The sequence below is a fragment of the Equus przewalskii genome, chromosome 23, assembly GCF_037783145.1.
Source record: "Equus przewalskii isolate Varuska chromosome 23, EquPr2, whole genome shotgun sequence".
NCBI lineage: Eukaryota > Metazoa > Chordata > Mammalia > Perissodactyla > Equidae > Equus > Equus przewalskii.
The window spans coordinates 15,910,024-16,052,910 of record NC_091853.1 but is presented as its reverse complement, the minus strand read 5'-3'; the positions used below and the strand labels follow the sequence as shown (position 1 = coordinate 16,052,910).

At 45.6% G+C, this 142,887-nt stretch overlaps 3 protein-coding genes and 1 long non-coding RNA gene across 13 annotated transcripts in view; all 4 read left to right on the top strand.

Annotated features, from left to right (window-relative positions):
• Positions 1–35,991: 35,991 nt before the first annotated feature.
• Positions 35,992–86,986, top strand: RGS8 (regulator of G protein signaling 8). 8 transcript variants are annotated; one of them, XM_070591594.1, is made up of 8 exons: positions 35,992–36,126; positions 58,448–58,563; positions 59,681–59,754; positions 61,658–61,786; positions 64,251–64,352; positions 65,185–65,249; positions 80,186–80,352; positions 81,630–86,986. In XM_070591594.1, the coding sequence occupies exons 4-8, from the start codon at positions 61,761–61,763 to the stop codon at positions 81,810–81,812; spliced, it is 543 nt and encodes a 180-aa protein (XP_070447695.1). In that variant the 5' UTR covers positions 35,992–36,126; positions 58,448–58,563; positions 59,681–59,754; positions 61,658–61,760; the 3' UTR covers positions 81,813–86,986. The 8 variants fall into 8 exon arrangements, with proteins under 8 accessions (XP_070447695.1, XP_070447693.1, XP_070447692.1 ...); XM_070591592.1 differs by lacking the exon at positions 35,992–36,126 and adding an exon at positions 46,126–46,690; XM_070591593.1 differs by lacking the exon at positions 35,992–36,126 and adding an exon at positions 56,354–56,634.
• Positions 86,987–87,031: 45 nt separating this feature from the next.
• On the top strand, positions 87,032–114,966 carry LOC139078988 (uncharacterized). The gene is made up of 4 exons (XR_011532230.1): positions 87,032–87,134; positions 89,508–89,565; positions 96,836–96,970; positions 114,111–114,966. It is a non-coding gene; the product is annotated as an uncharacterized lncRNA (long non-coding RNA).
• A 2,367-nt stretch (positions 114,967–117,333) lies between these two features.
• RGS16 (regulator of G protein signaling 16) lies at positions 117,334–127,123 on the top strand. 2 transcript variants are annotated; one of them, XM_008521605.2, is made up of 5 exons: positions 117,334–121,531; positions 122,436–122,546; positions 123,301–123,365; positions 123,650–123,816; positions 125,266–127,123. In XM_008521605.2, the coding sequence occupies exons 1-5, from the start codon at positions 121,488–121,490 to the stop codon at positions 125,431–125,433; spliced, it is 555 nt and encodes a 184-aa protein (XP_008519827.2). In that variant the 5' UTR covers positions 117,334–121,487; the 3' UTR covers positions 125,434–127,123. The 2 variants fall into 2 exon arrangements, with proteins under 2 accessions (XP_008519827.2, XP_008519836.2); XM_008521614.2 differs by having other exon boundaries at positions 121,360–121,531; positions 123,304–123,365.
• A 10,980-nt stretch (positions 127,124–138,103) lies between these two features.
• The window catches only part of RNASEL (ribonuclease L), a 16,856-nt gene continuing 12,072 nt past the window's right edge, over positions 138,104–142,887 (top strand). The window contains exons 1-3 of one of the 2 annotated variants that reach the window (XM_070590889.1): positions 138,127–138,218; positions 138,576–138,618; positions 140,244–141,878. In XM_070590889.1, the coding sequence (XP_070446990.1) occupies positions 140,399–141,878 (1,480 nt within the window). In that variant the 5' untranslated portion in view covers positions 138,127–138,218; positions 138,576–138,618; positions 140,244–140,398. Of the gene's footprint in view, positions 138,219–138,575; positions 138,619–140,243; positions 141,879–142,887 lie in introns of both variants that reach the window. The other variant, XM_008521579.2, reaches the window with a different exon arrangement.

Sequence of the window (142,887 nt, the reverse complement as noted above, 5' to 3'; positions counted from 1 at the left end):
TATGTGGCGTATTGTGGATGCATGCTGAGAGATAGCAATGAATTGTTTCAATGGTGGGTGACCAGAAAGGTGGCGGTGGTGAAGTGGCAGTAGCGTAGGAGTGCAGCAGAGAGAGAGTTTGCAAACCAGGTTGTCAGATGGCCTGGGGGTTGTTTAGCTTAGGGAAGAATTCCCAGGGAGGCAAATTGTCTTCAGATATTTGAGGGACCTACCTGCCCTGGGCAGGAGGAAGTAGGCTTCCCCTTTTTTACCATAGGAAGCAGAACGTGGACAAAAGAAGGTAGATGCAGGGAGACAATCATCTGGGAAAAATCTTTAAATTAGGATACTTACAGATCCTCAAGAAATGATGTATTCCCTATCATTGGGATACACGCCAGCTGGGGAAGCTATGGCAGGGATTCTGGCATTGGGCAAGAGGTTATACTCGATGACCTTAAGTTCCATCCCAATTCTAAGAACTTAGTTTATGGTTTGATTTAGCTAGTGATGTCAGTTCCTCTTATGTGAATCAAATGTGAGAAATAGTTTAACAATGTGTGTTGGAGAAGAGCATATTAATGCATTAAAAGCTCACTAATTTAAAATATTTGAAGGGAACAGCCAGTTTGGTTGGTGAAGTCAATTATGAAATGCTTATAAATAATAAAAAGTCATCTTAGGACTTTCAAGTCCATGGATGTGTGGAATTACGTCGACCAAAGTTGCCTGATCAAGGTCCTGCTTTAATGAATAGAGAATGATTATAATCAACATGTTAGAACACCAGGTTTGTTGGCCTCTGCTTAGATTAGAATTAAATCGTCTTTAATTGAGTGTTTGAAAACGGTTGGTCTCTTAAGTAAATAAACAGGCCCCTCAATTTCGTTGCAAGTATTTATTTGCTGTCAGCCCTTCCTCTGTCTGTTGATAGCGCAAAGGGAAGCTTCTGTTCAACTCCTGTCAAAACGTCACAATTAAAAAACTAACACACAAAATTGCACCATGAGTAAATATGATTTTTGCTGTATTTTTGCCAGACTAATTCTCCATTTCCTAGATTGGATATTAGATTGCTCAAAACTCATGAAAGGAAACTTTCTGAGGGGATACTAATATCAAGAAGGTATGGCAAATAATTGGATTTAACATTTTTTTCATTTGATTTTTTCCATCAAAACTTAATGTTCAAAAGACCACACATCATATGAGTTTATTTATAGGAAATGCCCAGAGTAGGCAAATCTATAGAAAAAGAAGTATATTAGTAGGGCTTGTGGGGAGGGGTACTGACTTTGTGGGGAATGGAGAATGACTGCCAGTGGGTATACGGTTTCTTTTTGAGGTTATAGAAATGTTCTAAAATTAATTGTGGTGGTGGTTGCACAACTCTCTTAATGTGCTAAAAACCATTGAATTTTACACTTTAATTAGATGAACTTCATCTCAATAGTTATGGAGCTGTGTGATGAATCAGGAACCTTTCTGGGCACCAGCACTAGAATGTCGAACAAGAGCAAGTTGCTGCCCTCCTGGAGCTTACATTCTAAATGCAGCAATCAGATGATAAAACATGTGAGCAAGCATGTAAAAACAATTTTAGGAAGAGATAGTACTCTGGAGAAAAATAAAGCATGCTAAGGAAATAGAGAGTGCTTTGTGTGTGTGCATGTGTATATGTGTGTGTGTTTATGTGTATGTAGGTATCTGAGAATATAGCATATCTGTTCATATGTGTACATGTGTATATTGTGTGCATGTGTGTGTGCGTGCATCTGTGTGTATGCACACACGTTCTCTACTTTTGGTTGTTAGTGCTGTGGTGTTGATTCTGACTCTTAGCGACCCTGTGTGTAGCAGAGTAGAACCCTGCCTGATCTTTTTGCGCCATCCTTTCATGTTCCAGCACTATATCAGACAATGTTCTGATGCTGTTCTTAGGGTTTTCATGCCAATTTCTTTGGAAGTAGGTGGCCAGGTCCTTGTTCCTAGTCTTAGTCTGGGAGTTCTGCTGAAAACTGTCCACCATGGGTGACCTTGTTGGTACTTAAACTATCAGTGGCATAGCTTTCAGCATCACAGCAACACACAGCCACCACAGTATGACAACCGACAGATGGGTGGTGTGGTTCCCTGACGGGGAAATGGACCAAGGCTGCAGTGATGAGAGCACCGAATCTTAACCACTAGACCGCTAGGGCTGGCTGTTCTCTGTTTTAGATAGAGTGAATTGGGAGACCATCTCCCGTATAACTTTTGAGCAGAGATATGAATGAAACGAAAGACTGAGCCATCCAGATAACTGGAGTAAGTACATTTCAGGCAGCGCAAAGACCTTAAGGCAGGAATATTTTTGGCTGTACAACCAAGAAGAGGGACAGGGAACTAGTGGGAAATAAAGTTGGAGAGGTTGGGAGGGGAGGTCAGGTCACGTAGGTGGTATCTGTGAATTATTTTAAGAACTCAGTCATAGCACTGGTAATCATCACTAACTTTGCATGACGTGTTATGCAGTCCATCAATAGTTTTTGCAACTATTATCTTGTTTGGTTCTCACAAGAACAGCCATTGTGATTAGTCTTCTCAGTCTACAGATAAGGAAATTGTTCATAATTGTCCCTGATCCATGAGCCTATGACCCCACTTCAGAACCTAGCTTATATCTGGTAATTCTTGTTTCCTCAGCTCCTAAATCAGCATGTAGTGCAGGACATAGGCCCAATGAACGTTTATGGAATCGACTACTTTGAGGTCACAAAATGAACGGACAGCCAAGCTGAGACTTAAGTTGTGGTCATCTCACTCCAAATCCCATTCTGTTTGTGCTGACTCCCATGGCCATATTGCTTTTCCCTTTGAATCACAGAATGATGACGATGACAGGGTCTTCAGAGGTCATCTTCCCAGAAGTTGACGTTTACATCCTCCAAGGCCTGTGAGTGTTTACGTAGTTTAATGGGATTCTGCTGAAAGGGATTGGTCAGCCTCTCTTATTATTACACAATCCCACTTTAATGGAGGAGTAAGTGTTTCTTAGAATATTCTATTAGGTGACGTTAGCATAATTAATTTTTATCCAATGACTCTTACAGTTTGGTAATTTTCATTTCTGCCTTACCATCCAGGCTCCCTCTTAGCAAATGCTGCCATCTCTCACCTTTTATCTTTGTAACAAAGTGGTTAAGAACATGAGTTCAAATCCTGGCCCTGCTCTTAATAGATATAAGACCTTTGACAGTTACTGTGAGTCTCAGTTTTTCTCATCTGTAAAATGGAGATCATAATATTATCGATCTCACAGGGCTGTTTTGAAAGTTAAATGTGTCTGTGTGGTGCTCAGTGCAGTACTGGAACACAGTAGGCATCCAGCTCGTGTCACCTATTATGGACTACTGTGCTTATGCCCCCGTCTCTGGTACCACTTAGTGTAGAATTGTGGCTAGAGAGGCAAGAAGTGAGATAATTGCTTGTCAGTGCTTCTCAGTACACAGAATTTAGGATGCTATTATGCAAGGGCAATTAGGTGGTCAAAATACATCCTTGGATTGGAACACAATATGTGCAGAGATGGAAACCAGGGTTAACTCCTGAGCATTGTATACTGGGGTACGGGGGGGGGGGTGATTACTGCATCTCCCCAAGTACACTATTCCATTTGAATCTCTGGCTGTTATTCAACTCTCCAATCAGAGGCTATTTTTACCATGTGGTGATAGAAATTGGGGGTTGGGGCTTCAGGAGAACAGTTTGGGCAGGGATGAAAAGCCATTGATAAAAAGAGCCATTTGACTCCTTCTCTTTCCCTCTTTTAGATTCTGGAAGAAGCTCCTCTCTCTGGTCTCTACTGCTGTTTTGTCTCCTGTTAGCGTGATTGTCACTGTTGCCAGGTAACTGCTCCGCCTGCAAAGGCTTCTGGGGGGGTGGCCTGTGCCAGCTGCAAGCTGCCTGGGAGGGAGGTTAAAGGAGTCAGAGGTCAAGGACAAAAGAACAGGAAGCATCAGTGCCTATACTCGTAAACCAGGGCTGCTGAGATTCCTTCTAGGCTTATGAAGCAGGCGAGGCCTAAAAATATGCAGATACCAAGGAAATCCTCAGCACCTCCTTTTCCCCTCTGGCACAAATAAAAGGCCAGTAAATGGAAAAGATCTTGAAAAAGAAATGAACAGTTTGACTTGGCCCTTTCTTTCTCCTTTAAAAAGAAACCTTAATTCCTCAGAAATTCCAGAAAATGTGTGTGTATGGACGTGACTGCTGGTGCCTTAACACCCGCGTCCAATTTACGTCAGTCCCTCCACCTTGGCGCTCAAGGTCAGTGCTTCAGCGACTCGCTGTCAGCGTTAGGGAGGAGATAAATCATCTTACTAGACTGCACAAGCCCTTGGAAGCTATCTTTCAGGTTCTTTATCTCTCATGTATTAAGCACTGATTCTCTTCCTAAACGAGGAGTAATATACTGACACTAGACAAAGAGTAGAAAGTGGAGCAAACTAGCAGCTGACTGGAGCCAGCATACTGCACTGTTCCTCTGAAGGCTGGGGATCTCCCAGCATACGTGCAGGGGAATAATCCATTTTCACACGGGCGGCAGCCATGAATGTCAGCTGGAAGGGACCCACGAGATGATCCAGTATGATTCTTTATCTTAGGGATGAGGAGAGACCAAGAGGTTAAGTGCTTATCAAGTTCAAGGCTGAGACTCAGATTAAACCTCCCATGAGAGAGAGAGAAGGCCCCCTTAATTCTCTAGCTTCCATGTCTTTCAATGTCCTTACCATTAACCTTCAGCCTCTTGCTCCACAAAATACTTCTGAAATTATCTCTCTGGCCTTCCCAGTGATGTTACAGCCTCTTCATTCTGCCCCAGCGACCTAAATGGACCTCCCAGCCATCTCTGGGCTGTTTCCGAGACTCACACTTGCTTTCAAGGTCCTTTATTAGTTTCCTCTTGTTAAGTGATTGCATTATCTCTGTCCATCAATAAATGTTTCGCTGACTTCAGCTAAAACAATTCTGTCTTGATTCTTTATCTGTTCCTTCATTTCCTGATTCCATATTGTATACTAAATATTTTCAATGTTTCAAACAGGATAGATCATAAAAAGGGTGTCCAGAGTGCAGCTGGCATGGCCCATGGGGATGGCAGAGTCCTTCAGAGGAGATGTTAGATTCTTCTCTTTTTTTTTAAAGTAATGCCAAATAATTGGCCTTGGAGAAACTATAATTTCATTAAAAAAATCTATGATAAGTCTAAAATATAATTAATTCTATCTTGTTTTAAAACGTATTTTCGTAAGGCATAGAAAATACTATAGCCTAATATTTATTGAGCATCTACTATATACCAGATCCTGAAGTAGATGCTGTACATCTGTCATTAGATACTATCAACAACCCTACGAGGAAAGTATCATTATCTCCATCTAATACAAGTGGAAGTAAAGTCTCACAGACTTTGCTCAAGGTCGTGCAGTAGGTGGGCTTTTTGCTAACTCTATAGCTTGTGGTTTTGTCACCATGCAGGTTGCCTCTATTAATAAAATAGTTTTGGTTTGATCATCATCTAAGATAGATGTGAATACAATGTAATGAGCTGGCATTTTATGAGCCTTGAGCAAAGCAACTTTTAGTTATCTGTTGCTGTGTAACAAATTAGCCCAAAACTTAGTTGCTTACAAAAGCTGAAACTGAAACTGGTAGCTAGTTCCATCAGACTGACCAAGCAAAAGCCAGAGAGAGAGCGTGAGCAAACTGAAGCCACAGTTGTAGGATCTAATCTCAGAGGCAACATCCCATCACTTTTGTTATATTCTGTAAGTTAGAAGCATCACACTCGCTTCAGCCCACAGTGCAGGGGAGGGGATTAAACAAGGGCATGAATACATGGAGGCAGGGATCATTGGGGACCATCCTAGAAGCTTCCTACACAGCAACCTACAATATCTGGCATGAGATAAGGGGAAACCAGAAATTATCTCACATTGCACACAGGCCTCTGCTGACATTTTTCTGCCTCTGGCTTGGTTCATTTGCTGAGGCAGCGTTTACTTAAGGGCTTTTGTTAGGAATAATTTTATTTCCTATAGGATCCATTCTGATTCTCTCTACTTTGCTGGAAAAAGTCCAACACACAACCTCTACCCCTTCTTTTTACACCGACCTTAAATCTCACATCTTTCACACAGACTTTCACAAGCAAGTGAAAGTTTTATTTAGATTCCCAATACCCTAAACATAATAAACACATGACCTTGATCTTCTCTAAAAGAGGAGGAAAAACACAAGACCCCCCACAGGGAGATTCCGTCCAGGGCTGGTATATATGGCTTATTTATAATTATCAGTGATTTTCTTGTTAGGTTTATGCTGAAGTGAACAGATTGTTGCATCAAGCTCTATTTGTCTGGAAAGGTACCTTCCACAAAACTGTGGAACCCATGGAGCTGTTCCTCAGACCCCTCCCCTCTGCCCAGGCGTCTCCTCTGTACTGGAGTCCTGTGCTATCCCAGGGCTGGAACCACGACAGAGCTTCTCGTCTCTCCCTGGATTGCTACCTCCCAGGGTTTCTTGGGTGCTTCGCTGACCAGCTAAATCCTAGTCACCTGAAGAGCTGGATAAAAATGCAGATATCCAGGCCCAACCCAGTTCTACGAAATCTGGTGTAGGACCCAGAAACCTATATTTTAAATAAGCTTCCCAGGTGATTCTTAGGCTCAATAAAGATGAGAATGCTAACCTAAGCCCTATTCCTCAGGGCGTTTTCACAGCCGACTATTTGTGAATGCTACACATCTGCTGTATGAGATTCACGTTTTCACAGCTGCCTTTTTAGGTATTTGGAAATATTTAACCTACTATTTCCTAATTAGTGGTAATTTTACCACTGGTAGTAGGCAAGATGATAGCAGGTGTTACATGTGTGACCATTTAAAATGTTAATAGTGGTGTTCGTTATCTTTAGGGTATTTATGATAAGCTGTACAGGTTTTACCTTTTGGTAGCGAAATAGAGTTTTTTTTTTTTTTTTTTGAGGAAGACTGGCCCTGAGCTAACATCTGTGCCCATCTTCCTCTACTTTATACGTGGGACACCTGCCACAGCATGGCTTGCCAAGTGGTGCCATGTCCGCACCCGGGATTCAAACCCGCGAACCCCGAGCCCCCGAAGCTGAACGTGCGAACTTAACTGCTGCACCACCGGGCCGACCCCTAGAGTTCCTTTTTTAATAAAATTATTTTTGTAAAAAAAAGAATGAATTAAAAAACATTAAATAAGTAATAGTACAGGTAGTGTACACATCTGACAGAAACAATGACGACATAATCAAATGGTTGAAGTTTGGGAAACCTCCTCCTAACCGGAAGGAAGACTTTCTGTGGACGTCAGGCATCAGAGCCGGAAGTGGAGGAGGCACGCTGGGGCAGAAGGGTCCTTTTTAGGTCACTGCCCGTGCTTTTTGCAGGGCGGGCCCTGGTGATCAGCATCAGTCATGAAGCTGCTCGGAATGAGTGGATGTGCATGCCTTCAGAAGTGTCTTTTGTGAATATAGAAAAGAGAGATCCAGAGCAATAAATAATTGCAAACTGGTGCCATAGGCTGTGTTGAGGCATAAACTTATTCAATATCAGTATCAATATTCACTATCAATATTCAATTCAATTCATAAAATTATATCAACATCAATAAACAATTCAACTGGTTCTTGGCAAAAATGCAAAGGAGATGAAGCCGTCTCCAACCTTTCCCCCCCAGATCCTCTCTTTGTCACTGGCATGGCACCCCGCTGCTCCCTCCTTCCTTCCTTCTCTTTCCCCCTTCATTCTCTTCCAACCTGCTCCTATCAAATTTTGCTCTTAGAGATCTTGTTGTTTTTCAGAGTGGTAAATGACCCATGTTATCCCAAAGCATTGATCTTCAAATTCTCTTGGACTGGAGCATTCTACCACAAAAATTAACTAATGGATATCTTTTCTCAATTTGGAAACAAAAAAAAATTCCCTTTTCTTTTAAAAAGAATATAGCAGTGACTTTTCTTTAGCTACAGATGATTATAATACTCTATGAACAATGTAATACGATATATGTTAAAACAATTTAACGTTTTTGAAAATTCAACTCATTATACAATATATTCAATAAGTGCTTTTTTCTCTTTGAATTTCACTGCCCATATGAGATCTGAGGACTGTCTTGCCCTGCATGGTAGCCACTAGCCACATGTGGCTATTGAACCCTTGAGATGGGGCTAGTCTGAATTGAGGTGTGTTGTCAGTGTAAAATATACACTGAATTTCAACAACTTGATATAACAAAAGAGAATGTCAAATTTACTAGTAATAACTGAAAAATATTGAGTATATGTTGAAATGATAGTATTTTGGCTATATTGTGTTAAAATATTCTATACAAATTAATTTCATCTGTTTCTTTTTACTTGTTTTAATGTGGCTACGAGAAAATTTAAAATTACATATGTGACTTGTATTAGCATATTAGTGGTTCAGATATTTCTACGGACAGCATTTCCTTAGAAAATACTAAATTCAACTTGCAGTAAATTCTGACCTTTTATTGACTTGACAAGAAGTGATCCTAGGCTCTGAACCTCCTGACGTCCTCTGAGTGCTGACAATGCAAAGTTATAACTCTTTGGTTCCTAACTTGGCTATTTAGGTCAATTCCCTTACCTCCTTGGTTAATATTAGTAGATGCTATTACAGGAAGTTCGTTGTGGTCAAGGCTAATTCTTACAAAACCATGTCTTATAATGAGACAACATAAAAATGCACAGAAAAATATTTGGATTCAACTACAAAGTCAAAGAAAGATGTAAGAGTATTGGGATATTGAAAATATGTTTGTAAGAAGCCCAAGATTCCTTCAGTTATTTTTTCCTGTGGCTTACGGATGAGAATCTTCCAATCTTTTTAACTGGTAAGTATTACCCTCCTCTCAGGTGGGACGTTTGGGCTTCATAAAGCTCCTTCTGCTGGAGATATTATACACTAGGCATTCAAGATCATAACAATCATCATTATGATTTTCTTTAGCTTCCAGTCAATCAATACCCATTTATGAACATAAAGATTCAGATTATATTGTAATTGACCTGCTTTTTGTTACCCAATTCTGAAGACAAAATAAATAATTTGGTGTCTGGGCTGCACCTTTTCTTCTGGCCAGGCCATTAAACAGAATACTGTTGGCTTCAAGGGCCTCTGTTAGTCTGTCAATGTTGTGTCTGCACATATTTCTAATTTTATCGGACAGTGGAGGTGAACACCTGGTATTGGAGGTCATTACTCTCCTCCTTACCTTGAACCCTGTCTGGTCCTTGACATCATCCTTAGCAATGTCTGCTTTACTTCCTTGATCTTCAAGCTGTGTCAGGCCTCATGGTGCTCCAGTGTGACCTCAGATTTGAGAAATGGGTGAGAATCACTCCCATGCATTGTCCCAGTCCTGTCCTGGGCCAAGCTTGCACTGGGTCCTGAATCCCAGTCCTAGCTTAGCTCCTACCTGCTGGCTATATTTATCCCACCCCGTCAAAATTCCTTAGATGTTTGGTACCTGATGCCCCATGTCAGCTAACAAGTGCTAGCAGTCAACAAAACCAACGAATATATATAGCAAATGGTTATAAAACACAGCATCATGATTCTGCAATCTTTCATCAATTCCCTCAGGTAATTAATTTCCTAGAATACTGAGCATATCATTTCTTAGCCAACACACTTGGGAATATCTGAAACACAAGACAAATAAACTTGCCACAAAATTGTGCTGAGATTTAATTAACAGAAAATTCTATCTAACACATGTATCAGACACTATGAGGAGTCACTGCTTATAATTACAGCATTTGGATATCTGAGCATCCTCTGTCGTGAAATCCATTCACCTCTCTCACACCTTTGACATTTAAATCCTTTTTCAGAGCAGACTACGGAACCATGAAATGCACTTGCTTCTGTGTTCAGGTTTCCTGTATGTCCCATACATTGGATATTTTTAAGTTCCCAGTGTGATCTTTCAACTTGGTTGTGTTAAGCTGTGATGGCTTCACTTTCTTTTTTTCTGGGAAGCTACAGTAACACTTGTCTGTTTAGTCAGGACTCTAGCTGAGGCACGTGTCACAAGAAATTATCTTCGGAGCTGCCGGGGTGAGTGACTCTTGATTCTTTTTACTGTGGCTGCCATCTTGCTTTGTCTTCAAAGAATCCTCCAGGGGCTTCTACTTAAGCAGGCTTTCTTTGTTCTACCACAGCACGTCCCTATTTGTCAGTTTCACTCCTAAGTTCTCTCCCACCTTGATAAGTCTGAGCACCTTTTTGCTGAAGCCATATCGTCTCCTGAGAGATTTTGGCCAAAGGATTTAAATTCTAGTGTTGAAATTTTAACGTTAGCTATCAGTGGAAAGAATTTGGACTGAATGGTACAAGCCCTTCTCAGGCTCTTAAAATCTCACTCTCTGGTTGTTTCCTTATTTGGTCATTGTTTACTTATTCATTCAAGAAATATTTATTTAGTGCTTCCTAATGGACAGATTCTGTTTGAGGCACTGGGAACATAGCAGCCCAGAAGAAAATCAGAGCATTAAGGACAGCCCAAGTACTGCTATAGCGCTGAGTGTGTGTGTGTGTGTGAGAGAGAGAGAGAGACAGAGAGACAGAGAGACAGAGAGAAAGGGAGAGAGAGAGGGAGAGAAAGAAAGGGAGAGAAAGAGAGAGAGTGACAGAGACAGAGAAAGAGAGAGAGAGCGAGAGAGAAATAGAATAGACTTTCACATCTAATTTCACTGGGTTTAGTGGGTGTAGATCCAGCAAATATTATTCTGCAATAAGATTTATAAGGATTGCTCTGCTTACCTTATAGCAAAATTTCCCATATTTCTTTGAAGATGAAATCATAATTTGCACAGAACACCAGTTAACATCCTGGGAGCATAGTTGGGGAAAACACCCAAGTCAGTCACTAATGTTGGTTCTTTCTAAATTAGTCCTCTGTAGCCATCCTTTTTCATTCCCACTGCTAGTAACTTAGTCTTATCCCTGTTCTGCTCATACCTGGTCTGTTGCAATAATTTTCCAACCGGTCTTCGAGCCCTCAGTCTCTCCCAATGCAGTGCATCCTCCATACTGTACTAATACTGGCAGCCTTTTACTGAGCAATCTACCTCAGTTGGAACTGAGGCTCGGAAAGATTAGGTACCACAAACAAGGTCACATAGGTAACAAATGGCAGTGATAAGAATTCTTTCTATTATACTGGTGTTTTACAAACTGTGGTCTGTAGAACCCTGGAGGGCTAAGGACATTCTCCAGTACTCTCAGAGGATTTGTAAATTTTGTGTTTTCATGTAAATCATAATCGATTAACCTGAGCATATGTTAGACCACCTGAATGACCACGTCATTGCTGAGGACGCCAACACAGTTTCAGTGCCTGTGTTTGTGCTTATTGTGATGTTGAGACCAAGGAACGTTGCTTTAATCAGGATGGCTTTGGAGGAAAAAGCAGATTGAGGATTTTTTGCAGCAGTGATTTCAAGAACCTTGACCTGAGAGAAGACTTTTCCACCTTTTCTAGCTCCAGGAAAATGTTTTAACTATAGTTGGTAGGTTTACCCTATTTCCTTGGGGGTAGGATGAGCACAAATGGGTGACTCAGGCTCGGGGAACAGGCAAAGGGGAACCATTTTATAGCATCAGGTAAACAAGAAAGAGGATGGAATCCAACTGCTAATCAGTCAAGCAATAAGCAGCAAGTTGGAAAAACTAGAAACACAAGTGTGGAGCCAGGTCTCTGCACAGCTACATTTGTGGGGACTAAAAGGGCAGGATTATTGGACTAACTCTGAGCGAGTGTTGGAAGGGGCTGCCAGGCTGCAAACCGACCAGCCCCTGTGTTTGGGAATGAAAGGACAATCAAAGGTCCCTGAGAGTTTTTAGGAGCAGGTCATGGGTGAGGACAGAAGACGGTCAGAGAAATTCTTCAGAAAGCCTGCCCTGGGGGATTTGCCTGCAGCTGAGAGAAGGCAAGTTTTCTCTAACCCTTTAGTCTTCTAGTGCAATGCACTGATTTTCAAATGTGGGTCAGGGGTTGGTTACATCAGAATTGCTTAGAGAGCTGGTTGCAAAATACAGCTTTCTGGGGCTGAATCAGGATCTCAGAATTTCAGGGAATGGGACTGGTCAGTTGTAGCATTCCAGAAAATTCTTAAGCATGTTAGAATTTGAGATCTACTCGCCTAGGGACTTTCTCTGCAAGGTAGGGGGTGAGTTGCTGGGAGTTGCTAAAATTTTCTTCTTTAAACGTAGCCAAAATGTTGGCAAGAAAAGGTGATTACCTATTGGTGTGATAGGGTATACATGTTTTAAACTTCACTATTGCATTGCATGGGCTCTTTAAAAATGTAAATCCCTCTGAGGAGGGGTAACCCATTAAGTTCCTACACATTAGAGTGAATGAGTTTCTTACAGGCAGCAAGAGGGACCTGGGCTCCATAGTGAGTCAAGGTTGAAGCTATTGGAGGACAGCTCACGTTAAGAAAAAGATTTTTAAAGAAAGGTTGGGGAGGGGCTGGCTCCGTGGCGCAGTGGTTGAATTCCTGCTTGCTCTGCTTTGGCGGCCTGGGGTTTGTGGGTTTGGATCCTGGGTGCAGACCTATACACTGCCCATCAGGCCATGCTGAGGTGATGTCCCACATACAAAATAGAGGAAGATTGGCAGAGTTAGCTCAGGGACAATCTTCCTCAAGTAAAAAGAGATGTTAGCTCAGGGCCAATCTTCCTCACTAAAAGAAAAAAAAAAAAAGAAAGGATGGGGAAATGAAATTCAAACTTCTTGGGCTCGCCCATTTGTTCCTACCTCCAAGGCCCTTTGCTTAGTATCCCCACCTGCCCCTTACACTGTTGCCTTTGCTTTCAAGGTAGGGAAACTTTTTTTCTTCATTGGCTCTTTTTGGACGTGTTTGGAATTTTGCCTAAACAAGGTCTGCTGAACCTGCTCCTATGTTATTTTTAGCATCTCCTTTGCATACGTGCCCCAGGGAAGTGAGATCCTCTGTGCATTCTTTCTTCTGATGAATATTTGATTGGCAACCTTAAAATTTTTCTTTGTGTTTAAATCATAAACTCACTGCAGGCACAAGGCACCTTTCACCATCTTTTAAACCACATGTCAATATGTGTTCTTGTGGAGCTATAATTACCTATTATTCCATAGCTGTCTGAATTAAATATTCATTAAACAAAAGCTGAAAATGGTATTAAATCTATATAAAATTTTTAACGTGCAAAAATTACTGATCAGTATGCTAATGTAGCTTTATCGGGGTTTGACTTACGTGGCAAGAAAGGGCATTACATTTTTTAATAATGCTTTGCTTTTTGAAGCCATTCACATTTACAGAATAACGCACATTTTCATAGAATAATGAATTATTATGCGACTGAGGGAATTAGGAAATGTAAATGAGAAACAATTTCCCTGTACTATCTTTGGAGAAAGGATGTAATTTTTCAATAAAAATGGAGTTTCCCGCTTCTGCCCATAATCAGAATTAACATAGCTTGTAGAAGGGAGCATGCTGGGTGGATGTGGCAGAAGCGCTGCCCTTTGATACGGAGAAAACCTCTGTCAGGACCTCACCAGCCCAGACTACTCTCGTTCATCTCAGGGTATTCTGGGGTGAGGAGAGATGAAGTGACACACAAGCCAACGTCTTTACTATCCACGTAGACAGAAACATCCTGGGGAAAGTATGTCCTAATGCAAACGTCCATTTCATTTAAAACTTTTTATGCAAGTAATAATGAATCTTAAATTTAAAAAGATCATGCAGAAAGCTTTATAAAAAAAAGTGACAGTGTCTGCCTTACCCCATTGCCACCTGCCAGAGCAACCATCTTTAAGTGACTCTGTTGTCAGTGTTTTTGGTAATTATCTTCTATTTTAATACACTTGTCCTGCTAATATTTGGTTGAGTATTTTAGATTATATCTATGGAGTACCTTCTATCAAAAAGGAGTATTATACTATTCTCTTCCTCTTCCCCTCCTAATTTTTTTTTCCTGAGGAAGGTTTGCCCTGAGCTAACATCTGCTGCCAATCTTCCTCTTTTTTTGCTTGTGGAAGATTAGCCCTGAGCTAACATTTGTCCCAGTCTTCCTCTATTTTATATGGGGGAGTGGTGTAGGTCTGTGCCTGGGATGTGAACCACCAAAGTGGAGTGCACCGAACTTAACCACTATGCCGTGGGGCTGGCCCAGCCCCTGCCCTCTAATTTTTAATGCAGTTATTTCTAGCTCTTCTGTTGTTTCCTTTGTTGAATCTTTAAAGAGTATCCTTAAATATTTTCTGGTTCAATCAACTTTAGACATTGCCTCCTGATACCCAGCCATGTTAGATGACAATTTTAGCACATTTTCCCTTCTTCTGCTTTTTCTTCCTGTTTTTCAGCTTCATTAAGTTTCAGCCCTTGGATTTCATTGACATTTTCCATATTGCTCAGTTGCTCATCCTTACACCAAACTTCTTGTACCTGTGCTAGCTACCGTAGGTCTCTATTCTTCAGCATCTAAAGAGTTCATATGGAAATGATTTGGCTCATATCTTTTATATAATTAAATATCTTGTTTTCTTGTGTACTTTGTTACTATCACGAGCATTTTCTCATATCTTTATTTATTAAACTATCATCCTTCATGGCTGCAGACTCTCCTAATATATTAGAGACATGCTGAAGTTTGCCCTTGGCTTTGGTGTTTCCCCAGAATATGCTCTTCAGCCTTGGTTCAGGCTCAGTCTTTGAAGGCCTGATAGAAGAATGCTTATTTCAGCATCACTTCTGACGTCTCTGAACTTGAGTGTGAGCAGTGATTGTGCAATCGCTTATTTTCCATCATAAAACATCAGTGTAACAACATCTGTAAAATGCACACATCGTGTTATTTGGACTTGTTAATATCAGACAATCAGGATCTTGCAATATTCAAATGTAGGTAAGTTTTATTCTAGTTGTAACTTAGAATGAAAAATCTCTTTATGTGCTTTATTCATTTAAATCTCTCAAATGAAGTATAAATTTATATTTATTTTTGTAACAGTAAAATTCCACAATAATTGATATGATTGTGAGAACTATAATTTTATGTACAAAAATAATTACTAAGAACTTTCAAATAAATAAATAGAGAAGAATGTCAACTAATATGCATAATAGAATACATTAACTAAATTATTTTAGGAAAAAAACGCTTTCTGAACCCACAAATATTTATAACATTAAATTAATTATAATACAAGGTAGAGAAATGTAGAATAGAGGATATCATAATTCTAATCTTTGTAGAATTATTTGGTGTTCTAAAATTCATAATATTAAACAAAACAGGCTATAAGAACTCTATTTACTTTTTAGTTATTAAATCCCTTTTAGGTCATGAGTATTTCAAGAAAAGGATCTGTCTGGATATTCTTCACATTTTATGATAAGGAATAAAAAGCAGAATGTCAATTTTACTCCCTTGAAATGTCATGAAAAGAAAAACTCCAAATCGTAAAAACAAAATTCACCATAAGCTGTCTTCAATCCAGACATATTATTAATAGCCAATACTTAAACTGCACTGTTCTATATGCTTTATGTGAACTCATTTTAATTCTCCCAGCGGTCCCATAAGACATGGCTATTATTAGCCCATTCTATAGATGAAGAAGCTAAGGCACAGAGAGATTAATAATTTATTCAAGGTCACACAGCTAGGCAGTGGTAGAGCAGGATTTGAACTCAGGCAATCTAACGCAAACCCATGCTCTTAACCAAGGTGTCATTTCTTAAATGAAGTATGCCTGGAAAATGCTTAGATGAGGATCCTATAATATGGCAAGCAACCGATGAGAGTTAGCTCTTATCATCAGTTGCTAGAATGGGGTGGGGAATGCTGGAACGAGAGATGGAGGAGCTGATAGGTTATTCACCGCTCACTGTCCCAACCTCTAGAGGGAGGATACATGACCCCAGGGAGCCAAGAAGCCAACTTCAGCCAGGAGGGTCCAAGATAACAAAAGCACCTATCAAAAGCTTGGCAAGGGGCCAGCCTGGTGGCATAGTGGTTAAGTTCACATGCTCCAATTCAGGGGCCCAGGATTCACGGGTTTGGATCCCTGGTGCAGACCTACACACTGCTCATCAGCCATGCTGTGGCAGCATCCCACATACAAAATAGAGGAACACTGGCACAGATGTTAGCTCAGGGCTAATCTTCGTCAAGCAAAAAGAGGAAGATTGGCAACAGATGTTAGCTCAGGGCCAATCGTCACAGGCTGCTGTGACTGGGTTCCTTCTCCCCTTGTGGGAGTGACCGTGAAGATAGTCGCAGCATTTCTGTTTCTTTAACAATGGGTACATTACATTCTAACCTTGCTGGGGAGGACTTGGTGGAATAGAAACCACAGTGGCGTGGCCCATTATCATGGCATTGGGCTTGGGGGCTGCGTAGACCTAGCTCTAACCCTACATGAAAAGAGAGTTACCTAGGTTGCTGAGAGGATACTTGTAAGCACGCTACAGAGAAAACTTAGTAAACCCAAAACCTTTTTCTTTAAAACAAAGAAAGTTTGGAAATCTAAGGATTTTCCTGGGATTGGCATTACATAGGCGCAAATGAAATTCTTTCCCAGGGGCAGTCAGTGCCAGTTTACTGCAATTAACTAAGAACTGCAAACTGCAAGGGGCTGAGAGGCCACTGAGGAGGAGAATTGGGCCCAGATGATGAAGATCCAGAGGAAATTCAAGTGGTGCAGATAGCAGTTGCGGAAGCTGAGACAGCTGTTTTGCTTGTGTGTAAGTCTTCATAATTAACTACCTTCTCCATAATGCAACCTTTGAAATGTGTGCAAACGTTACTCATGAATTGTTAAGATCACTGTTTTGTTACTTTAATAGGGTTATCCTTTATTGATTTCTAAAGCTCAATTAACGTGTCTTTCTTCTGCCTGTGACTGGGGAAAGCCTGGCTGATTGAGTCACGTTACCTTAACCTCAGGCACCCCTGTGTGTCTGAGCCCGCCTGAATTCTAGACACAGAATCAAGTAGAAAACACACTACCTCTAGAATACCAAGAATACCAGCCTTACAAACTCGACCCTATAAAATGGTGGCGCATGTCACCAAGTTTTGTCTTTAGGTCCTTGTCTCCATTCTAGGGTTTAAGGGGTCCTCAGCTACCCGGCACCTCCTCATGTGAGGTGGCTCTTGGATTCCAGTCCTGTCACTCCCCCAATTCCCATCGCTGTGTCCCCATCTTGTGTGTTCTTTCTCAGGGCTCTGCTGGATAACCAGCTCGTTTTGCTAGTTTTGAAACGTGAAAAGGTTCCTGTGCTCTTGGTCTAAGCAGCGTACAAGGAAGCATCACGACACAGCCAGTCTGGGTCCACAGGGAGTCCACAGCAGTCCTGCAGGAGAGTAAGGTGAGCATCTGCTATATTTTGGGGTCTGTTTTAATAACTAACTTCATGACACACTTCTCTAACACTTTTAAAACTTAGAATCATCAGTAATTCTGAATAAAAAGGTAATCTGAAATTAAGGCATGCAAAGGAGCAGTTTAGACCCATTTAAAAATTCTGCCCTGATGTATTGAGTTGCGTTACGGTTATGGTAGGCAACCTCCAAGATATCCCCCAAGGACCCTGGCCCCCTGATTTTCACACCCTCGTGTCGTCTCCTCCCTCATTGTACACAGTTGGTGTGTAGGACCAACAGCATACAGCACGAGTAATGGTGTGCCACTTCTGACCTTAGATTACAAAACGTTGTAGTTTCTGTCTCATGCCCTGTTTTACTCTCTGGCTCATTCTCTCTCTCTTTCTCCTGGATCACCACTCTGGGGGAAGCTGGCTTTGTGTCATGAAGAAACTTAGGCAGCCTGTGGAGCCAGGCCCATGTGGTGAGGAGCTGAGTTCCTGAGGACTGGCAGCCAGACTGCAGCTTTGTGAAAGTTGAGCCCAAACTATCCAGACAAGCCACTGCTGGATTCCTGATCCTCTGAAACCATGATGTGAAATAATACATGTTTATCATTTTAAGATGCTGAGTTTTAGGGTATGCAATTGGTTGAATAATGTCCCCCCAAAATCACACCCACCCAGAACCTTAGAAGGCGACCTTGTTTGGAAATGCGGTCTTTGCAAACGTAATTAGTTCAGATGCGGTCAAACCAGAGACGGATAAGTCCTTAATCCAGTAACTGGGGTCCTTATAAGTAGAGGAGAGGACACACAGAGACATGGGAAGAAGGCCATGTGACAATGGAGGCAGAGATTGGAGCGATGCAGCTACAAGCCAAGGACCACTGAGGATTGTCGGGAGCCACCGGAAGTTAGGAAGAGGCGAGAAGGATCCTCCTCTGGAGCCTTTAGAGGGAGCCTGGCTCTGCCGACACCTTGATTTTGGACTTCTAAACTCCAGGAGCGTGAGAGAACATATTTCTGCTGTTCTAACTGACCTAGTTTGGGGTGATTTGTTATGACAGCCCTAGGAAGGTCCTATAGGAGAATTTGTGAGGCAGCAGAGGATAACAGATACAGTTATGTAACCAAATTACTCTTATACTGTACTCATTGACGTTTCAGTGGATAAGCATGTGAAACAACACTTGTTTCTTTGGGCTGTTTTTCTGTGTTTTTGGCGATTTTGCAAAATTTTATCTGGTACTGCCTTCTTCATCAGGACAAGAGGGCTCAGATGGGCTAAGACGTGAGACACCGGGATGCATAAAGCATGCGGCTTCACACACGGACCCTAGGGTGCTGCGGTAGGTTCTGCCCTGCGATGCAGCAATTCTGATACTTTTGATTCCGAACATCTCCATCAAGGAGGAGGAAAACAGTGTTTTATAGTTCTACGCACTGTGTTAGGGAGTACGCATTTGGACTAGATGTTAATGAAGCCAAGTTCTCTGCTTAGACTTTTACACGTATGTGATTACAAGTCTTCCGTAGACCAGCTTCTCACTCTGTAAGCTTCCAACCTCGCTTCTCCTCTTCCACCTGCGTAGTTCCGGTGTTGCTCACTTTCCTGTTATGCCATGAACTCTGGCCCTGCATCTTTGTGTCGTAAAGCTGAATGAGTCAGCACAGAGGACGACAGGAGTACTCTGGAAGCCATTCCTACACCAGGATGGCTAGAAATGACTCAATAGTCCTGAAAGTCACCCAAAGACGCACAGAAAAGCTCAAACTAAACAGATCCCTGGTCCAACATCCCCTTAGCAGATCCCTAAAATGCCCTTTCCCTGGGAGAGAAGCACTGTATTTTCTTTAGTCGTTATCCCCTCTAGGATGATACGAGCAGAGCATAGTGCTGCCAGAGGCCGTTTCTATCTCTCTGTGACAAAATCCTGCCAGAGAAGGAAGCATTCCCTAGAAAAGCGGAATTAAAGATAAGTGTTTGGAGGGGGAGGGGAGACAGAGAATGAGTGAGAGATATTGATTCATTTCTGATGACATCCTTAGATCCAGTGGTGACTGAAACCAAATTTATTTTTTCAGCTACTCCTCCCGTCTTTCCTTAACTGAGCTAGAATTGTCTGTCTTTTTTGCCCTTTCATGGCTGCATCCTCAACACCTAGAACTGGGCACTTGATAGGCACTGAATAAATATTTGTTGAATGAATGAATAAACTGGGTTTCTGTCACTTTAAACCAAAGAAGGCCTTACTAAATCAGGAAGATTTAAAAAATTGATTGTAATCAAGGTAGAATTTAAGTGCTGCAGACCAAATGCTAGAGGTAGGCTACAGATCAGCATAAATAGTTAAGCAGAGAGGGCAGGCACTCTGGCTACTTTGGAAGCAAAGGCTCAGAGGGAGGAATGCACTGGGCATGCTCAGAACATGTGAGCGCTGTGGTCCTGTCGGGCATCGAGCTTCTGAAGGAGGGGAGTGGGGATGATGCTGAGAAGGCAGGGTTAGCCTGTCTCTGAGAGCTTTGAATGACCAGTTGAAGAACTTGGAATTTATTTGGTAGCTAGTGGGGAATCAATGGATGATTTTGAGCAGACAAGAGAGATATCACGAATAGTTTCATTTAACAGAAAACCTGAAGCTTCTACCTAAAGGGACACGCTCTTATATAATAGCAATTTGAGGTCATAAAGCAAGATACGGAAGATTTTTGTGAAAGAACTTTCAATAGTCTCAAATTACACCATCAAGGCCATTTGCTATTTTATGACTAGTCATATTCCTATGATAATTTGGGTTTAAATCCAGTCATTTCTCAAAAATCTATTTGCAGTTTTTGGTACTCTGAAATAGAAATATGAAGGCCCAAAGGAAGATAAAGGAAAGAAAAGCAAGGAAAATGAAGAAAGGGCTTTTTTCTCTTCAGGTCCATTTTATCTTTTGGGAAAATTTAAAAATATGAATAAAATATTTAAGATAAGTTTTCAGCGATGATAAAATGATCAGATGATTTAAAAGAGAAATATCTGAAGAAGCAGAAATTGCATGAATAGCTCTGAAACTAAGATCAATTATGCGTACTTTCATTGGAGCCTGGGGTAAGTAAAATAAATTAGACTAGAAAAAAATAAGGTGTGGTCAAATTAGACAGGGAGCTTGGAGAAAAAAATGACAATTTTGTGAGCAGTCCAATTAGCGTATGTAACATATTTTAAATTGAGATTCATAGTAGTTTACGTCTTTGTGAAATTTCAGTTGCACTTGTCTGTCACCACATAAGTGCTCCCCTTCACCCCCTGTGCCCATGCCGCACCCCCCTTCCCCTGGTAACCACTGAGCTGTTTGTCCATGTGTTTGTTTATATTCTGCATATGAGTGAAATCATATGGTGTTTGTCTTTCTCAGTCTGACTTATTTCGCTTAGCATATTACCCTCCAGGTCCGTCCATGTTGTTGCAAATGGGATGATTTTGTCTTTTTTTATGGCTGAGTAGTATTCCATTGTGTATATATACCACATCTTCTTTATCCAATCATCAGTCGATGGGCACTTGGATTGTTTCCAAGTCTTGGCTATTGTGAATAGTGCTGCAATGAACATAGGGGTGCATATGTTAGTTTGGATTGTTGATTTCAAGTTGTTTGGATAGATACCCAGAAGTGGAATAGCTGGGTGTTATGGTATTTCTGTTTTTAGTTTTTTGAGGAATCTACATACTGTTTTCTGTAGTGGCTGCACCAGTTTGCATTCCTACCAGTAGTGTATGAGCATTCCCTTTTCTCCACATCCTCTCCAACATTCGTTGTTTTTTGTCTTGTTTTTAGCCATTCTGACTGGTGTAAGGTGATATCTCATTGTAGTTTTTATTTGCATTTCCCTAATGATTAGTGATGTGAGCATCTTTTCATGTGTCTGTTGGCCATCTGTATATCTTCCTTTGAAAAATGTCTGTTCATATCCTCTGCCTATTTTTTGATTGGGTTCTTTTTGTTGTTGTTGTTGAGTTGTGTGAGTTCTTTATATACTTTGGAGATCAACCCCTTGTCTGATAAATGATTTGCAAATATTTTTCTCCCATTTGGTGGGTTGTCTTTCCATTTTGTTGATGGTTTCCTTTCCTTTGCAGAAGCTTTTTAGTCTGATGTAGTCCCATTTGTTAACTTTTTCTTTTGTTTCCCTTTCCCAAGTAGACATGGTATTCGAAAAGATGTGGCTAAGACCGATGTCAAAGAGTGTACTGCCTATATTTTCTCCTAGGATTTTTATGGTTTCACTTCTTACATTCAAATCTTTAGTCCATTTAGAGTTAATTTTTGTGTATGGTACATAACATATTTTATACTCTTAGCTAACAAAAGTGACTGTAAATTGTATAAACATATTGCATTTATTTTGACTTCTCTGCATGCAGTTTTTTCCTTCTTTCCCCAATCTATATAAACGAAAAAAACGCTTTTTCCTTTTGATTTAGAAAGTTTCCAGAGATTTTATATTTCTGGTCTCAAACTATCCTGCTATTTCTCCTCCATCTACATCAATTTTCTTCTTCTTTTTGTGCTATCTCTTGTAAAAATGCATTTATTATTTATAAATAAATCAGTAGAAAGAGTCTAATTTTTTACCCTTTTCACACTTAAAATTATTTTTTCTGGTTTTGATTTCTGTGATAGTGGAAAAAATGATCTGAAATGTTAACATTCCCTTCCCGGAGCATGCCGCTCAGCTCCTAGCCTTTGTGGTGGTGACAGCAGTAGGGATAGAGATGGAGATGACAAAGGGCTGGGGGTAATAATGGGACACCTGGGACTGATGTGGAATGAGGAGGATCTGTTTAGACAAGAAAGAAGCTGGGGGGTGGGGGGCAGGGGTGGCATGGGAAGATTTCAGCCACTGCTGGAGGGAGTTGGGGTGAGGAAGAATGATTTTTTTCTCCCCAAAGCCCCAGTGCATAGTTGTATATCCTAGTTGTAAGTCCTAGTTCTTCTACGTGGGATGCTGCCACAGCATGGCTTGATGAACAGTGTGTAGGTCCGCACCCAGGATCTGAACCAGTCAACCCTGGGCTGCTGAAGCAGAGCATGAGATTTTAATGATTACACCACCAGGCTGGCCCCCAGAGTGATTTTTAAAAGCAATTTTAAGGAAGTTTTGATTTGGGATAAAAGGTGTCAAACCCACTGCTGAATCCCTTATACCTTCTCATGAAAACATCCCGTTTCCATTTGACACTCTTACCATCAGATTTGTGAATGTGCATGTGTTTTTCTAATTTGTCAATGTCTTGAGATTGGATTCAAGGTGAGAGGAGACTTCTTTAAGATGGCCCAGTTTTATTTGGGTTACTTTCTTTTTTTTAAATACATAATACTATGGCGATTGAAACTATAAAAAGAAAACTTTCTGTAAAAGAGGGTCATGACAACAGCTGTAAAACAGTATTTTTGTTCTCTAGTCCCTCTCAAATTTCTCATATTGTTGTGGGGTTCCAGATTCTGTGTCACTTAATATGTATTCATGAACTCGTCCTCTAGGTTGTCGTGAGGGGTCCACCAATTTTCTTTTTTCTAGTCACCTTAGGTGATGTCTCTGCCCACTGAGATGTCATGGCCACTCAAGGCTCCATTGCTGATGTCTGCTGAGGTGTGGCTGATTTGGTAAATGCTGCTAATGCCAACTGAAGGCTTTGCCATCACTACCTTATGAAGATGTCTCTAATGCCTCTGAAGGGACCATGGTCCTACCTATGTTTGACATCATATCGTCCTTGGCATTTCCCATTCCAGATGCAGATGTGGATTGTCCACTGCTCCAACTGCCGAATCCAATCTGTTCTCTTTTGGGTTTCACTTTAATCCCAGCTCTCTAGGACTCAGATATGAGACGATGCTTGTAGGACACACAGGGAGGCAGAACCTGGCTAACCTCAGAAATACTCCTTCAACACTGTTTAGTCCTTGGATCTTTCTTATAGGTCTCAACTCTCCCTTTCCTTAGGACACGTTCTGTCCCAGGGGGTGCCTTGGCCCCTCATGTGAGGCTCGTCACATCCCTGTTCCTGCTTAGACTCATCTAAATCTCTGTATGGTCCTCATCCCAGCTATGTGGATAACAGTTTTTACAGTCGTTTCATTTGTATTCTCTTCTTTGATTAAATATTAATGAGTTGACCATTAGGATAATTAGTTTCTGTCTCATACCCAATAAAAATTCTGGTTTTGAAAGACAGATGATCTTGTCTCTGTTATTTAAATATCCACTCATGTGTTTATTCATTCATTCAACATATATTTAATTAGTAACTACTATACCAGGAAGTATTCTAAGGATTGAGGACATACCAGTAATCAAGACAGACAAAATTCCTCCCCTCCTGGAAATTACCTTTTCATGGGGGAGGCAGACAATAAACAAGTCAACCAACAATATAGTTTCAGATAGTGGTAAGTTCTCTGAAGAACATACAACAGCAAACGGAATCAGAAGCGACAGCAGGCGTGGGGTGGGGGCCACCCTTTGAGACAGGGTGTCCATCAGGGCAGGCCTCTCAGCCTCTGAAACACCAGGCTTTTAGTCCTGTCAATTGCAGGTAAGTCCCTTCTGGGTTGTTGTTGAGGAAACGAGCTGGAGAGCTGATTCCATCTGTGTGCTGAGGTCAGAGGTTATCACCTTATTTCAACAATTTCAGTTCAGAGTGATTGACATGTAAAGGGAAGGAAACTCTGTTGATTTTAGGAAGAAAACTGGGCCTGACTCTTTTCCATAGAACTTATCGATATTTCCAGTAGCCTCTTCTGCTCCTGCATTCTCCCTCCAACCTTGGCTTCAGCTTTCTCCTTTGGTTGAGGTTGAATTTGAGCACAATTTTCACTTTCTTATAACAGGACATAGTGTGGCTCTCATTTAACTATTTACAACTATAACGCAGCAGGTTATTCAAATGAAAAAATGTCCCAGGCATTTTCTCAGAGCTTATATAGTCTTCCCGACTATTCTGTACTGATGAGTGTCCTAGGTCACAGAGCTAGTAATAGTAATGAGAGCTACTCAGAGTGACTGCCTTCTGTGTGCCAGGGACAGGTGAAGAATGTTACCACATAGTCACTCCAACTTCCGTTGTATATCAGAGGAAGTTGAATTTGGAGAGATTTCCAAATCTTGGCTAAAGACTTAGCCAGGTCACACATGTACTAAGCATAATTTTCTGCCTGACCCCAAAGTGCATTCACTTTCCAATAAACCATGATCGTTTCTGAGGTGAAACGGGTGGTGGCACTTGTACTTGACCCTGGAACCTCTACGATGTGAGGTGTGGAAGAGCAGCAGGGCCAGAATTCAAACTCAGGTCCCCAAGTTGCATCATATCTAAGAGCATGCGCCATGGGTGTCACACAGATCTAGGTTTACACCCAGGCTTCAGGACTTACTAGGCAATTCCCTATGGGCAATTTACATAGTCTTTCTGATTCTCAATTTTCTAATCTGTAAATGGGTGTAATAAATATCTACCTCACAGGATTATTTGGGAGAGTTAAATAATGTATATTCCATTTTTAGAGAAACTTTTGGTGTATATGAAGTTCTCAGCACATTCTAGCTATTACTATTCTATTTCACTGTGGCATACCCTAATCCTGCCAGCCTATAGCCACCCCCTTCTTCCTTGCAAAGAAAACCATGATTCTGTATAGCTCTCAGGCAACCAAGATACCTGGCAAGTTTGTCCTCCTCCCTATCCCTGGTAGGTAGATCATGGTTAGTTTCAGCCAGAGGGTCTCAAAATGTGATCCCAGGATGATCAGCATCAACATCACCTGGGAACTAGTTCGAAACACACATTTTCAGGCCCCACCCTAGATCTACTGAATCAAAACTCAGGGTAGAGCCCAGCAATTTGTGCTTTAACAAACCCTCTGGGTGACTGTGATACTGGCTAAAGTTTGAAAACCACTAATCTAAAGCAAACATGATACTCTTATTCCCCTTTCCGATAATTGGGTTAAGCATGGACATTTGACCCAATCTTGATCTATAGGACTTGAGAAGTGAGATGGGGCGGAAGAAGGTGCTAAAATTTTCTTTGCTAATTTAAAGAGGTACATGGGAACAATTGCTTTCTTTGCAGGATGCTATTTGTTGTGTATATGACACCTGGAGCTCTTCCTGCTACTTTGAAACTATGAGGAAGATGTTTTCTAAGAAAGGCAGAGCAGAAAGGTAAAAAGTACTAGGGTCTTTGCTGATGCTACTCAGCTGCTGAGTTAGCCAACCTCCAGACTTCCTCTGATGTGCTATACTGAAACTGTTGGTATTTAAGCCACTTTCAGTTGGGTTTTCTTATTTGCAGCTGAAAGCAAACTCATTGAGATTCCCACATAACAGTTTCCTCTTATGCAAACCAGAGCTCTTTGGAATGTAGAAAGATTATGATGTACTGAAAATGTGGACTTTAATCACAGTGATTATTTATTTGAGTTTTCTCTAAAATTATTTATACTTATTTAGTTTTATTGGTGGTGGAGGGGCAAAGCATTCATTTCTTTTTTCCTTTAGACTCTGAATGAGCCAAGAAGACGCCATCAGCTCGATGAAGAGGCACTCAGTTGTTCAAATGCGTCCAATGATCTGGATGTTTGGCTTCTGAAAATGAAACATCTGGAGCATGAAGTAATGTTTTCACTTTTCAGCTATATTTTGGTATTATATGGAAGCCACTATTAAGCAAAACTAGGAATAAAGGATTTATGTAAGAAGTGGGATCACCCAACAGCGTCACTGGCAAGCTGTCCTGCCCATATAGCAATTAGTTCATTTACTTTTTTGATTGTTTGATAGAATTAAATAGCTGCCATGTGCAGGTCATTGTGTTATGGGGGTGTAATTAGGACTCCATATGACTTCAAATCTTACTTCACAGACTTCATAGACAGTCTCTGTCTCCCAGGAGCAAACAGTTTAGTGGTGAGCAATTGGTACAATAAAGTAAGTTGACATGGTAGAGATTGATAAGGTGTTAGTAGGGGCGTGGAGAAGGGAGCTGCCATTCATTTAGCTACTCAACACATATTCAATGTGTGTTTAATGATACCAAATGCTGTTTCAGGTTTTGGGGGAAAGCGATAAGCATGACCAGCTATGGTCTGTACTCTCATGGAACTTATAGTCTAATGGGAAAGACATGAATGTATAAACACGCAAATAAACATACAATTACAAATTTAGATAATGTGATGAAAGGAAAATAATGTGTTATCAGAGAGAGAGTCACTGGGGTGATGTCATTTACTTTGGGGGGAGTTCAGGAAAGGACTGTCTGAGGATGTGACATTTAAAGTGAGACCTGAAGGGTGAGTGGGAGTGAGCGTGATTAAGTCTGGGGGGATGAGGGGGAGGAAAGGTTAGAAAAATCATCCTACAGGAAGTGGCACTGGAGTGGAGTCTCAGGAATCAAATCGATGTGGTAGAAAATGTCTCTGTATGCGCACATAAAGAAGGCTGTGAGGAATACACCAAAATGCTAACAGGATGTTATCTCTGGGTAACAGGATTGCGTATACTTTTAATTTTCTTGTTTCTGTTTTTCTTTATTTACTATATTTTCTGTGTGCTTCTTTTGTAATGAAAAAAGTTACCTAAAAAAGTCGTCGTAAAAGGAAGGAGGGATAAATGGGTGTTTTCTTTTTTTTTTTTTAAAGATTTTATTTTTTCCTTTTTCTCCCCAACGCCCCCTGGTACATAGTTGTGTATTCTTCGTTGTGGATTCTTCTAGTTGTGGCATGTGGGACGCTGCCTCAGCGTGGTCTGATGAGCAGTGCTGTGTCCGCGCCCAGGATTCGAACCAACGAAACACTGGGCCGCCTGCAGCGGAGCGCGCGAACTTAACCACTCGGCCACGGGGCCAGCCCCATAAATGGGTGTTTTCACCTAGGCCACAATGGAGTTGAGGTTGAGTGTGTGCATGTGTTGGGGAGAAGTACTATTGCCAGGCAAAGGAACCAGCTCGGGCAACATCCTAGAATATTTAAATAACTGCTAGTTGTGAATAGCTTCTTCCAACTACAGGGAGGCAGTGGGGTGGGGTGAGAGATGAGATGGGAAAGCAGGCAAGAGGTCAGATCAGGAAGGACCGTGTGTCATCAGGAAGAGTTTCAAGTCCGTCCCGTGGTCAATGGGAGTAAGGTGATCAGATCTGTATTTTAGAGACAGTGTGACAGTGTGGAGCTGTGTGGGACAGCTGCAGTCATCAAGGCGGGGCAGGGAAATGTTGTTTTTTTAAAGTGTCACATTCAATGGTATATTCTCAGCCACTCTCCATGGCTTGATGGAGAATTTGGCAATTCTTGTTTGTACAGACCAAAGCGGCTAAGTTGACGGATTGAAATATTAACTTCAAATGATTAATTTCACCAGCCTGATGTCAAATAACAGGGTGGGTGAAATTCTTTATGTTTCAGCGGTATATTGCAGGGTACTAGACACACCGTCTCCCTTGATCATGGTCTTCGCCATGGGTCCTGTGTGGATCTCAAGAGGACGAGACCATTTGTCCTTTTCCTACCTTAGTGAGAGTTCAGAATGAGGTAACGTCTGTAGAATGATTGATTTCCTCAGACACAAATATCACTGCAATATAAGCTGTCATTATTATTTGCTCTGATACCAACTTTTTGTGCAGGTTTTAATTTTGTCTGTTCATTTCACCCAAATTTGAGGTCTCCATGACTACAATAGAAGAACAGAAGGAAAAGAATGCTTCTGTGTTGGAACATCCTAAATGGTATTGTTTATTGTAAAATCTGGATATTTTAAAGGATGCCCACATTTTAAAAAGGTGTAAATGCTGTTCCTATGGTGTTCCAAGCCAGGGACATTTTTATGTTCTAGCCGTGGGTGATTTGTGAACACATTGAAAAGATATATCAATAAGGACTCTAGAAAGACTAAAAAGATAGCTGGATTTCGTGGTAGAATTTAGATTCAACGAGATACATTTATTTACTTAGCTTCTAGTGTAGGATTTGAGCTCTCTGCAACCAGAGTAACAAAGTTGAGTGTGGCTGTGGATTGACGTCTAAGTAGTCGTATGTGTTTACATTCTGAACACCTGAGTAAAAACTTCAGGAAAAACTGCCACGTTTTCATGAGTCCTTTGTGGGTATGCAGCTAGCCTTCCTGCGTGATTAGGACATGATGATGTCAGACCCCTGTCCAAGAGGGGATGAGTGTGTTTGAGGCTTTGCAGTTAGATTTGAGTTCCAGCCCTGCCACTTTCTGTCTGTGCGACAAGTTCCTTAACGTCCTAGACTTCAATTTCCTTACCTGTTAAATGGAAGTAACAAAGCCCACCTGCAGGGTTATTGTAGGGGAAGAAATAAGATAATATTAAGTTCCTGGCATTTAATAAGCTCTTTAGTTGTTGCCTTTGCTGTTGTTATTATGCTCACCTTCAACTACAGAGAGCTATGTGTGCATCTCCTCGAGAATTTTGCTTTCTAAACATAACACCAACAAGAAGGGCTAGAACGGTGGAAAGAAAAGGAGGAAAATAGGGATTGACATGGTGGTGTGCAGTGTCTGGAGACTTCCGGAACTTAGCCAACGTCTGGGGCCAGCATAATCCTGGCTCTGAATGCAGATGTCAAGAGCTTGGCAGACAGAGAGTAGGGTGATGTCACATCACTTAGCTGAATGGTCCCACAGCTCAATGTGGGGCCAATGCTGGCTGACCCTGGTCCACTGAGTAGCTGTCTCAATATTTGTCACTAGTGTGTGTCCCCAGTCACTTCTCAGTCCTCCTTTCCTCCCTTCTGGGTCTTGTCCTAGTCGGGTGTTCTGCTTCCAGTCAGGTACCCAGCCTGTGTCCTATTTTGGTTCTCAGCTCAAGGAGAGCAAATGTTTGCAAAGGTAAAGTATTTGCTGACCAGGTGGGACCTCTGTCATTTTGTAAAGGAATCTCAGAAAGTGGAAAAACGACATTTTAATGGCAGAATGATAGGCACCAGGCTGATGTTTAGGGTCGAGGGGCTCTGTCTGGCTTTTGTGATTGGAATATATCATGATGTAGCAGCCACACCTCCTGCTTAGAAGGCCAATCCTTGCTGGAAATAGTGTCTTAAACTCCTACCTGGAGAAGGTAAGTCATGAGGGGAGTGGCTCCGTGCAGGGGGTACTGGCTCATCGCCTGTTCATGTCCAGCCTGAAGCCTTTTGGGCTGATAGTGACTTAATTTGCTGAGTAAGGTGCTTGTGTGAATCCAGTTCTGTGCCCTCCACTGGTAAGGAGGCTGCGTGTGTGACCTACGCTAGACCAATCAGCCTCTCTCTCTTGGAAAGATGAAGCTTGAGCTGAGTAACACAAGGTGGGAAAAATGAATGGAGTTGATTAATTTTGACAGGGCTGCCCTGAGGAAACTTCACTTCTGTAACCTGGAATCTTGGCGTTTCCCTGGTCCTTGCCTTTTCTGGAGCCTGAGCTTCCATTTTTTTCTCTTGAGTCTGGGAGCTATCTCATCGGTGAAGTTGTCCAGAGTTGGATTCTGCTGCTTGCAAGTGTTTCACATTTATTTGACACAACGACCCTAAGGGATAGGTGATTTTTAGCATCCTTATTTTAAAGACGAGGAAACTGAGGGAGAGAGATTGTTAACACTGCCTGAGTTCACAAAGCAAGTAAAGGGCAGTGGTGATATTTGAAAAAATGAGAATTAACTTGACAATAGTTTGCAACTTGGTGTCTATTTCTTAAAAACAGGGTATAGATAGCTTGTCAGCACTTTAAATTCCAGCTTGGCAGGGGAGTGCCAAGGAGATATAGCGTCACCAGTGGCACTTCCTGGTACATCCCATGGTAGGTGCTCTCCAGTCTTTGGCCCTGTGGAGTAACTTACAGCTCACCAAGAGCTAAGGAAGCTTAGTCCCTGGGTTCTAAAGGTGTTCGGTGTGAGGTGCCACATTGATGTGGAGACCCTAACTAGAGAGAGAGAGGTCATTGTCTTCAACTGGTTCTGATGAGTTTGAGCCAAGCATATTCTGACCTGAGTGGGAAGAGCGTGTGTGTGTGTGTGTGTGCGTGTGTGTACTTCATAGCTCAGATTCTTGAGTCTTTTTCCTCAGTAAGCACTTATGCCTGGCGTTGGTGAACAAAGAGAGAAGGGCTGAGGAGAGCGAAAGTGGTTAGAGTGGAAATGATGAGATCCTGGGTTTTTCCACTAAGGAATAAGACCCATAAAATTGGGAAAGTGAAATGCCCTATAAAGGACAAAAAATCTTGCACATACGTGAAAGCACATCCACAGAAGTAAGAGGGAAACCAGGTAAAAGAGGAGCCACTAAAACCAAAGAAAGAAAGGAAGAGGTGTGTGGAAAGGGAGAAAAGCGCTTGGGCTAGGTCACTCTTTCTAGGTCAAAGGATGTTGGCCGTCCCAGCCCTCCACACAGGGGGTTCTTTCCTGCCCCGTCCTCTGCCTGCAGAGCTGCTCAGCGGAGCTGGGCTCAGTGAGATGTTGGGAGCAGCAGTGTCTCCTCGGATGTTCAGAGATCACCACTTCAGGCCCCTGGCCAGAGAGGAAGTGGTTTCCTGCTGACATGCAGCTCTGGAGCCGGGTAGCCCTGTGCCCCACCGGAGCCCAAACGTATTCCCTAGACTTTGCAATTTGTGGTTCTTACCAGGATCGGAGGGCCTCGCTGCCGAAGGACCCAACTGGCCTCTGTCTGGAGCCAGCTTGGTGGCAGGAGAGATGGACCCCTGCTAAGACACGCAGAGCTAAAATTATCCTGCCCTTATTTCTGCAGCTGAGAGACACACACTGTGAAAGTCATGGGTATTATGCTGTCAGTCCATTGATGGCTTCAAACCCCTTGTCTGAGCCATTATTTCATCTCAGGGGTAGGGGAGCCGAGGCATGCCTCCCTGGAGAGGGCTGCTTTTCAGCGCAGGGCTGACAGCTGCTGTGAGCCAGGTCTGTCTCTCCTTCATGCATCTTCCTGAAGGACACGATAGGACCCGGGCCAGGGTTTCCTTTCCACTACCTGGAAGGTAGTATGGGCAAAAATTCTTTTGTCAGTTCCCATTGTGCAGGGATGAGGCCGGAGGCGAAGGCACGCAAAAGGAAGCAGACCTTTCACAGTTGATTACTCCACTGGCTAGCACTTCTTCCCAAGGGTTGCTGCTGCTTAACCTATTGGTTAAGAGTTTGGAGTTAGACTGCCTTGGTTGGATTCCAGCTGCACTACTTCCAAACCATGTGACCTTGGCTTAACTTCTCTAAACCTTAGTTTATAAACTTACCTCATTGTTGTTGTAACTATCCAAAGAAATAATTCACATAAAAAGCTTAGCAGCATCCTGGCATATAGAAAGTCTCCAAGACACTCTATTTATCGATGATGATGATGACCCGATAGTTGTCTTAGGTGCTTCTGCCCTTGGACTTTCCCTGGCCATGGCATGGAGATCATCTGGTCCCAAGTTAGGGGGTTATTGGAATGACTTTCCTGGTAGTTGGGGTGCGGGAGGGGAGGGCAGGAAAAGAAATGAGGGTGGTTTGAGAAATATTAAAATCAAATTCTTGACACTTCTGGGCGTACCTCACCCTGCTTCATACTTGGATTTGGACTTCTAGGTTCAAAGCCAAACTCAAATGGCCAATGTTCTTAGAAAGCTGGCTCAAACCACAGTTGCTCCAGTGTTCTTAGCAGGCGCAAGGCCGTGTTCCTCAGCTGGACCAGCTCTGAGCTAAGCAAAGTAAGAAAGGTTGTCTTTGCCTCTCCAGCCTCCTTCCTTGGGGGCCCCTTTTACAATAGCGGTCCCCCACTAAGGCTTGTGAGGTTTTCACAATCTTTTCTTGTTCCTATCAATACTTGGTTTTAGAAAAGGATCTGAAAAAAATTCACACTGAGGTGTAAATGACTGACAATCTATAGTGTTACCTCTTCAGGGGAATTCGGATTTTGATATAGAATAATACACTTACACATTAATTTTCAGAGTGGGGAAGGCATTCTGGGGCATTAGGTCTTCCTACTTAGGTGGCTAATTACTTACTCTATCCTGATCTTCAAGTCTCTCCTCTGTGGCTCAGCCTTATGGGGGCATGATTAGCGCCAGTTGAAGAGGGGAGCCCAATTATTGTCCTGATTTACAAGACACATTTTTGAAAAGTTTCTCAGGGACTGAATCTCATGCCCTCTCTCCCCAACTTGCTCCTAAAACACTTCATTTATGGGAGAAGCTATTAAAGTAGGTGGCTGCTTTTTTTCTTGCTGAGTCAGGGGACGAGAGGCATTTCTGGGCACCTGAAACCCATTCAAGAATTGGAAAGGACCCCCAAGTCCCCAAAACACAGGCTTGTTTTAAAAGGATCTTCACCTTCGATATCCCTTGTCCTTTTATTTATGTTGTCATTTGCTTGTCCAGGATGCAAATATGTACTCTTACCTTAGTATTGCCTCAACAAGTATTATGGTATCATTTTGAAGGCTTTCTGCTTCATGGTCACCCACATCAATGCTGTATGTTCTAGAAAGAGTAGCTTTTTTTAAAAGTGTGATACATAGCAAGAAGGTATGTAATGTACGTGTCATTTCATACAACAATACTTACTGTATGAAAGTAAAATCACACTGTATGAAAGTGTGAAAATCACTGTTGGATCTCTGAAACTGATTTCATTGATTTCATAGGTCACTTCAGTTAGGAGGCCAGGAGTCATGTTTGAATCTGGCTTGCACAAGCACAAATGGGCATGTGTGGTGTGAGTACTTCCAATGACGGTGCTGACAATGACAATGTTGGCCCTTGGTAAGCCTGGCTGGAGGTGCCTTCGTGAGTTCTTCACTCATCTCTCACATGAGGCCACTCTTTGTCCCAGCGATACACCAATGATGTCTTGAGTCCTAGTGGGTCTCCCAGGAGTGGGGGCAGTGAGGGTGGGTCTGGGATTCACAGCCAGCGAGCGACACACACATGATCCACATCACCAGTTCTTCTTGCCATAGTGGAAATGGCAGAAGGGAGGGGAAAGGAATCAGTGTTAGTGGGGAGAACCAGGCAAAGGCTAATGCTGTGGAGCTACACTTTTGTCCCAGTTTATATGGGTCCAAGACAGCCCCTGCCCCCTTACCTGCTTTTCCCAAGTTGGCACATTTTTCTTCTGTGGATGACTGGACTGGGGAAGGCCCCTGCCCCTTTACGGTCAGTGTGAGACAGATTCGAGGTGTAGGGACATAAACCAAAAGGAAGGCTGTGACAGTGCTGGCCTGGAAATGGTTTAACTGAGGACAAAGTGAGACACTGAGTATTTGCTTCCTCGGTGATTAACTCATCAGTAAATCCAGACATGCGGTCTCAGGGGGCAACCTCTGCAGCCCATTATCATGAAGGCTCATGTACCCTGGGAAGTGATTCCCCTGCTATTTTATACAAGCTGAGAAACTGGTATTTTACACAAGCAGAGAAACACACAAAATTGGAGTGTGTTTGCTAGAGGAATTGGTATTTATCTGAGTCCCATTAGATCAAAAGCCACCTGGGCCTTGTGATATTTGGGTTAAAAACAGTGCTGTTTAGGCTCATATTTACAGCTATGTGAAATCTCAATTGTATAGACGTGAAGTCTTTATATATTCTTCCTAAGAAGATGGCAAACTTCTCCAGGGCAGAGACTGTACCTCTTTCTATTGCATATCTCCTGCAAAACCTAGAGCTGTGCTGTACCATTTGTTGCTGTTCAATACATATTTGTTAAATGAATGATGTAATTTGTGGTTTAACTTCTACAAATTTTTATCTCAGACCAGCTTTTCTCAACACTCAGCCCGCTCCATGGGCCCCTCCTTGCCTTCCCAGTCAGTGTGTGCTGAGGGTATGCGCACAAAACATAATTAGGAAGGCAAATCTACTTTGAAGTGCACACATATAAACAAATGTAGGCCAAAGGCAAATTTAGACGATTTTTCAGAATTGTCTGCTGTTGTTATCCATGACTCTAGGCTGGCCCAATTTTTACAGATAATCAGGTTATGGTTGATATTGGTTCTGAATTTCCACTTTAGAACAGAGGAAAAAGGTGGGAGGATGCTGTGAGCACGGATTAGGAGAAAATAAAGTAATAAAAACCCTGGAGTTCTGGTGAATTGAAGACACAAAAACAAAAGGGATAGTACTTTCTTAGCTGAAGTCTATGTGAATTTCCCTTTAGGCCAACTCGCCATGGTCTCTAATTCTATTTGTTCTCTCATCAGGTTCCTTCCGGGTTGGGGTGAGGTGTGGGTGGTAGGTAGGATTTCCAAGACCAGAGCAGTTTGTTATTCCCAGCCCCCAGGGAAGAGTTCTGCTTTACAGCTTTTGCTAGGGCCTTAGCATCTCTCCTAGAACTCTGGGTTGCTGGAGAAAGTGCTCCTTCCTCTTCCGAGGCCAGGAGCAGGGAGTTTGTAGAGGTTGAAGGGTAGAGGGTAACAGGATCTTTGCAAAGTTTAGGTCAGGGTTCTGACTTGGAATCGTATGCTCAGTCTGGACCATTCAGAACCCCTCTATCTCGTCCAGCTTGCAGAGTTCATAGCACATAATGAGGACTCCAAACAAATGAATGAGTGGGTGAGTGCATGAACGAACTTGCTGGAAACAACCGAGTGCTCTTGCCCCTTTGTCATTTACCTACACTTTCCAGTGACCCTATGCACTCCCATTCAGAGGAGGTGACTTACTGGGCCACGTACTTGGAGTCAGTGGACGGTGATGTAACTGTGTTAGGCGGGCATCTATTTGGTGTAAATCAAGGGACAAAAGTTTTTATTTCCCTCAAATATTGGGTCATCTCCTGGTGACCATGCCATTGAACTGGTCTGAAATTCCCATCATTATGGTTACTAAGAGGTTAGATGACAAAGCTAAAGAACTGAATTTCTTTAGGAGGTCACAGAAAAATGTAATATTTATTTATTTGAGAAATATTTTACTTAGGATTCCACCTTTAACCCTCTCCCAGGATAGCTGGTTGATCCCTTTGTTAACAAATGTAGGAGATATAAAGCACGTGTTTTAAAAGCAGAGAACCTGGCAGTGATGGAGGAAGGATCTAAGGTGAGATGACAGCTCAAGGCTTTCAGCTCAAAGATTGACTGGATCCCCAAGGGGAGACCTTTGCCTCTGCTATTTAGAGAGTCCTGCTTCCCAATTTCATCCAGGCTTTGCCCCATCCCCAGCTGGAAGTAGCATTCAGTTTTCCAGGCTCTTGGATATGATGAATGCATCTAAAGAGCAATCTTGAGGGCAACCCTGTAATCTTAGCTCCTCCCTGGGGCAGCAGCCACCTCTGATGTAAGCGTGGCAGGAACCTCCTTTACCGTCCACTTTGAGGGGCAAAAAGTTGCGTTTGTCCTAAAGGAAGATTGGACATAAATATGGCCTAAGAGTAGTGAGAACTCTGATCTGCTTTTTCTTCTGAGTCTCACACCTTGCTGCCTGATGAAGTATCCTAAAATGCTGCTGTTATGATGTCACAATTCTGCTCAAAGACATCTGGAGGCTGTCCGTCAGCTCAAACTCCCACTATTCCACTGTGTGCCACCAATTTCACTTATTTGTCTCCTTTGGGACAGAGCTACAGGTAGGAGAAGAAAAGGCCTAAATGTCACGTTGGACTCATTTAACAAATTTGCAAGAAAGCATGACAAGCACATTGGGTAAATGTATATGACAAATTTTTTATAATGGTCTACAATATGTAATTTATTTATTAAAATTGGGAAGCTTAGAAAGAACATTCAACTGGGATTGGGAAAACTTGAATATGAATCCCACTTCTGCTGTATTACTCATGATAACTCCTTGGATCATTTAGTTTTCTTTTGGTGTCGCCATCTCCTCAAAGGTACTTAGCCCATCAGATGGATGTGGTGATCAGATTAGACAATTGCAAGAGAGTCCTTTCAAATACCAAATTTTAAATTCAAAGCACTTTCAAATACAAAATTTCATCAGTTAACAAAAATTAGAGATTGCATTAATTTTTAAGTGAAGTGCTATTTCAGTTTTTTGTACTTAATTAAATGAGAAATCTAATGAAAAGTATTCCGTCTTGCTGAGACATCTATGACTTTCAGCAACTCTGCTACTTCCTGAAGGCGCTGGGAAGTAGATGGTGGGAGATCCATCCCGCATCTTCCGCATCCAGTCAGCCCAAGGAGGAACCTAGGTCTCATCCAGAGGACCACCCTGGACTGGCACTTCCTTTCTCTTGAAAGAGAAGCTAAGAGGAGTGATGCTCTGGTTACGTTTTAGGAGAGGCCAGCCAAGGGGTCTGAGATTGGTGCGCTCATTAAAATACACAGGGATGAAGCAACCCAATCAGTTGTAGAGTCTGTGTGGGGGAGTGCTTCCGGGGTCAGGTTGGGGTGAGTGGTTACACCTGCTTCCTTCTATTTTCCAGGGCAAATGGCTTCAGCTGCTGCCCAGCAACAGCCGGTTCATCAAAGCCTTTGAGAGTAGCTTTGAAAATGTGTCAGCCAATAGGCAGGCAGGACTGGCCCAGCAGCTGAGGGACCCCTCCCCCTCGCTGGAGCCAAGGATGGGGAAGGAGCAGATGGAGGCTTCGCTCCCCTTGGCTGGCTCTCAGGGCACATTGTCCCACACTCAGGACTCAGAAACTGAGACCAAGGCAGACCGTTCACAGGCTTTTGCTCTTGGCCCAAAGCTCCGGAAGGAAGGAATCTTATAAGCCCCTGTGCAGCGTCCTTCGTGGGGCTGAGACGCTGGATCTTATCCAGGGCAGGCACCCTGTAAGGGTTTGTCTCCTATTAAATTTGCCTCGAGTCTTCTCACGTGTCATTAATCAAGCAGCTGAACCGTCACTGCGGAAGCATGGCATCTATTATGGTCTCTGAGGGATCCCTTTCTCTAGATTCCAGACCTTTTGGCTCCTGGAAGAGAGACATCCATCCTGCCAGGAAGGCCCAAGCCTGCAGCACGTTGCAGGCTGCTCAAGAGACTTTCCCTGCAGCCCCATTGCAATCCCCAGAGTTCTGTGAATCCCCCCGCATTCCTAAGGTCCCTGCAGCAACGAAGCCGACTTTGGGGAGCCACTGCACAGGGAGAGGAGCCTCCAACAGGGATCTATATGGGAGTTCCTGAGAACACAGCCATATGGTGTGTGTCTAGCCTGTTTTGTAAAATATGTTCCACTTTCTCTGTGGCAAGCACCAATCCCCAGAGGCTGAGTTAGGAAAGTTCTCAGGCCTGCTTCCCTTGTCCCCCCTGCCACTGAGGCCCGTGTCTCCAAGCTAATCTTTGCTCCCTGGGAGATGGGAGGAGCCATCTGTCTGCAGAAGTCCACCTCCTGCTTCCATGGCATCCCCAGCCGCACACGCTGTGAAATCTCCTCCTTTGATTTCTAAATAGCGAGACTTGCCGAGAAACACCCATTCAGCCGGAGTTCCCCTTTCAATATCTTTAATCCCAGATGGAATACATAAAGTGAATAAGGCTGTCTCTATACTGATATGAAAAACTCTCTGGCCCAGCGATGGAGGATCGCAGGGTGATGAAAATACAGCAGGAGGAGAGGCTGCTTTTAATATGAAAAGATGAATCAAAATGCACAAATCATAACTGCCTCTCTGCAATAACCTAGCTTCTGCCTTAACCTTTTCAGGATCATAAAAAATAGTCTACTCTCATTTAAATAAATAGTTTATGTCTCTCTGGGCTCTCTTTTTTGCAGACATACAGTAAGTCTCTGAGCACTACATAGACGATCTGAATATATGTAACCACACAGTCGTTACAGAGACGTGTGCACACAGCCACACACACGTTGTTCTAATTCCTTTTGTTCTAATTTCTGCAGTAAATTCTGTGCTTATGAAGCAAGAATTATTTCAGAATTAAACAAAATAAAGAGAAGCATCTGACTCCAGCTGGACGGCTCTGCCCTTTTCTTGTTCCAGACTGGTGGAATTTTGAACACTGAAAAGGGAATTTGCTCGGTAGCAAATTCACCCTCACCTAAATTATGTTGCTGATTTTTTTTTCACCTACAAAAAGGAAAAGTCTTGGGGAGAGGTGCATGTGGCTTTAATCTTCGGGGGAGAATACTTAAGCTTCAGGAAAGGATTTAGGTCTCTTCTAGGACTTTCTGGGATTATTCTTTGGCTTTCTCGAGAGAAGGGATTATTTTTCTTCAAGGGAATTTCAAGCAGAAGATAATAATAAATAAATAGCTTTATTGAGCTTTTCTATGTGACAGTTATTACTGTAAGTCTACACGTATCAACTCACTGGTGATCCTTGTTTTATGGATGTGAAAACTGAGGCACAGCAGGGTTAAGTCACTTGCCTAAAGTCACACAGCTTTTAAGTGGTGGACTTGGGATTCAAACCAGCGATCTGGCTCAGAGCCTGGCCTCTTAACTCCTATGATGGACAGAATGAAACAAACAAACCGAAGAAACAACCCATGCAATGACCAGACGATGCCAGCTCCTTATTCAAAGGCTACCTACTAGTTTGTAGATTCTGTATGGTTTCGGCTTCTTCCTTCTCCCTGATTTTATAGTTTTCTCCGTTCTATTGTCCAGCAGCCCCTGCGCCAGAGGGTAGCAGGGGAAGGGAGAGACGGGGGAACTCAAATCCATTCACTTTCAATGCTCATCAGCCATTCCAGTAAATGTCAAGTGAGGAAAATGATCAGTTATTTGTGTCATCCTTCCCATATTACGTCTAATTCCATAAATTAGAGACTTTAACACGTTAAAGATTTTGGAAATGCTACCGGTTCTCATGGTCTTACTTTCCTCCTACTTAAGTTGAAATCATTTTAATAAGCACTCAGTTGGCGTCTGGCAATGAGGAGTGGTGGCCCACCACAATGTTTTCTCAGATACAAGGTTCCATCAGTTGAAAGATGGATCATGTTTTCAATACAGCTTTATGTTTTGTGGGGCATTGATGTGGGTAGAGGGGGTCACCAACCTTATACCTTACAGGTACATGCTGATTGTAAGACGTCTTGGCTACAGAAATGTTAAAATGTGAGAAAAAAAAATGTTTTAGAATTGAGAAAATATAGTATTTTGTCTCTCTCTTTCAACCAGGAACAAGCCTTGTTAAGGTAGCATTTTGTGAGGGTTCTTCGTATGTGGTCTGCCCTCTCTGGGTATCAGAATTTTGATTACAGTTGTCAGCTGGAGTTCAGCCTGGTTCAGAAATCTATTTTTAACAATAGCTAAAGGGTTGCTTTTTTTTTTTTTTTTTTTTTTAAGGTGAGAAGGATTACTTAAGAATAAGAGAACTGACTCATGGAAGGGATCTGAGATTCTTTCTTGTCTGGAGGGGCCTGGCTTTAGAGGTTGCCCCCTAACAGGCTGGGAATTGAGTGGAGATGCTCATCTCAGGCAGAAGGGTTGGAAAAGTCAGAGAGGAGAGCCAGGTTTGAGATGACCAGGGCAAGCACAGAGATTCAAACTCTAGAAATAAATTCAGAACAAAGGGTTTAGAATGAGACAAAGACTAGGTTTGAAGCAACAGCAGTTGAAAAACTAAAGATGGGCTCAGAGGGTCATTGCTGAGAAAGGCCTTGGGATGTCTATGAGTCACCTTCATGAGTAGCTGGTGGATTCTTAAATTGCATGGATTTTGACAAAGGGACAGAGGAAGAGTAGGGGGAATGAAAACTAGACAAGAAACCAAGATTGTTTTGTTCATGGGAGTGTCCCTAGCAAGGGTGTCCTTTGCATAGCACCTGGCCCATAGGAGGAGCTAAATAAATACAATTTGATTAAATTAATAAATAAACTGTCTCTCTAGTAGAAGATTCACTTGTTCATTCATTCATTCTTTCAACAAATTTTATATTGAGTGCTATATATGGGTGTAGATGCTCATAAGCGGGTGGACGTAGGTGCATGATTCCATGGAAGGTTTGAAATTCCACATCTACTGGACACAGACTGCATATAAACAGTTTACTAAACCTTTATGTTAAGCGTGTCCATACGTACATCACACTGTAGTGTGTACTGCTGTTTGTCTCCAATCTCTCCCATTTGAGGACTGGGTGTGGCCTAGGAAACGTCTCTTCTGTTCGGGCAGGAACTGTCTTATTCTTTTGTTTTCTTCTTCATTGTCTATTTTCTGCTGTCTGCGTCCCAGGTCATTCATGTCAGATGTTAGTCCGCGTTGGAGGGAATGCTTTCTTAAACGGCTATTTAAGAGTGATTGTAGTTAGTTTTGCAGTCACTCAAAATATAGACTTGGTCTGCAGAATCCCCGTAATAGCATTCTTGAGCAACGACAGCTGTGTGGTTCTGGGAGTGCTGAAATGGGGGAAGGTTTGTTTTCCTTCAAAGTGTTCAGTAAAAGGTGAGTTGCAGCTATTTATTGCAACATGTCTACTTTTGTGGTGCTGCAAATTTATCTTGCTTGGCTCTGTGGCAGTGGCGGGAGGGGTCAGAACCTGCTCTAGTGTAGATTTCCAGGTCAATCTGAAAAAAGACTAACCCCTTTAGCAGAAGTTATGAATGCTAAGATATGCCCTCCGTGTTCTTATCAAGTGTCTTCTCTGATTGTGGTCGTTGATATTCTACCAAGTAATTGTTTCATATATGCAATGATCTAGGCCAGTGGTTACCAAATCCAATCCATCAATAGGTACCAGCTGAAGATAAAGTTATCACTGGCCACAGAAAAATGGAAGAAAAAAGAACACAGTGCAGTGTGTGCATGTGAGGGCGTGCATACATGTGCATATGCTTGTGTATGTGTGTATATATTTCTTTATATCAGTATTTATGTACCTCAGCGTGGGTGCAAGGTTACCAGCTGTGCTTTTGTGGGAAGAATTATCCTTCCTTCTGAGATCGTGTCCTTCACACTTTTTGGCATTAAAATTATCTTTACTTTACAAATTGATTGCAATAGTGGACAACCATTTTTAATGTTCTTGTTTGGAAAAATAAAAGATTGATGACCCAGTGTTTGCCACTTGGGAATTTCATAAATTTAACAAGGCCATGATTTACATCTGGAAATCACTGAAATGCTGCAGTAGGCACTGTGAAGGGCAAAGAAGGATGACTCTTTGCCCTCCAAGATGAAGCAATTCCTGTGGGAAATTACACATTTGGGCAAAACAGTTGGCACAATGTTAACTTCCAAAGCTGTGTTTGATAAGTGGATTATGTCATCATAGTTGAGTAAGTTAATATTTATTCTATTCTATACCTATTATATTCAAGAAAAAAAATTAACCACCCTGAGGCAAAGAAGGAATGTCCAAGGTTTCAGAAGAAACAAACACAAATTGACTTTCTCCTAAAGCCTGGATTTCACTTGGTTGCCTATGTCAGATTTGCTCTTGAATATTAGAAATGAAGTTGGGGTGGATACATTAAAAATGACTGGTGTGCAGGGAACTGATCTGGAAGTACCAATAAGGGGCTTTGAATCTGGGCTACTCCTTGAGGTATCAGTGAGCTTTTGCTGTGTAACAAAACGTCCTAAAACTTGATGGCTTAAAAGAGCAACCATTTGTTAGGTCGTAAATATGTGAGCCAGTTGGGCAATCCTTCTGGTTTGGGCTGGCTTAGCTAATCTTGGCTGGACTTGCTTGTGTGTCAACAGTCAGCTGGTAGCTAGATTATCTGGTATGACCTCACTCACATGTCTGGCAGTTGACTGGCTGTTGGCTGGTACGATAGCGGTGACTGGATGACATGTTTCTATTCATCCAGTTAGCTAGTGCAGGCTTCTTCACACGGAGGCTGCAGGAGTCCAAGAGCAGCAAGAGAGAGCAAGCCCCAACTCACAAGTGCTTTCCAAGCCTCTACTTGCATCCTATTTGCTATGGTCCCATTGGTTAAAGCAAGTTACCTGGCCAAATCTAGAGTCAGTGTGGGAGAGAGTATCCAAGGTTATGGATACAGAGGTCTGTGAACAGATTAGGGGCCATCACTATCATCAGGCCACCACGTCTGGTGATAGATGATACTCAAGTAATGGTCTTAACAAATTACTAAGTGTCGTTCATCCAAACTGCTCTAACAATTTATTTCAGATGAGGCCAGGAAGAGAAATATAGTGCAGAATTGTAGAATTATAGAATTAGAAGCAAATTTACAAATAACCTAGCCTAGCCCTGTCATTCAACAGAAGAGGAAATGGAGACCCAAAGAAGTGAAATGACTTGCCCAAAGATGAGAGCTAGGTACTGATAAATCTTTTAAGCATCTATGCCTTTACTCCAGGAATTTAACTTTGAATGAAAGAGAAAACTCCATTTCATCCTTGATTTTGTGAGCACGTGAGATAAGTTGAGAAAAGTAAAGTGAAACCAGATAGATGTTGTCCCTGCCTTCATGGAGCTTATGGTCTAGTGGGAATGTATACACAAAAAACCAGATAATTAAAAAATAGTGTATATACCAGGATACATGTAGGACGTGTGAGGAATCAAGGTGGGCATGAATCCTGAGGGGACAGAGGAGATGTCTATTAGTAGTCTAATCGGCAGCGTTGGTGGTTCACTGGTAGAATTCTCGCCGGTCATTAGTAGTCTAGGCTGTTTAAATGTGAACTCATTAATTCTCATAACAACCTGGTGAGGGAGGTGCTATGAGTATCCCCATTTTACAGGAAAAGAAAGTGAAGCATAGAGAGGTTCAGTGACACGCTCAAGGTCACAAAACTGGTAAGTGGCAGAACTGGGATTTGTAAACAGAGTGCCTGTCTGACTCCAGAGTCCATGTTCTTCATCACTCCCCCGCTGCTGTCTATGGAAATGGGGTTTGGGAGAAGTGGATGGAGTTGAAGGATCATTCAGACATCCTACAGAATGATCTGGTTGAGAACAGAATTCCTGGATAGACATTTTAAATTCTACTCTCTATAAACAACATTCAGGTACTTGCAAATTTTAAACTCCATGAGTGATGCTCGTGAGTGTGTGCATTTGCACATACACACATGCAGTCCTGTGCCCAATTGCACAAGCAGGGGTGAACTCTCACAGATCTATATATAAATTGTCCATATGGTGAGGTTCAGGAACTTTCTTTGTTCCTTCAGTTCTATCTATCTGTCTATCTGTCTGTCTGTCTATCTATCTATCTATCCATCCATCCATCCATCCATCCATTTTTCCATCCATCTACTCACTCATCCATCTATTCTATTTTCATCCATCCATTTCTATTTCTTTCTACTCGGAATCTTCTGACTCCTTCCTATCCTGGGACTGGATTTGTTTTGATTTTGTTTCTATTGTTTATTTACTTTGTTTGCTCAAGTTGGTAGGTTCTGCTTTCTTACCGCCAGAGGCTCTCTTCTCCTGCTAAGGGAGGTGGCTCTCTCTCTATGTTTCTTCTCTTAAACATAAAGCATTAATTGTGTTTCCCATGACAGATGTGTATGTGAGAGCAAAGAAAGCCTTCCTTAACAATGGCTAATCAATCAGAGGGATAAAGCCGCTTTTGCTGGAGGTAGCATATGCCTGGGGAGGAGAAGGAGGCTAACAAATCATTTAAGACTGAGCTCAGACATTCGCTTGTGGGGCGTTTGTGCAACATACTCTTGGAAAGATCTTTAGAGCTTACATTTCCCTGAGAGGCAGAGTTCATCTAACTTCTGATCTGGGTTCTTCAACAGTTTCTATATCTCTACACTGTTTGTTAGTATCCATTAACTTTTTGTCCTCTGATCCTGTCTAAATATGAGAAATGCCCTAACTACAACCAAGGACAGCCCCCTTATATTACTTTTCTATTGCTGACATGAAAAGTGACCACAAACATAGTGATTTAAACAGCGCAACTATTATCTCACAGTTCTGAAGGTTGGAAGTCTGACACGGGTCTCACTGGGCTAAAATCAAGGTGTTGACAGGGTTGTGCTCCTTTCTGGAGGCTCAGAGGAGAGTCTGTTTGCTTGCTCCTTTGGGTTCTTGGGCTGCATTTAGTTCCTTGCAATTGCAGGACTGAGGTGCCCTAGGCTTCAAAGTCAGTTCTCAAATGAGAAATTGTAGAGTCATTCTCAACTCTTTCCCAGCCTCCCTCGTTCCGAACTCCCCTCATCTGTCACATCAGATCAAGTCCTGCTGATTCAGCCTTCCCAAATCATGGCATTTTGTTCTTTCCTCTCAAGTCTGTTGTCTTAGTTTGGCTCTCATCCTGTCTCACCTGAGGATTTATAATAACCTTGACTGGCTTCACTTCCTTCCAATCCCTCTCCACTCAGTATCTTCTCAAAACACAAATCTGATAATGGAAGCGATCAGACCAACACTCCTTTAAAGTGTTTTACTAGCTGGTCACAATGGGTTCTTTAAATTACATCCTCCACTGTGACCTCCTATCACACTTTACTTTCTGCTCCTGCCTCCTTAGAAAGAGCACTCATTGTTGGCCAAACCCACCAGGGACCTCTAGACTCTGTGCCTTTGCCCAGGCTGTTCCTCTGCCTGAATTCTCTTCTCCACTCAACTCCGCTTGTCAAAATCCACTGGTAATCTTTGATGTGCACATCAGATGAGGCCTGCTCTAAGAGGACGTCTTTGATTTCCCAGGTGGACTTGGTCTCCCCTACCCCCAGCATCCCCCCTGTGGCACTCCGAGTCTTTAGCTCACCTATCCAGCTGTTCGAGTCACTTATTTAAATCTCTCATTCTCTTGGTTCATGCTCAACATGACAAGGATGTCTTAGTCATCTCTACATCCCCCACAGCACACAGTAGGCTCCAACGACTGTTTGCTGAATTGACCTGATTTTGCTGAATTGGTGCAATGTTTTATGCAACAGCTAAATGGTGATCATGAATGTCTATGGAGGCAGAGTCCTACCTGGAGCAGCCACCTTCTGAGGGGTCATCTGGGTCAGTGCTTGTCAGGACCTCTGGAGACAGGCCTGAAGGAGAAGTAGCTTGTAGCAGGGATGCACAATTCCCTAGAAATCTGTCACGGTCCATTCTTCACCCCTCTGCATCCTGCCCCTCCCTCCAGAGAAGGCGCTTATTTGAGATCTCTTTCCCTTCGTTAGCTGCGCTTGCGGAGCGTCCCCAGCTGCATCTTCCTTTGGTCTTCTCTGGCTTCCACTGTTTGTTTACTTCTTTCCCTGTCAGCCTCTTCCTCTGGCTGTGGTTGTAAATAGAGCTGATGACTGTCAGCTCTGGGGCCTGTGTGGTGAACCTGCCGCACGTGGGCGGCAGGTCGAAGAGACTCTGGAATCAGAAGCAAAGGGTTTTCCCTCATGCTTGGAAGCCGCTCCAGGCACTGGCCCAAGCTGTCCAGAAGGTTTTGCTCCTGACCATCCAAATGGAACTTTACAGACAACAGCATCACATGACACACTGTCTCCGTACCCTCCTGGTCCTTCTCGCTCCCATTCTTGCCACCACGGCCCCCTGATCACAGGTTGGCCAGATGGCAGAGGGGGCATTTGGGCTTGCTTGCAGGGTAGAGTGACAAATGACACTACACAGTCCATGCATTACCCTGTTTCATGCCTAATTTTTTTTCTCCTCTTTGAGAAAGTTGGAGCTGTGCTTGATCCAAAACGCCTAGCCGTTCCAAATTCCTAAGTCAGAGTGGCCTTGCTTGTTGGTTATGGAAGGAGAGAGAGACAACCTTGAAGGCAGGCCAGGAATGTGGGGCTTTGTCTGTCCCTTAACACTACCTCGTAGAGCAGATTCCTTCAGCCTGGTCTGCTTTTGAGCCAAAGCAGGTCATCCTCTCTCCCCATGCCAGTCACCTGCTTCACCTCCTCTGGGCTGTGCAACCCAGGGGATCTCCTCCCTCCCCCCTCCATCCTCTTCCACCCCCTCTGTACTCTGCCTCTCCCTGAATTCTCTAGAGCCAGAGGCCCCTCGGAGGCAGCTGCCAGGGAGCGAGCTGTCAGCGGGAGAGCCACACAGGCAGTGCCATCCTGCTGGAGTCTGCGGTCCTCCCCCGACTCTGCGTGGCAGTGCGCATCATCTGTTAGAGTGCCCCCTCCCCTCCCTCCGCTTCCCCACCCCTTCCCCCTGTGCTAGCTCTTTCCCTGTTCATGAGATGCAAAGCCGGGAGAGAAGCGGAGCCAGCGGGAGCGGCTCATTGCAGCAGCTCTGCTAGGGGCACTGAGGTGAGCTGGGCTGCCCCTCTGGCACCCTCTCCCATGTCCCAGGAGGTGGCTGATTCTGTCACTCAGAGCCTTGCCGAGCCATGCCCACCTGGGGCCCACACCAGCCACGCCTTCCCAGCTGCACTGTCTACCACCAGACAGGTAAGAGAGACCAGCTCCTTCCAGCAGGGCCTGAGTGGGTCCTTGAACTGGCCATCCTGAGCCACAAGTCTTGCTGGGAGGTACAGGACAACTCAGGCACGAAAGGTACTGTCCTTGTGTCATAGTCCTTGCTCATTCTCTAACAGAGCTCCTCAGAGTGGATTAAGCCCGTTACCCTTGCCAGGAGCAAGGGTGCAGGAATATGCCCGTTCTTCCCAGTTAGTGAGCGCTAAGCTGCAAACGTTTTTTTTTGTTCTCCTTTCTTCTCCATTGCAACTCCTCAGGTCCCCTGAAACCTGCTTTCTGGTCCAAAAGGATGCTGTTTCTTCCCCCAGAGATCCTGTGAGGGGCTCTGAAAACATTGTAGGTCAATATGGACTATGACACTATCCCTTTTAGTTTTATTCATGTGTTTTTTGGCTGTTGTTTTAAGCGGGTCGCCTGCACAGCAGTCTTGCTGCACACAGCATCTGTTTTGTTTCCAGTGAGCATGCAGGTCTCTGGTGTTGCTGGTGACTAACACTGGTGACACATTCCGATGCAGACGGACTGACAATCACAATGAGTTGGAGCAAGATTAAAATACGTTGGAGGTCACTAATTTCTTTTTTTTTTTCCAGCTTTATTGAGGTATAATTGACAAATAAAATTGTAATATGTTTAAAGTGTACAACATGGTGATTTGATGTATGTATACATTGCAAAAGGATTCCCACCATGGAGTTAATTAACACATCCATTGACAGGTCACCAATTTCTTTTTAAAAAAATTTTTTCCAGATTTTTATTATTACATGCAATGCTGAAATAATAGTTAAAACTTTGCTCACATTCTGGATTATTTTCTTAGACACAGTCTTAAAACTAGACTTGCTGGGATGAGAGTTTTTTTTTAAGTAAGATATAATTGACATATAACATTATATTAGTTTCAGGTACACAACGCAATGATTTAACATATTTGCATATTGTGAAATAATCACCACAATAAATGTAGTCACATCCATCATCACACATAGCTACAAATTTTCTTTTTGGCTGGTCACCAATTTCTAAGCAGTGAGTTGAGGGCACAGCTGCTACCTGCAGGGGGTGACGGGTCCCTGGAACAGCTAAGTGGGTCCTTCTCAGAGCTGTCTAGGTAGTGACTTTTTGGGGGGTGGGGAAAAGGAGGGTGGCTTTTCTCTTTCTGTCTTAGAGTCACTCAATATCAATCCATTGTTTTACTACATACTGAAAACCAGGCCTTCAGATTCCTTCAATCTAACAAAATAAGAAGGATAGTCTACACTCTCCTGCAACTTGGGTTCTTTTTGGATTATTTGTTCCTACAGATTTGGAAAACTTCAGGGTTTTCTTGGAAGATGGAAGAGGTGCTAGAAAGTGGGGGAGTGAGCTAACTGTTACCATGAGATCATACAAGTGTTTGGGAAAAGTGCAAAGCCCTAAACATGCAAAGTGGTCTTATGTAGATGATGGCTGTTATTACTTTGGGAATAATAGCCCCAGGAGCGCTCAGTCAGTCTGGCCAACTAGTCTTTATTAACCGTCTGCTCTCTGCTCAATCCTTAGAGTAGGTTTCCTGGAAGAAGGTCGATGGGAGTGGGGTGAGTGGGGATTGAGTGTGTAGTGTGGCCTGGAGCCCACCATGGCCAGGCAAAGGTAAGCCACCCCTGGGGATTGGGTCCTTTTGGTGCTTTTTTTCAAAAGTAAATTTCACACAGTCCCTAACACACAAACGAGTCTGAAAACTTACTCGTAGTCTTTGTCCAGTTGAGTTAAACCTGCTAATGAAGCCAAGGTCTTTCTCCCGTGAATCAGTGAACTCCAACCTGAAGAACATGGTTCCTTGGCCCCAGTAGCTGTGTCACAAATGCCAGGTGCTCCCAGGGGATTGAGTAAGAGTGTGGATGGACGGCTGAGCAAAACCCAACGTATTTCCACTAAAAAAATCTCCCAGATGTGGATCTCAGTGGCAGGCCAGCAGCAGCAGCAACTGAAAAAAAAAAAGAGACATTGCTTAGAGTGGAAAAAAACCCTGGCCGTCCTGGATTCCAGCCTGCCGAGGGCCATTAGTTGAATTACCCTGGGCCCTTCACTCAGGGCTACTGAACAGCTTTGCGTTTGTAATCTGTAAAATGGGCACAATTACAAGTGCCCTGCTTACCTCCAAAGGTTTTCATGAGGATCAACCAAAAGGACTAATGACAGCTCCCAGTCATTAAGATGCGCCAGGCAACTTGGCTAAGTACTTTCCCTACATTAGGTGATTTGTTTTTTTTTTGAGGAAGATCAGCTAACATCTGCTGCCAATCCTCCTCTTTTTGCTGAGGAAGACTGGCCCTGAGCCAACATCCATGCCCATCTTCCTCTACTTTTTTATACGTGGGACGCCTACCACAGCATGGCTTTTGCCAAGCGGTGCCGTGTCTGCACAAGGGATCCGAACCGGTGAACCTGGGGCTGCTGGGAAGCGGAACGTGCGAACTTAACTGCTGCGCCACCGGGCCGGCCCCACTTTACGTGGTTTAATCCTCCCAATTTCCCAGAGCAAACTGAGGCTCGAGGAGGTTAAGAAACTTGATCAAGTTCAGCTAAAGAAGTGAAAGCACTTTGTAGGTTGTGACTGTGCTGTACAATTGTAAGTTTTGTTGTGTATAACGACTTTATGGATTAGAATTTTTGTCCTGTCAATCCTATCCCACACTCACTGTTTGGTGCTTTCTCATTTTCTCTTTGTCCAAATGCCTACATCTTCAGACACACTAGAAATGCTCCTTTCTTCCCCTCTGTGCCTTGGGGATTAGAATAGTTTTCACTGTCCAAGAAGCATCAGCATTCTCCTCAGGACCTTTATCAGTGTGCTCTGGATGGAATTTTCACAAGGCTTTTGAATTCTTCAATATAAGGTCCTAGAAAGAAGAGGGTCTCAGAAAAGCTGAATGGCTTAAGGTAAATCCCTACCAGGGCCTTGTCTCTCAAGGAAAAGTGTCAGAATTTGCTCAGCATCCCTGTGCATCAGAGTGTACCCACACAGCTCTGTTCCCCACCCCCCGACCCTTCCCAGTGCAGACATTAATGTGCACCAGGAACAGCCCCAAAGCAAGTTGTCTCATTTCCCAAGGGCTCTGTGAAGGGAGGAAGGGGAGCAGTGGATCCCAACAGGAGAGCTGTGCCCTCAGGAGGCCTGGCCTCCACTCAACTATTTCCTGACGCTGTGGCTGCACCAGACCTCATCCCTGGCCCACTGGCTGTGGAGTTTCCCTTTTCACATGACTCTGAGTGGCTGGCTAGAGTGGAGCTGGAAGGAAGGACATAAAAGCCATTGGCCAAAGTTACTAAAAATGGAGGGTTAGAAAGAGCTTCTTTTATATTCAAAACATGGGGAGAGTGCTGAAGCCGCTTTCTGCCCACTGCTGTAGACCCTGGTGGCAAATGGTAAAGCTTTTGTTACTGTCTTGAAGGGGAAGAGATTGATAAGCAGCACCCTGGTGCAGTGTGATAGGAGAGCGCCACGTTTCAACTGGGGCAGTGCCTCGGGTTACATCTCAGCCCCAGGGCTTTGAAAACTAGGTCCCGCTGCTTCTCCATCTCTGGCCCTGCTGCCCCTTCCCCTGCAGCCTCCAACCCCACCCCATTTGGTGTTGGGGCCCTGCCTTCTATGACTCTGATGCTCTCAATGTGACTCCATGTTTTCATAAGGCTGAACAATTTATAATTTATATTTTCTTAAATATCTCATTGAATTCTTCCAATAACACAGTAAGCTGGCATCACCTTAGTAATTCGGATTTCAGAGATAAGGAGGCAAGGTTTTAAGCCAAGATGACCCAGCCATGAAGGGGTGGAGCTGGAGCTTGAACCCTTTTTACCTGATGCTGGAGCCTGTGCCATTTCTACGACTCCACACTACCTCTTCTGGCCAGCATCCTGCTTCAAACGTTGTCTCACTCACCTACCTGAACCTGGCTGGCTCAGTGAAATTCAACAAATATTTATTGAGCATCTTCTTGGTGCTAGGCACTGTGCTAGGTGTTGGAGGTGTAGAGATGAAAAATACAGCTTTTACTTATGTAATGTACATAGGTAATGGAATGTACCTATGCCTGGTACATTGCTGTGACATAGGAGATACCTAAACGTTAGCTGAATAAATGAATGAATGGATCCACTTTCCTGTCCTTGATGAACTTAAGTCTGGTTAGGAGAAGAGAGTTGCAGGCACATAATTGTGCCAGGTGCTGATGTAAAGAAGTGTGCCTGGGAGCACAGTGTAGGGCACTTTTGGAACCTGCGTGTGTGAGGGCAGCTGCTTGGAGGAAGTGGTCCTGAGTGCAGCTTGAAGGATGAAAAGGCATAAAGGAGCCCCAGAAATGTGGAGCCCATGATATGTGCTCAAGATTGTGAACAATGTGAAGTTGTCAGAGCATGAAGCCCAAACCAAGGGAGTGGTGGGTGACTCTCAAGGTAAGCAGGACCCAGCTTTTGGGGAGTTTATGTGTCAGGATCCTTATTAAACCTTGAACTTGATCCTTAAGCTAGAGGGGCTTATAGGTTGTGAGGAGAAGGGAGCATAGCCATGTTTGTGACTTAAACAGGTGACTATGAATAATGAAATTGAATTTAAGGAGGTAGGCTGGATCAGAGACCCAAGACCACAACATGAACAGGGACCGTGAACCAGAACATGAACTAGAACAGTGGGAGTAAGGATGGAGAGCAGGAGAGAGATGTGAGGGAGATTTAATCAGTATGATTTGGCAATTGGTTGACTATAAGAGATGAGAGACAAGGAGTTGTCTGTAATTACTTTCCTGTTTCTGGCTTGAGTTACTCAGTGGATGGTGGCGCCAGAAACTGAGATCAGGAATTCCAGAGGAAGCCAAGATTTGTATGTGTGTTTGAGGTAGGATGGAGGATAAAACGGGTCAGCAAAAGAAGGGGATAAAATGTGCTCAATTTTTAGATGTATTTTCATTTGTTGTGCCTGTGGGACATCTGAGGGGTATGTTCAGCAACCCCTGGGCTATGAGAAGCTATACGATTGGGAGAGGGGCCAGAATTAGAAGGAAAATATTTAGAAATGGTCAGTATACCCAAAGTAGTTAGGACTATGGGTGAGGATGAGATTGCCCAAGGAGTGTTTAAAGAGAGAAGAGCAGGAAGCCAAGCTTAGAAGGTAGGAGAATACTAGCCTCTATCAGGTGGGCAGAGGAGGAGAAGGCAGCACAGGAGACCCAGTGGAAGGGCAGTTAGGAGGGTCTATGGCCATGGAGGTCAAGGGAGTAGAGATGCCAGAAGTGAATGGTCACCCTGGCAAATGCAGCTAAGAGGTCCATAATGACAAGGACCACTGGACCCCACAAGATGGAGGTCGCTTTTTCAGGGAGAGGTGGGGACAGAAGCCAAATTATGAAGGATTTAGGAGAGGATAGGAAGTGGGCAAACATGAGATTCTTTCAGGCAACTTTGCTGAGAAAGGGAGGAATGCCCAAGGGAGGACTTTTTTTTTAAATGAAAGAATATTTTTATTTGTAAGTGTAGAATAACACGGGAGAAGGAGAGAATAAAGACAGAACAGAGAGTTCATAAAGCAGAGTAAGAGGGGAAGGAGGAGCCCAAAGCCATAGGAGGAAGAATTTACTTTGAACAGATAGATCTCAGAGTGGCGGGAAGGAAGAAAGGGTGTGTGTCAGTGTGGCTAGATTTGTAGGGGAGGCGAGGGGGAGAGAGGTGGAGGCATTTCCTACCTGAGGCCTCCATTATCTTGATGAAACAAGAGATGAGGCTGTGGGTGTGTGAAGGATTGCGTGTGTTATGTGAGTCCTCTCTTTCTCTACACTCCGGCTTCCTGCCCTTCAGCTGCCTTCACAGAAGCCAGCTGGCCACTAGGAATCTAATACATAAAAACTGAGTTCACTGTTTAAGATTGAGGGCACAATAGGAATGGAGAAGGGTTGGGGAGGCAAGTGAACAGGTCATCATTTGTATCCTCATCCAAAGTTGAGTTATTACCCTGGGTTCTGGATGTGTATTTGGGTAGCTCAGCAGTAGGAAGAAAGGATGTGGCTGGATTTCACCCCAGGAGCTCCCGGCTTGAGTTCCAGCTATGCCTTAAGAAACGTGACCTTGGGCAAAGTCTTTAAAGCGTAATTTCTGTAGGTGCTATCTAAGAGTCACGCCCACTCTAAACCTCTATGAATTTTGGCACCCACTCCCTAGGAGTCAAATGATAGGTTTTTCTGAAAATGGATTTATTCATGGGGAAGAAAACTCACAATAGAAAATTGACAGGAAATCAATTCCCATTCAAATTCCTTCCTTCTCCTCTGCTTCAATTTCCCTTCACTAATAGTTTACACTTGACATACTCATTTGACTGAAGCACGCACTGTCGTTGGTCACACTACTTAAAAAAAAAATTTATGCACAATTTCAAATTTACATAAGTCAAGAGAACAGAACAATGAGCCCTTACGTACTACCATCAGCTTCCACAACCCGCGTTCCCCACCCTTTGTAATTTTGAAGAAATTTGCAGAGAGCATATCATTTCAGCTCTAAATATTTCAGAGTGTATCTCTAAATAATAAGATTGCTTAAGAAAAAAACCCCTCAATATTGATATTACACTAATATCAATATCTAATCAGGGCTCAAATTTCCCCAATTGTCTCATAGTATTTTCTTATGGTTTTAAATTCGAATTAGGATCCAAATTTCATATATTGCATTTGGTTGATGTGTTTCTTAAGATATATATATTTTAAACACTGACAACCATTGTCTGAGAGACAGTCTTGTAACCCTACGACACCTCCCGATTTCGTGGTGTTTCTCCAGGGTGAGTAAGCCATTCAATTTTAGGAGACCTAAGGAACGATTGCAGTTCAGACTCCAACTTTTAATTTTAAAATTCCTTCTAGACACACTTAGAAGGAGCAGTATAAAGGTAGTGAGTAAAGAAAGGAGCATAGAAAGAAGCAAGGCCTGAAGGGAGTGGTACGGAGAGGGATGGAGGCTCAAGAGGAACAAAAGGAAATGACAAAGGTCACAGAGACTTATATAACCCTCCCATCCACCAAGAAGCTTGAAAGTTCTTACAAATGTACTCTGTACATTTTTGTATCACCAAAGTTAGTGTGGGGAACACGAATCTTTAAATGATATTCTATTTAGTGTGTTTTACCAAACAGCTTGTGAAATAGCTGAGCAGATATCATCCAAGGGATCCTCCGTGCAGAGTAGGGAAGTAGTAGGAGTCAGCAGTCCCATTTTACAGCTGATGCCACAGTTGATGAGGCTAAAAAAAGCGGCTCGCACTAAACAAACACTCCTTTGCCATTTGTCCAGCATTGTGCTAAACCCTAGACTGCATTATCTAATTTAATCCTTATAACAAGCCTATGACATTGGCACTGTGATCTTCATTTTCCCCACGATGAAAATGACGCTCAGAGTGGGAGAGTAACATGCCCGCGGTTACAAATCTGGAAAATGATGGAGCTGATCGAAACTCAAGGCTGTCAAACCCACTGTCCTATTTTTCCAGGTCAGTCTACTCTCCACTAAATCAGCACTCTTTTTTTGCTAATACTTGCTCACTGGCAAAATTCCATTTACAGGGAAGCTCAAAGCATCACCAAATATAATAACAGGGTGCGGTGTACTAGAATTTGCAAAGCATTTTCCTTCCCACATACTTTCTCATTTCTTTCTCATAAGCACCCTGAAAAATAGGCAGGGCAGGTGTGTTAATTTATGTTTTACAGATGAGGAAATTGAAAGGCAAAGCTCTTGGTTATGTTAGTTAGCGATCACATAGCTAGTGAGGGCAGTTCGTGTCACGGAGCTAGTTAATGGTAGAGTTAGGACCAAGGCATTTTCTTCTGATTCCAGCTCCTGTGCTTCTGGGGTTCTCTCTGGAAAGCTCGTGGGCCCGCACCTTTAGCTGCTGACTTCTTTCTGTGTCTTCTCTGCTGTTCATTGTGAGAAGTCAAACAGGCTTACTACAAATTAAATATCTGAATGCTTGAACTGATGAACAGGAAATGAGGCTGTAATGCTCAGAGGAATGAAATGGAGATGCATTTTTTCTTTTTTTTAGTAGAATTTTGGGCCAAGTGGCCTCTTTCTGTCCTTCTCTTCCCTATGTCCTTCCAGTCTCCATGGAAACCCCCAATCAATGCAGCATATGTTGATTCATGTTTCTACTGTTACTAGGAAGCTACAAAGTGGAAATTGCTTTTAAAAGATTTGCAGAAGAGCTTTAGCATGCTGACCAGAATTCAAATCTAATATCCGAATGGCTGTTTTATTAAAAGCTTTTAATATGGTACTATCCTAGGTGGTATGTTGATTAAATAAGCGCACAGGGGGCATTTGGAAATATACATCCTCCTCCACTATCACGGCTTTTAAAAATATTATGTTGCAGACTTTAATTCCCTTTATCTCCAATTTAATTACATTTTTGTGGCTTGTGTGACAATGCCAGGTGCCCCTTTTGCTCTTGATTAATTCCACTCTGGCCTGACCGGGCTGTTGGGAGCAATAGTTTGCAAATGTCTCAGGTACCTGTGCTGCTGACCCAGAAATGTCAGAGTGTCTTTTGCATTAGGTTGACTTTGGTCTTGACCTGGAGACTTACGGAAGTCTAACACGTTGCTGCCATAAGGAATCTTCAGTGATTTTTTCATATTTTTCCATGAACTCAAGATCAAATTTAGCCAACATTTATTAAAGACCTGCTCCGTACGAGGCAATGGGAATTGATAGGAAGGGGAGTCTGTTTTTGTGGGGCATGTAGTCGTTTGGGAGGATCAGAAAATGTCGATCACGAGGATAAACCACAGACTGTGATGCGGGCTGTCAGAGAATCACACACTAATGGGGTGGTGTTGGGATGGAGGGGTTCCTTTTTTTCGAGAGAGTTCTGAAAAAGCTTTGGACAGGAGAATTTTTAGCTTGGTGGGATTGTGTTTCGAGAGGGAGCTGGGAGTTAACGGGCAGATTCAGGGTGGGGACAATCCGGGTAGAAGGAGCAGTAGAGGAATCAGTTGTGTGTGTTCGTGCCTGTATGCGTGTGAGTATGTATGTGTGTGTGTGGGTGCACAGTGGGAGATAAGACTGGATAGGGAAATGGGACCAAATTATTGGAATGTCAGGCAGGACAAGAAGCTGCAAGGGAGCCCATCAAAGAGTATTATGCAGAGGATCTGGTTTATGGTATCGGTTGAGTGGGTAACTCTCGTGGTGGTATAGTGGTTTCTGGGAGGTTGGGGGTGTTGATGGGGGGCAGGAAGATTAGTTATTTAGGAGAGGTGGAAGGGCACACACTGTGCTGTGTACTGAAAAACCTCTGACATGGCAGCGTCAATGGATGGGAGGGGATGAAGTTGAGAAATATTTCAGAACTATAACGACAAGGTTTAAAAACCAATTCAGCAAGGGGAATAGAGAAAAAGAAGCCCCAAGTACCTGTACCTGTGACCCTGAAGGTCTAGGACAGAGTGGTGTCAGAAACACTCACAGGGAGCCCAGCAGGGCTGGAGGATTTGGAGGGAAAGTCAGCTGTTTTGGAGGCAGTCGAGTCTGCGGGGTCTGAGGGGGTGGAGCTGTCTAGCAGCCCTCTGGAAAAGCAGTCTGGAGCTCAGGGGAGGCAGGACTGAAGCATCGATTCTGGAGAGAAGCAGTGGCCCGCACCTGGGAGGGCTGGGTTTTCCAGGAGGAGCAGGCGTAGAATGGGAAGAGCAGAGAGGCGCAGGGCATCTGAGAAGCCAGAGCAGAGCTCGTAACGACTATTTGCCTGGGAAAATCCATGTGTTGGGAACAGTGGAGACATCCTGTGCCCAGTTTTCAGCCAGCAACTCAGGAGCAGTAACCAGAAAAGAATCCAGCGCTCTGGGTCCCGGCTCCAAGCCGGGGATGCAAAGTCCAAGTAGGTGAGTGTCTTTCTCATTAGCACTCCAACCTGCCTGCTTTTTCCTCTCTCTCTCCTACAGGAAAGAAGACCATGCTAGAATGCCTACCTCCTCGGTTCAGCTTAATTTTCCCCCTGGAATTCTTTATGCCCCTGCCTTATAGGACGGAAGACTAAGTTAGAGTCCACCCCTGAAAGGGGCCTGTACTAATCTGTGCTTCTCAAACCAGGGCGCTGCGGGGTTATTCCTGGGTGTTTAGGCATGCTTTGGTAAAAAGAAAAGTTCGGACTGGTTTTAATTTTCTTTTTACTCATGCTAGGTGCATATCCACATATTCTTGTCTTTATATTCCTATTCTTTCCTTTAAACTTCATTAATTCTTATATCTTTCTTTAAACATTTGGGTTGGCTTATTGACTTCCTGGGACTATATTACTTCTCTAAAGGCTAACTGAAGATTCTGAAGGCTGGTTAATATTGGTCAGCTTCCACTATGTGGGCCCATTTGCAGCCCTGCCCTAGCTCCTCGGCGCCTTTAAATCCTGGAGGCCAGACGGGGCAGCACGAGACATGGAGGAGGCCTCTACCCCGCTATTTTAACACCCGCAGAGGAGTCCCCTGATCATACTACCTTTATGTTAAAGCGAGGGGCAAAGCAGAGGCTGGAAGCACAAAGTTTGGTATCAGACACCAGCTCTGCCACTTACAAATGACTTGTCGTGTTTTTCCATCTGTAAAATGAGGATGGTAAAGATGTCGACATTGTGAGTTTATTGTGAGAGTTAAGAAAGATAAGGCAAGTGCACTGTTTAGCACAGGGTCTGGCACATTCTAAAAGCTCATTAAGTGTTAGCTATGTGCTTGGGATCCAGGGGCGGATCCACCTTATGGTACAAACTTATCTTGCATTAGGGAAGTGCTTATCGATGGGCTTTTTTTCACCCGTTTATCTGTCCACTTGTTTCTTACAGTACAGGAAAGTGTCCAGACGTGAGGGAATCTCTTTATGCTTAGCTTCTAAACCCCAGTGAGCAACAGGGTTTGGGACAGGGGTTCTGAGGGATAGAGTATGTTTCCTTTACATCTCATTTTACGACACTAAGTTCCCTTTACCCAACAGAGGGGAACCGCGGACATTTTCAGAGAGAGAGAATGAGTCACTGTGGAGGCAGCCTCAGAATTTTTATTTCATCCTTGTCGTCAGGCAGCGTGCGGTTGCGGCAGAATCATTTCTCTGCGAGAATAGGGGTCATGCACCAATAGATCTGCCAGGAAGACCGAGTCCCGGCGTGACGTAGGAGAAAAAGCTCTGCTGTGAGCGTCGTAAGAAAACAAGTTCTGGTCCTTGAGCTGCCTTATATGTGTTGTGTCACTTTGAAACAGACATGTCACCTTTTCTAGTCTCCGTTTTCTCATCAACTCGGGGACGGTAATACTCTCTCTGACTGTGGCGTGGGGTTTTTGAGTGACGATGCACGAAAATGCTTTTTACATTGTAAAAGATTAACCAAATGGAACCTAATATGTTTATTATAAAGCCATCACTTTCCATAGAGATTTCTGCTGCCTCTAGCAAATGCTGCCTTTTGGGTTTTAGAAATGACTGGCAGCAAAGGCCAGGTGCATTTGGAGCTAGTTCCTGAGCGGGAGCAGGAGACTCGGCCTTAGGGACCTAGAGCGGATAGAGGAGAAGGTAAGCTTTATCCCAGGGCGTGAGGTGCAAACTTTAGCATACATCAGAATCACCTGGAAGGCTGGGCCCCATCCCTGGAGTTTCTGATTCTGTAGGTCTGGGGGTGGGGCCTGAGAATTTGCATTTCTAACACATCTCCAGATGATGCTGACGCTGCTGGTCCAAGGATGACACTCTGAGAACTACTGCACTAGGGCAAACAGGAAGAGAAAGTCCTCCTCCTTGAACTGAAACAGGCCGTGTGAAGATCCATGTGGGTAAGGCGGCTTGGAAGAAAAAACGTAGAAGACAGAAAAATAGGGATAATGTGCAGGTTGGGCAGAACAAAGGGAAAAGTCTCATTCCGTACCAAATGCGAGTAGGGGGAAGTTGCTAGGTGATGGATGAGGAAGAGAGGTGAATTTCCACTGTAGGAAAAACCGGGAGCACAGAGTTAGAAATATACATGTTTGGGGAGGCAGAGGAGGTGGAAATTTCTCATTAAGAAGTGAGGAGTGGTGTGATTGGTGCTGGGGGGTGGCAGTGGAGATGGGCTGGGGGAGAAATGCCTTGGTGGAGTATGGGGCCAGCTGAGGTGTGGCAGAAGGGGGTCATTTCAGCGCTGTGTGGTTCGGCTTGGCAGTGCAGCACAATAGAAATTCGGAGAAAGGGGGTGGAATTTAGATGTGTGACCTGCCCCGTAGTGTTCTTGCTCTCTGCATTTATCACATCACATCACACCCAGCAAGACAGCCCCCCTCCTCCTGGCTCATTAGGAGATTTGATTCGGCTTGGCTCCTGCTGTCAGCAGCTGTCTGGGGCAAGATCTTTATGCTCTCTGCTCCCTGAGCAGCAACCATCCTTCGGCCAGCGGCAGAGCTCATTAGAAGAGGCCCCCTGGACATTTGATTTTCAGGTCATTGGTGGCTGGAAAGAGTTAATACCTACAGCTTCGCTGCCCCCTGCACAGCCTCTGGGTGCAGAGGGAGGCAGCTTTGGGCTGTGGGGACTTCTCCCTGAGCTGCAGCCAAAGGAGCTGGGAAGCAGGTTAGTGAGGCTGAGGAGGAAGGTGAGGGAGGAGTGCCAGGCAAGCTTTGCTCAGGGGCACCTCCTGCATCCTGCCAATGAGGATGGGTGTGCAGACCGTGTCCCGGAGCTGAGCCGCCGCCCGCGGGGTGTAGGCTGCTTCAGTATTTACTGGATGTGACAAGCAGAGAGAAGAGCTTTCAGCGGGGCCGCTTGCTGCCCGGCTCAAGTGGTGGGAGGTGTGTTGTGCATGCATGCATGTGTATATGTGTGCGTGTGTGTGCGCGTGTGTGCCTGTGTGTCCAGGCACACATGCCCTTCACCCGCCAAGGATTTGACTGCTAAGAGAAAGATCTACTCTTTCCCCAGAGCTCCTTAACCCGCAGCTTCTCTGACCATCCGGTTGGCAAAGACGCGCAGGCCATGAGGACTGGTCAAAGACAGTGAGTATTGCGCTTTCCTCTCCGGGGTGCCCATGTGGGCTGATTGCATTATCCATATTTAATTAACCTGCCTCTTCATGCATATTGATTGCTTTCTCCCTGCTGAGGCTCTTAGTTTCTCTTCCCCTCTTTGTAAATCCTTGCTCTTTGCTTTTAACCTTTGCTTTTTACTTGAGTATCCTCTCTTTCCATTGTGTCCCATCCTGGCTGCCCCAGAGTCACCTATAACTTGATGTCCATCTATGAGGGCACATGTACTGTGGGTGCAATCACACCCTCGGCCTTCCTGGGCTCAGGGTAACCCCAAACTCTGTCCCCCAGAAGCCAAGGATCCTGGGGTGCTGGGATGAATCAGGAAGCTTGGGTCGGAGAACCTGGCAGGTTCTTATTTCATTGACGCTGAGGCTGAGCTCATTGAAGGGGTGGTGGAGAGTCCGAGAGGCGATGGTGGGCAGTGCTGGATTTGGAAGAGAGAGATGCAGGTATTGAAGCAGCTCCAGCAAGCCAGGGTGGGTACCAGTGGAGTGGGAAGAGCGACAACACAGTGACAGGAGGCCGGGTGATAACTGCCCCAAATGACCTTGCCTGCTGTGTATGCGGGGAGCGGTCCCCGGTTCTGCTCAGCTCCAGGGTAATGGAGGTCCCTGGCATGGGCTTCCCCCTCCTCTGGGGTATATCCCACAAGCAAGAGAAACTGAGGCTTAGATGCCCCAAATAATGATTTCTAGAGACCCTTACAGCTGTGAAGAGCTTCGATTTCTTGACTTCTGGGCAAGCAGGTGTACACACGGTTAGGACAAAGATTACGGAAGTGTCCTAGCTGTCAGAGATCACGATCCAGGCTCAGTCTCCCGGGGATGAGCCTTTACGCAAAGTCTAACTAATTTTTTTTAGTTTTAACAAAGCCATCGTTTTATTTTATTAATTGTGGTATTATTAGAGAAGGTATTTTTAAAAGTATTTGTGAAATGTTCCAGGTAATATCAAAATAATTTAACCGGTGTAGATTGCGTCAGGGCCTTATCCATCTAAATTAGGTTTCTTTTAAAATGGGTTCTATGTTCCGTGTCAGAGTTTCCCAGGGGAACCCTTTATGTATAGGCTGCTCTCTTCACGTGTTTCTTCTTATCAGGTTTCTTCTGCGGCAAGAAAGCATTCAAAGCACTGAGAATAGGACCCTCAGGAGAGAGAGATGGTCAGTCAATCAGGCCTCAGCCTCAGCATCCCTCTCCTGGTGTCCTCCCTGCGTCGGGTCAGGAATAGGCAGGTCCCCAGGCTGAGGAAGGCCAGGCAGCCTCCCTAGGGGCAAGAAAGAGTGACTCGCATATTCATTTCTTCAGCCTGTGCCTGTGATCCCTGCAAAGGAGCAGGCCTGTTCAGTGACAGTGCCTGACAAGCCTCCCTTGGAGTTGCTCCAACCTTCCTCCCGCTCACGCCTTCCTGAGGCTCCTCGCACTCCTGCCTCCAGGACAGGTTCCCTTGAGGGAGGCGAGAATCAGAACAGCAGCCAATCAAATGATTCTGGAGCAAGTGCTGTCCCTACCTCCCCCACCCCTGGCTGGCTGGTCACTTGAGTCCCACTAGAGTAAGACAAAGAGAACAGTAATTTGTGGCCTGCTAAGCCCATGCCTTCCTCCCCTGGGGCATGTGTCCCACTTTACTGTGGATGGCCAGTGGTTGGGAAAGAGAAACTCCTGACCATTAGGCAGCAGAGTGAAGCCACCCAACGATTCGTTCTTATCTATCCTTGGCTGGTCACCCTTGCTCAGGACAAGCAGACATCTATGGGGAAGGGGGTGTGTGTGGGGAGGTATTCAGTTGGCAGAAAGCCATCTGAGAAGATTTGCAGCCAGGCCAGATAAGAGAGGATGGCCCCCTCTTACAGCAGATTCTTTGATTTTAGGTGAGAGGACGTGAAAGGGTATATCCCTGTGCCCCGCAGTCTTATCTCCCGCCCTGACGTCCCTGCAAACCAGCCAGAGGGTTAACCGTAAGCGGGTGCCTGTATGGCCGCTTTACTGATGCCACGCAGGTAACTGATGCTCACCTGTCTTCTTGCCCCTGCCCCTTTCCTCTTTCTCTACCCTCCCACCTCCCCTGCTGTTTGAGCCTGCCCCAGGCCTTCTAATCTCATGGGTGGTGCACTTGCCTCCGTCCCCCAGGCCTTCCATGTGGGCTGCACTGTCCTTCCCTGGGTGCTTCTTGCAAAGTTGTGGCCTTGCAAGCAGGACTTGCCTTAGTGCCAAGCCCTCCCATTGACCAGGAGGACTTATGGGGTGGGACTGTGCATGAGCTTGTGTGGAACCATTTAGAGACCTCTGCGGGTCACCAGGACAGGGAAGAAAGATGAGGGCAAGCCTAGTTGGGATTTTTTTGGTAACCTTAACCTTTGCCTCTTACTTCTGCTCTCATTTCAGACTTAACTAAAATGTTATAACTCAGGTCTCAGCTAGACAAGATGGAAAATCAAAGCCATTTTGTCCCAAAGAATATTCTATGGAAGAATTTAGTAAACGATTTGGGAGAATCACTGTTGTCTTGGTAAAAAGTATCACCCTTTACACCGGCCCCTGCTAAACCCTGTTAGATGGCTTGGGTGGATTTGCCATTTTTTGAAATCCTCTTAATTGCTCTTTGGGGGTATCAATCTGACTGTGATTGATAATCCTGAGGCACTGAGGAATGAACTGACACACTGAAAGTTAAGTTTCGGCCTGTGGTGCAGCCTGAGCAAGACCTTTACTCAGATTCACGGAAAGTGATGACTCAAGGGCCTTTAATCAGTTGTTTGTGTGGCCTGGTGTCAGAGCAGCCTGTGACTTGTAAGAGTGAGTGGACACACGATGCTCACTAGTGCAGGAGAGAGACCAGCCGAAGCCAATGTTTTGAAATGCCACAAAATCGATTCACAATGGGCCTGCCTGAGATGAGAGGTGGGAGCGAAGGCCACGCAGGCCCACTCTTCTGCGGGAGAGGTACCATTTCTGGGAACTTGGATGTTTTGGCTTTAGCAGGCTCCTCGGAGGCGGACTGGGAAATACAAACGCTGTCCATTCACGCCAAATAAGATACCATCCTAGTGGACATTCGTTGGATAGGATTTCTGTGAACAAATACCAGAGCCAGGGATGAAAACCCATTTGAAATAAGAGAAAGAGATTGAATTGGATGGTTTCTAACATCTCTGCCCAGTCCCAGGATTTGTGAAAAAAAGGAAAGAAAAGCCAGGCTGGAAGGACTTCCTTTCAGCAGGGAGAATGAAATCTTCTGGGCCTATTTCTGTGGCAAATTGTTACCAATGTGCACGTGGCAGCCCCCTTTTATAAGTCACTCTTAAGTCCTGATCTGATTATACCAAACACCTCCCACTTACCTTTGCCCTCCATGTGAGGAGTTGTCAGGGTTAAAGGTCAGGGGTCAGTAAACTTAATTCTGTCAAAGGCCAGAGAGTAAATATTTTCAGTTTTGTGGGCCATACAGTCTGTGTTGCAACCACCCAACTCTGCCCCTGTGCTCGAAAGCAGCTTTGAACAATATGTAAACAAAGGGGGAGTGTTGTGTTCCAATAAAACTTTATTTACACAAATGGGCATCTTGCGGGGCTGTAGTTTGCCAATCTCTGATTAAAGGTAAAAAGGGGCTAATGTTGGGAGTCTGAAAGAGACATGAGCACAATTTCTCATTTCGTCCTCCGCAGCAGGTAACTGTTTAAGTATCTGATCCTTAGGAAAATAAGAAATATGAGAAATTTAAATATGCATGTCAAAATTTTACACGTGCTGATTGAGATAAGCCAAAATATAAATAGGAATATGAGGGCTTCGTTAAGTAAACAGAAGAACTCGGCGCACTGGTTCTTAATTGCTAATTGTACCTTGCTCTTGTCCTCGCCTGCAGGCATCGGTCCTTGCTGGTCTGTAAAAATTTATGTGTATCCCCAGGTGTGTGGGATGAGTGGGGAGAACTCCAGGCAGCATTGACCCGCCTTGAAGCCCATACTTCGCGCTCTGAGCCTCTGTGATATGCATCCGTATCTTAGGCAGGAAACCCCCTCCTCTCTGCGTGGGTACTACTTCTGGGGCTTTGCAATCAGGAGCTGCTGCTGCTACTTTGCCCTCCTAGTGGGAGAGCAAAATGTAGATTGTTATTTTGTCATCACTGTATTTCCTTTCCCTACAGAGAATCCTAATTTAGAAATTCTTCCAAGCTAACGACCTTCATTGACTTACCATCAACTTGCCGTGCCAGCTTTAAAAAGCATTAAGCCTCTAGGGGTAGGGTACCTATTACTATTCTGGGAATCAAGATAGGGAGTGAGTGTATCCCTTCATCTTCTAGGTGTTTCTCCTCTTGTTCATGAAATCTTCAGGGGCCACCTGGGGAAGGGTGGGAGGGGGCAGTGCTGGCCCTGACAGCAGCAGCTCCAGGGGCCCCTTCTAGAGCTGACAGCTATGATCATGACATCCCCCATCCTTCTGCCCCTGTGCTTGTTGCAGGAACAAAGGGATGAGGACTCGACTGGGATGCCTGTCGCACAAGTCAGACTCGTGTAGTGATTTCACAGCTATTCTTCCTGACAAACCCAACCGCGCTCTAAAGTGAGTAGTATGGCCACCCGGCTTTCCCGGGGTGCCCACCATGGGGTGCTACTGTGGGGCTATAGAACCCGTTCTTCTCTAGGAGGTTGGTGACCAGATGAGCCAGGTGACACTGAATTTCTGCTTCGTGGCACCTCCTTTTAATATCCCTGAACGTGAGTGAAAGAATGTTTATTTTCCTTTTCAAAAGGTATGACGAGTCAGAATAGGGATGCTCCTTTTACTTTTAAGAAAACCATATTACCCACCATTCTTACAAAGCTGCAGTGAAGGATACTTCTTGGTTCTACTTAGTTGTCAGTCTCAGCTCTCAATTTGGAAACAAACACTCAAATCTACCCTAAAAATCTGCTTAGGGTCAGATAATCTGGATTCAGTGCCTATACTGTGCAGGCACTGCGTTAAATGATGTCATAGATGTTACCTCATTTAACCCTCACAGAGCTCTGTAATGGCCATTGTTATCCCCTCTACAGAGGTGAAGAAAGTCAGGTGACAGTAAGTGATGGAGTCAGGAGCTCAACCTAACTTTTCTGATGCCGAGACCAGTTTCTTTCCATTGTTATCCTGACATCTCTAAATCATGCACTTACTTAGCTTTGCTTTTAAGACTGAAAACCAATATACTAAATCCACTGAATTCCAGTCCTGAGGGTTTTCCATCAGTTACTTAAGAATGTACACATTCACAGCGGCCGAATTGCAGGAATCTAGGTATGGTCTTCATTTGCCCCCATTGTTCCAATTTTTCCTCCTGAGCAAATCTCGGTGATGGCTGAAGGAGAGGTGGTTATTCCAGAAATATTCAGGGGAGATGTTTCTTTTTTCGTAGGAGATTATCCACGGAAGAGGCTACGAGGTGGGCAGATTCCTTTGATGTGCTTCTGTCTCATAAGTGTGAGTAGAATTCAGGTTTCAACATGTCGCAGTGAATCGTTTGGTGCATCAGTAAAACATGCATCAAAAGCCTACCATGATCCAGGTGTTGTGCTAGGGGTCTCAGACGGCGCCAGTGCCCACCGTCACAGAGCCTTCTGCTTAGAGAGGTGTAGAGATAAGAAAACATACTTTAAATGCAGTGGGAAGAGGCCCTTCTTTGCTGTTTTCTGGGTTGACAGTATGGTCCCAAGAAGCCTTCGTGTTCTCAGCATTTTAGTAAGAAAGAATTTAGCTTGGGGAGTGGGAGTGGTGGGCTCAATGGGAATGAGAGAGTCGAGGTTCCATCCCAGATCTTCTTTACAAAATTAAATGACCTCGCCCCAGCTCACTAGAGAGCCTTGGGTTGCTCATCAGTCAAATGAATGTCCTGGGCATTTTGTTATTCACTTGAGTTGGCAAAGTTTTGAGTTTTCTTCTTGCTCTTTATTTGGGGGGTTTACTACCCTAGCCGTGTTACATTCCTCAATTTCTGACGGGCAGAGCACACTTCTGCTACCCCTCCTCTTCCGTTTTGCCCTTCCTCATCTTTTCTGCCATTAGTTTCCCACAGAGGCAGAAATAGTCGTGCATATTTTGGTGTGGGAAGGGCACTTTGACAATGGCCAAAGTTTTCAAAAAAAAGCACAAGGCTTTTTTCTCATCATAATCAAGTCCAAATTCACTGGGCTTTGAAATCCTAGTGGCATTAAGCACATGGGAGAGGGAGAGCTGGGGTGAGGAAGAGAGAAGGGTCTTTTGCAGAGAACAGAAGGGGTCGCACAGACGTTCGGTGTTCCTCTTCAGTTTGTCTTGTCAATATTAGAAGTCCTGATTGATCTGGGAGCAGAAGGGCAGCTTTTAGTTTAGCATATTATTTCCACTTAATTGGAGGACACGATTTTGTACAACAAAGTGAAGGGCATTGGCTGGTAGTCAGACTTGTGTTCTCAATTTTGACCCAGCTCGGCTACAAGATAATTGAGTGGCCGTGATGGAGTCCCTAGGTCTTCAGAAGATGTCTTTAGAAGTGATTTTGCTTTCCACGGGACGAGCAGTGCCTTCTGCCTTTGCCCTGATCCTAATAAACTAATTAACAAACGCATTTGAATAGATTTTAAAATGAAATGCAAGATCCAAGAATAAGCCCATATTGTAGAAAGTAATTTGTGAGACAAATAGTCATTTGAGCGTTCTATGGATTACACTTAGGAAGGAAAATAACGCAGCGAAGATACAGCCTATATAACATATGGCTATACCCCAAACAGAAGCTTATGTGGTGAATTTGCCGAGGTATTGGCATATGTACAGTAATGCTTAGGATTTGACAGCAATGCTTGTTTCTTATGAGGCTATTCTGACTTATTTTCTGGAGTCACATTAGGCTAAATAAGTGTCACTATCAATTTACACCTTCTTTTCTGGCTGAATTCGATTCAAGGTCACCTTAAAGTTTGGTTTCTATTTCAGCCTCATGACTGACTCACTTAGTTCAAGTCCCTGGGGCTGTTTCCTCATTCTAAAATGCTGATAGAAATACCTGTGTGCTACCTGTCACCCGGCTATGAGAATCTTCATAAAAGGACACCTTTACATGATTTTGGGTTCTCTACTCAACGGTGTTTTGTAAGAATATGATGGTATTTTTTAAAATGATGCTTTTACTTATCAAATGTAAAACAAATGTGTCTTGAGAATAAGCTTGCAAATTTTGCTGCCCATTATTAATATTAAGCCATTGTAGACAAAGTTTATGGTGGTAAAATTAGTGGATGGAAGCTTAGGGTGTATTTGGGTTGCTGCAGTGGCAAGACCCGGAGGTTTAAGAGGTTTAATTTTATTTGCTTGAGTCAATGACTTTTAGACCTGAAGGCACTTGGTTCTGCTTCTGTCGCGGTTGCTTTTGGTTTCCAGGAAGGCAATGACACTTATCTGAGATGGGGCTTCCACTAAGGGGTTACAAGAGACACCAGATTGGTTTCTTTGTAAAACCACTACAGAAATAGGCTTTTTGAACTTTGAAGTTCTGTGATCCTTTTTGGAGTCTGATGTTCTATTTTTACGACTGTTTAGTACAGAAGTAAAAAGCCAATGGAGTGAATGTCTGCGAGAAGAAAGGTGTCTTTATTCAGGGGTCACTGGCAGAATTTCAAGGTTTTAGAACTTGAACACTTACTCCCCAGGAAGGCTGTGGAGGAGCCAGAGCCCAGGTTACTTTGTAGGGTGTTGACAACTTTCTAAAAGTCTAATTAGTTTAGGTTAGTATTGTAACTCAATTAGGGCTGATTAAGCTTTTCCCAAGGGATTGCGTGTGTGCTGGTCCCTTAGGAGGCACAGCAGTTGATCAGAGGTGTTCGGGGCTTTCAATTAAGACAACAAAATGTCCTAAAAAGTAAAGAAAGGAGAACCACTGAATGACTGGGCTCCAGAAAAAGGTGCATTAGTCTAGAGTCTACTCCCTGGTAATTCTCTACACCTAGGCAGCTATCCTCCTGGAGTTTTGTATTTCAGAAAATTCAGATAATTATTTTTGTGCCTTTTCTCAATCAACAGAACATCTTTGCCATCCCTGCTCTGCATGGGTGTTTTGGACACTCGTTTATTTTAAAGAAAGGTGTATCGAGCGTTCATTATATACAAAATCTATACTAAGCAGCTGGTTGGCTGATGAGTAGGATGGTCCCTCCCTGGTGGAGAATGCACCCTTCTGAGAAAACAAACAAGCGTACACCTAACACAAGAAATAAGACAGTCTGCTGACTACAGACTAGGGGCCTGAAGATTCCAAATAGAATCCTGGTATTCAGTGTCCCCCTTAAATTCCATCTCGTCAATATTGGAAGTCCTCACTGATGCGGGAGCAGAAGGGCTGCTTTTGGTTTACGGCGTTGTTTCTATTTAATCAAGGAACATAATTCTGCACAATTAAGTTAAGAACAATGGCTGGTGGTCAGTCCAGTGCTCTCCATTTTGACCCAGCTCTGCTACTACATAGCAAGGTGGCCTTGATGGAATCCCTCAGTCTCTTGGAAAATTTATTCATCTCTGCAATGAAGGATCTGGAGTAGGATATGTCAGAGGCTGGATCCAGTTTTGCTCCCTTGTTCTAGAATGCCGTCTGTAGCAACCACCGAGGCTCGGCAGTAACTCGTCACCTGCGGCAGGTGGTCTGAGTCAGCGCCGCCTGCAGGGTTATGTAAAACTGCTTCAAAGCTGACATGGCTCCAGCCACCAGCTGAGGGGCTAAGGCACCTGCATTATGAACCCTTCCGCTCTCCCTGGCAGGGTCCTGCTGTGCAGGGAGCACCGCACGGGTTCAAATCTCAGGAAAAAAAGAAAGCAACTTTGCTATTTTTTAAACCTTAGTACAAGAAAAATTTGGAAGGCAAATATTTGGAGCAGTTTGATTTCCCATCACACTTGCTGACAAGTGTAGTACAAAGCTAAAGAAGCACCCACAGAGGGCTGGGAGATACCCACTTGCTAAGTGCTTTTTTTTTAACTAGCAAATGAAAAATGAAGTTGAAATTGCTGATGGCTTTATTTGCTAGGGAGAGATTGCTAATGTGCATTAATTTGGCATCTTTTTCCTATTCATTCAGTGGCAATTAGACTTGGCGTCTATGAGTTGTGCATGTAGTCTGCCCCCAAGGGTTGTGTGGGGGTGTGTGTGTGAGTGTGGACACCCAGAAGCCTTTCTGCCTCTGCAGCTCAGACCTGGGAGAGTGGAGGCTCTTAACTTGTGGGAGGTCTTGTCTGACAGGTTGCTGGAGAGCAGGCACAAAATTGTGTGTCTTCTGCTTTTATATTCCTCATGAGGTGCAGGTGTTATATGCCTGTTATATGTCCAGCGTTTTGTAGGACATTCTGTCCTTAACTCTGGATCAATTCTTCCTCCCTTTTTCTCTCTCTCCCTCCTTCCTTTCTTTGTTATTTTGGATGTAAAAGTTGGATTCATTCCTGTTTTAAGGTGAAGATGTGGACAGGGTCCCTCCCTTTTGCCCTCACTTCTTTTAGCCTGACCCCACACCCAGAAGACAGAGCAGTGCACCCTGGGCATCCATGTGGTCCTTGGCTTTGTTTCCTTGTTTGCATGGAGCATGGAGGTTCTATGCTGACCTGTCCCCACCAGGCCCAGGGAAGGTTAGGTCAGTGGAATAGTACAGTTGAAAGCTCTCCTGCATTTGTAAAGTTTTATCCATTGCTGAGCAAAGGAGACCAAAAAGGAGGCTTTTGGCTTTTAAAAATTAGCCTCCTTTGGGATAATGGTTGAGATATAGAAAAATATAATGACTTGACCTGGTCACACAGCAACCATGCAGAAAACCCTAAACAAACAAACACTAAAATTACCAGCTCATGAAATTCCTTAATTATTCATCTGAATGCTCTTTAGTTTTAGAATATACAGTTGAACAATCAGGTTTCCATTTACTGCACAGCCCTCCCCACATCTCTCATTAAGCCAAAAGTTTCTAGAACAGTGTTACTCAAAGTGTGAACCAAGGAAGGCAGTACCAGCAGATGCTGGGAGCTTGTGAGGAATGAAAATTCTTGGGTTCTATCTCAGACCTACTGTATCAAAATCTCTGGGGGTGGGGCTGGCAATCTGTTCTTCTTCAAGCCCTCCAGTAATGTTTGTGCTCATTTAGTGTGAGAAGCACGGCTCCAAAGCACAAGTAAGTGAAACCATGAATCTGGAGCATCCTAGTGAGGCAGGTGGTCTGTGGTTTCCAAGAAACACACTAAAGACCGTATCGCAGCTTTCCGAAGTTCTCAGGCAGTGCATGGATGAGGTACCGTGTATCACAGATTCCGCATATGTAGCAGGTATGGTGGAGGGTGTTCACAATAAATAAACAAATATGGCAAGTGTGCTTTCTGCATAAATGGAGGACATGGGTTAAAAGAGATATGTGAAATAGAGATGGGTGGAAAAGAAGCTTCTCTTCCCCTTGCCATCCTCTCTAAATTGCTGTAATTTTTACTTGCACCCAGGAATGTGGGTGCATTTAGCCTTACAGGAGTGTATGGAATAAATAAGGCAACTATTAACAGCTTATTGAAAAAGGTTTGAATGAAAGCAACTGGACAGCCATTCTGTCGCTGACCAGCTATGTGACCTTTGGCGAATTGCGTAACCTCTCCAAACCTCCCTTTCTTCATCTGTGAAAGATAAGACTTACCTGTAGAGTTGTTGTAAGAATTAAATATGGCTGTGGTTATGAAGTGCGAAGCATGATGACTGGCACACAGAGGGGGTCCATAGAGGATAACTATTTTTATTATTTTTGTTATAACACATTAAATTCATTGAGAAAACATGCATTTCATGCCTCCTCTACGCTAGAGGTGGCCTCAACTCCTTGTTCCCACAGGCAGCTTGAGCTTGAACACTGTGGGTAGGGTGGGGGATGTATTAGAATTACAGGTGGGCTTATTCAGGCTCCATCGTACCTCATCCTCTGTCTCCCGAGGTTTTAGCATCCCTTCCTCATACCGTCCCAATCTCCCCTCAGTGTACGTGAGGGAATCCCTCTGGGGATGCAGTTTAAAAGCCCAGTAGTGAATCTGATATGTTTCCTCTTTAGGAGTCCCTGTAGTATTGCTCTATCAAACCAACTAGGCAAATATTCCTGGACACTTAATTTTGAAATCTTTTAGGCTATGGACTGGTATACATGGGGTTTTGCAATACTTCTCCTGTATAAAAGGAGTCATTTGTGAATGCCAAACTTTCACCCTATTAGGGATACTTCCTGGTCTCCCCTTCAATAGAAAAGTCCTTGCCAATTTCTTATAATAATTGCAGATACAGGCTCTACCTTGTTTTTTCTGTTACCTGACTCAGCTTCTGCTTGATCAAACAGGAAAGAACATTGGAATAGGAGGTGTAAGACCCAGGTTCTCCTTACTCTTCTGTGACTACGTCCTAGGAATAAGAAACCATACAACCTCAGAACCTCCCGTTTCCTTGGCTCCAGTGTAGAGCTTGACCATAGGATCTCTCATGTCCTCTCTAGCCCGAACACTCTAACAACTGTCAAGTCCTACTACTATTATAATACATCATCTTGCTATATGTACACTAACAAAGTGGAGATCATTGAAGAAAATTATGTTAATCACAAGATTGAAGTATAATTAGCATACCAATTGCTTGCCAATAAATGTCAGGAACTGGAAATACTTTGTTCTCTAAATAACCTCCTACCTAAATCTTGCTTAGCGCCAGTTATTTGTTTAAAAACCTTTATTTTGTAGACAACATGAAAGAAAGCCTTTGATCCTGTTGTCATTCTCATCACCAGTTTCAAATTAGTGAACTTGGTTCTGAATCAAAGAGGTTTTGACTTCACCATTAGTGTACATATCCTGGATTTTATAAATGTGTTTTCGTCTCCTATCCTCTGTCTGACCTTGGAACACATTCACCACTTTATTTTTTCCAATTGATCAGGTATGCAAGAGGACTCTGGTCTTTGGGACAGCACTTTGGTAAACAGAGAGCTTAAAAAAAATATTCATCTTTGTGATCATGTATTTTTCCAAGTCCGAGAGCTGAGCTAGGCTCAAGCCCACCCCCGATGCCAGCTAAATCAGGGCTCCTGGACCTTGAACTGTTACCTAAGCCACCCTCCCCGCTGTACCAGCTGCACTGCTCATTCATAGTGACCCAGTTTCTCTTCTTATGTAAGCACCCTGCATCAAAGAACCGGAGGAGAATGCAGGCAGCAGGCAGCATGTGCGGCCACGGGTGTGTTCTTGGAGATTCTGTGCATGCTCGGGAGGATGCCAATATTCTGCCCAGTGTTCCAGGAATTCTGGACACAGGCCTTTCCCTTTCTGCGATTAGATAGACACTACTGTCAAAAAAATGTGTAATATTCTCAGAGCCTTGACTTGTTAGAGGGTCATACAAAGAAAACCAAAGTGAAATGAAAAACAAGGCAGATCCTCTTGTTTCTCTCCCGTTTTCCTGAACTCTTCAGCACCCACCACCTTGAAGTTGCCAGGATTGATTTTTTTGTATTAGACATGCTACGTTCTGTATGATGATTCCTTAAGCCACCGAAGTGCAGGAATGATGGTGACAAACGTGAATGGTGCAATCCCTGTCTGAGTGTCAGGCCCTGCATGCTGTCTACATGGATTGTGTAAACACAGTCATGCCAACGGCCCCATGGAGCAGGCACACTTAGGACCTGCACTGCACAGATGAGAGATCCGATGCACAGAGAGGTTTAGCATCTTGCCCAAGGTCACACTTAGCTAGTGTGTGTCAGAATCAGGACACAATCCCAGGCAGAATAGCTTTGGGGATCAGAGAGAAGTCACTCTTTCCAGCTGCCTGGAATCTGTGGAGATGGTGGAGGGGGGACTCCAGTTCCCTGAGTATAGAGGAGGGAGCAGGGCCGGGGGTGCACGGAGCAGCTTGTGCCTGGGGCGCAGGCAGAGGAAGCACAGCTAATGCAAAGCAGGTCACTGAGAGATGCCAGTGGGTGCTGATGAACTTTCGGAGATAAACCAGCATCTTGCATCTTAACCAACTGCAGTTTACGGACAAGCAGAAGGGGAGGAGAGAGTCCTGGCGGAGACAAAGAGAAAGATGGAAGGAGGAGTGAGAAGGGACAGATGACAGGAAAAGGGAGAGCGTCAAGGAAAGATGCTGAGGAGTCAGGGAGTGGACCAGAGGAAAGGTTTGCTGGGAAGGGGTGGGAGGTGATAGAAGGAGGACAGGCTGTAGATGGAAAGAAGACCTCCCGCTGGCTCTGGCTCCATACAATTCCTTTGCTTGGTCGCATAAGCAGAAAACGTGGGCCAGGTGGGGGACAAGTGGTCTGTACACAGAAGCCCGCTGTGGCCATCTGCTCTGGGGAAGGGGAGGGGCTCCTGCAGCCGTAGGGAGCCTCCCCCCACTGCTCACTTCCATTGTTCCCCGGTGAAGTTTCTCTTTGCACAGTGACCCTCCACCCCTGCTTTGCTCAGAGCCGGCCCTGGGAAAACGAAAGAGCGGGGGAGATGAGGTTGGGGCTGAGAGGGGCTGGTGAGCAGAGGAGGAGGGCTGCGGCCAGTGCAGTCTGTGCAGGGCTCTGTGAGCTTCTCCAGCATCTTTGCCGCAATCTGTTCTCTAGACGCTACTGCTTCTCTAGATGCTACTGCTTCTCAGTTCCAGATCCTCCCAGGTCTTTCTCCCCTCCTTCCCCATCTCTCCTCAAGCTCTTCCTATGAAATCCCCGGCAAATTTCAAATGCCATATTTTGCTTTGGTTCCCTTCTGACTCTCTCAGAAGCCCGCCCTAGGAATGCAGGCATCCACACTTTGGATTGAGGCTGCCTGAAGGAGCACGGCATGTTTACATGGTCACCCAGCCATGCCTTGTTACAGTGTCCCGGCCTGGTTGGGGAATGTGCCTGCCTGGTCTTTGAGGGGACGCTTAGGGTGGGTATCGTGCTGCAAGAAAGAAGAGAGTTTATGCAGATTCCAGGTTATTCGTGGTATTTAGTGGTCAGTTGTCACCACAAAGATGGTGATGGCAGGTGTCTGTGGGAGAATATCCAGTTCTGTGAGCCAAATGGCGCTTTTGCTCTGCTTTGGCACACTTTCAGCATGATTTCAGTCTAATTTGGGGTTATTGTCCATCCCTCCTTTGGAGGAAGTGAAAATGTGGAGCGCATCAATGATCACCAGAGGAGAGACAGGCAGAGGGGCTCTGAAGTCACGCAGATGTGTGTATAAATCCACTCCACCTGTTACCAGGCAACTGATTACAGACATTTAACTTAAACTCTCCAAGATGCGAAGACTTGAGCTTTGAGATGTTAAGGCACTTTTCCAAGGTTGCGCAAGAGTCAAACCCAGGGCATCTAACTTCAGAACCTCTGCCTGGATAATAGGGTGGATGTAAGGATTAAGTGAGTTGACATATGTAGATTGGACAACACAGAACTTGGCCTGTTTTATGATGATGGTGATGATGTTGAGGAGGAGGAGGATGGAAAACAATCGACTAAGAGTTGTGTCAGGCATGTCTAAGCTGCAATAGGGGTGCAGAGCAGAGTGCTAATTCTACCTGGGAGAGTTCATCGGATCCAACCCCCTCACTTTCCAGATGAGGATGCTGAGTTTGAATGTGTTGTCCAGGGTCACAGAGCTAATTCTGGGCCTGACTCTGATCAGAACCAGTGCTTCTGACTGAGACAGTGGTGCAGCCCCTCCAGGGGGATAGGCAGGGTTTGGCAGGCTGCTGCAGTGAAGCTGCCAGATAATCTCGAGCTGAGTATGAGTTCACTACACGTTTTTCTCCAAATTTCCATCAGTGTCTGCTGCTTTCAGTGTCAGTGAGTTGAATCCTGCTGCCCATGCCCATCCTGGTCTCTCTGCTGTTCTTCTACTCTCAGATACTCCTCTGCTTTCCTCTGTGACTTTTTAATTTTCTCCCCACTTCATCTGTTGCCATCAGTCCTGGAAATGCTGTCAGTAGTGTTACTAGTGACCTCCTTGTCGTGTGCTGCAGTGGCACTCCCCTCCCCTCCAGCCGTCACTGGAGCAGGCATCCCTTGGGCCTCACCGTTGTACAGAGCTGGAGACTGGACCACTGATCACATAAGAATGCTGGATTGCAGTCTGTCATCCTTGCCATTTGCTAACCATGTGACCTTTGGCAAGTTACTTAACTTCTCTAAGTTTCATTTTTCTCCACTTTAAAATGGTGAAAATATCAGGACCTATGCTATAGATTTGCTATGAGGAGGAAATGTCATAAGATTCATGAAGCATTTGGCCCAAAGCGAGTGCTTGATAAGCACTTGCGGTGGTTATTTTGAAAATTTCATCTCTAACTTCAATTTTTTTTTACTTCCTGCTTGCCTTTTCTTTCTTCTATGTCCCAACTGCTGGTTTGTAAATCCTTACTGTCCTCCAGGGTCAAGGTTCATTTGCCAGCCTGGATAGTTCTCTCTTTAAATGATGGACATACCCCAAACGAAAAGTTCTTGCTTCCTTCGTGGAGCATCGTAACCCTCTCCGGGAACTGAAATCTAGGTCTTCACAATTGTTTGCCTGTTTTCTACCAGGTTCCTATTCATTTTTCCAAAGTAGCTGCTCCAAACCGTTTCCATTCTCTTAGGTGTCCACACTGCACTGGCAATTATTCAATTAATTATTTTTAATATTGCTTCATGTCTGTTACACTGCACTAGTTTACGAGCTCTATGAGGTGGCGACTATCGGACTTGTTCGTACCATTTCCCCCAAACCTAGCACATGGAGACAGACCCCCTGCGTAGGGACTTCACCCCAAATTAATAATGAAGACCCAGGCTGTTCAACTTGATGCATCTCAAATATGTCGCTTCCCCGACCATTTCTCTCTATCTCCATCCATCTCCCTCTCTTTCCCTACTTTTGACTTTAAGGAAGTCAAGTTCTTCAATTTCTTCTTGATCCTTCTCCTTCTGCAGAATTTCCCTTTACCAGAAACTATTCTTTCGCCCATTTAATCTCTTTCTTGCCTTTCCCTTCTGCCTGCAAACACACCTGGAAAGATCCTGCTGTGGAGTCATATGGACCTGGTAGGGAAACTTGGCTCTTCTTGCCAGCTGTGGAGCTGGGAAATTTAGTCCACTTCTGTAAGTTTTAGTTTCTTCCTGTGGAAAACGAGAGTGATGCTGTCTATGGATCAGTGTTGTTGTGAAAAAAATTTAGGCTAGTGTTTGTAAAATCTCCAGCAAAAAGCATGGTATATAGTGAATAAATAAAACTCCCTTCCCCAAATCCTAAATAAACAAATAAAAATAAAACCCTAGGTTCTACTACCTTCTCCAGCTAATACCAGATAGGAACTCTATCAGTTTCCTGTACCCAAGCTAGAAACTTCCCTGCATCCACACGCAACCTCTCCCCTTCCTCTCCATCATGATGCTGTTCTCAAGCTTACTACTTCTACTTTCCTAGAGGCAACATTTTATCAATTAAACTCCTTCTTTCCTTTAACTTCAACTCCTCCTGCTCCACAAGTCTTTTCTGACCAGATCAGTATTTAAATATACCCAAGGCTTTCTTACAAAAAACCCATCACACACACACACACACACACACACACACACCATCTCTTTCCTGACCTCCTGTTTCCTTCCAGCTATGCTGTCTGATTTCCCTACTCCCTTTCTTGCAGGAGACGTCTGAATTAACTGTTTCTACTTCCTCCCCTCTCGTTCACCGCTCTATTTACCACTTGTGGCTCGGGCACCCATCACATCACTAAAACTGTTCTTGCCAATGGTTGCTGAATCCTGTCACTGAATCTAATGACCACTTCTCAGACCGTATCTAGCTTGACCTGTGGGTAGCACTGGACACAGTGACCACCTCCTCCTCCCTGAAATGTTCGCTTCCCTGGTCTTTTGGAGCGCTGTGCTATCCTTCCATCTCCCTGGCTCTTTCACAGGCCTCTTGGTGTATGCCTATCCTATAAGTAGTCTCAATGATTTTTAGCATTATGTGGTGATTATTAAACACTGGTCTACTACGCTATTTCTAGTTACTCAAATAAACTTTAATTCTGCTCATGCGCTTCCCCTGTCCTGTGATTCTCTTCTCTGTTCCCCTTTCTCCTCTCACTTAGCTGCCTTCTCCTCAACTTCACATCTTGGCTTAGAATCTACTTCCTCTTGCAGGTCATCCCTTTCCTCCTCAGGTCTGGCTCAGGCATCCCTCTGGGTACTTCCACAGCAACCTATGCTTTCCCTATCTTATCATGTATCATATATACCGCAATTACCATAATTATGTTTTCTTGGCTCAAATCACTCTTTCACTGCAAGTTCTGTGACAGCTTAACTGTGCCTGTTTTTTGTGCCCACACACCTAGCAAAATGCCTGGGTTACATGATGGGTGAATGAATGAATGAATGAATGGAGATGGCATTATTGCTGTGTTGGTTGGGAGTTAGCACACCTTGTATTTTTTTAATGCTACGTATTCTTACTTGTGTGACTCAGTCAAGCCACTTCTCTAAGCATCAGTTTCCTCATCCATAAAATGGGGGTAAGTAAAGCACTTTGCAGGCGTTCTTTCTTTTATTCCACACAAAGCCCCAACAAAGCTGAGACTGAGATGAAATGAGATAATGTCTGTACCTTGTCAGCACGTCTCCTGAGCAGGGTTACCTCCACCAGTACCATCGAGGAAGGCAGGAAGGTAATTTTCTCTATCTGTAACAAGATTCAGCCAGCTCACAAGCACTTGGTTTTGCTTGATGAAAAGGAAAACAAAATGTAAACCAAACAATGAACTTAACCTTTCCCATTCAAGGAATCTAGTCTCTTCTGGTTTAAAAACAACTGGCTCTTCTAGTCAGTTTGCATTTGTTCTTTTAGATAAATGCGCAGTGTTTTAGTGGCCTCCCCTGACCCTTTTCTTCCCACACGCTGACTACAGTGGAAAGGCAGCAGGGGAGGGCTTCTGGCCTGTGGTCCTCAGGTTTTTCCTGTGTCCCCTGAGAGTGTCCATGGCTCTTGTCACATGTGGACCCATCATTGCTCAGAGGCCACCTATCTGAACCAGCTCCCCTTGGCTCTCACAGGCACTGAGTCTCCTCAGAGGCTTCCACAGCTCCAGATGGTTTTCCATGCGGCCTCTGCCTGCAACCTCTGCTGCAGTGGTGCATGCTAGCTCTCAAATCTGAGTTGCCTTGGAGCCTGTGGAAACTTCTGGATCTCCTCTGTGAGAACTGGGAGGAGACAAAGTGTGGCAAAAAGAGCATTCACAAGGGATTTTATGATCTGTTCTCGGATGTGTCCCAAGACTTGGAACAGTACTTTGTATGTTAGTAGTTTAAAAAAATTGTTGGGGGGCTGGCCTGGTGGCGCAGTGGTTGAGTTCACACGTTCTGCTTCAGCGGCCCAGGGTTTGCTGGTTCAGATCCCGGGTGAGGACCTACACACTGCTTATCAAGCCATGCTGTGGCAGGCGTCTCACATATAGAGGAAGATGGGCATGGATGTTGGCTCAGGGCCAGTCTTCCTCAGCAAAAAGAGGAGGATTGGTGGCAGATGTGAGCTCAGGGCTAATCTTATTCTTCAAAAAAATTGTTGAATTGAATGAATGGTTCTCAGGCCATCTCTTTGCCTGATCAGTGCCATGTCACTGTTTTGTGCTCACTTTGATTCTCAATTTATCTTGAGTTTCTACTCCCTCCTTTTGGGGTTTTGAACCCAATGTAGGAATAAGGGTGAGTGGGGCCCTGAGCAGACCTCTCATATGAGTCTAAACTAAACTCCACCTCCTTCCTTGCCTGGCACAGGCACAATTTTATTTCCATCCTGCTGATGGAAAACAACCTTATGTTATATTCTGCTTTCTCCATACTCCTTGTCTTAGAATTGGTGACCATATGTCCTGCTTTTTGCCTGTGGTGGTCATAGTTTATGCCCATCGTCCCCATGTAGAGAACAGAAATGCCCCCTTCACTCTCAAAAATGTCCTGCCTTGGGTGATAAATTTCATAGCCACCCCTGTTTTTGTTAAATACTTTAAGCTCAGGCCTCCAAACTTAGATTTCTTCATGATTTCAAGTTTAGCTTTGGGAGTTCCATCAAAATTCTTTTCTCTCTCAAGTTCCTGGCTCTTGCAATGACAAGTCTTGGCTTTTATGACTATTGGTGTAGGGTAGGGATTAAAACGCCTACTTTCAGAAACAAAGATTTCCACAATGACTTTGTAATTAGGAGAAATAAAAATATTTCAGGAAAGTAAAAATAAACATTTAAATATGTCAACAGCATGGCCACCAATCCATGGAACGATCCTGGACAGGGCCTGTCCTGCTGCATATTGGTGGACCTCAGAAGCTCAGGTGATCCCATGACCCAGAATTAAGAACTGTTAACACATTGCCCTTCTAATGAATTCTAGAAAAGAAATAAAACATTATAGCCAGAGTCATTTTTAACCAATGCAGTCACTTCTTTATTCTAGACTTCATCTGCCCTTCCTCTGAGGACAGTCTTTAGAAAGCTACAGCTCTTATTTGATTAGAGGAGAGTGCGTTAAGGGTTAAGATAATTTATAAAAAATATTTTCAAATAAAAACATTAACCGAATGCATAGGCTATCAAGGAATGTTGTTTTCCTTTCCAAATCTGTGTGGTAACCCTGCTTATCTTATTCCCACTGGAAGCTCTGTTTGGCAATGTGCATGACATTGATTAATAAAAATTAAAGGGTATGTGCATCGTTAAATCATTTGGTAGAAAAATTATAATTAATCTTAATTAAAACATATAATTCGATAGGCAAACTCTTTTAAAATAAAGGATCCATGGAATAAACCATTAAAATAGGGGGTTTCAAAGGTTTTTCAAAAGAGGCTGGGAGTCCCATCCATGTAGAGAACGGCGTCACTGACTGAATTTCACTAGCGTGTTTCCTTTCAGACATTTTTCTGGTAGTAGTGAAGGATTTGCCTGGAGGCATTCACACCCCTACTAGTTTGTTGTGTAACAGATTGTTTTTCCAGGGTGGTTGACTTGGATTAGGGTAGGGAATGGATTACATGTATTGCTTTGGCCTAACTAGAAACAAAGGCTCACCAGTAGATTCAGGGGGCAGCCAACTCTGCATTAGCGGACAGGCAGTGACAACTGAGGGCTGATTAACAGTGACCAGGCCTTCCCATAGTCATTATTACTGTGGCTTCCTAAACTTTTCTCCCTCCTATCACAATGATCCTTGAACAAGGAGCATGGCTTGACTCTGAGGGTACCTGTGCGTTTAGGAGGACAGAATCTTCACGAGGATGGGGAGGAGCAGTGAAGGTTCGACCATCAGGGCCACCTTTCTTTCTTCTCTAGTTCTTGAGCTTAAGCCTCTTCCTATCTTTCTTCCTCTCCACCTCCCTCCACATCCACAGATGGGGTGGCTGCATTTCGCGCCTTCTTGAAGACGGAGTTCAGCGAGGAGAACCTGGAGTTCTGGTTGGCCTGCGAGGAGTTCAAGAAGACCAGGTCAACAGCAAAACTGGTCTCCAAGGCCCATAGGATCTTCGAGGAGTTTGTGGACGTGCAGGCTCCGAGGGAGGTGTGTTGGTGGTGGCGAGCGTTTTGTCAGACCTCTATCTGTGGCTCCTGGCTCACATCTCTCTTCTCATGGGGGTTCAAGTCACGCTTGGTGGGGACTTTCTTCTGAACTGAGCCTCACTACGCTGATGGCTCTTGATGAAAAAGGGATCATTTTTAAGGTGCAGAGCCCAGGGCTTCTATAAAAGGAGCTCTATTAGGGGTGTTTTAGCTGTCTGTCAGTGAAATGTGCCAGCAGGAACTATGTTTTTACAGGGATTCTGCAAGGATAGATGCCATTGAATCCAAGTTAGTTTTCCTAGTGGAAGGCACCACAGCTTAGTGGAATGAGCACCCAGTTTGGAATCTTGTTCCAATCTCAGCTCCACCGCTTACTAGTTGCATGATCTTAGTCAAGTTACCTAGCCTCTCTGAATCACATTTTCCCCAGTGTAAAAGGGTATAATATCACCTATCTTTCAAGACTACTCTAGCATTAGGGGCAAAGCACCTATTTGATATTTGTCACTGCTTATTAATGAGTAATTGCAGCCATTTATATTATTTTAAGATAACTTATTACAATTATTTATAATAATGAAATGAATTTCTATGTACTGCTGTTCTGAGTTATAAAACAGAATTTTACTTGGAGGGTTTTATAGCAGAAAAATATTTGCTGTCTATGAGTTTAGGTGCATTACATACCTACAACTCTTCAATTGCACTTTGACTCGAGATGCAAGAGGTCTTTAGCCAGTGGCCGGATGCTGTAGGCTCCTTATAATGCTGGTTGGAACAAAGATGTACATTCTAACCATCGTCTCTCTCCCTGGGGTATTTATTTTCTTAGCAGTTAAGAAATGGCAAGAGGACAAGCTTACCTTAGGGAACCCACATTAATACTTGTCTCCACTCTAACTCTTCGCCTGACATTGTGAAGACCCCTGGGTTAGGAGTTAAGTGATTCGGGGTTTTGCCTTGGCTCTGTTATTGACATTCCATACTACTTTAGACCAGCTTTTTAGTATCTCTTTTCTTTGGTGTCCTTATCTATATAATCACGGCTGATAAAGAATAGTCCCATTCTTTATCATGGGATAAAGAATATCTGGTCTTCAGGCCTCATGGGATTCTTGCTGGGATGAAAAGGGATGACCTCCATGAAGCAGTTTGAAAAGCATGAATACCTTACATATATAAGATGCTGTCATTAATAATTCTTACATAGCTAGGACCAGCTGCCAGGCATCTTGGCTCTTGTGTGCCTGTGACCATGCTCTCTGTTTGTGTCTCCAGGTAAACATAGACTTCCAGACCCGAGAAGCCACAAGGAAGAACATGCAAGAGCCATCTCTGACTTGCTTTGACCAAGCCCAGGGAAAAGTACACAGCCTCATGGAGAAAGACTCTTACCCCAGGTTCCTGAGGTCCAAAATGTACTTAGATTTACTGTCCCAAAACCAGAGGAGGCTCAGTTAGACCTCAGATGGGGACTTCTGGAGATCACCGGCCTTCCCCTCCCCTTTGCTGCCAAGACCATATTCTAACATGAAGTGTCATAGGTGTTCAAAAACAGTGGTGTTTAGGTTGGGAGGCTGGGGGCGAGGAAGGGATGAAAGGCCAGTTCAAAGTATGATCCAGCCACAGAGCTTGGCCTCTACTCCATTTACCATGTTTGTGTTTTGGTTAGTGATAGCACCTTGTGGCTGTCACCCCTCTCTGGGGCAGCAGCTTGCCTTCCATAATGCCTTGGGTCATCTCCACTGAGAAGGCAGATTCGCTATGCTGGGCTAATCTGTAAATAATGCAAATGCAATTTCCACCTCTTCCACTCCTTCCTCAGTTAGGATTCCTGACTAGCTTGTCCTATACCCCTGTGAGGAATAGCTAGAGGACTCTGGCTCGTATTTATGACTGCTGTCACAATGTAATGGCCAGTCCCAGGTGCTGGGACCTCACAATTTAGGAAAGAGGTCTCTGGAATCCCAGGTTTCTGGCACTGTCATTGACAGGTGGCTTCTGGGCAAGGGGGCAAACTCCATGGAGTTGGCTGTTTCTTCCATTTCCCTAGGACCAGTGTGAAAAGCTGTAACCACTGCCCATCTTAGCCTAGGAAATTCACAAGACTCCCATACGCTTGCAGTTCCAGAAAGGATCTTGGGAGATGTCCTTCATGATTTCTGATGGAGCTGCTGTTAAGAAAGATACAGCTTGTAAATCTTCCTCAATTCTACCAAGAAGTTTTCCAGAAGTCAAATGACCAGGGAATGTAGTACCAGTAGACTTTTGTGCAAAGGGGCACCTTATAACCTTTCTGTTGCTTAATACATTCTCTGCCCTCGCCTCCCTGTGGCATCACACATCCCTGATCTCCTAAAATGGCAAACACCTTGGCAAAGGGAGATGAATTCCCATAGCATGGACAGCTCTCATGGTGCCTAACACTTTCCCTGTCTCTCCCCCTCCCCCCAGCCATGCAGGTCATGTAATTATGATGGGGGAGAATGGGAACTTAGGTTGTAACTCTCTTTCCAGCTTGCTTCCTGGGAGCATGCTCTCTTAGAAACGTCCCTTTCATGAGGGCCATTTTGGCTACTCAGCAACTTCCTTCTTGATCTCTGACCTTTTGGGATTGAACATGGAACAGAAGTGGGGCTAAGAAGATCACTGTGAACACCTCGTTGTGGAGAACCTTCCTAAAACGCTTTCATGGTATCCTGGGTCTGCTCTCTGAGAGGCGTCAGGAAACTCCTCTTTGGAAGATGAGTGAGATGCACAGAACCTACTCTAGCTGCCCAGGAAAAAGCTGACTTTGGCACAGGCTGCAGTGCCAAGGAGATGACTCTTCAGCAGAGAGACCAGAAAGTGGAAGAGGAGCCTGGAAGAGGCTGGCCTCCAGGTGGACTGAATCACAGAGAACATGGTGGAGGTATTGTTGGATAATTCTCAGCTGATAGATCTGGATTCACTGGAGATCTGGAAAACTTTCAGCTTGACTAAGTGAACAGCCCATGATTAGGCATAAGCTCTGGAGTGCAGGTGATTGAGAAGTGGGCTGCAGCATTCTCCTCTGGGGGCGATGGGCCTTTTATATATGTAGGGGTTCCAGTATTAGCATTCCCGTCCAGTAACTGCGTGAATCTCTTCTTTCCTTGGTTACAGCTAGACAAGGCCAAGAAGGCTCTTGAGTCCCACTAGTGTTGGGGTCCACTTTCCTGCCATGGCACACTGTATCTATGACTGAGGGTCCGTGTGTGTGTATGAACCGTCAAGGAGAGAGAGATCACGGGCCTCCTTAGCCCTCACACTGAAGAGACCAGTGCAATTTCATGTTCAAGAACTCTGAAGCCTCAGATGGGTGTTCCTAGTTAGATTGGGTAGTAGTCCCCTGCCCCGACTGGTAAAAAACCATCCTTAGCTAAAGCTGCCAGAATTAATTTAATGATCAAATTCTCGAACAGGGTATTTTAAACATTGTTTACACACGAAATGTGCATCTGCTGCCAACTCTACTGTCGAATATGAGGTGCATATAAATTGGAACAGCACAGAGTGATGGAAATATGAAATGTTCTAAGAGGGGCCTTTTTACCACTTCCACTGTCCCCAGGAGAAAAGTCTGAACAAGAGTGTTGTGCAGTGGCCTCATTTGGGGCCTAGAGTTCTTGCCAACCATTGGTGGACTGAAGGCTGCAGATGGTGGTGTCATGGTGCCTGGTGACTTCCTCCCACGATGGGGAGGTGTGAAGGACCAAGCCTGGGTATCCTGAATTTTGCCGTTAAGTGAGGGTATGTGGGCGAATGTCCGTGTGTAGAGGAATGTGATAGCTATATTTATGGTACTCCTGTGAAGTGTCTGTGTGTGCGTATATGTGTGTGTGAGAGTTGTGAGCATTAGACTAGCACACCACAGAGATAATCTTCCCCGGGGTGGAGCTTTCCTCACATCCGTTGTGTCCTGCTTCCCACAAAAGGCACCGAGTTCCCCACTCTGGTGCCTACCTTCAGGCACTTTGGTCATGCCAACCAGATTTTGGTCTGTGATGAATCAAAGAGAAATGTTTACAACATCTAGAGCAATATCCAAGCATACCTCATCCCTCATCTTCCACATCTCTCAGTCCTGCCCTCTCTCCCATTTCCTCTTCCACAAGCTCTCATCCGCCTTGTTAGGTGGGCACCCGCAGGGGCCACTTCTTCCATTTAACGTCTTCCTTTGCTCCTCGTGCCTGGCTTGCCTGTGGACTGCTTTCTGGGCTCCAGGCTTGCTTTGGGCGCGGGAACTTTGAAGGCCCAAGGCAAGCCAGGGCAGTGGGCAGGCAAAGCTGTGACTTATAGGACTGCTTTCCACCCCGCAAGAGGCCTTTCAGCCCTACTTGAGCGTTAGCCTGTTTGGGGGCTGGTGCGAGATTTCCTGTTGCCCTTGGCAAACCAAACAGAACACAATCAATGACAGCTATTCACAGCCCCGGCATCTCTGGGGTGAGGAAGGATCCTCTGAGCAGGATTTATTATTAAACTTGAGCATGCCCAGGGATCACATGGAAAGCCTGTTACACATGCTAATTCCCAAGTTCCACACCCAGAGATGCTGATCCAGCGGGACCCAGAAATCTGCATTTTTAATAAGCTCCTGGGTGCATAGTGCCCCATGGAATCGTACTTTGAAAAAAGATGGCCTAAAACAGTGGCTCTCACCCATGGCCGCTCATTGGAATCACCTGCGGGAGTTTTAAACGCGCCCCCCTCCCCCCCCCCCAAATGTCCAGGTCCCAGAACAACCTGGAGTTGAGACCCAAGGCATCAGTTTTTAAAGCTCCCCAGGGGATTCCAATGTACAGATGAGGGTGAGAAGCACAGGTGAGGCCTGAGGAGAGAGGAGGAACAGAGCTAAGCTGAAAACACAGATGTGTGGGCCAAGATGGCTGGAGCTGCCCAGATGCAAACAGGCACAAGGACCAGGAACCTGCCAGCCCTGAGTTTGACTCTTGGGGTGGCTGCCCCTTGTCCTCCCAGTCTGACTTGCTCCTCTGAGATACAAATGTTTCTGCCCCATGCATTGTTAGACAGCAGGTATGCCAGTAGTGGGGGCTGAAAGTGTACTTAGTTTAGAGAGGTCTGGCCATCCCTCCTGGGTCTCGTTCACAGTGCTTCCTCCAAGTTGGACTCCTGGGCTGTTTCACCTGTGTGTTTGTTCTCATATACTCTTGTGTTTGGCCATTTCATGTTAGGCTGTGCCTCTGTGCCCAAGGCCATGCAACATGGTAGTTGGAACTCAGGTAGTGGATGAAGGGTGTGTGGTCTTAATAACAGTGGTAGCACAACTTCCAAATTTCTTTTCTTTTCTTTTCCCTTTTTTAGTGAGGAAGATTGGCCCTGAGCTAACATCTGTGCCAATCTTCCTCTATTTTTTGTATGTAGGATACTAGGACACTGCCACAGCATAGTTTGATGAGTGGTGTGTAGGTCTGTTCCTGGGATCTGAACCTGTGAATCCCCGGCTGCCAAAGCGGAGTGTGTGAACTTAACTACTACACCACCGGGCTAGACCCCATTCCAAATTTGTTAATGGAGGGTGTCCCATCCTGGAACTATCAAGCTCTCTGAGGCTTTCTTTTCCAAGGCCACAGCGGGGTTTCGGTTCCTGCTCTAGGTTCTCATCATTCCCTCTTTGGTCTCAGCTGGACGGACAGCTGGAAAGTTTCTAGTTGATTTTACTCTCTGGTGCTCTCTCCAGAACTTGCTGCTCTGAATCAACCAAAACTGTGAAACGGTGTTCTGCCCGGGCTGCAGGCCCAGCGTCTGGGGGCGCGCCCTGGGCGCTTCTCCTCGGCAGGGCTGGGGTGGCTGGGTACTCCTGGCCCTGGACTGTGAGGGAAAGGCATGAACCCACTGTGCTGAGAAACAGGGGAGGGTGGGAATGGGAAAGACCGAAGAGAAAGGAGCAGGGCAGGAAGACAAGTAGCTAAGGTGGTGTCGGGTTCTCCATGAGCCAGAAAGGAGAGGTGGTAAGCGGCACGTTCACAGACAGGATGGTCTCCCGTCAACAAGAGTGCCCAGAACTCTCCCTACCCTGTCTATGCCCACTTCCAAGCAAGGCAGAGGAATTATGATTTTCCATCCAAGGCTGTCCTTCAACCGGCCAAGTGTCAGCCCCCTTTAAATCTGCATCCCTCCGGGTTAGAAGCAAGAGAGTGGCATTGAGAGCCTGTGCCACTTGGCACGAGATTGTGGAGGAAGAACCCAAGAGCAGAGATGTCTTCCTGTCCCTGTGGCCTCTCAAGACTCCACAAGATGCTGTGGACCAAGATGGGAGACTGCAGCCTGGAGCCATTGGCCTTCCCACGTTTGGGGCCCGGGTCCTCTCAATAAACTGTTCCCTTTCTGATTTTTACTCCCTTTGACCCTTCTGCTCCCTCCCTCTGCCAGGTATGGAAAAGGTGGCTGGCTCAGCGTGCACTCAAACCACGGCGGCGTTAGCTGAGTCCTGCGGCGTGCACAACAGATTTGTAGCAGCTCATCTGCCATATAAACTGCTTGGCTGATGGAGTCCTCATTGAGTTGTTTCATTACTGTGCAAAGTGGAATCATGTCATTCACCTTTACTCCAAACAAGGCTGTGAGAACATAATAAACAGAACCTGGACACGCTGCCCTTTGCTTTCTGCCCACGTTTCTGGCCGGCTGACTCTTTATGAGGAAACGTTTCACACGACACACACGGACTCACCGGGGTGGGGGGCACGTGGCCTCACCTCGGCAGAGGCCGGCACGGGGCTGGACAGCAGGAAAGGCAGCAAGGTGGGTGGAAATGGAATGAGAATGGTTGGGATGAGTGTGGGGGTGGAGAGTGACTTTGGGTTATGAGAGTGGCTTTGAAACTGCCAAGTGCTATACAAACACGAGGCGGTGTTTTTATTAGTACCACCTACTGCTTGAAAATGCAGGGAGAGAAAAGGCTGAGGGACGGTTTGTATATTTGTTCAGCTGGAGCAATCTGAAAACGGAGTGGGTTGATCTTGCTTATGACTGCGCCTCACTTTATACAATCGGTGTGTCCATGAAAAGTGTGTGTTAGTCATTGAATCTTTGTCTCTGGTGATCGGGTCCCGGGGAGGGGACCGAAGGAGAGTGAGGGGGAGTAACTGTTCGCAAAAGCTCATTTTTTCAGGTGTGGTGATAAGATAGAGATATACAAAATATTAATAATCCAAATGATTAAAATGCACCAGTGAAGGTCTGTCTTCAAGGAAAGCTGAGGTTTCTTCAAAGGTGAATGCTTTGGGTTAAATGAAAAAGCCTTTTGTGATGCAAAGGATCCCCCCTCCCCCAGTTCGAGTTTTGTCAGGTGGGCAGTGGGGGTGCCTGCAGACAGGAGGCTCCCCAAAGGGAGGAGGATGGGATTGGTCCCTCTTTCCAGCTTTGCTCTTTCTACTGCTTCTGCTCCTCTTGCCACCTGGGGTTTCTGACTCCTCCAGGACCAAGAAGAGCAGGGAAGAAGGAGTGGGAAGGGAGCAAGGGGGTTACCCCTGAGGCACACGCCTTCTGGGATAGGCTTGGGCTCCCGGGGCCTGGGAGGACTCCGGTGGGTCCTCCTGGGTTCACTGGATACCCTGTCTCTGGGGAGTCCTCACCCCACCCCCTAGCTCTCCCAACCAGCTTTCCTCCTGGGAGCTTGCTCCCTCTGGGCACTGCCCCAGCTTCTCTCTGCAGTGGTCTGTTTGCTCCTCGAGGACAGTCTCTTGGACAGCTCCTCTGATGACCCCATGCCGGTCTCTTTCTCTCACATGCCCACAGCTGGCCTCCGGGGAGCACTTGGGCCTGATCTGCCTCTTGAATTACAAGACAGCGGCTGCTCTGCCCTCACTCTGCAGCCAGAGCCCCTGGCCAGCCCACTGCTCACGTTTTTGATTTCCAGGCTGGAGGCAGGTCCCCAAGCATCAGGGGACACATGTCAGGCTCTCCAAGGGACACCCCCACATCCCCTCTCCCTGAGGGTGAGGTGAGAGGCAGGCATTCAGCCCCGTGTGAGTGGGCTGGGACTCACAGTACACTAACAGCTCTCTCCAAAATCTTTCATAAATTCTCCCCAGCCAACGAGCTTTTTCTCTGTGGGACCAGTTTTGAGTGGCCCTTGCTGGTTCTTCACTCCTTCCCTGCAGCGTGTGCTTGGTCCGGAACCCTTTGGATCTGAGATCCATCTTCTAGACCTTGACAGAAGCCTCTTACAGATGGAAAACACTCAACACTATGCCGGGAATCTCATTAATACACAGTAAATATGGAAAAAAAGTCCCTTCTGGGCCTACTGTCTACATCCACAAAGTGAGAGCCATGGCCAGAGAAGTCATTGAGATGACTCCCTCCTGTGGATACACTTCTTAGTTGGGGTCTGTCCTTGGCCCTATCCAGGGTGTGTGGGACAATGCCCCTGAAGGCTGGAGGGAAAGGGTGGGGATCTGTCATGGATGCTGCCTCCCCTGTCCATGTCCCCTTCCACAGCACAGAGAGAAGGCCACCACCCCGTGTCACAGTGGCTGCATGCCCAGCCATGGACACAGAAAGGCACAAGCCTGAGAGAACTGTCTTGGACCAGGGTTTCATCAGCACACTCTTCCTTACAATTTGGGCTCTTATGCTAGATTGCCTGAGTCTGAATTCCAGTTTTAACTCTTAAGTCGTGCGATCCTAGGAAAGTTATTTCCCTGTGCCTCAGTTTTTTCTTCTGTGAAGTTAACATAATAACAGATCCAATCGCTTGGGGCTGTTGTGGACATTATGTAAGTTCACATGGAAGACTGCTTAGCAGGATACGTGGCACAGAGGAAGCACACCGTGTGTGCCAGCTGGTGTCTTCTTTCACACTGGGATCACCAGGACTCATCTGGACAGCAGCTCCATTCAGAGCTCACTTGCTTTTTGATCGAAAGCAAAAGGAAACCACTCGAAGCAAATGACATTACGGGATCTATGTCTCTTCCCAACCCATAAACTCCCTGAGGGCAGACTGTGCCTGCCTTATTCCCTGCTCTAGTCCCTAAATTTTGTCCAAAGAGTATTGTATCTACAGGTGTTTCTTGAGCATCTCTTACAGACTAGCTACTTGGGTTGCTTGGAGGTGGAGGCAAGAGATCAACAACCTGGGCCCTCAAAGATCTTCCTTAACTCTTACAGGAATTCAACCCTTCACAAGGCCTAGGAGAGAGAGCTCAGACATCAAAGGACTCACCAGGTGAGGGGGAAAGAAAGTAAGCGACTGCATGTTCAGAAGCAGCCGTACTAACGGAAAACACCCAGAAGCAGGAACTTCACACAGCAATTTAGATGCTTCATCCAACTGAATGTCCACAACAATTCTAGGAGGTGGTGTGCTGGTTTCCCAGGGCTTCCACGACAAAATACCACAGACTGGGTGGTTTAAACAACAGAAACGTATTTTCTCACAGTTCTGAAGGCTGGAGGTGTAAGATGTCTAAGACCAAGGTACAGGCAGGGTTAACTTCTTCTGAGGCCTCTCTCCTTGGCTTGGAGATGGCCACCTTCGCGCTGTGTCTTCACAGGGTCTTTCCTCTGAGCCCATGCCCTTGGCGTCTCTTCCTCTTCTTAGAAGGACATCAGTCAGGTTGGATCAGGGCCCACCCTAACAGCCTCATTTTAACTGAATCACCTGTCTAAAGGTCTGTCTCCTAACAGACACATTCTGAGGTACCAGAGGTTAGGGCTTCAACATATGAACTTGGGGGTGGGGAACACAATTCAACCCAAAACAGGTAGATGCTGTTATCTGTTATCATCCCTATTAACAGAAGAGGAAACTGAAGCACAGGGAGCTTAAGTAACACACCCAAGGTCGTACAACCTGTGGATGACAGAATCCATCGAGAACCTCGCGCTGCAACTCCAGAACTGGCGCTCTTAGCCCCTGCTGTGCCAGCGGAGTAGAAGGGAAGGGCGGGAGGGGCTGGGGGTGGGGTGGGGTGGGGAAGTGCGCAGGCGCAGGGGAAGGGAGGGAGTGCTGGAGCTAAACTGCTTCCGGGGTAGGAAAGATGCGTATTTATATATATACATATAACACACACACCAATGTAGGTGAGGTAGGGGTGGAAATGGGGGTCAATTCTCTGTCTCTTGCTTGCTCAGAAATCTGGGCTCCTGGGGAAGCTGGAGGCCTGTTGGAAAACCATGGGGGCTGAAAGACGCGCTGCAAAGCCCGCTAGAAATTGGATTAGCCGAGTATCTGCCCGAGCTGCTCCCTGGAGGAGCGTTCAGGCGCAGTTACACGGGATTATTTTGTTTCTGCCCAGCACTTTGTACCCTCTCTCCATTAGGACCATCAGTCCACTGCCTTCTCTCACAGCACAGCCATCATCCTCCAGCAGGTCATTCTTCCCCGGGAGGCTGAGTCATGGCCCCTCCCACAATCCCGAGACAAGTTTTGGCTCCATTTTCTGCATCTGCCGTGGGGGAGCACACCCATGCAGTGCAGGCTCCAGGCTTGCCCTTCCCAAGGAGGGAGAAATAGCCCCTCTCTTCAGGTACTAAGACCAGCCTTACAGATACCAAAAGGGGTAGAGGGCTCTCCTCTCAGCCGCGTGGTGGGAAAGAACAAGGCATTGGGATGAGCAGGCCTGAGATTGAATCCTGACTATTGGTTACTGCCATGTGTGACCCTGAGGAAGGAACTTAGCTTCTCCTAGCCTCTGTTTTCTTATTAGCCAAAGGGGGATAATAATGCCTACGCTTCCAGGCAGGGGGCCTGTGAGGACGAGAGATGATATGTGCAAAGACCTGGGGCAGGAACTGGTTTGTGTAGATGCTCAAGAAACTGAGGCTGTAAGTATTAGAGATCCAGGCCCTGGTGTGCAGGCGCCCCAGTGCTCAGTCTTTAAACCTTTTCTGGCGGTCACAACCTGTCACGGGGCTGTTGGCAGCAGAAAGTCTATCTGCATAGGCTGAATGTAAGCTACACTTGCAGACAAACAGGACCTCTGTCAGCTAGAAACAAAATGAGGTGCCTTTCATTCAGGAGTGTGCTCTGCCCTGGCCAGGGTATTAGGACCACTCCGTGGGTGCATAATGAGCTAAATGTAACAGGGATCGCTCACTTGTCACACAGGCTTTTCAATGTGGTGTTCAAAATGCAAACAAATTAACTAGACTTGGAATTGGCAGAGTCAATAAAAAAAAGTCCCTGTTTTGCAAAGCCAAATCGACAGATCGGGCACCTTCATCGTGCCCTTTTCTAATCTGTCCTCGGGACCAGAATTATAGTTTTGACTTGTTGCCTTTGGAGAAACATGAGAAACCTAACTGATGTGGGCATTCTCATTCAAGGTGGCCCTGGAATAGATTAAAATGGAGCCTGCCTAGACTATAGAATAGCTGTGTGCAGGTTTGCTGGCATATTAAGGGAAATGATTTTAATCATGTGTTTTAAAAATGAAGTTGTTAGAGTTTTCCAGTAAGTGCTTTATCAGGTCAGCTGTAACCAACAAGCAAGGATGATTTAAATCTTCAACTCCACAGGGTCTCCATTGACAGCATCTCCCAGGAAATGGCAAGGAAGGGGTGAGGAGCTGGGAAGGGGACTTCTAGGACCTTATGTGTCATAATCACATTCAAATTACAGCAGCCCTGGAGGCAGTGGCATGCTGGGTAGGGACAAGCTTCCTTTGCCTACATGTCAGGGAGAAGGGGAGTTGACTCCTGGGGAGAGGAATATGGGGGCAATTACCCAGAAGTAATCTCAGCCCTCACTTTGGCCTGGGGGCCAGCCCAGTGAAGACTGAACCAGGGCATGAGGGCAAACAGGTTGTTTTTCTGACTCAGGGGCAGCAGTTGCTAAGATAAAGACACTTTCGAGAGAAGAGAGGAGATAGTGCCTGCGGGCAGCTAGCAGAGCTGTGGGACCGTCGCCCCTCCCACTTGGCAGGCAGCTCTGCAGAGGGACACGTCTGAGCCAGGAGGTATCTTTCTCACGCAGAGGGGCGGCATCTGGGCCTGCTCTGCGCCACGGAGACAATCTTTCTCTGTCAAGGGAGCAGCTGTCGGCCACCTGCTCATCAGCCTGGGTTAAGCCCTCTTTTGAGCAGGAGCGAGGGAGCCTCGCCTCTAGAATAAAGGGTGTGTTCAGGGCCGCCTGCCCCGGCCATTAGTTTCTGGAGGTGAGCTGGGAGCGGGGGCGTGGGGGCCCAGGGGCCTGTCACAAGCCCCACTCCACCCCACCTAAGGTCCCATGCACAGGGGCCCCTCAGCACACTGGCAGCTGTCCTGTCTGCCGGCCTTTTTGTCTCAGTAGCACCTGCCTCTGCTCCCACTTCCCTGTCCCAGAGGAAGTGTCTGTCCCAGAGCCAGCCAGGGTAGCAGCAGGCTGGGCAGGGGCTCCGTGCCAGGCGGCTGTGGAGAGACTCAGCACTTCAGCCCACAGCCCTCGCCCTTCCCCAGGACACGTGCAGTCTACACCACAGGCTCCAGAGCAGAGCCAGCTGCCTCTGGGGTGTCTGTGCTTGTGTATGGGGTGTCAGTGGGGGTAGAAGAGCAGGGAAGTACTCTCTAAAGCTGCAGGAGAAAATGCCACGTGTACCATCCACCACCAACCAAGAGAGGGAGGAAAGAAACAGACTAGAGGTGAGAGAGTAACACATCCTGTAATTTGAAAAGAGAACTTGATGGGAGCACTCAGTTCCAGATGTAGGGATCGCTGCTATTTATGAAGCACTTACTATGTGGCCATTATTTACATTTTCTTGTTTAACCCTTGCGGAAGGCCTGTGAGGCAGGCGGCATCATTCCATTTTACAGAGAGGTACATGAGGCTCTTCGGGTGACGTGCCACTGCCCCAGGTGAATGGTAGGCTGGGCCGTGGACTCCAGCTCTCAGCCCTGGCCTTCCACCATCTCCTGTGTCTGCACTTTGCCTTCCTACAGAAAGGACTTCTCTAGACCACCCCTTCCATGAGAGAGTGAAGCCATTTGTTTAACTTTTCATCTGTCGTTCATTTTCTTTCTCTTTTTACCCAGCATATAAGTTCTCGATAGGCAAGAGCCAAGGCTGATACTTCTTGGCAGGCAAGTCCTGCCGCCCAGGGCTGCATATATGATACACGGTGAACACCTGAGTGCTCCCCAGTGAAGCGAGGTCACACCGGGCTGTCCTTCCTGCGGGAAATGATATCCCTGACCCTCTGTCTGGAGAGCTTCCATGTTAGACAGTTTTTCCAGTTGGGATCGACACTTTTCCCCCCAATCTCCCTTAAAACCTTCAGCAAATTCCTTTAGAAGTAGAAGGCCCGGGGGTGGTGGCGGGGGCGGGGCGGTGGGCAGGTCTGTGGCCTTGGGAAAGAGTGGCCTCTGTCTGAAGGAACAGGATCTGCGCCTGGGGGCCCTCTGGGGAGGGATTTTATAGGCCCTGCCATTACTTAAATATACACAGATCTGTGAATCCTGTAAGCCTGAGGCCAGTGAACAGCTGGTCTGCCCAGGGCACATTTGCCTGGTAATTCTAATTTTTATTTGAATGCCCATCTGCCCCGTCACTGACATCACAGCGCAGCTGCAGGACTTGTTTTCTGTTCCTGTTGCCTGTGCCTGTGGCGTGGCCTTGCACTGTGATGATTAAATGGCTCTGTGGGTGGCCTCACCCTGTAGTATGTGTGCATGATGTGGGGGCAGGCAGGGCCGAGGGTGGGTGGGGATGGAAACCGCAGAGCAGGAACAACAGGGCTGTTCTGGCATTGTGTGTGTCCCGTGGGGAAAGGTGGGGCTGGGCAGGGGCTGGAGCATCTCATCTCCTGGGAGGCCGGGGGTGCCCTGAGAACAGGCTGCTCCTGAAGCCAGAAAGAAAGTTTGCCACTTCTGTAACAAAGCGGTCAACCCTAGGGATTAAAGGGCCAAGTGACTCTTCGTCCAGAACGAGGGCCAGACTTTTCCCCAACCTCTGCAGCTCCCCAGGCCCAGCACAGGCCAAGGCACGTGAGAACAAGTGTATAAATCGCTCAGCACATTCAGTAGATAGAAGTTCCTGTCTTAAAATTATAAAATATAAACTTTCCTCATTACTTTGATTACTCCTCATTACCCCTATCCTCCACTTTTTGCTCACCTGGATTCAAATCTGGGATCTGGTTATTTACTAGTTATGTCATCTTGAACAGTGTTTTCAACCTCTCTGAGCCTCAGTTTCCTCATTTGCAAAATGGGCCCAGCAGTTCCACTCCTAGATATATAAATCTTGGAAACATTCTTATACATGGACACCAGAAGACATGACAAGAGTGCTCTTAGCAGCACTGTTAGCAATAGCAAGAGACTGGACACCACACGAACGAAGAAAGGGTAAATGATGGCATTCGCACATGGGATATCATATACCTGTGAAAATGAATGGACAACAGTGACACTGTAGTAACCGTATGGATGAATCTTAGCAAAATGATGAGCTAAGAAAGCAAGTCCTTTTATAAGATTTAAATATAACCAAAATAAATGATGTATTTTGAGATTTCCATATATAGGCAATAAAACTAAAAAACAGCAAGGAAATGAATGGAGATGGGGTTGGCTTGGGCCCGGGGAGGTAGAGGCAGACAGGGAAGGAGCATGTGAGTGGATGTAAGTTACCATCCGTTTCTAACTCTTGAGCTGGATGTAGGTTCAAAGGTGTTCATTGTATCACTAAAAGAAATGATTGAAAGAAATAATAAATAGATAAGTAAGACCCAAGTATGGACTATTACAGATAGTATGAATGGAAGCAAGGATTATACAGATTAATTCAATTTTGTGCACTGAGGTCCATTAAAAAATAAGATTGCAGGATCGCATTAAATGAAATCATGTTTGTAACAACCTACTAACGCGCTATCTGGCCTCCAGTAGGTATTCATGAAATAAAGTTAATCTCTCCACTCTCCCAGCCAACCAGGGACCTTATGTTGCTCTCCATAAAGCAGGATTCTTAGCACTTTGATCCTTCAGGGCTGAGTCCTCACTCACTCACTAATTTCTTTCTGCTTCCTTCCTCCTTCCCTCTCTTCTCCTCTCCCTGCCCAGAGCAAATAAAGCTTATCTGTCCTATGTCCCAGAGTTGTGAGGACAGTATGTACGAGAAGGCTTTGAGACTGTTAAGTGCCCCTGTAAACTGTTGCTTTCCACCTGCCCTGCATTCTATCAGTGGATGAAAAGAATAACACACAACTGCCAAGCCTGGGCAGCTTCTGCAGGTGAAGTGGACATGTGGCCATGGTGTTCTGGGAGGATAGAGTGATGTGATCTGTAATATTCTGGGAGGATGCTGGAGGAAGTGGCCTGGGGTTGCACCTGGAATGGCATCTGTGGTCTAAGGACGGAACCCTGGACTTGGACTTGAAGCTGTAAAACCTAGCTTAGAATCTTGACCTCCCTGCTCTCTGGCTGTAGGTGGGCAAGTTACTCAGCCTCGCTGAGCCATGCTTTGCTCTTCTGTACCACGCAACCTGAAATGTAAATTAAACACGCACACGCAGCCAACATAAGCCCTGCCTGACACACAGTGGACGTTCAAAGGCTGCTGAATCTGAATCGCATATCTTCTCTGGAGCCCGAGTTTCCCATGAGGGATCCGAACACTCACTCCAGCTAGAGTGAAAACGGCTTAATCCAGATTTGACCAGCAAGCGTCATTTGGAGTTTGAGTGTTGAGAAATTGGTGGCACAGGTGGGTGACATTTGTCATGTAGTTGGAAGCCGGCTCCTGATTCCCATCCTTGCTTCCTGAGCCCCATATCGATTGGAGCAGGTGCCTGGAAAAGACACAACAAATCACACGTACTGGTGCCTCTTTTCTCAGCTTTTGTGTCAGATGTACAGGAGACAATCAGAGCAGTGCTGGAAGGGAAAAGAAGTCACTGGAAACCATTCTGGAGAACCCTAATGGGGATGGAAGTTGGGAGAAAGTTTGGGGGTTCTGGAGATTTTATAACCTACGGGCCTTTAAAAAAATCATTAGGCTTGGCCTGAGAAACTTCCATTTTCCTCCAAAAAGTAGCTTAGCCCAGTCCAGTGTGATGAAGTCTAGGTCTGTGAGACGGACCAGAAGCCTGGGGACAGCCCAGAACTTGGCTACGTCTTTTCAAAACAGAGACATACTGAACACCCACGACGCACCAGGCACGGCGCTAAGTTTTTTATGTACTTAACAGTATCTAACTATTGGGATGTCTCCAAGTATTCATGTTCTAGACTAGGTGTGAAACAGCCTTGGGACAGTTTCTTAGATCAGATGGGGTTACCCAGAGATGAATAGTGAAAATGTGGGGGCAGAAAGCAGGCGTCGGGGTGGAGGTGGGGGCCACGGGCAGGAAGTGAGGGCATCCTGTATCTTAGGTCACAGTTGCCTGTGTAACTCAGAGGCGGGGGTGGTGTCTACAGATTTTGACCAGAGCACAGTTATGAGACTTGGGGGGGGGGGGGGGGGCCCTGGAGGCCCCCAGCTTCCTAATAAGAAATATTTCTCACCATTACAGACCTCCTCACGCAGCCAATCCTGCCTCACCACGTGGAAAATGGGGTGACTACTGCTTGCTTGTCATCCCAGAAGCATCCCAGAAGCATTTGCATGTAACTGGGAGAAAAGCCTTAGCCCAAAGGGAGAAAGCTTGGTGAGATTCTGAACATCAGTTGGAGTTTTCTGGGGAGGGAGAGTTTAAAAAGGACCCTTTGGGTGCCCTTGTCATCACTCCAAAGGGGCAGAATTTTGTCCTATTTGAAAATGTGACCAGCGTCCCCATTCCTCCCACATTCCCATATATTTGAAGCTCTGGGGTATTTGCTTGTCCTTGTGAGTAGGGAAAGGCCTTTTTACATTTCGGAGCATTTATTTTGGAGATAAAGTATGTGAAAGAGTTTTATAAATAGTAAAGGTTACATAAGTGTAAGGCGATGCTTTTCTTGCTGCTTCCTATGGAGCCTGCTGAGGCAGAGGTCTCTGATCTTGCTCCCGCTGGGAGCGTTTCTCCCTTCATAGGAGCCTGACCCAGATTTTAAGCCCAGGAATACAGCTTATGTAATATTTGGCTAAATTGAATAGAGCCCCTCTTCCCAGCCCACATTTGGTTAGATTTATTTCAATTAAAAATTTTTATTGCGTGTTCCCAACGTGCCCAGGCACTGTGCATAGCTGAGGACATAAAGGAGAATCTTACGCACACAGTTCCTGTCTTCAAGGAATTTGCATTTCAGTGGAGTGGCTAAAAAAAGGGGGAATTTTTTGTTAAATGAAATTTTAGTTGAAACTCCAATACATAAAACGAAGGAGGGCTGCTTTGATTGAGGTGGGGGTAGAGGGAGGAGGAGGGGAGGGAGGTGGGAGGTCAGGAGTCGTCTTGGCCGGACCTCACCATTTCCCCTCGAGGCCTTTCTAGAATTTCTCAGAGGTCAGTTCAAAAGGCAATAATTTCCATAAGGCCTTTAGAAGAAAACAGGAGAATACTTTCATGGCTTGGCGCCAGGCAAAGAATTCTTAGGATACAAAAAGCGCTAAGCATAAAAGGGAAAAAAATGATAAATTAGACTACATAAAATTTTAAACTTCTGTTCATCAAATGACTGTTAAAATAAATAGGAAGGCCAGACTGGGAGAAGATATTTGCAATACATATGACTGACAATAAACTTGTATCCAGAATATGTCAGGAACTCCTACAACTCAATAAAAAACAAACAAAAAACAATTTTGAAAATTGGTCAAAAGACTTATTTTTGCACAGTCACTTCACAAAAGAATGTTCATAAATGGCCAATAAACCAAATAAAAAAACTAGTCAACATCATCAATCTCTAGGGAAATGCCAATTGAATAGTTTGCCAACAGCTTGTTTTGTAAATAGTGGTGCCATCATTTGAGCAGCTTTGTGTCCTTAACAGTTCCAAGGATGCCCAAATGCTTTTTCTTATTTTAGTTATAAAACTTTTTCTCATATCCCTTCTCTGCCTCCAAATTATTTTTACCCACAGCACTAAAGCCACGAAGATACAGCTAGATTAGCCATAGATGTCAATGCTTATGTAATCCTCCACTAGTGGTCTCAGAGGCCTCTTTTGTAAGTTCACAAATGACATGTTAATGTTTCTCTTTGCCAGGGAGTGATCGCCCAACGGGCTGCACTTACCACCCTGGGTAAACACGTAAACCCGTGTTCCTGGTAGCATCGCACCATAATGATCCCCTCCTGCCCATAAACGATCTCACTTGTGAGTACAAATGACAACCCCAAAGAGTGCCAGGAGACTCCTGTTCAGAGCTCCAAGAGGCTCCTCTCAGAACTCGGGGACAGTTGGAAAAATTATGCCAAAAGCCACAGTGAGGTTCCACTGTACACCCACTAGAACATGTGAAATGAAAATCCTGATCACAACAAGGGTTGACAAGGCTGTGGACTAACTGAAATTCTTATTCAGTGCTGCTGTGAGTGCAAAATGGTACAAAGCACTTTGCAGAGCAGTTTGACAGTTTCTTAAAAAGCTAAATATATATCTACCCTATGGTCCAGCTACTCCATTCACGGGGTCTGAAAACATATGTCCGTGAAAAGACACGTACACAAATGTTCATGACAGCTGTACTTGCAATAGGCAAAAACTTGAAACAACCCCCAAAAAGCAGGAGAATGGATAAGCAAATTGTGGTGTGTTCATACCATGGAAAATACTGCTTGGCAATGAAAAGGAATGTGTTACTGATAAAGGTAACCACGTGGATGAATCTCAAAGACACACTGAACGAAACAAGCCAGACACGAAGCGCTACATTCCATACAACTTCACTTCTGTAAAGTTCTACAACAGGCAAAATAGTATATGGTAAAAAAAAAAAAAAAAAAAAGATCAGAAAAGTAAGTGCCTGGTTGTGGGGAGGGTGGAGTGGCATGGTAGCAGGAAACCAGGAAAGGAAGAGTGGGGACTATCTGGAGTGGTGAGAATGTTCTAGATCTTAAAAGTGATGTGGGTTATATGGGTGAGTGCATTTGTCAAAGCTCCTTGAACTAAAACAGTTAAGACCTGTGTATTTTGCTTTATATAAATCATATCACAATAAAAAATGTTAGGCAAAGAAATCACTAGTTTCCAATTTCAAGAAGGCAAGGTAAAGATCTTTCGGTACCCTTCTTGAGAACAACTCCCAAAGAACTAGGAAAGCAAGAAATAGAAAATAAACTTTAACTCAATGAAACTAGGTAACATCTGTAACCTAGAATTACACACGGAGATAAAGACCAGATGGAGGAATGACAAGTGACTTAGAGAGGACAGAAGCCAAACCTGACCCCAGAGGGGTAGGGGTGAAGGAGGCGGGGAGGGGTTGGTTGACTGACAAAAGACAAGTTCATTTGCCTGCAGAATCCCAGAAAGGCTCAGGAGCTAGAGGAATCACCAGGGGTGGGGGGATGCTGAGGCCCAAGGACTGTTCGGGAGCCTGGTGAGAAGTGTTCAGGACACCCTCCCTGCTACTTCCCTAAGTCACCAGCATCAGGAACCCACAGTCCCCTTCTCCTTTTACTTCTCTGCGAACTGAACCCTTCTCGAGTCTTAGGGTCTGAGAAATCCAAAGCCAGGAACATCTGCAGGCTACTTCCGTTGTCCCACTCTGAACAACACTTCCCTGACAAAAGAAGCTGCAGAGTCTCTTACCTGCTTGAAGGGAGGAAGGGAAAGAGGACATTTCAGGTAGAGGAAAAACCCCCTCAGATTAATATTGCCCAATATCATCCAGCTACCTGCACATGCAGTGTGTGATGTCTTCTAGAGTTGAACCTCATGCAGTGTTCCCACCATTTATGAATCTATGAGGTGGTGCGGACGTGATTATTCTCCGTCTAACTGATAAGGGAAATTGAGGCACACAAGGTTTATATGGCCTGTCTGAGGTCACATAACATGTTACTGTCTAGTCAGAACCAGGGTCCTCGTCCCTTGGCTCCAAGGTCAGTATCCTCCACTATTCAATGATGACTCCTTACCGCTCTTCAAAAATACAGGCAGACAGACAAAAAGAGAATATATTGTGATTCCAGTTGTAGACACCTCTAGAAAATGTAAACTAAACCACAGGGACAGAAAGCAAATCAGTGGCTGCCTGGGGATGGGAAGGCAGGGAGAAGAGGGAAGCTGAGATTCCACAGAGGCATGAGAGGGTTGGGGGTAATGCATGTGCTCACTGTTCTGATTGTGATGATTTCACTGGTGTTTACATATGTCAAAATATCAGATTTTACACTTTAAAATATATACACTTAACTGTGTGTTGATTATCCCTTAATAAAGCTGTTTAAAAAAATATGGGCAGAAATGAATCAGTTGCTGGGAGACCCTACAATTATCATCTCCACTTTTTAAACCTCTACAAAACATCTTTAAACGCTAGACATACAGAATAACATAGACTCTGCTTGCATGGGGATATGCTCAATGAAGAGGATGTCAAAAAAGGGAAATAAAGAGAACAAACATTTACTGAGCATCTGTTTTGGATGGCAAGTTTGTGTCCCCCCCAAATTTGTATATTGAAACTCTAAGCCTCAATAGGATGGTATTAGGAGGTGGGGGTTTTGGGAGGTGATTAGTAAGGATGAGGTCCTGAGGGTGGAGCCCCCTTGATGGGATTAGTGTCCTTGTGAGAAGAGAGTCTAGAGACTACACATTCTCTTGGCCACGTAAGGACACAGTGAGATGGTGGCTGCCTACGAATTAGAAAGCCAGGCCTCACCAGACACTGCCTTAATCTTGGACTTCCCAGCTTCTAGAACTGTGAGAAATAAATATTTGTCATTTAAGCCACTACGGTATTTTTGTTAGCGCAGCCTGAACTGACTAAGATAATATCTAACATATTTTAAATTTTCACTAAACTCTATCTGACGGCCGTTACCATCATGTCCATCTTACTAGTAAGAAATTCTCAAGTCAGTAACAGTTGGAGTTTGAGAGAGCCAATAACTAAAACCCATTTTCCCCACTCACTTCCTGAGTTCTGAACCCTTTGTCTGACTCAAGGAGTCAGACGTATGATGATGAAAATGTCAGCTTTATTACCAATAAAAGCTGATTTGCAAGGCTTGGCTGAGAGATGCTGCCAAATGAGTCTGCTAATAGGTTCTCCTGAACTGAACTGAGCTCTCAGATTGCAGGCTTCCCCTCAGGCCCCACTAAATTTAGCACAGAGGAGGGATTGTGGCTAACTGGGGACAGGCTGCTGTGGAAGAGAACTGGGCATGCCAGCTCCTTTTACCAAACTCACTAACCAGTGAGTGGCTACTTCGATGGTGAGGACTGAGTAAAGCTGGGGAGCCAGTTGGGGAGAGAGGCCACAAGTCTAACTTTAGGGCAGTTCCTTCACATGAAAACACAAGGAATCCAAAATAAGTATTCCCTGCAATGGTCTAGCGGGATTCAGACACATATCCATGTGCCAAAGCATTAACTACATCAACGGATGTGTTCTAACAGTTGTGTGCAAAAATAGTTTCTGTGCACTGAGTCCTAAATTAAATGGACTAAGTCACGTTTGATTTAAAGGAACCCAGCGGTGACTTTTTGGTTAATGGGATAACTTTCTATATTCTCTCATTCATTTAAATACTTTCTGTGCACCTATTCTGCAGAGGCCTTGAGCCCATGACTAGGCAGGTGAGGATAGGTGTCACGGTCCCTGTCTGCAGGGATCTCAAGGACTGATCAGCCACTCCTAAGTCACAACTCTGACCTCAACTTTCTTTTTCAGCATATCTTCCACTGATGGGTTTTGTGCCTCCTATCACCAACAAATAGGGCGACCACTGTACTTGTGACACCACACGTGCACGTGATTTCTGATCTTTGCCTCTTTGGAGGATTTGAATGGTAGCTTGGAATGGTATGTCTATCTGCTGATGGGTGATTCTTCAGCCACACTTTCCTAGAGGAGCACACCCCATAATTCCATGACATCTCCATAGCGGAGCCCCTGAAAAGCTGGTCTTTCATTCCCTCACCCCCAGATTTTGCTGCCTAGCATACAATGGGCAGGAAAGGACCTAGTCAATGGATGGCAAAGGCTACTACTTACTGGCCTGCCCCCGCATCTCATGTGGCCAGCTCCTCCTCCAGCTCGCCTTTGCCTTGGTGCCCACTGCCACTCCTTCACCTTCCTGTCGCCACGGCGATTAGTTCTCTTCATCTTCCCCTTCACATCCTCCCACTGCAGCCTCTGCGCTTCAAGCTTGAATGAGCCCAGCCGCAGATGCCTTCACCTTCCCCCATAGCCCAGAACCTCAGCCTTTCACCCCTTCCCACAGTCTAAGTCCGTCGCAGGATGTCAGAGCTGCTCTGTCCTGGGCGCAGAGCCAGGCTGCATCTCAGTGCAACCCTAGGGACTCCTTTGGGTTTTTCCAGGTTTAGACTTACCAAATGCCTCACCAGACCAGGGAATGTGAGCAGATCTTTTTTCCTGCTTCCTGTACAGGAGTGAGCAGTGGGGGTGGCCCCCTCTATTACTAAAGAAATTTTGGTTTACGACGTAAATTCCACTGAAACCAGCATTAATAAAAGGGGGGTTTGGCCAGAGTACTGGGGAATCCCATGGCGTCTGGACAGGGATGCAGCCTGGTGGAGGTCAGAAAAAGTGAGCGAAGCCCTAAGAAACACAGAAGCCTTGTCTTCCCTCCCCTCTCAGTTTCTCCCTGTGCACCTGCTGCAACCTTTTCTCTTCTTGCAGACTGTTTTACTCTGCTTCCCAGTTCACATGGCAAAAAAGGGTCAATAGCTCCCATGTTGACATATGAGTCCTAACACAACGATGTCTACAGAAAGACCATGCTACCTCTCAGTACTGGGTCCAAAATTCCCAGGTAAGAGAGAACTGGCCCAGCTTGAATTGGATGTGCTCCCTAGGGGCAAGGAGGTGAGGAGGCAGAACACAGCAGCTTCTGCTGCAACTGTGTGGAGTCAGGACGGGAAGGGGAAATTCCTAGAGAAAGAGGTACTGGGGCCAATGATCTGAAAGGTGTCTCCCACACCCTCCCATGGAGCATACATGGACAACCACTCTTTCTAGGAAATTAGTCCCCCCATTCAGCATCCAGCTAGCTACCTGGACACTATTGCTGGTGATATGCTTATTTGTGAGGTGTCTTCTCCCTTACTTGCTTCCCCCTCCTTAAGCTCCTAGAGGGCAGGGACAGGCTTAGAGTTCTTTGTACCCGCCACTGCTTATCCAGTGCTTGAATTCAGCAGATTTGTCTGATGGCTGCTGAGAGAATATAATACTTACTGTGCCAAGAATTGTTCTGAGCCCTTTACTCATTAACTCAGTTAATCCTTGAAATAACCCTATGAGGAAGGAACATTCATGGAGACCGAGGAGGGTAAGTAACTTGTCCAAAGTGATGCAGCTAGCAGGTGGCACAGCCAAGGTTCAAACCCAGGCAGTGTGAGCTCAGGTTTGGGTTCCTAACCGGCAGACCCCATCACCTCTCTAGGATTGTGTGCTGAGTTTCTACCTCTCTTCTCAGGTTTTTTCAAGTGAGCCCTGTCTGTATATGCCCACTGGCAGCAGAAAGTGGAAAAGAAAGAGGAGTCAAAATCAAGAATTTCTTGGCCCTCCTTACTTAGGTGGAACTGGCTACTCTCTCTTTCACGCCCACACCTTACCTGTGTACAGGTAGCACCTGTAAGTCTTTCCTGTTCTGATCTGTTTATGTGTCTATTTCACATCCGTGACCAGTGAGCTTTGTTTTTAATATTGACTTAATACACTTTTATTTTAAATAAAAGTATTTCTGGGCAATTAGTTTTAAGTTATACGTGTAGAAAAAAATAATAAAAATTATCTCTCTCTTATTCCACTCCCCTTCGCCCTATCTCCTTTACCACAGAGAAAACCACTTTCAACTCTGAGTTGTTCATCTGGTATTTCCCCTGTATTTCTAAGTCAGAGTGTGTTGCTTGCTCTCGATTCATCAGTTTTAGACATTACTTACATACTTCCTATTATGGTAATGAGGATCTTAAACCCATGTACATTCCCCTCTTCTCTTAGCTCTCCCCAATTTCTGGTTAACAATGCTTCTGTTGTCAAGACTGTATAAATATTGTCCACTATTAAGCCAATTAATGTATTTTAATTACATATCCATTCTTGCACAATTTTTTTTTGTTTTTCCTGGGGTTAATAACTGCCTCTAATTTTCACTTGTTTAATTTTCCGTCAACACCTGACTGAGTCCTCCCACAGCTCAGTAAAACACTGCTCAATAACATTTCCACATTGTCAGCTTTGTCACGTATCCCCCCACCCCTCCCAGACATCTCCCCTGAGTCAGGTGACCCCCTTCTTAGGGATCAGTTGCTCTCTCAGTCTGCTGTCTAGATGTTGTGGCATTTTCCTTTGCTGACTTCCCGAGAATTCCTTTCTCCTCTCTCTTGTCTCAGGAGGCAAGATGATTATCTCCCACCCCATTCTCTTTCTTGTTTTTATTTCAACACAGCATATTTTCCAGTAGTAGCTTTCTAAGAAAGGATGCCTGGGAGATAATTCTTTTTTGAGGCTTTTCTGACTGAAAATCTCATTCTGTGCTCACTCTCGATTTAGGTGGTATAGAATTCCAGATCGACAATAATTTTCACTTAGAACTTTGGAGTTGCAACAATTGTCTTCTGTTTTCCATGTTGCTATTGAGAAGACTGATGTCCTTCTGATTCCTGTTCATTGTTTGTGGTCTGTTCCCCATTCTCCTTCACTCTGGCTGCTAAATTTGTAGGATCTCCTTTTTGTTCCAGGGTTTTGAGTGTACAGTGATGTGGGCCTTGATGTGGGTCTTCTTACCTTCAGTGTGAGCACTTGACAGGTCTTCGCAATTTGGAGACTGACCGCTTCCCTTTGGTGATGGTTATTTTATTTCTTTAACAGTCTCTTCTCCAGTGTTTTCTCTGATTTTTTTCCTGGTATTCCTGTTAGTTAGAAATCAGACTCCTTGGCTTTGTCCTCTAATTTTCTTATTCACTTTTTTCCTATTGTCCTTTTCTTTATCTTTTTCTTTTCTACTTTCTGGGAAATTTCCTCAGCATTATCTTTGAACCCTTCTGGTTTGTCTGTGTTTTTTTTTTTTTAGTGATCATATTTTTAATTTCCAAGAACTTGTACCTTTTCTCTCATTATCCCTTGCAAAACAAAATTCTGTTTTTGTTTCAGGGATGCAATATATTCTCCTACTTCTCTGAGGATATTAATGATGGGTTTGGTTTTAGTTTGTTTATTTTTTATTCTGTTTCCTGCATTGTTTCTGTTTCTCCTGGGTTGCTTTTTATTCTTTGTTTTAGTCTCTTTCTTTTGTGTTTGAGGCTTTGCTCCAAGGTCTGGTGATCCTTGGTCGTTCACTCACATTTAAGAGTGAGGCACTAAGAAGGTGACTAGAAGCTCTGTGTGCATGAGGGGGCTTTTAGAGCAACTGACTGTTTTTTTCTGTGGGGAACCGCAAATGTCAGCATCTGTTGGTCTCTCTATTGGAAAGAGATTTCCTGGAGGCTGAGGCAGGGAGAAATAAACAGCTTCTGGGTTATCAAAGCAGAGGGGGCCTGGGAACTGTTTTCCAGGAGTGTCCCAGGGAGGCAGCAAGACCCTAGACAGGAATGGCTGGGAGGGCAAGGGGTCCATAGACAATACTGCAAAAGGTTCCTGTTCAGCAAGAGCAGTAACAAAGCAGCCAAGAGCTGCCGGACCTGATTGTAGGTAGGGATTGTGGCTGTCTCGGGAGAAACCTGAGAGGACAGAGAACCAAAGAGCAGAGGGCCACTCACTCCCACAACTTGATGCCTTGGCATTGCATGAAGCCTCATAACCCTAGGTGCCATTTCATGGAGAGGTAGCCTGGGAAGGTCAGATTTCTCCTTTTGCTTTTCGCCTCTCTAGCAGCCTGCAGGATGGGTGCTTGAATTGAGAAATTAGGTTAAGCTATAGGAAATAAAGAAAATAGTGTTTTGAGATTCATACTTTTTATACGTACATCTGTCTATTAACTAATGCCAAGTGTACCAAATAATAATGACATAAAATAAATCCCTAGGCCCCAAACGCAGGTGTTCTGGAAAGGCTTCTGAAAGCTCCTTGGCTGCCCTCAGCCTCTACATTTGTAAGTCTAGCCTGCATCCATCAATGGAGGGGTCTGAAGGATGACTTACCCCACAACATCCCGCTCAGCCATCATCAGGGATCCAGCCCTCCAACGGGAAAGTCAAAGAGATGCAGCTGAAACTGCTGACATTTCTGGAGAGAATTTCAGTCCTTCTGCTTAGGTATCACACATGTGTGTGCACGCATGTACTCATACATGCACACACAGACTGCTTCCCAACTTGAGGAATCAGTGGAGAGATGGGAGAATCAAGCTCATTTCCAGCCTGATTCCTGCCCAGGGGTCTCCAGGCAGAGCCCCAGTACCTCTGGAAATGTAATCACAGTGCCACACAGGTGTCTCTGGCAGCTGGGGGCCTGCCCTGCTTCCGATAGTCTAGTAGTTCCAGAAAGGCAGAGTGGAGAAGAGAGACAGTGTCAGGGCACGGAGGCACACAGGCGGATGGCAGCAGGGCCTGGACTCCCTCCAGAGCACTACTGAGTAGCAGTCCTCTCTCCCCTCCCCCCTCTCCCTGACAGCCCCGGTGCTGAGGCAATGTGTCACCATACTTTCAGCAGTTCTGCTAAGCTGTGTCTCAGAGAAGCGAAAGACAAATCTCCAGAGATTTGTGTGTTTGATTCACACCTAACACGGCAGCTGTCTGCTGCCAGGGGAAACACTGCTGGGTGGATTCTGGCAGCAGCCAGAGACTGAGTCTCCAACCTTATAGCCATTTCGCTTGTCTTATTGTTTGGGCCTTGGGGAAAAGTATAAATGATGCAATGCCAACCTTCCTTGCTAGGCATGACTCAGGCACCAGCACTTTGGGAAAGTAGAAACCTGGCCCTGGAGAGGACACTGAGCAAGCAGTGGCAGCAATGTCTTCATCATGCCCATAGATGAAATGCTGCTCTCTTAATAGGTGCGTGTAGATTGCATTCTAATAATACTTTGTGCTTATCTCAAAGGGCCATGACTAGAGAGCTTCCTTAAAATCTCATGGCAGCCTCATGAAATATACAAGAGAGTCTATGCTCTGTATTTCAAAGAGAGAAACTGAGTCCTGAATGACTGGCTGGGTGGCCCATGATTAACCAGTAACAGAAAGGCCCAGAATCCATATTCATTCTCACTGAATGTCTCTTTTTCTCTTTCCATTCTCTTTGACCAAATTACCCATTTTAAAATACTGATTTATTACTAGACTATACCAGATCAAGTATCGACATGCAATCCGATGAATAAAAACCAAGAAGAAAAAAATCCAGTTCACAATACGAATGTCTTTGGGGATGATCTTTCTTATCAAAGATGATTCCTCTTGGGTGTCTATTAATGGTGCGTTTTCCTGCTACATTTAAATATTGGCGTATGGATCTCTGCTTGCTTGCGGAGAGAAGTAGAGAAAGAGGAGGGTAGGTGAAACTTTCAGCTAAAGTACCCTGTTGTCAGCGAGCACAGAAGAGCACCTGGAGATTAGCAATGGTTTCTGAAATGATGGTGTGAGCCAATGAGTATACAGAACTGATTCACAAAAATGCAACTCACACGCAGCTTCAGGAGCCATATGCGTTTTGTGAAAAATGAGCCCTGCCAGTAGTAGTGCAAACCCAGCAGTATAGAGCCCCAGAGGGGCTTTATGGTGGCTGGTGGGCTAAGTCTCAGTGGGGTGGAGGGGTCTGCCTTGATGAAGAAGGAACCAGAGAACCCTGCCAAATGGCCTCATAGAGCTGGGCTACCCGGGAGGCTGGGACTATTGCAGTCCTGGGCTATCAACAGGGGCCGTAGGTGCCTGGCAGGTAAAGGGCTGTAGAGCCTCTGGTCCTAAATTCAAATGGCATCTACTGTCCCTCCGACCCCCACCATGTTTGTACCATGGCCAGGATTCGGGAGCAGGGGTCACTTCTGTGCGGAAAATTTGCCTGAATTTCAGGCATCTTGGGAGACAGTGTGTGCTCCTGAGAACAGAATAGACCTGTGTTCAAATTTGAGCTCAGCCACTTCCAAGTTCAGAGAGTCTGGACGAGATCTGTCATCCCTAAAAGCGTTAGATTCTGCATCTGAAAATGGAGAGAGTAATTAACTACCTTGCAAGAAGGTAGTAAGCCTTAGAGATGAGGTCTGTGAAGGATTTGCATATAATAGGTACTCAAAATTAGTAGCTATTATTTTTATTGGAAGAAAGGCTGAAACCCCATCAGGGGAAAAGAGGCTGCATCAGCTAAATTGGGTTGTGGGGGACTTCAATAAAGAGTGAAGGGACAAGTCAGTCCCCCCTCACCTGCCCTGGCCTGCCCCAAGCTCGGGTCTGCATATTCAGCAGCACCAGGACCAATGCCAGAAGCTGCCCGTCACAGCTTGGAACTTTGCATCAGAAGCAGCAGGGTGCCAATTAGGTACACCCATCTAGGACTTTGAGTCAGGAGCTGGTGATGCAAAGAAGTGGGGCGGTGGAGAATTCACTTTGTGGTTCGTGGTGGCGGCAGCATCCGGTTTCCAGGGCAGCAGAGCCAGCCAGGGTGTCTGGGGAGTTCCAGCAAACTGGGGCGTCTAGCCGTCAGCCCCGACACCTGTCGGGTTCTTATCAGGGTGGTTTTGTGAAGGGATTTTTGGCTGCCCAGCCTCCCTTTGGTCTTGTCTGTGTTCTGAGACTTCCTGAAACTTCTGCGGGCTACCCCAAACACCCTGCAATAATTTCTTTTTCTCTTTAAGTCAGAGAAAGTCCATTTCTGTCCTTAGCAACAGGAACTTGACTAGTACACGTTCCCACACCATCTTACTTAAAGTATTTCCCCCTTGTGCTATTTCCTTTATTGCGTTAATCACTGTTGGCAATTATTTTACCGATTTGATACTTGTTCATTATCTTCCTTCCCTGAATGTCAGCTGCCTGAGGGACCTTATGTGCCTTCCTCCTGGAGGCCCCCGTGTCTCGGCTTCCTCATGGGTAACGCAGAGATAATAATAGTTCCTCTATACAGTTATTGTGAGAATTGAATGGGTGCATATATGTGAAGAGCACCTAGCACATACTATCTATGAATGAAGGAACTTAGGAGAACTTCAAATGAGAGTAACAGTTGCTTTTCAGGATTTTATCATCTTTGTCCCATCACCTCAACCTTCATGCTCCGGGAGGACCCTTTCTCTAGAGTCAGGCTGAAAGCTGACCAGAATGGAATTTGGGGTCTGCTCGGTCTCAGAACTAAGGGTCCGGTCTTCAAGGTGACTCTTCACTTCAGAGCACTTTATGCTGCCCACGTTTAGTTAGACGAGCATCCCAAACCTAGGCACTCAGAGCCTGGGAAGTCAAGCTTTGAAACCGCTGAGTCATGGAGACCCCCGTCCCCCAGGACTTTCGCTGTCCCTGTTGGGGCCCGCGGGACAGCCACTGCTCCCGGGAAGAGCTGCTCCTTCGGGGAGCGCCAGACCTTGGAGATAGCAAGGCACTGCATCTCACCCGGATGGGCCCGGGGCCAGGCAGCCAACCCAAACACGCATTCCTGGATGACCGCGTTTCCCTGGAATCAGTGTTCCTTTTTCCACGGCCTCGGCTCTTCGGGCACTGGGGCTGGGTGCCATGCGAGCCAGTCGTTTCCATGTGTGCGCTGCATAGGTGCACCTGAGCCTGGAGCTGGGAGTCAGGCAGACATTGGCTGCTCTATTTTAAGATTCTCAGTTCTGTCTATTTCCCAGCAGTTGTCACTTGGTCAGAGGAAAGGGAAATCGGGGGTGGGAGAAAATGAGGCCCAAGCCACAGGCGCTCATTGCTTCCAGCTGAGTGGAAATTCCCATCCTTCATCGAAGCGAAGCACCGCCCCCAGGCCCAAACCGAGTGACTCAGACTTCATCACTTGTCTTGGTCAGGGCAAACTCTTGCTCATTTTAATGACAAAAATGAGGATAGTACCATATTATTTGTATAAATCTTAGACTTCTCAGAGGACATTCACATACTTTCCCCCAATTTGTTGTGTATGACAGACATTATTACTCTCTATTTGCAAATGAGAAAACTGAGGCACAGAGAGGTTGGTGAGTCATAGAACACATCACAGAGGCTAGATCTCCTGAGTTTTAAACTATGTCTGTCATTCAGTAAATAGCCATTTCTCATCTTTCCTTATCCCATGGTGCCCTTCCTGTGCTCATGAGCATCTGTGTCATGGAGAATGAAGCCTTGGGGCTGGTGTATGGTAACTCTCGTGACTGCTGTTCCCACGGCTTATTCCTCCTCAAGTCCAGCCTCACAGGAGAAGACATTCATTCATGCAAATAAACAGTTATCAAGGGCCTACTGTGTGCAGCTTCTGTGCTTTTGCAGGTTCATGATTTACAGAAGAGAAAGTTGTTAAACACAAAATTACGCTAATTACACTAGTAAAGCACTGCGTTCTTGGCAAATACAGAATGTTATAGGAACACAGAGAACGGGCTAATTAACTTTGTCAGGGCAATGAGGAAACTCTCACAGACGAGGTGATTTCCATCCCCCCCCCTCAAGTTTTAATCATGAAAATTTTCAAGTATGTAGAAGAGTTGAAAGATGATTACAACCACCACCTAGATTCAACCATTGTTAGCATTTGCCGTATTATTTTTCTCTCTCTTGATATATAGATAGGTGGATATAGACACACAGATAGATACACATTTATGTAGGCATATAACCGAATCACTTGAAAGTAAGAAGAGCTGTCATGACATTCATTCCTAAACATTTCAGCATGCATCTTCTAAGAATAAGGACATTCGAAGAGGTGAATTTTAAGTTGGGTCTTGTCAGATGAATAGGAATTTGTCAGACAAAAGAGGGATGCCATCCCAGGTAATGGCAATGACAATGCATGCAAAAGCAAATGGGTGAACAACATGGACTATTTGGGGGAAAGGTTGTCGAGCGTGACCAGAGCTGACGGGGTTGGGGAGCAGGTAGAAGAGGAGGTTGGAGCAACCGACTGGAAGCAGACTGTGGAGGAACCGTAATGTCCTCATGAGGAGGTTCAGTGTGACCCTGGGAGAGCTCGGAGTCACTGGAGGCTCTGAAAGAGGGAGACGCTCCGATGTATCTTTATCTGGCAGCAGAGTAGGTGGGATGCGTAGATGGAGAAGGTGGGTTAGGAAGGGAGAGAGTGAGGACAATGGTTGTGAGGATGGAGGGGAAGAGTCCAGAGATCAGATTAGAGTAGACAGGACTTGGAGGCTGATTGGAAATGGGAGAGATGGAAGCGAGGGGTCCTTGATGGTGAGGGAGATTTCTTTCCAAATCAACTGAATGGATGCTTTACTGCCATTAATTAATGCCATTAATCTAGTCACATGTGGTGGTGTGTACACGATACTGGATCTGTTTTGGACAAGTATGAAGACACCAAATAAACATGCAGGTGAAATATGGGTCTTGAACTCTACTAGGGGCCAGGGAGATAGGTTGGGGGGGTCATCAGCATACAGACAGCGGTTGAAGCAATAACATCTTACTCCGGAAGAGGCTAGAGCATGAGAAGAGAGGGGGGCAGTCAGGGCCACAACCCTGGGCAGCACCTATACTGAAGGCACAGTTAGAAGAAAAGAGGAGTAGCCATGGAGGTGGGAGAGGAGCCCACCTGGCAGGTTTGCAGTGAGCATTAAATGAGCTCATACGTGTGAAATTCCAAACTCCATGCTATGACTTGGTAGCTGCTGGATAAGTGAAAGTACCTGCGTTAGAGTGGAGGGACGTTCTAGATGAAGAGTGTGGCCCCAGGGTCAAAAGCTGCTGGGAGTGACAGGGCTGGCCCTCTATAAACTGTGCCTTGGCAGCTGAAAGTCCTTTTTCTGTGCTCCCTCTGCCCCGTCCCAAGAAGTGAAGATCAGATTGAACTATAAGAGAAGGTAAACCTTCATCTCTGGAATCCTTGTGGAGCTGGGGATGTGAGCATTTGTGGAACCCAGGGCAGGACTGAGCTTTCTGCAGCTCTGGAGGGGGCGGGGGGCAGTCTGCAGAGTGGGTGGCTAACTGCATGGATGCTGGAGTCAGACGACCCGGTATGGAATCATGGCTCCCCTCCATCCCTTCCTCAGTTAACCTCTCCATGCCTGCTTCCCCATCCATAAAACAACAGTAAGAATACCTTCTCCAGAGGTTCATGTGAGGATTAAAGGAGATGAGACCTGTAACAACCATAAATTTAGAGTGCAGAAAATGCTCACTAAATGCTAGCGATTATCATTGCTATTACTGCAGCCGAGGGTACAGGAAGCCTGGGGATTTGGATCCAGAAGTTTCCCCTGTGGCCATACTTGGAGCAGCACAGCCAGACTGCTGGTGGAGAGGGAGTGGCTCGCCCGGGCTCAGTCACACAGCTCATGGCGTGTGTCCCCGTGCTCAGATGTGTGGGGCCCATTAGGGAGAGCTCATTTCTTTCTCTGCAAAACACCACACCCCCTGCTGTGCTTGTCCCTCTGTCCACCTGGGCCTGTTTCTAGGACAGCTGCTGTGTCAGGGGCTGATGGCTGGGGAGCTTGTGAAAGGACCACCTGTTTCTGTCGCTCCCCCTGGCCTCCTCCCTCCCCCCAACTCTGCCAGCCCCAGCCCCCGGCTGCTCACACGTTGGTCCACGTTTCTCCCTCTGCTCAGGTGTTGCGGGCACATTGTGAGAGGCACGTTTCCTCACAACCTGTTACTGTCACACTAACAGCTAGTGTGGTGCCTTGTTGAGCCTCCTGTTTTCCTACAAAACTGCTTTTCCCCCATGCTCCTGCATCAGCCCTACTCAGCCCCACACCCCATCCTCCCCATTAAAATGGGGGTTACTGAAGATGACGCAAAGGAGGGAGACAGGGCTGTGTAGAGGGCAGGTCCCCAACTCCCAGGACATGGCAAAAGCCCCTCCTGTAGCTCTGACCTAATGTCTCTGCACGTGTGCGTGATGGTCACATGTTGGGGCTTGCTGTCCATGCAGCCCTTGTGTCTCATGTGCGGCCTATGGAAGCAGCTAGAAACCTCTAACTAGGGCAGAGTGGAGAAATGGCCTGAAGAGGCAGTCAGGGTCCAGAGTGAGAGCTGCTCAGAGGCAAGAGGACCGGCAATGAGTAGCCCTGGGTTTGGATCTGCTAGACAACTGGGTTCCAACCTGGCCCCTCTGTTTACTGGGTGTGTCACTGTGGGTAGATTATGTATCCCTGCTGTCCGGTTTCTCATCTGTAAGGCACTGAGCTCAGTGTGGGATCATGGTGGGCCCTGCAAATGGCAGCTTCCCTTCCCCCAAGACAGGGTCTCAAGCAGGGTCAGGTGTCAGGGGGCTGCAGTCGGCTGAACTCTGTTTTTCCTGCCAAACACAGGGCTTGGTGTGGTCACAGCCTCTCCCGAGCACATGTCTCTGGAATACGGAGGGGATGGGTAGGGAGAAGGTGAGGTGTGCTGGAGGCCTTCGTTACTGAAGACCTTCAGAGAGATAGGATGAGGTGACACAGGTTCCCTGTGTGTGGGGTGCCCTGTTTCCAACTGGAGCCGGGCTCTGGAACCACTGATGTCTGCCAAAGCCTTTCCTGACTGCGCCCAGCTTGCCTGCACCAGGGGACTCCACGAGCCACAGAGGGAGGGGTATGTCTGGCGGTAGGGCGCGTGATAGTAAGTTTCACTGAATAATCCAGTGTGTCTGTGACCCATTTCCAGGAAGTCATCTGTTGAAGTTCAGCCAAGAATGTCTGCAATCTCAAGGATCCTGGGAAGGCTGGGCTGACAATGACTCTCCAGAGATATTCACCATGTCTGGAGTGGGATGCATTCCTTCATTCCTCATTTAGTATTTCATGAGTACCTGGACTGTGCCAGCCTCTGTGCCAGGCACCAAGATTTGGGGTTCCAGGCCTCCCTGAGGTTATTTTAGACCTGCCCAAGTAAGCGGCCGTGTCTCCAAGGCAGCTTTCCAACCGAGGAGAGCCCACTGAGTGTCTGTGGAAGCAGGGGTTGTCTGATGTGCTGGGGTTTCCCAAGAAATGAGAGTGGGTGGGCTGGACGCAAACTGCAGCTCGTAGAGGTTCCCCTCTGTGAGTGTCTTTCAGTCCCCTTCACACACACGCAGACACACACACACACTTTGAGAGTAAAACAATGCCTCCTCTCCACCTATTCTCTATCCCGGCTCCCCGATTGACACAACAATTAGACTGTTTGCAGAGACTTCCCAGAGAGTAGCCTTCTCCTTGCCCACAACATCACATACCAGGAGAATACCCTGCAGAGGGAGCGAGTTGCTCAGAATCCCCCTTCTGCTCCCCATCCAGGGGCAGCATCTGTTAGATTCCCCTCCGCCCTTGTTTCCTGCCTGGAAAGGGGCCAGCGCCTCCTGACTTTCCAGTTCTGGAATCCAAAAGGGCTCATTCCTCTGCCCGGAAAGGAACAGGGGGCGGGAATTGTCAATGTCACCTTTCAGTCACTTGTAAATCCCAGGCCTCACTTTTTCCCACTAATCTTTCATTCTAAGTGGCTTCTCAGGGCCTTGGAAAATTATTAAAATGAGAAAAATCCAGATTTTGAATAACTTTGTGTCTAAGTCACAGTGAGTGGAAGTGAGAGGCTCTCAGAAAAATGACATATGTGACAAAGGTGAAGAAGGGGACGGGGAGGGAGGGTGAGAAAGAGGAAGACATTTAGAAACCCAGGGTTCTGAGGTGATTCTCCTATTTGGGGATTGGCAGTACTAGAGTGAGATGGGGTGCATTTATTGCCATTGATTTCATTGGTACTTCGGGGGAGGCATCAATTCAAGGGCAGGAGCATTTGCAGATGGGAGCTGGGGCAGCATGTGGCAAGTGTGGGGAGAGGCCCAGGACAGGCACACTGTGGGGTGACCTGGGCACTGGCAGTCAGGGAGAATTCAAGAGTCTGAGGCAGGCCGACAGTTAGGGTATGGGGTAAAGCAGACCATTGCAGCCAGGCAGGCAAGCTCCTGTGCACGTGCAGACCACAAATCACCAAGCGTAGGGCCTGCAAAGGGCTACAGCCAGCATGCAACAACCAAGAAAGCATCAACACCACAGGCGCCATCTACCCGCTGTCAGGCTCCCAGGAGGCGGAGGAGGAGCAAAGGTCCCCCAGGGCCCAGCACACCCGAAAGACTTTGGGAGCTGGAGACCTGCCTCCCTTGGATGCTGCCCCTGGGTTCCCTGCAGGTGGGAATCAGGGTCCTCCACGAGCAGAGGGATGGGGAAGCACAGCTGGAAAGGGTGGCAGGACAAAGCAGCTCAACTCTGAGTTTTCCTGCCAAGATAAATAAAAGGCCAGATGTTAACTGAGGGACTTTAACAGAGAAAGGGACTCTCCCCGCCACACTTGGGAACTGTATTCACAAGGGACTGAAGAAGCAGAAAAGTCCAGAGCCAGTGACGACACACAGCTAAGGGAAAACACAGAAAGTGGAAAATGTGAATGGCGAGAGAGGAATGGGGTGAGCAAAGAAGAAAGGATTCAAGAAAGAAGAATTACAGGAGACAGAGGATGGGTTGTGGCATCCTGCCATTATTTCCCAAGCTTGTGCTTCATTCTTTTCATAGGGAGCAAATTCTGAGTCCTAGAAAAGACCACAGAGTAAACCACACACACGGTGTTTGCTTAGGAACACAGGCTCTAGAGTTGGACCATCTGAGATCAAAACCTAGCTCCACCACTGATGAGCTGTGTGCCCCAGGCAAGTTACTTAACCAATCTCTGCCACGGTTTACTCAAATGTAAACTGAGGACAAGAGAGTACGTATCTTATGGGGTGATTGTGAGAACTGAAAGAGAATTCCGGGGAAAGCACACAGAACAGAGCCCGGCACATTGTAAGTGTTCAATAAATGTTAGCTTTTATGATTTGTGTTGAAACAGAAGCCATCCAGCCAGCCATCACGTATAGAAATACACTGAGCCGGGCATGGTGCTAGGCACTGAAGATAAAGAAATGACCAAGGCAATGGTCTTTGCCCTCCAGGAGCTCATGGAGGAAACAGATTAGAAATCACCAATTCTATGAGCACAGGGCAACAGAGGGAAGAACAAGGCACAGAAATGAGAAAGCACTTGAGCTAGGCATCAAAAATAAGTAAACAAGTCAAGAGTCAACACTAGCCCTATGGTTCTAGGAGTCAGACTAGTGGTTGCCTCTGATGGAGGTGGCATGGGTGATTGGCTAGAAGGAACGTGAAGGAGGTTTCTGGAATGATGGCAGTATTCTGCAGCTAGATGGGTATTGGCTACATGGGTGCATACATTTGTCAAAACTCATTGAACTGTACACATAAGATCTGTGCATTTTAGGGGCCAGCCAGGTGGCGCAGTGGTTAAGTTCGTGTGCTCTGCTTTGGCAGCCCGGGATTCGCCGGTTTGCATCCCGGGCGTACACCTATGCCCTGCTCATCAAGTCATGCTGTGGCAGCATCCCACATACAAAACAGAGGAAGGTGGGTGTTAGCTCAGGGCAATCTTCCTCACCCACACACACACAAGATCTGTGGATTTTATTGTATGTAAATTGTATCTCAATATTTACAAATAAAATTAGTTTATTGAACAATATCTCTCTCAAAATGAGTAGTACAGGGAGGGGAGGGCCTTCAGGCTGAGAGAACCTCATGCACAGGGGTTTGTAGGTGCAGGCAGCCTGGCGCCTGTGCTAACCTGCTGACTGCTGAGTTTGGCTGGGTCTTAGGGTGTGAGGTGAAGGATGTGAGATCAGGTGGTTAGAGCCTTGTATGCCATACAGAGGAGTCTCGACATGATCCTGCTGGCCATGGGTACCACTGAAGAGTTTCAGCCTCCTCCCCAAGTGGCCGAGATGGCAGCCTTGGAGGCTAGGCGTCCATTCCCAGTTGGATAGCGAGAAGCAGGCCTCCCACACTCCCATCTCCTCAGAACTCTGACCAGAGGGGAGGGAGGGAGGAAAGAGGAGAAGAAACCAGAGGAATAGCACAGCCATCACAGTGCACTGTACCCAGTGCCCTGAAGGATAATCAGGGAAGAACAGGGTTTCCTACATCCAGGCTGAACTTGCTCAACTCTTCTGCCCGGGGAGGGAGGGTACCTATAGTTTTTGTCCGGACCCAGGAAGGAAATGGGCCCCAGGGATTATTTCACAACTTCAGGGGTGATCTCTCCCTCCTCATCCAGCCCCCATGGGATATGTACTGTCCCTGCTGTTTGTATGCTTCTAAACCTAAAAGTGGCATCCAATTGTGCATCCCATAGGCCTAAGCGCCTCTGCCAGGCGGTAAGGCATTCCTAAATCTTTCTGTGCCTTTGCTGGACCCCCAAACTACAACTGGCTTTTCCTGTTTCTCCCACTTGAAGCACAATCCCTCTTCCACGTCCCACACGTTCCAGCCATTGTCCCTGTCACCAGCCTCCTCTCACGCCCCCTTTAACACTGCCGACCCTCTCTGACCTCTCCCTTCCCTGGACATCTGTTGCGACACCAGGCAATAATTTCCTTTCACCTCTCCCTATGCTAGTTCTGTTTCCTCAGCCAGGAGGAAAAATAAGGTTATTAGAGTCAGGGAAGAGCCACAAAAGCCGTTATTTCCCCCACCGACTTGGGGACACAGTAAATTCTTAATAAATATTTGTTGGTCGATTGATGATTGAATTTGGAACGCCCAGACCACTGTGGGGATTGTCTGTGCCCAATCAGAAGCTGAGAAAGTGTTTTCAGCAAAGATCCCGTCTAGAATTCTACCTCGGTGGAAAGGGCGGTGCTGGGGGTCGGAGGGACTGAAGGAGATGGAACGCAGGGTGGCTGGGATGTTGTGGGATGTTAAATCCTGACTCCAGCTTTGCCTGGATTGCTGACCCCAGATGACCCAGGCAGCAGAGCTGTGTCCCCACACCCTCCATTAAAGAGAGCACTGGGCAAAAAAACCCGAGATCAGGGTCTGTCAAAGCCAAGGCAATTCACAGGTGAGCTCAACTTGCCGATTTACGGCAACTGTTGAGTCATTACCGAAATTGCAGTTATGAACCGACCTACCTGCTGGGAAGAGAATTTGGGATAAATTGTGAACTTCAGAAAGTTTCTGCCTGGAAACCGAAGAGGTAACCATGGCAACCGGGAGGCAGTGAGAACTCAGAGAGGGCTCTTCATCCTGAGCAGGGAGCTCTGTGCTCACGGATTGGATTTGCCGGTCCGCGTGCGCCCCGCGCATCAATCCCTTTGTCTCTTTGCTTTCTTTGTTGAATGGGAGAAAGCGCAAGCTCAGGGATCTGGAGATGGGGCCCCGGTTTCAGCTGTTTCCAGTTCCAGAGCACTTAATTAAGGGCGCCTTAGGCACTGCTGTTTTGTTGTCTGCGAAATGTGAATTAAAAAGCTCCTCTGGCCTATTCACAGGGTTGCAGAAGGGACAGGAAGGTTTGAAGAGGTTCTCTGCGTGATCACTATTATCGTTGTCATGTGGCCATGTCTGGGCCGATTCCAACGTGGCGAGACTGGTGGTTCAGTCCATCCGTAAACTCATTTTTGTCTCTTGAAGAAAAGCTGTCCCAGACACCACCCACATCCCCACCTGGCAGCTGCATAATAAATGTAGAACGACAACCCTCACCTCAGCTGACAGACTCCTCCAGCAGAACGTCCTGCTGATGGGGCTGGGTGGGCTGCGGTATCCTGTGGATGAAGGACTGGGGTGAGAAACACAGACGTTCAAAAGGGCATCCTTCCTTTGCCTGGTTGCACACCATCGTCCCCCTCCCAACCCTTGCCCATCTCCTGTCCCCACCAATCCAACCCTGGACTCGTGAGAGAGGAAGAACAAGAGCCTAGGTCAGCGAGACGGGGGTGAGGGTGGGATGCTGGTGTCTGAGATGGCGCTGCCGGCGTGTGAGCTGCTGCTGGACCTGCCCCTGTGCTCCACTGACCAACCCACTAAGCAACTGGGAGATTGGCAAAGGGTGGACTCTGGCTCTTCAGAGCACATTATGTTTTGACCAACTGGGTCATCTTCTGCAGGCCCTGGCTTAACAATGGAATCTGCTTTGGCAAAGACCCCACACATTATTCCCATTTGGACCTCTCTTGCTCTAGCAATGCCTCAACGACTGTCTCACAGGCTTTCTTCTTCTCTTCCCTTCTGTGGCTTTTCTCTTTTCTTCCCTGACCAGCTTTTCTGAGCCTTCTCACTGAGTTCTCTCAGGTGGGGAACCTCTTCTCCTCTTGTTTCTCTCCTTTCTAACCCTTTACGTCTAGGCCTTGCTGAGGAAGAGCAACTCTTAGATGCCCCTCATGAAATAAAAACTTAAATTCCAAGAGACGAAAAAAAACTCACCACTTTTCCTTATTGTCTAGCAATCCCTGTATTAAGTAAATCCTAGAGCTAACATTTAGTGGCTGCCGATAACATGTTGAGTGCTAGTCTAAGTGCCTTATGTGCATGTGCTGTGGCACAAAGCCCAGATCCCTGTTTTGGATGGAGGCTCTCATCCCCCATCTTCCAGCATGTTGTCTGCTGTAGGCTCCCAGTGCACTCGCTCCAGGAGCTACTCTTGACAGACGTTGCCTAAGATTAGGCTGTCTTCTTGGGGCAACTGCATCCGATGAAAAGCCTGCCCCTTTGCCTCAGTGGGGGACAGCTCCGAAGGGCTGTGCCACTCCAGAGCATCCCCTGGGAACAGCTTCCATCTCTGTTGCAACAGCAAGGCATTCAGCTCCTCCCTCTGCCCAACCCTGCTTCCCTCACTCTCTCTCTCTTCCAAGAACTCTCCCTAGCAAGTCTCTGCCTCAGAGGAACAGAGTTTCCCATTTCCCGGGGGAACTCGAATTAAGAATTAGCTTATTTAGACCTCACAACAACCTTATGAAATAAGTGCATCATGTTCTCATCTTAGAGGTGTGGAAACTGAGGCGTGGAAAGGTGAAGAAGCTTGCCCAAGGTCTCCCATCAGTAAATGCTGGAGCCATGATTTGAAACCCAGAAATCGAGCCCTAGACCCTACACTCTTAACCTCACATGCAGCCCCTTAGTAGCAATCTCAAAGGGAACTGAGGGGCAATGGGGGAGGCTGTAACGCCTTTATGGGAAGATGAGGAGAGGGGCAGGGTATGTATTACCTTTATCTCAGAGATGAGAGGAGGACACTGAACTAGCAACTGCTTAAACCCAGGATCACTCATTAGTTACAGAGGTGGCAGGGTTCTAATTTTGCGGGGGGAGTGGAAAAAGCATGGTAAATTCACATTTGAATTCTGGTGCGACACTTACTTACTGGGCAACTTTGAGTAAGTCGTTTAACCTGAGTCTTAGCAAACGTGTCTGGTACATAGCAGATGCTCGATAAAGCTCCCCCCGCCATGCGTCTCCTGATCTGGGCAAGTCTCTAACTTTCTGACTCAGTTTTTTAATCTATAAAATGGAAGTAATGATGAGATGATAATAAAGGGCTTACTTAATCCCATGGCCATCCTGGTAGGAGCACAGTAAATGGTAGCTATCAGTATAGTCACGATGCTGTGTTGCCCGGCTTGCACCCTGTGCTTCTGTCCTTCAGGACCGAACAGGCTCAGGATCAGGCTGTGGTCGACACCTGATGTGCCTCTCAGACACGCCACCCCCTACGCAAATCCTCCTGTTACCGCTGAGTTGGTTTCCTGCTTTTACTGGAGGCCGGAGGGTTTTTTCCTACTAAACTGAGTGTGCGCATCTCATCTCTGTGTGACTTCTCTGTCGCTTCTCCGTCCCCACGCCCGCGTCTGCGCGGAGGAGGAGGGGGCAGCCCGGTGTGCACCCAGGTGTGAAGGCTGCGCGCGGGCAGCGGAAGCGCAGCCCCGGGCCTGGCGCCCTGCCCAGTCGGGCTCCCGGGCCCCGCCTCCGCCCTCGACGCGCTCAGCCCCACTCTCCGATTGGTCGGCGGCGCCCGCCGTTCCTCTCCGAGGGAATAAAAGCCGCGGTAGCGCCAACTCTGCGAGTGCCGCTCATAAACACGTCCTCCGCTGCTGGGTACCGCTCCTCTGCCTCCTTGCGCTTTTGGTGCCCACTGAAGCCCGCCACCATCCTCCCCACGACGTGCTGCCCTGCACCCTCAGCCATGTGCCGGACCCTGGCCGCCTTCCCCACCACCTGCCTGGAGAGGTAAGAGGAGCTTGTCCTGCTGCCCCGAGGAAGTTGTTCAAGTCCCACCAACCGTTAGGGAGTGGAGCGGCAGGCTTGGGGGCCTGGGTGGGCGGAAGAATGGGACGCTAGTGGCTTGAGTGGAGAGGCAGAGGTCAGCTTGGATCCACGATCTCAGATGGTTCCCTTAGAGTCTTAGAGAAGTCATGGGCCAAGACAAGGGAGAAGGAAAGGCAAAGGGAAGCAGAGGGACCACTGCTTACTGTCATTCCCCATCCTCTGACAAATGGCAGTCCTTCTCAGGTGACCTGCTGAAGACTTGGCTGCAAGAAGACCATGTTGGCATCACCAGGCAGAACTGAGTCTTCCTTAGTTTCTTAAGCACTTGATTTTCATTCTACAGCCCAGATCTAGGGACATGGCCTCCTCTGGCCCTGGGAAACGGGGAGGTGTTTTTGGGTCCACGGGTGAGGGATGTACCCACTTCCCACGGAGCTACTCAACTGCCTCCAGTCCTTACTGCAGCTGGTGGCTGGGAGGGAAAACGTAAAAAGGAAGGCAGGAGTCACTTTCCACATAGTTTCCGAAATATTCGTGAGAAGCCTAGAGAGTGCTGAACTGCCTTCTGCTAATTAACAGGCTCAAAGTTAGATTGGTGTGACTTAGGTAGGAAAAAGCCCATGTATGCACTGCTGGAAACCCAGAAAGCATAAGACCTACCGAGGCGCAGCTCAAAAATTCCTTTCCTTGTTGCTGGGTTCATGACACTAATGAAAGAAGCAAAGTTTAGGCCCTGGGAACAGCCAAGGGTTCCCAGGACCCCTTGAGGCTGGAATTTGGGTGGCACCAGCCTGAGACACCATAAACCTCTCTGCCCTGGCTGAGCAAATAGACAAGCCCTACACGCTCGTGCTTTGTCTTCCAGAGCCAAAGAGTTCAAGACCCGGCTGGGGATCTTTCTTCACAAATCAGAGCTGGGCTCCGATACTGGGAGTGTTGGCAAGTTTGAATGGGGCAGTAAACACAGCAAAGAGAGGTAAGTCCTGCTGACCAGCTGAGGGCCCCTAGAGGGAGGGAGCCAGATTTAGGAAAGGAGTCATGAGAAAATACAAGGAGAAGTGAGGACACGCTAGGGTGGACCTTGGTGCCCCACCCCTGGAGATTTTAGTAGGGCTTCTTGCTGGTCTGCTATGGCTGCTTGGCTCATGGGTGGGTGGCTCCAGGGTTCCAGGTCCACAACAGCAGTGTACACGGGGTCTGGATGTCTAGTTACCAGACTCTCCCACCTGGAGCTGTCGTTGTACATACAACCAAGGCTAGGACAGGTTCCAAGACCTCCTGAGCTTTTTAAATCAATGTCCCCACTTCCATTAGCATGCACCTTGCCTAGAAGCCCCTTCAATTTGAGCACTGACTGTGCCAGGTGCTGTGCTAAGCTCTGGGGTTATGGTTGACATAATCCCTATTCACGAGGCCCTGATTTCCTTGAAGATGTGTGCAAAACAAAGCTGTGAGAGTCACGGGAATAGAAACAGCTTTGGACAGCAAAGAGACAGTCTTAGAGATATTTACTGAGGGCCTAAAGGTCCCTGGCTTTGGTTTCTGGTTACCGAGTAGTCTTCTAGAAAACACTGCTGTTTCCCCCAGCCCCAACCAAGAATTTGAGGAGTCAGCTCTAATAATCATCAAGCAAAGCTTTGTGTGAATTATGCAACTCCCATTGGAGTTCTGATAGGATTTGTGCTATGCATTTGTTTGTTTGAAATTAAAATCTTGCCTTTTTTTTTTAGCAGAAACTTCTCAGAAGATGTGCTGGGGTGGAAAGAGTCATTTGACTTGCTGCTGAGCAGTAAACGTGAGTCTGCCCCATTATGTCTGTCTGTAGAAGGCACATGTGGACTCATGTGCTTGGGAGCCAGCCCTGAGGGATGCTGAAAGCGTGGGCAAAATAATCATAGTAGGAATAATAATAATGATCCCCTGGTGTGCCAGCCTCTATTCAGAATACAAAGGCAGGTCCTTGATCAAGAAAATTGCACCCTAAAAATAGAGCCATTAACTACAATAGCTGTCTTTCTTCTTTTATTCCTGGCTGTCCCACGGTCTGACCTGTCTCTTCCTCTCTCATCCCAACCCCAGATGGAGTGGCTGCCTTCCACGCTTTCCTGAAGACAGAGTTCAGTGAGGAGAACCTGGAGTTCTGGCTGGCCTGTGAGGAGTACAAGAAGATCCACTCGGCTACCAAGCTGGCCTCCCAGGCTCACCGGATCTTTGAGGAGTTCATCTGCAGCGAAGCCCCTAAAGAGGTCAGAGCCCTGACATGTTCCGTGGACCCTCCAGACCCTGCCTGCTCCTTCCCCACTGAGCACTGGGGATGATGGGGGCCAGCGGGTGGAGGGTTGAGTTTAGAAGTAGAGTGGCCTTATTTGGCACAGGGGTGAGTGGGTGTCTGTAGCTGGAGACTAGGAAAATCAGGTTCCATGCCACTTCTGGGTGCTGTTACCCTCAGACTCACTAATGGGGTCAGAGGGGTTGGCAGGTGTTTTGGCTTCTGTCCATACCCACTTTTGTAGACTAAACCCTTTTTAGAGGCTCAAAACTCTTGCACACCTGGGGAGACAGGTCACCCTAGGGACCTTGTGTAACCTGGCTCAGTCACCTGGCTGACCTGCCTCAGGCTGGCAGGTCTGTGGTCAGTGAGCCTTCCCTTCCGGCCTTTCCTGCATGGTGTCCGCACTCGATAAAGAACATGGGGCCACCTTGTGGAGAGAGAATGGTAATGCCTTGCTTTTGTGTCCTATTTTGTATTTTATTTTCCGAGCACTTTTATTTATTCCACGTTATTCCATAAAGATTTATTGAACACCCATTACGTGCGAGGCACTGTTATAGTCATTGGGTTGTAGCAGTGACTGAAATAAAGTCTCCACCCTCTTGGGAGAGGATGACTATAACCAATAAATGAACAATGTGTGCCAGGTGACACTATGTCCTCTGATCAAAACAAAGCAGGACCTGAGAGAGAGGGAGTGCCGGAGCATGGGGTGGGAGGGGAGGCCTTTCCGATTTATAAAGGGAAGTTAGGGATGGGCTGTGACGTGAACAGACGTGATAGAATTAAGGCAGAACATTCTAAGACAGGAAATGGCAAGTGCCAAGGCCAGAGAGTGCCTGTCGTAGTCACGGGTCAGCAAGTGGGCCTGTGGAGCAGGGAGAGTGAGGGAGAGAGTAGGGGATGAGGTCAGACAGGCGGCACATGGTCAGATGTGGGCCCAGCACGCCCTCTGGCTTTCCCTCTGAGTGACATGGGAAGACAACAGAGCTGCTAGCAAAGTGACTTCGGTTTTGAAAAGCTCACTCTGGCTGCTGGGTGGAGAACAGACCACGGGGTGAGGGTAGCAGAGAGAGACCCGGTCGCAGGCTCTGGTGCTAATATAGGAGAGGCGATGGTGACCTGAACCAGGCTTGTTACAGAGGAAGGGGTGACAAGGGGTTGGGTTTGGATGTACTCTTAATATATCCTCGATAATTTTGAGAGATTGGAGGGCAGACTCTGGATCAATATGGGGACAGGTCCAGCTTGGAAAAGCCAATTAATGGTTGATTCAGGAGAGCCCAGGTTCCTGGTTCAGAATCCAGTGTGCCTCCCCCAGCCCCACCTGCCAGTCAGTCCTCCCTTGGCCTGTTGGACCCCCCGCCTTTCCCACCCTCCTCCCCAGCCCCCCTCACCCATGTGCTTGCCTTCCTTCCTATAGGTGAACATAGACCACGAGACCAGGGAGCTGACCAGGACGAATCTGCAGGCTGCCACGGCCACGTGCTTTGACGTGGCTCAGGGGAAGACACGCACCCTGATGGAGAAGGACTCCTATCCACGCTTCCTGAAGTCACCTGCTTACCGGGACCTGGCTGCCCAAACCTAGCCACCTCTGCCTCTCCGTCCAACTGCAGCCCGGCTGAACCTTTACACACCTGAGCCTCATGGCAGTGAGGAAGCCAGCCGGGAGGAGGTGGAGTCACCCATCCCTGAGGCGGCCGCCCCTGTGTGGGGGACAGGTTCTGGAAAGCGAGCATGAGTGGACAGTGAAGGATACGGCCATTCTGGCAGCCTGTCTTCAAAGCAAAACCCTTTCCTCCAGATACTGTGGGACTGGACGCCATGCATGAGAGGGCTCCCCCACTTCTAGGACCTGTGGATAAGGGCTGAAGATGAGGGTCGTGTGGGGCTCTCCGGGGAAAAGAATGGTGGTGTAAGTTCTATCTTTGGCCCTCGTCATTCTCAACGGGGCAGGATATATTCCAGGGTAGTTAGGGAAACATGTGCATAAAGGGAAACTGGAAAATGAGAAAAGGGAAGACAACCAGATCATCTGTTTTTGCCTGTGGAACAGTTGACTGATCGCATCCTGTTTTCCTAATTCCCAGACTGTCCTGGGCACAGAAGGGAGCTGTGGATGTGGAGCCTTCTCATTCCATCCTCCTCACCTGCCTCTGGGCTGCCCCAGGGGCCCTCAACCTGCACTTCTCAACACCCCCATGTCCAGCCCCACTGTCTTGTCAATGCCGGGGTACCAATGTGATGCTTGCCCAAAATGAGATTTTTATACCTCAAAAACTGGCCTTTGAACCCCCTTCCAAGTCAGTAGCCCTGAAAGAGGCCTTCTTGCTCCTGTGAAATTAATCTTGGTGCTCCTGGTGACCTCTTGCAGGTGGCCCCTGACCCTTGCTGGGATGTGCCCTCTCTGAGCTCTGTGCTGCCCTTGCATGTGGGGCCCGGGGCGAGAAAGGTGTGAGGCTCTCGGTGAAGGGCTAGTCCAGCTCTTACGCCGGGCAGTGTGGAAGAAGGGAGATAAGGATCATAAGAGACGAATCTCTTGGCAGTTCCCCAAAGCCCTGTTTAAATCAAGCCAATATTTTTTGTAGGTTTGAGAACAGGGAGAAAGAGACACCCTAGGATGGAAGAGGAGCCTCGTGTTTCTTTCCTGTAGATGGGAGGTGCACTTATTGGAGTGTTAGGAGAAATGGGGCAGGGGCCACGATGACCCTTGGACAGACCATAGAAGCTGGGGAGAGAGGCTGCTTAGAAGAGCTGGAGTGGGGGAAAAATCAGAACCTGCTTGTCGCCTCAGGGCATCACCGAACAAACATTCCGTAGTGGGACTTCTGCACGAGCCCAGGCTGGGGAGGTGAATTAACCAGGCAGCCCCCTTTGCCCCAGGAAAATCAACACCGTTCTCTCTGCACTAGGAGCTCCTCCAGGAGAAAATTATTTAAGTATAACATATTGTTGGTTTTGTGACGATTGTCATAGCGTGTTGTTCTTGTTGCTGTTGCGTTGTTGCTATTGTTATTTATTATTGTAACTTCAGTTTGCCTCTGCTGGAGAATCTCCACAGGAGCTGGCAGCCTGACGTCTCCCTCCCTCCACCAGACTCTACCTCCGAATGTGCTGGGAATCTTTTTAGCGCCTGTCAGGACCTCCTCACGGTTTAAATATTTATTTATTGTTGACAACTGGAGCTGGTTTCCTAGATATGAATGATGTACTCAATCCCTGTTTTCCTGTTTCAGTATGTTATATTCTTGTAAAATAAAAATAAAACCCAAATACGAGATGCTGTCTCCAAGGGCTTTGTGGTCAGGGGAAGAGGGGAAGGGAAGTGCTGTGAGAGCCTCGTGGAGGAGATGGCCTCGGGAAATTCCACAGGACAGATGGCTGAGCTTTCGCGTCATAGGCAGAGGCACAGGTGAATGACCTGTGTTTGCCTGCTTCTAATGCTGGCCACCATGGCTGGTGACTTCCTTTAGCTGATGACAGCCCCAGCTTGTGTGGGGCTGTTCTGTTGTGTTGATTGGACTCAGCTCTGCTGTCATTTCAGAGCCTGTGTCCTTTGTCCACCCGACCTGGCACCAGCCATTCCCAATACTGCTTGTGACAGTGCAAGGGGTACTTCCTCCTGGTCAAGTAGCCATGCATTATCAGTTAGGTGGTGACTACTGTGGCATTTTCACTTTGGCTCATTTTCAATTTGCATTAGTATTCTTTTATAATTTCATAGAAGTCTCTGTGGTGAGCTATAGGAAACCCCTCTGTCCGTGAGGCTGCTCTATTCCAGAGGCTGAGGGAATAAGAGGGTTGAGCTGGGCGTGACAGCATTTGGGGGGAGGTTTGCAAGGATCAAATCTGCTCTTCCTCTGCCCTTCACCTACTTGTCCCCCTCTCTCATCCTACTAATCCTCATCTCATTTTCTGATCACCACTATTAAAAAATTCTTCTCTATGTTGAATTATCTGTTTATATACAGATCAGAACCTATTATTGACTTTTAGTTCTCTCTGGTTGTTAGTCTGAGTAAAGTGATCAGATGTTGGGTATGTTGAGTAGAAAACCCCATGGGATCACACTCTAAGACCAGATCAAAGAGGTGGTTCTGTGGGTGACGCTGGGAGGGATTCTGAGTTTACGGGCCTGGGAAGGAAGATGGGAAGAAATACAGGGGCAGGCCCTGATCTCATGTAGTCCTGATGAATGAGGTAGGTATGATTACCCTATAATACAGATGAGGAACGGAAGCTCCTAGGGGCAGGAGCTTGCCCAGGACAGCTGGCTCAAGAGAATGGCAGAGATGAGATCTGAACCCAGTTTTACTGGGGGGGGTTAGGGGGGGGTCCGGTCTGTGAGAGATGGGTGGAGGGATATGATTGATGAAGGAAGAGAAAAGATGGGTACCCAGGGAGGTGAGCAGGTAGGGAGGAAATTAACATTGTCTTCCTTACTTTCCTTGCATCTTTTTCCTTCTCACATGCATTTATGGAGTGCATCCTGGAAGGAAACCAGAAGCAGTAACTATACTATCAACCGCAAGCAGCCTCATTTAATGGTAGATGGGGATTCCAAATAAGTTTAGGCAGGACACAAATGTGCACTTTCTGAATCAATGTGGGGGCCAGTAGGAAGAGGTGAGTGTAATCCATAAGCGATAGAGCTGTGAGCGGGGATGATGGACAGCCAGTGACTGGGGTGGGTGCCGGCAGGCTCGGTGATTCAGTGAGACCATTCTCAAGGTTTTCCCATTCCCCTAGCTGCCCCTGGCACACACAGGGTGGTCTTGGAGCCTGTGATGTGGCCTGAAGGCGGTAGGTGCACATTAGAGATAAAGAACAGCTCTTTGCTGACCTAGACATCTCCCAGGAGTCAGGCTCAAAACAGTCCCATACCATATTGGTTCTCAGAGAGTTTAAGTGACTTCCTGAAGATCACACAGCTAGCAAGGGTCTCCAGTATCTTTAGACTCACTATGTCTGTGCCTTCCCCAGAGCACTTCAGGCTTTGGATCTGCAGGCACAGTGCTTCCTGAGTAGGCTGCTGACGGCCTCTCTGGTCTGTTCTCTAGCAACTCCCTCATCTGCCCCTTTAAAACAAATCTCTCATGGTTCCCAGATCCACCTGTCTCAAGTTTCCTTGCTTTTGCATATTGGACCTCCCTGCTATGTCCTCTACCCCCACCATTGCTACCCACTGCCTCCTTAATCAGCCTAGGCATGCATCTTTCTACAGTTGGCTCAAGGGTCTTTCTGGGGAGGCTTCCCTGAGCCTGTGGGTCTGATGATAGATGCCTCTCCTTCACATTCCGCTGCTGCTGATGCTCTCCCAAGTAAGAGCACTTAGCTCCTTGCTCTCTGCCTCTCTTTACCAGATGGCAAACTCCTGGGGTGAGGCACATCCTTTTCTCCAATTTTCTACTCCCAGGGCCTAGCATATAAGGGTTTAGCAAACGGCTCTTGAGTTCACAATTAATTTCAAATCCTGCAGGAGAAAAGTTGAGATTATCATTTCCATCTTCCTACCAGACTTCTCTCCCTGGATGCCCCACAGGCTTTTCATACATAACACATTCAGAACTAAGGTCATCACCTTCCCCCTCAGATACCCACACCACCCCTCTGAGATACCCACTGTCTTCTGTTTCCCCAACCCTGATATGCAGAGACACTGCTTTCCCTCCCCAGGCTCACCAAGATATCCTTAAAGGAGCCTGTCATCCTCTCCAGTCTGGGCTATAAAACCACTTCCCACCTGGTCTCCCTTCCCCCCGCCCCTCCCCCTCCAACTCATTGTCTGCACTGTAGTAGTCTTCATCCATAAAGCACAGAGCAGAGTGCATCGTGGCTACTTTAAGGCCCTTCAGTGGCTCACCTTTGACTACAAGGGAAAGTCCAGATCTTACCACGGCCTACAAGGCTCGCTCTGACCTGACCCAAGTCCCTCTCCTGACTTATCTCCTGCCCAGATGGCCTTTTCACACATGCTATTCTCTCTGCTTGGAATGTCTTCTTCCTCTTTTTTTTTCTTTAATAGGGGGTGGGAGGTGAGGAGGGAAATGCCTTCCTCAAAATCCAGCAAAACATCACCTCCTCAGTGAAGCCTTCCCAGATGTCCACCACACAGAGTTAATCGCTGCCACTTCTGTGATTCTAGGACACACTGTTCCTGCCTTGATTGCTATGGCATGGCACTGGAACAGCTCTTCACAGTTCTTTTTCTTCCACTAAACTGATCTCTTCAAGGTCAGGAGCCATTATTTTTACCTTGATAAGATGGCGCGGAACGAGTCACAGCAAAGCAGTTCACAGCCCTGGCTGTGGAGTTGGAATGTTGGGGTTGGAATCCTGGCTCATTTGCTGTTTGACCTTGGGAAGTTATTAAGCCTCTCCAAGGCTTAGTCCCCTCATCAGTAAAATGAAGACAATAAGAGTGCACCCCTCATAGGGAACACTGAATGAAATAAAAGTGTTTGACACAATGTTGATGTCCCATGAATATTAACTATTATTATTATCTGATTCAAGTACTTTGCACAGTACCTTGTACCCAGTAGGCATCAGTCAATAACCACTTGTTGACTTTTTGAATAGAACAGAAGAATCAGGATTCAAAGCCAGGATTCTAAGTCTATACTATTCTTTCAAGTATAGTATGGCTGTTTGAATACTGTGTTTCATCTGATGCTCAGAACATTCCAGAATTTCAGAGGAGAAAATCGAGGATTGAGCCATTAAACAAGACAGTACTCACTCAAACCCAGGTTGACTAGTGCTGTCTCCAAATCAGTGCTGTCACTTCCCTGTGACGGTGGCAGGCCCCCAGGCCCATCCCTCACCCTCTGCTGCCTCCCTGTGGTCATGTCAGGCTATGCAAACCTTTTCTTTGGCATTGCTTGACTTTCACCATATTTTAAATTTGGTCCTTCCTTTGGCGTTATATCCAAGAGATATAATTTGTAGTTTTGTTTATTAACACATTTTAATAAAGATGTAGAATTTTAATAGAACTGAGAATTATCAGCATAACTGCTAAGATGGCCCAGTGGGTTAAAATAAGATTTCTTTAGTCAACAGGGCTGAAGTTAACTTTAAAAATTGAAGCTCTTGGCGTGGATGTGGAGAAAACTTTTGTTCACTGTTGGTGGGATTGTAAATTGGTACAGCCATTATAGAAAACAGTATAGAGGTTCCTCAAAAAATTAAAAATAGAACTACCATATGATTCAGCAATTGCACTTCTGGGAATATATCCAAAGGAAATGAAAACACTTACTTGAAAAGATGCCTGCACCCGCATGTTCACAGTAGCATTATTTACAACAGCTAAGACATGGAAACAACCGAAGTGTCCATGGATAGATGAATGGATACAGAAGTTACAGTGGGAGTGAAGTCAGCATCATGGTGGAGTGAGTTATCCCCTTTGTCTCTCCCCTCTAAGTTATAACCATTGACCAGCACAGGACTCCTTACACAGCACAACAGGACCCCTAAGAGATCCATGTGTCTATACACCTGAAGCTGGGTGGACTGGACCTCCAAGGGGAAATGGAACTGGGGGAGCAGCCCCTCCCAATCCCCCCTGCCTCCCCGGCAGTGGTGACCCAAGGTACAGATCTTCACACTGGCATGTGCCTGCAAACAAAGGCTGGCACTCACGGCTTAGCCTCCCCGCCAACCCCAACCCCGCCCCCCCAGCAGTGGTGGGTGGCGCACATGCCCTGAGGGTTTAGGACACAGAGTGGAGCTGACATCTACTCCCTTCCCCCATCCCCTCCCCCAGCAGTGGCCCTGTCTTTCCAACAGTGGAGACAGTATACAAAACTCAGATTTTCTCAGCGGGGGTGGGGTTCCCTGAACTGAGTTTTCAAAGCACACCAGCTCGCACCAGAGACCAGGGGCTGCACAAGCAAACAGCAATGACAATCACTGTCTGCTTAGCTCCTGTCCTCCTCAAGTGGTGGCAGGTGGAACCTGTGACCAGAGGCTTCAGGAAGCACAGCAGCACTGGTGACCCAGCCCCCAGTGGTGGCACTCCCAACGCTGGCTCTACCAGCAGTGGGGGCTGCATACCAGTCCTGGGGTCCTGGGAACCCCGGCAGTGACAGCAACACCTGTGAACTCAGTGCCCCGGCAGCGAGCACCCCCAAACAACCTGGGGGCAGCAGCACAGGTGGTGCACGGGGCGGCAGCATCCGAGCCTTTGGAGAGCCCGCAGAGAGCCAGTGGGGGAACACAGGACCCACGTGACCCTGGAAGCAGCAGAAATGCTCTCAGTCTGGTGACCCTGGTGGTGACACCAGAGACTTCAGCGACATCATAAGCAACAAGAAAAATCTCAAACAAGCAATCTAGCACTACACCTAAAAGAACTAGGAAAAGAAAAACAAACAAAGCCCTAGGTCAGTAGAAGGAAGGAAATAATTATAATCAGCATGGAAATAAATGAAACAGCGACTAAAAGAAAACCAAACAATAGAAAGGATTGATGAAACTAAGAGCTGGTTCTTCTAAAAGATAAAATGTACAAACCTTTAGCCAGACACACTAAGAAAAAAAGAGAGAAGGGATCAAGTAAATAAAATCAGAAATGAAAGAGGAGAAATTACAATAGATACCACAGACATACAAAGGATTATAAGAGAATATAATAAGTTATATGCCAACAAATTGGATAACCTAGAAGAAATAGATAAATTCTTAGAATCATACAATCTCCCAAAACTGAATCAAGAGAAAGAATCTGAGTAGACCAATCACCAGTATAGATATTCAAACAGTAATCAAAAACCTCCCCCAAAACAAAAGTCCAGGATCAGACATTTTCTCTGGTGATTCTCCCAAATATTTAGAGAAGATTTAATACCTATCTTTTCAAAATCTTTTAAAAAAATTGAAGAGGATGGGACACTTCCTAATTCACTTTACAAGGCCAACATTACCCTGATATAAAAATCAGACATCGACGACAAAAAACAGGAAAATTACAGGCCAATATTGCTGATGAACAAAGTTGCAAAAATCCTCAAAGAGACACTGATAAATCAAATACAACAATACATTAAGAGGATCAAATACCGTGATCAAGTGAGATTTATTCCAGGGATGCAGGGATGGTTCAACATCCACAAATCAATCAATGTGATACATTACATTAACAAAATGAAGAATAAAAATCACATGATCATCTGAATAGACACAGAGAAAGCATTTGACAAGATCCAACATCCATTTATGATAAAAACTCTCAATAAAATGGGTATAGAAGGAACGTACTTCAACATAATAAAGGCCATATGTGACAAACCCACAGCGAACATCATATTCAACAGTGAAAAACTGAAAGCTATTCCTCTGAGAACAGGAACCAGACAAGGATGCCCACTCTTGCCACACTTATTCAACACAGTATTGGAAATGTTAGCTAGAGAAATTAGGCAAGAAAAAGAAATTAAAAGGATCCAAATTGGAAAGGAAGAAGTAAAACTGTTGCTATTTGAAGATGACATAATTCTATATACAGAAAACCCTGAAGAATCCATCGAAAAACTACTAGAAATAATTAATGAACACAATAAAGTTGCAGGGTACAAAATCAACATACAAAAATCAGTGATGTTTTTGGCGCTGGCCTGGTGGCATAGTAGTTGAGTTTGCACACTCCTCTTTGGCACCCTGGGGTTCACAAGGTCGGATCCCGGGCACAGACCTAGCACCACTTCTCAAGCCATGCTGTGGCAGCATCCCACATAAAATAAAGGAAGTCTGGCACAGATGTTAGCTCAGGGCCAATTTTCCTCACATACACACAAATCAGTGACATTTCTATACACTAACAACAAACTAAGAGAAAGAGAAATCAAGAATACAATCCCGTTTACAATTACAGCAAAAAAATAAAATACCTAGGAATAAATGTAACCAAGGAAGCGAAAGATCCATACACTGAAAACTATAAGACATTATTGAAAGCAATTGAAGAAGACACAAAGAAACGGAAAGATATTCAGATATTCTGTGCTCAAGGATTGGAAGAATTAACATACTGAAAATGTCCATATTACCTAAAGCAATCTACAGATTCAATTCAATCTCAATCAGAATCCCAACATTCTTCACAGAAATAGAACATAGAATCCTAAAATTTTTATGGAAGAACAAAAGACCCCAAATAACCAAAGGAATCCTGAGAAAAAAAGAACAAAGCTGGAGATATCACCCTCCCAGATTTCAAAATATACTACAAAGCTATAGTAATCAAAACAGCATGGTACTGGCACAAAAACAGACACAGATCAATGGAACAGAATTGAGAGCCCAGAAATAAACCCACACATCTACGTACAGCTAATTTTTGACAGAGGAGCCAAGAATATATAATGGAGAAAGGAAACTCTCTTCAATAATGGTGTTGGGCAAACTGGACAGTCACATACAAAAGAATGAAAGTAGACCATTATCTTATACCATACACAAAAATCAGGTCAAAATGGATTAAAGACTTGACTGTAAGACCTGAAACCATAAAACTCCTAGAAGAAAACATGGTCAGTATGCTCTTTGACATAGGTCTTAGCAATACCTTTTAGAATACCATGTCTCCTCAGGCAAGGGAAACAAAAGAAAAAATAAACAAATGGGCTACATGAAACTAAAACCTTCTTCACCGCAAAGGAAACCATCAACAAAATGAAAAGACAACTCACCAACTGGAAGAAAATATTTGCAAATCATATATCTGACAAGGGGCTAATTTCAAAAATACATTAAGAACTCATACAACTCAACAGCAAAAAAACCAAAGTCTCAATCAAAAAATGGACAGAGGATATGAACATTTTTCCGAAGAAGATATACAGATGGCCAACAGGCATACGAAAAGATGTTCAACATCACTAATTATTAGGGAAATGCAAATCGAAACTACAATGAGCTATCATCTCACAGCCATTAGAATGGCTATTACTAAAAAGACAAGAAGTGTGGGAGAGGATGTGGAGAAAAGGGAACACTCATAATACTGCTGGTGGGAATATAAACTGGTGCAGCCACCGTGAAAAACAGTATGGAGATTTCTCAAAAAATTAAAAATAGAAATACCATATGATCCAGCTATCCCACTGAGTATTTATCTCTAGACCATGAAAACATCAATTCAAAAAGATATATGTACCCCCATGTTCATCACAGCATTATCAACAATAGCTAAGATTTGGAAGCAACCCAAGTGCCCATCAACAGATAAATGAATAAAGAAGATGTGGTATATATACACAATGGAATACTACTCAGCCATAAAAAAGACAAAATCCTGTCATTTGTGACAACATGGATGGACCTTGACGGTATTAGGACAAGAAAAATAAGTCAGACAGAACAAAGCAAACACTGTATGATTTCACTCATAGGTGGAAGATAAACAAATAAACAAACGCATAGATAAGGAGAACAGATTGGTGGTTACCAGAGCAGAAGGGGGTAGGGGGAGTGTAAAAGAGGTGAAAATGTACATAAGTATGGTGACGGACAAAAACCAGACTACTGGTGGTGAACATGATGCAGTCTATACAGAAACTGAAATATAATAATGTAAACCTGAAATTTACACAACGTTATAAACCAATGTGACCTCAATAAAATAATTTTTTAAAAAGTTGTGATATATATATCTCCACTCTATCTACATAATGGGATATGATTTAGCCATTATAGACGATGAAATACTACCATTTGTGACAACATGGGTGGAACCTTGAAGGCATTATGCTAAGTGAAATAAGGCAGACAGAAAATGAAACACTGGACTATCTCACTTCTATGTGGTACCTAATAAAAAACAAAAAAATACCAAAAAACCTACAAAACTCATAGAAAAAGAGATCAGATTTGTGGTGACCAGAGGCAGGAGGTTGGGAGGAGGGGGAACTGGAGGAAGGTGGCCGAAAGTTACACACTTCCAGTTATAAGACACATAAGTACTAGGGATGTAATGTATGTACGACATGATGACTATAGCTAGCACTGCTGTATGGTATACAGGAAAGCTGTTGAGAGAGAAGATTCCAAGAGTTATCACAAGAAGAAATGTCTTTTCTTTTCATTGTATCTCTATGAGATGACGGATGTTAACTGAACCTACTGTGCCAATTATTTCTCATTATATGTAAATCAAACCATCATGTCGTACACCTTAAACTTATACAGTGAGAGATGCCAATTATTTCTCAATAAAACTGGAAAAAATGAAAAAATATTGAAGCTCTTAGATAAAGAGAAAAAGGTGTTCAGGGCATATTAAGTGCTGATCTCAAGGTAATTTGCTGTCACTAAGTCTTTTAAATTGGTCCAGCTATTCAAATTGCTTTGTGAAGAGAAGAAAGATTAGAAATTTAAATAACTGAGGAATGATCCCAAGGGTAAGGGATATAATGGAGATAGGTGCTAGATAATGGGGTTTGAGTCTCCATTATTTAGAAATATGTCTCTTGATTTGTAATCCCCATCCTGGTAATTTCAACCCTCCTGATTCTACTTTATTATTCTCTGTAGGATTTTTCACCATAAAACATGATATGTACAATTTACTCTCTTCTCCAAGAAGAATGAGGGCAGGTGTCTTTCTCTGTCTTTTTCAGTGATGTAGCCCAAATCCCCAGAACAAGGCATGTTACTTAATCACTTTGTGCCTCAGTTTCCCCATCTGTACGATGCGGTCAAAAATAGTACCTATCTCATAAGGATTAGATCACATGATTTTATATATATATAAAGGGCTCAGAGCAGTTCTTGGAGCTACAGAGCTACAGAAATGTTTGCTATTATCATCATCATTCTTATTACTATTATTATTAGTTCAGGTAGCAAAAGCAGAGTGTGCACAGACATGGAGGTGGGCAGCAGTGTGGTGTGACGGGGAACTGGATGGTAGTAGTGATGACATGCCTGACGAATAGGGAGAGTCAGGGACCACATCCTAAACTGAAGTCGTGTTATATGTTGCATTTCTCAATTGTTTGTGATCTATTTCTGCCTACTAAGCTGCAAACTCCACGAAAAACTCCATGAGGAACTTGTGCGGTAAATCACTGTATCCCAAGCATTTAGAATAGTCACTGGCAATATAGTCAGCGCTCAATAAATGTTAATTGAATGAACAATGGATTCAGAATTTTGAACTTTGTCCTGAAAACCATGGTGAGCCAGTGAAGCAGGGAGAACACTAGATTAGAGGCTAGGAAGCAAGTCATCAGTTTCGTACAATAAGCAATGACAAGGGCTAACGAAAGCAAGTGACTGGGTATTGGAATGAGGATGAGGAGTGGCATCGAGGTGGTGGTGCCATTCATGGAGACAGAGAGAGAGCAGGAGGAGCAGATTTAGGGGGAGATGAGGGTCTCTGTTTGGGACACGTTCAAGATTTGTGGGTCTGAAGCTCAAAAAAGAGGCTGGGGCTAGAGAAAGGCTTGGGAGTCATTGGAGTATAAGGGGCGACAGAGGCCCAGGGTCTGCATGGCCTGACACTGGGGAATGTCACGTGACCACGTTCTGCTCACTATTCATGACCCTTTCAGGAGCTGGCCTCCTCAGCAAGAACAGACAGTCTTTGAGGACAGAAATACTTTCCACTGTAGCATTCCGTATACAGTGTGCGACTCAGTGATAGGAAAAGGATCAAGAGCAGAACTTCCGCAGCAGAAAGGAACCTTAAAAATCACCTTACATGCGAGAACTGAGGCCCAGTATGGTTAAACTACCCGCCTGAGTTCACTCAGCTAAACAGCCACAGCTCTGGCTGCAGGACCAGATCTCCAGGCTGCCATTCCAGTGCCCTTTTGAGGAGCCACAGTGCCTCAGGGCGATGAGTTGCGTGCACCCAGATGAGTGGGCTTACTTAGCTTCTCTGAGCCTCCGTTTCATCATCAGCAGGATTGTCAGGGGTGAACCGGGACCATGTCGCTTGTGAAGCAATGAGTATAGTGCCAGGCATCCAGTCGTGCTCAATAAATGCTTATTTACCATTCATTTCCCTTAAGAAGATAGGGGATTTGGAATAACGTGTTAAGGATGGAGCTGGATGCTGCGATCTGAAAGGCTGAAAGATGAGCAGCACGATCTTGCATGTCTGTCATCAGCGGTCAGAGAGGAGCCACTACTTTCCTCTAGAGGGGTTAAAAGAGTTAGGTGCTCCAGCTCGCGGGCTTACGCCTGCCAGAGTGCGGGCGTGCACCCTTTTACCTCGCTCATCTCCCTTCTCCGTCCTCGCTTGGCTCCGCCCCGCTGGCTCGGTGACGTCCCCAGATGGAAGTGATTCTCCGCGGGCAACAGTATTTAAACACTAGATGTTGCCAAAGGCATACCTGCGGAGTCTTCTGAGTTTAGAAGGTAAGATGGGCAGAAGGAAGAGAGCTGGTTCTTTCAGGGATTTGTTGGGCTTTAGGGGAACGCAGCTGAAAGGGGTGTGGGGCTGGGGAGCGGAAGGAGGGATTGGGGAGCAGAGCCGGCTGGCCAGCCCCAGAGGGCTTTTCGGTCCTGAGCCCTCCTGAGAACTTCCAGGTTCTGCCACAATCTACACTTCATTCATTCAAGTCGTCTCCATGTATCAGACACTCTGGGCACCTGGAGAAAACGAAACTGAAACCAGGACTCGTCCATTGCAGTGCTTTGGTGGGGTGTCTTTTGACTTTCTTCCCTTCTCTGCTCCTTTCTTTATACCGGCCCATCTCACATCCGTTGTAACAGGAAGGGTCCGCGCAAACATTTGGCTCAAGGATTTCATTGCTGGGTGAGTGTGTGCTTGTAGCACAATTGATTAGACCTGTGGGGGTGGGACCTTTGAGACGGACTGAGTGGTGAGATTGCTAAAAAATGGTTGCTTTGTGAATTGCAGCGTATGTTGCATCGTAGCAGATGCAGTTATATAAATATTCAGGTAACAGTTTGGTGTTGTCTGATGCTTGAATTGGATCTAAATCGCTCGGATCTGATTGAGGGCAGTTGGACTAAAGGGACATCCTCAGGTTCCCTGTTTGTCTAGTAGGTATATGCACATGGATGGGGAGAATAGGATTTGTTAAAAAAGTTTTTCACGAAGGGACATAATTATCTCTACCATTTATTGAATGCCTTATTTTTGCCACTCCGCCCTCTTTAATGCACTTTATATGCGTGACCGCATTTATTGTTGCCTCCATTTCAGGGAACAGAAAATTGAGACAATAATCTAAGGTTACACAATTAGGAAGTGACAGCCTGCAGTTACCCAATCAGGGGCTCAAACTTAGATCTTGCTAAGGTGCGAGTCTCAGCTCCTTAACTACTTTATCCTGCTTGGAAGAGGAGCACACCGTGCACAGAGAAGCCTGCACAGCGCGAGGGAACACCGTGAGCTATGAGCCTTCCTGGGGTACAAGTAATGCACATTGACAAAAACACATTTTTTACTATTAAATGAAGTTTCTGGATTTTTAAATTTTTTGTTTTGTTTTCTTTTTAAAGAGGCCATCTACTTCTAGTCAGAGTGTATTTAAAGACATTGAAAGAGTTTTACTATTATAGATTTGAGAATCCTAAAATTGATCATATGCTGTGACCAGTCAAGTTTTTGAAATCTGTCATAAGCTCCATCATAAGAAAATAAGCTAAAATAAGCGAAATTTGCTGCAATGTTATTTAGAATGGTTAAAAAACTCTAATTACAAAATCTTATCTAAGAACTGCTCAGTAGTAGGGAGATGAAACAACTGTATGATGGCATATTACACAGCCGTTAAAAATGTTTTAAAAGACTTTGTAATAACATATGAAATTATTTATACTGTGGCATTAAATGAGAGGAAGAAGGATACAAAGTTACTTACCTAGCATAATCCCAACTATTCTTTAAAAATCTATAGAAAGGGGCAGGCTCCGTGGCCAAGTGGTTAAGTTCACGCGCTCCACTGCGGCAGCCCAGGGTTCGGATCCTGGGCGCAGACATGGCACTGCTCATCAGGCCACGTTGAGGTGGCGTCCCACATCCCACAACTAGAAGGACCTGCAACTATGATATACGACTGTGTATGGGGGGTTTGGGAAGACAAAGCAAAGCAGAAAAAAAAAAAAAAGAAGATTGGCAGCAGTTGTTAGCTCAGGTGCCAATCTTTGAAAAAAGAAAAGAAAACAGTTGCTTCAAAAAAAAAAAATCTATGGAAATATACTAAAATATTGAAATGTTTGTTTCTGGGCAGTGGGCTATAGATTAATAATTTTCTTATTTTTAATTTATGTATGTTTGTAATACTCTATAATAAAAAAGTTCTGTAATAAATAAGTAGATATATTTTGAAAAAGTTGCTAGTAAAATTAGTTTCACTAATTCAGATGTTTTCTCACTATTATAAAGTTACAAAGTACTTCTCTCATCCCCAGGTGGGAAGTCAGAAGACTCCAAGAGTGTTGTCCTTCCTTGTTTGCCCTACAGGAATTTCTAAGAGCTGTATGTCTCTCTGATCAAGTGCCAAGGAGATAAGTTTTCATTTTCTCAAAGAAAAGGCTAAAAGTTGTAGCCAGTGGTATTTACCATCATGGAGACCAAGAGCCATAACAACCCTCAGGGGAGACCCACACCCTCCAGCAATGGGAGGGTTTCCATGGAAGACAATCATTTGTTGATTGAAGCTGTTAAAAAAGGTGCTATGGAGCAGGTCCAGCAATTGCTGGAAGGAGGAGCTGATGTCAATTTCCAGGAAGAGGAAGGAGGCTGGGCACCTTTGCATAATGCGGTGCAGACTTACAGGGAGGGCCTTGTGGAGCTTCTGCTTCATCATGGCGCTGACCCTTGCCTGAGGAAGAGGAATGGGGCCACTCCCTTCATCGTGGCTGGGATCATGGGAAATGTGAAGCTGCTCCAACTTTTCCTTTCTAAAGGAGCAGATGTCAATGAGTGTGATTCTAATGGCTTCACAGCTTTCATGGAAGCTGCTGGGAAGGGTCACGTGGAAGCATTAAGATTCTTGTATGAGAATGGAGCAACGGTGAATTTGAGGCGAAAGGCAAAGGAGGATCAAGAGAGGCTTAGGAAGGGAGGGGCCACAGCTCTCATGGATGCTGCTGAAAACGGACATGTAGAGGTCTTGAAGATCCTCCTTGATGAGATGGGGGCAGATGTCAATGTCCGTGACAATATGGGCAGAAATGCTTTGTTCCATGCTCTTCGGAACTCGGATAATAGTAATGTGGAGGTCATTACTCGCCTTCTGCTGGACCATGAGGCTGATGTCAATGTGAGAGGAGAAGAAGGGAAGACGCCCCTGATCCTGGCAGTGGAAAAGAAGCACTTGGGTCTGGTGTCGATGCTTCTGGAACAAGAACGTATAGAGATTAATGACACAGACCGTGAGGGCAAAACAGCACTGCTGTTTGCTGTCCAACTCAAACTGAAGAAAATTGCCCAGTTGCTGTGCAACAAAGGAGCCAGCACAGATTGTGGGGATCTTGTTATGATAGCGAGGCGTAATTACGACAGTTCCCTTGTAGACTTTCTTCTCCGTCATGGAGCCAGTGAAGATTTTCACCCTCCTGCTGATGACTGGGAGCCTCAGAGCTCACGTTGGGGGACAGCCCTGAAACATCTCCACAGGATGTACCGCCCTATGATTGGCAAACTCAAGATCTTTATTGATGAAGAATATAAAATTGCTGACACTTCTGAAGGGGGCATCTACCTGGGGTTCTATGAGGAGCAAGAGGTAGCTGTGAAGCGATTCTATGAAGGCAGCGCACGTGGACAAAGGGAGGTCTCCTGTCTGCAGAGCAGCCGAGTCCGCAGTAGCTTGGTGACATTCTACGGGTGTGAGAGCCACAGCGGCTGTCTGTACGTGTGCCTTGCCCTCTGTGAGTGGACACTGGAGGAGCTCTTGGCCCATCACAGAGAAGAGGCTGTGGAAAATGAGGAAGGTGAATTTGCCCGAAACGTCCTCTTATCTATATTTAAGGCTGTCGAAGAACTCCACCATTCGTGTGGATACTCTCACCAGGATCTGCGGCCACAAAACATCTTAATAGGTGAGTCCCCAGTCTTCTCTTAGAAATTGTAAAGTCATTATTTACAAAAGGAAAAGATTTTCATTGCAGATAGGAAAGGCCTAGAGTAAAGGTAAGTTATTCAGTTTGAGGATTAACGCAACAAATTCGTAATTACAGTGCAGTGCTGCCGGTTAAAACCTTTACTCCACATGGAAGTCACAGATGCCAACAGAATGCCAGGCTAGTTTTATATTGCCCATGGCAAATACAAATATGAAGCCATGTCCTGGATGGAGCCAGCTCTAGAAATTTGCATTTGTAGAACAAAAAGAAAGAGCTGAAGAGAAATGCAATGGACCAAATATTTGTGTTCCCCCCAAATTCATATGTTGAAACCCTAATCCCAGTGTGGTAGCATTTGGAGGTGGGGCCTTTGGGAAGTGATTAGGTCACTTAGGGTGGAGCCCTCATGAATGAGATTAGTGCCTTTTTTCCCCACAATCAGAAATAATTTTTTTAAATTTTTTTGAACTAAGAGCTTTATTTTAGTTTTTTTTTTACTTTTTAAGCTAGCAGCTTTATTGAGATAAAATGGACATCATCTAAGTTTAAGGTGTAGAATGTGGTTTTATATACATACATATTTCAAATTGATTACCACAATATGATTAGTGAACACATCTGTCACCTCACATAGTTACCATTGTGTGTGCGTGTAGTGAGAGCTTTGAAGATTTACTCTCTTAGCAGCTTTCAAGTATACAAGACAGTATTGTTAACTCTAGTCACCGTGCTGCTCATTAGGTCCCCAGAACTTACTCATCTTGTAACAGGAAGTTTGTACCCTTTGACTTTCAGCTGTTTGCCCCACCCCCACCCCCGCAGTGGCCACCACCCATCTACTCTCTGTTTTTATGAGTTCAGTTTTTTTAGATTCCACATATAAGAAGTGAGATCATATAGTATTTGTTTCTCTGCCTGACTTACTCAACTTAGCATAATTGCCTTCAAGTGTCATCCATGTTGTCATAAATGGCAGGATTTTTTT

Excerpts from the sequence above, each read along its gene's own strand:
- RGS8 (XM_070591591.1), top strand. Across the intron at positions 64,353-65,184 it reads AAACCCAACCGCGCTCTAAA|GAGATTATCCACGGAAGAGG; the intron begins GTGAGTAGTATG and ends CTTTTTTCGTAG. Across the intron at positions 80,353-81,629 it reads ACGTGCAGGCTCCGAGGGAG|GTAAACATAGACTTCCAGAC; the intron begins GTGTGTTGGTGG and ends TTGTGTCTCCAG.
- RGS16 (XM_008521605.2), top strand. The coding sequence starts at position 121,488 with ATGTGCCGGACCCTGGCCGCCTTCCCCACCACCTGCCTGGAGAG. Across the intron at positions 122,547-123,300 it reads AGTAAACACAGCAAAGAGAG|CAGAAACTTCTCAGAAGATG; the intron begins GTAAGTCCTGCT and ends TTTTTTTTTTAG. Across the intron at positions 123,366-123,649 it reads CTTGCTGCTGAGCAGTAAAC|ATGGAGTGGCTGCCTTCCAC; the intron begins GTGAGTCTGCCC and ends TCCCAACCCCAG.